The sequence below is a fragment of the Xyrauchen texanus genome, chromosome 24 (assembly GCF_025860055.1).
Source record: "Xyrauchen texanus isolate HMW12.3.18 chromosome 24, RBS_HiC_50CHRs, whole genome shotgun sequence".
In the NCBI taxonomy this organism is placed as follows: domain Eukaryota; kingdom Metazoa; phylum Chordata; class Actinopteri; order Cypriniformes; family Catostomidae; genus Xyrauchen; species Xyrauchen texanus.
Genome location: NC_068299.1, coordinates 38,379,347 through 38,523,525, shown reverse-complemented (window position 1 = coordinate 38,523,525; position 144,179 = coordinate 38,379,347). Strand labels below are relative to the sequence as shown.

General features: G+C 40.1%; 2 protein-coding genes and 1 long non-coding RNA gene across 3 annotated transcripts; all 3 read left to right on the top strand.

The window, feature by feature from the left end:
• Positions 1-16,038: 16,038 nt before the first annotated feature.
• fam83b (family with sequence similarity 83 member B) lies at positions 16,039-45,149 on the top strand. The gene is made up of 5 exons (XM_052089682.1): positions 16,039-16,258; positions 17,167-17,673; positions 30,224-30,388; positions 35,187-35,311; positions 39,147-45,149. The coding sequence occupies exons 2-5, from the start codon at positions 17,215-17,217 to the stop codon at positions 41,188-41,190; spliced, it is 2,793 nt and encodes a 930-aa protein (XP_051945642.1). The 5' UTR covers positions 16,039-16,258; positions 17,167-17,214; the 3' UTR covers positions 41,191-45,149.
• A 274-nt stretch (positions 45,150-45,423) lies between these two features.
• LOC127617671 (uncharacterized) lies at positions 45,424-47,252 on the top strand. The gene is made up of 3 exons (XR_007967372.1): positions 45,424-46,739; positions 46,904-47,064; positions 47,150-47,252. It is a non-coding gene; the product is annotated as an uncharacterized LOC127617671 (long non-coding RNA).
• Positions 47,253-57,050: 9,798 nt separating this feature from the next.
• Positions 57,051-143,852, top strand: hcrtr2 (hypocretin (orexin) receptor 2). The gene is made up of 7 exons (XM_052089694.1): positions 57,051-57,267; positions 102,462-102,640; positions 112,984-113,227; positions 133,871-133,986; positions 134,539-134,759; positions 142,354-142,475; positions 143,638-143,852. The coding sequence occupies exons 1-7, from the start codon at positions 57,051-57,053 to the stop codon at positions 143,805-143,807; spliced, it is 1,269 nt and encodes a 422-aa protein (XP_051945654.1). The 3' UTR covers positions 143,808-143,852.
• The last annotated feature ends 327 nt before the right edge of the window (positions 143,853-144,179 follow it).

Below are 144,179 nucleotides of genomic sequence, written 5' to 3'. Positions count from 1 at the left end.
TTTTTGTACTTCAGTGCAGCGCTTTGTTCCTTAAATCATTTTTATTACCTTGTGATGTGATTAGGATTTAATTTTTTTTTTAATTGAACAAATTTGTGTTCTAAAACATGACTTTTGCTGGGAAGTGTTTTTCCATTGTTTGATCTTGAAGGTTTGCTATATAATCAAAAGCTGAAGTTGTTTACAGCAATACTCTGGCTACCATAATTTATTGTATAACATTTTACTAAAATGTGTGTTTCAAGAGTATTTCTATTTGTTTTTTAACATTACTTCTGTCACACAGTATACAAATATGTCCCTGTACATTTGGTTTAAATAAATAAATTCACTAGAAAAAGATTATGGCATGAAAACATGTAAGCCCAGATTTGCTAACTATTTGTGGCAGTGCACACTTTCTGAATGTGTCAGGGTTTTCAGAAGACATGATAGAAAGGCATGTACAGTGATTATTGCATCTTTATTGGATATGCATTTGTAGGAAATTTCCTTTACAAAAGCGTCCCTTAACCCTTTTTGTGCCTGACCTGGCAGTAATGGTTGCTAATTGCACTTATTTTTTATTTGGTCATTATGGAAGGGAGCTGCTGCAGTTCTGTTCTTGCACAATGTTAGTGTACTTGTAGAAAACATTCAAATTCATCCTGAAGTCAGTTATATTTTCTCTTCCAAAAACAATATTAGCACGCCAAGGAAGTTTGAGAACCACTGGCTTATAGATTTGGCTTTTTTGTGATAAAAAAAAGCCATTTATTTGCAATGAAAATTTTGAAAAGTGGAAATAAAGTGCTTTATTAAGAGAAGAGTGTTTATTAAAAATAAAGTATTTATTGGGTAGGCTTAGGGGTCGGTGTAGAAGGGCTTTTATTCTCACAACAACAATGTAGCATCCATTTAACAATTTTAATAAATATAAGAATTTGCACTCTATGATAATTATTGGATCCTGTTAATCTACAAAAATACTAAGGTGCATCTATCTGCCAATATAGATAGCATCTAATTAGCATTTACACTTACTGCAAATTTGATAATTATATTTATTAAATGAAAATTATTTACACCTAATGTAAATAGCATTACGTAAAAATGCTGATATTGTCACTTAGTGAAAATAGCATCTACAGCTGGTTATTTCGGATTTTGATATGGAAATCATGACAATTAGCTTACCTTAACAATAAATGGTTTTCCAGAAGTGGTGTAACAAGTGGGTTGGACAGGAGTGTGTGTTTGGATGAGGATACCAATAAGTGAAACGCATACTCAAAATGTGACCTCTTTAACCCATCCCAGTGAGTGTTGAACACACACACACCCGGTGCATGGTGGGGAGCAATTAGGGTAAGGTGCCTTGCTCAAGGGCACAACAGTCACAACACGTCGACCGTGAGACTTGAACCTGCAACTCCTGGGATACAAGCCCAACTCTCTAACCACTAAGCTACCACTAACCAATGTTAATAAAATGCTCTAACAGCCACAAGAGAAATTGGAGGAATTGTGTCAGATCACCAATGAAGTTTAGAAAAGATGCACAATTTAACCTAATGTTTTCAGTGGCACAGGCACTAGTCTGGATTCTGGAAGCCTTGTTTATTTGATGCTTGTTTCAAAGTCCTTGGTTCTAATCTGTAATTTATACCTTTTGGTATCACAAATCACATCGAAAAGGCATTTATTTTCAACAAAAATGAAGTAGAAATAAAGTGTCTAACGAGTGTTTAATAAAACACTTTATACTATTATTGCATCCTGTTAATGTACACAATTACTGAGATGCAAAAAGAATCTGCCAACATATAGAATATAGCATCTAATTACTATTTACACTTATTGCAAACATATTTACATGATGTAAATAGAATATATAACTATTTGTTTTTAGTGTAAATCACAACTGTTGCTTTTTGCACAGTGCATAGTCACTGCCTAATTCAACTGGAAAAATGTAGGCTATATTTGGTGTTAATGTATGCATTTGTAGTGGAATTTCACCATTCTGATGAAAATGTGATATGACTGTGAAATTCTACTGGTTTTCTCTGTAAAACTAAATTTTTTTCAACTCTGACCAAACAATATACAGGAATGTTACAACAGACAACAATTACTGTTATTTAAAGGAAAATGTCATTTTTTTGCAGTAACAAATTTAAATAGTTAAAAAACAGGGAAAATGTACATTAGATGTCAAAGTTAGCCTTTTTATGGAATTTCACAGTTCTGATCAAAATGTCATAATACTGTTAAATTCTACCATTTTTTCCTGTAAAAATACATTTTCTTCTCCGGACTATTGATTTTCCATATGTCCCAAACAGTCGGAAGGTGGCTTCATCAGAGAAAATAACTTTGCACCAGTCTTCTGTTGTCCAATCCTTGTACTTCCTGCAGAATTTCAGCTCACTGTGCATGCAGATGCACTCACACCAACCTGCTGCCAATATTGAGCAAGCTCTGCACTGGTGGTGAGATTCACTCCTCAGGTGGAGACGGTCGTGGCGCTTGCTGGACACTCTGTGGAACTGCTGACTTTGCACAGAGTCTGTGCAATGAGGCTCACTGGAGGATCTCTCCCAGTTCAGCTGGACTACGTGTGGGTGGCCCCTACTCCCCTTGGAGCGTTACATACCATGAGAGCAAGTCCGCTGCATGGTTGAGGATGCTCAGATGGTGAGTAGTTCGCAGCGACTTCAACGTCTGCTGAATCCAGAGGAGTTGCGTCATGTGACGTGAGCAAATGCCGCCTTGCCGGTTTATGTACACTATGGTCGTAGTGTTGTCGGTCCGGCCCAACACATGCTTGCCCTGAATCAACAGCTCAAGCCTCCGCAGGGCCAGCAATACCGCCAGCAACTCTTAAGCAGTTGATGCTCTGCCAAAGGAGTCTTTTCCAAAGCCCCAAGACTACCTGCCTATTGCACAGGGCACCCCAGCCTAAGCTCGAGGTGTCTGTCATGACCATGACATGCCTTGAGACTTGCTATAGGGGAGCACCTGCCCGTAGAAATGCCAGGTCTGACCAAGGGCTGAAAGTCTGATGGCACTGTAGCATGATGGTCACATGCTGGGTGCCGTGGTCCATGTCCACCTCGGGACTCGAGTCTGTAGCCAGTGCTGAAGCCGTCTCACATGCATCAACCCTAGGGGGAGAACCACTGCCGAGGATGGCATATGTCCCTGGAGCCTCTAAAATTGTTTCACTATCACCGCTACCTTCTGCCTGAAGGTCTTCCAATATGGAGCAGGTTAGGGAGCAGCCACGGTGACTCCTTGCTTCATGAAGAAGGAAGTGAACCGCGACTGCAACGTTATTATGGCAATGTTCTCTCAATGAGAACATAACTCTTCCACGAAAGCTGCCTCGGCGTGCTGGTGATCCAAGCACTCGAGACAGATTTCATGGATGTCCGGAGGGGAGAGATATCAGCCACATCCAGTAGCGCAAACGTGGAAGGACATCTTTAAAAAGACGCCAAGCGTTTACGCGAGCTCCTTTAGAAGGAAATATTCTCTTTTGTATGTACTCCTTTAGAACCCCTAGACTCAGGCGGCAAAGCGCCCAGGGGAAGCACAACACTCGACTATGCAAGTTGACCGCTGATATGCACCGTAAAATCCAGCAGCGTAAGGAAAAGGTGAGAGGACAAACAGAAACATGCATTCGGCTCTGAAGAAAAAATCTGAATGAGTGGTGCATGCCATCTCCTTTTATATCCGTATGTCCGGGGGCGGAGAGTGGCATGTAGATTCCACTCACCAATTCTCATTGCCCTTTTCTATTTTAAACAAAGGTGATTGGTGCTCTCAAGATCGAACCCCTAGTGTCACTACATCTACACACAACGTTGAGTGAGTTACAGACAAGGAACACTTTTTCCAGGGCCATGTTGCCTTTTAATAGGTGTGAATGGTAAAAGCAAAAACATTATAAAAAAGACAACAAAAGGCCTTTCAAGAGCTGTTCCATCAGGTTTATACTCACATTTTTGTATTTAGCTTGTGCCTTCAACAGGCCTGATTATTTTGATGACAGATTTCACTTTTGAGGGATATAAAGATTTATCTAAAACTGCTCAGGTATTTTATTCAAAGATCAGGAGGTAAGTTCAGCTGAGTAGAAAGCTTCAGTGTCCTTGTTTGCGCTGTACAAAAATTTTTGTCAGTTAAAGTAAAAAAATTTAAATTATGTGATGTAGTATCATCTGAGTTAACTTTGTATTCAAGTCAAATAAATTAGAATATATTACTATGCAAACCTTAATATATTGAGTTAAAGTCATTTTTAGGGCTCATATTAAGGAGAAACCATCACTCCCATTCCTGCTTAATCTCAAACTAGTGTTTGTAATGACAGAGCTGACCAGTAAAGACGATCCTTCAGCATGAACTTCCACACAGAGCTAAAGCAGGTTTTCTTTGAAAGGTTTCCTTTTGAGATCCTCATGAGATCCTCATCCTAGTCCCAGTTCATGTAATTTATCCCTATAAAACATACACCATTTATCCCGATCGATTTCTGTTGCTTGCTCTAATAAGCTTTACAGAACTTCCAGTAGAATGAATGGGAGATTGCATGGTGTGGCAGGGCGGAGGGCGGGACCGGGTGTGTAGGATCACGACCCGGCCCCGCCCTCCGCCCTGCCACACATGGTTTGTGGAAAATGAATGTAAAAAAAAAAAAAAAAAAACTGAACGTATCATATTCTTATGTTGGCTGAAACGAAGAGTGACGTTACAAAGCATTTTTTAAGCATCATTTGATAGTGACTCACATCTCCTAACACAGTGTAACTGAAAATAACTGCTCATAATGTCTCATAACATAACTATGATACTGTGAACTTTATTTTATTTACGTTGTAAGCTTAATCAATACATAATGCTAATCAAGTTATTAGCTTTAATATACATCAGAGCAAAAGTAGATGTTATTGCAGTTTGATGTTATAAATGTTCATTTGGGAATGAGGGCTGACATGGTTTAATCTATACTAGCATGCTCTTAAGATATATTTAAAGATTTAAAAAGAAATAAACACACTCTGGGTACCTTGTGTCACTATTTTAAGCAAACCTTAAACAATTCTTTTCACATACTCTGTGTCATTTCTATAAAATTCTGCGACTTACATGACTTTCATACAGTAATTAATTCTGGAAGTTATTATTATTATTATTATTATTATTTAGAGATTCCTATTACTCATGATTCTCATTAAATTATGATTACTTAAAAATAATAATAATAATAATAATAATATACAGTATATATTGTCATCAAGGCAGTAGGCTACAACAAATACTACCACGAGTAATAAATAGTTTTATAATTTAAATAAAAATCATTATATTTTTGCATTACAGTAAAATGAAAAGTCACAATATGCAGTATATCTATATATTTATTTTATTTTTTTTACTTAAAAAAAGAATTTCAGAGGGATTTGATTTTCTTATAATAATATTTAATATATATTAATTTTATATAATTTTATATTTGTCTTTTGATTTTGGGAGAAATATGAGCCGGACATGTTCTTTACAGGTTTCATTAGATTCACCCTAGAAGGATTCGAAAAATAAATCATCCATGATCCAAAATTTCACCTTGTACATGCAGGTTATTCTGCCTGGTTGATGAGAGTTTTTTTTTATAAAAATGAAAACTCTGTCATCTACTCACACACCTGTCACTCCAAGCCCGTCTTTCTTCTGTGGATTATAATACAGTGAATTTAAAAATATCCTGGTCTTTTCAATGTATTGAAAGTGAATCAGGAGATCTCATGAATGTCAAGATCGAAAATGACACAATAATAAACACCATTAAAATATCGGAAGACTAGAAATATCATGCACAAGTCTCATTGGCCACTTTATTATACTTTAGTGGTGATTTTATTTGTAATTTTGGAGCTTGTTAGCCATGCTCGCCATTCACGTTCATTGTATGGAGAAAAGTGCTCATGATATTTCTCCACTGAGGAAAAAAATTAATAGATATATAATGGAATCAATTTATACATGGCTGAGTAAGTAATGACACAATTTTCATTTTTTGTATTATTGAAATTCTATGTTGTCCTTTAAGACCATGGGAACATAATGTAAACACCCCACAAACAGTGAAATGATCACTTGTAGGCAGATGAGTAAGATTGTTTCATGTCATCGACACCATTGAAGGGATGTGTGCTGTAACAAGCCCACACGAAACCTGATACACTACAGGTGATCTATATTATGGTGTAGGCTGCTTGGATTAAGACATTCTCTTGCAGATAGCATTACTCACCTGTGAGGCTGCTACCTTAAGGGACAGAAACCTGTTGTGAATGTGATAATGTGACCCTGAAAGACTCTACAATGCACCCAAATTCTTTACCCTTGGAAATGATATGCTTCTGTTCTTACCAGTTAAAACACCTCTGGCGTGTTTGAGACACAGAACAGATTTACCTGTACGAAGAATGCAAAAATTCATTTCTCAAGAGGCAGCGGAAATAATAAGGGTTTTCCCAAGTTATTTGGATACCGGTCTTGCATGTCAAAGAAAGACAGCTGGTGTTTGATGCCAAATTCTTGCAGTACAGTACACACGCTAAACAGTTGTGCCACTGTAATGCACAGTATTTCAGCACAAATTCCCACGTCCTATTCATAAATCACCTGCAATCCAATTTAACCAGGTGCTAAAAGTGATTAGACAGTGTTTTGCATTTTGGCAACCACTAAACCAATTTTAGCTAAAGATAAGTCAACCTACTGTTTTCAATTTCACTGTGAGATTTGTCTGAAAATTATACAGATAATAATTGAATTCAAATCTATAATAATTTTAACCATTAACGTCTTGGTTACTGTCGTAGAGCACAGCACACCTTCTTTTGAGAAAAGGACATATGGGTATAAAAGGAGAATGAATGGCCATTCTCATTCAGGGTTTGTGCTGAGGAGCCGAGAGAAGGTCCGGCCATTTCAGCGGCTAGTACAGCATTGTGGCAAGACAACGTTTGTCCCCTCCATCAGGTAACCAAGACATTCCCCTTCTGTCACTCACTCAAAGTTATGTCGACGTAGTGACACTAGGGGTCCCTATAAAAAAATGGCACAACAGCTGAACCATGTTACGTGAACTGCTGATGCAAGCAAGCTGTTGCGTACATAATAACAGGTGCACCAGTCTGCTTGTAACCTCCCCCAATGCCCCAAAAAATGGGGAAGGGGAGGTCAGCATGTGGCAATATGACACATGGGCTCACCTGCCACACATGGAAGAGGTGCAGTGGTAGGTCCTGCCTCAAAGTGGAGGAGCTCTACAAACACAATAGCATCCGCAGGTTGAGCAGTACAACCAGCAACTCTAGGCAGTTGAAGTGCCAACCCAGTCGCGGTCCTGTCCAGGAACCAGCGGCTGTATGCCCGTTGCTCATGGCGCCCCAGCCCAACTTGGAGTAGTCTGTGGTGACCACGACACATTTGGACACCTGCTGTAGGGGAACTTCTGCCTACAAAAACATGAGGTCTGTCCAAGGGCTGAATAAGTTGAGGCAAAGTGGCATGATAGCTATGCGACACCATGCCCATCTCGGGACTCGAGTCTGAAGCCCTTGCTGAAGCGGTCTCATATGCATCAACTCGAGTGTCGTGACTGCCGTAGAGGAAGCCAGGAGTCTCCGAAACTGTTTCAGTGGGACCGCAATCCTCCGTCTGAATGACTTCAGGCAGTTCAGCACCGACTACGCACGCTCGCTTGTGAGGCGCGCTATCATTGAATCTAAATCCATGCCGAGAAAAGAGATGCTCTGAACTGGGGAGAGCTTGCTCTTTTCCCAGTTGACCCAAAAGGGGGGGACAGGGAGAGGCCGAAGGGGAGTACCTTGTACTGATACGTCCTGCCATAGAAAGCAAATCGTAGGAAGGGTTTGTGGTGAGGTAAATCCAAGACGTGAAAGTACACATCCTTCAGCTCTACCAACGCGAACCAATCTTGATGCCGTGAATGGAGAGGTCTGTATACCAGCTCCATAGCAGACATCTCGCTCCCTGAGTCGTTTGTCTCAGGGGCACTTAGGAGCCTTCCGGGTCTTCGTGCCGGCTCTCGAGACAGGGGTCGTCTGCTTCCTGTGGGGGGCTCTATGATAGGCCCGAGAGCCTCAATGGTGTCACCGAAAAGTCCAATCTGGGATATGGGCACATTGAGAAAGCGTGCTTTGTTGCCGTCCCTCATCTCGACCCGATTCAGCCACAGGTGGCACTCCTGGACTACGAAGGTCGACATCGCCTGTCCGAGTGCTCGCGCCATGACCGTCATCACCTGGAGGACGAGGTCGGTCGCCCAGCGCAGCTCCTGCAGCACATCAGGATCAGGACTACCCACGTGCAGTTCTTTTAGTGCCTTGACCTGATTTACCTGCAGGATGGCCATGGCATGCAGGGTGGAGGCGGCCTGTCCAACGGCTCTGTAGGCTTTGGTCACCAGAGACGACATAGTCAACGGCTCTGGAGGGGAGCACCGGATGATCCCGCCAGGTGCCGGCATTTAGTGGACACAGGTGCATCGCAACCGCCTTATCCACCTGAGGGACCACCGTGTACACGTGGACCACTCCGCCTTTGAGGATAGTGAGAGCGAACAAACCCGGAAGTCTGTTTCGGGTAGCGAAAGGTGCCCTCCACAACCTCGTCAGTTCGTCGTGCAACTCCGGGAAGAAAGAAACTGGGGGGCATGGAACCGCCCTGAAGTCAGGAACCAGTCATCAAGCCACGAGTGCTCAGGGGAGGTTGGAGGGTTCCATTCCAACCCGATACTCGCGGCGGCCTGGGCAAGCAAGCCGGTCAGCTCTGTGTCAGCCTCAGACTGGGCAGGCAGACCCGAAGTTGGCAGCCCAATCGAGTCCTCAGCTTCCGACATCAACAGTGCTCTTTCTGATGCAGGCCCCGAAATTGTCAAGCTAGCCATGAGTCTCATTTCAGAACCAGATGGGAGCAAACAAACATTCTGGGGAACGGGAGGTCTGAGGGGAATTACCCGGCGAGACCGTTTCCATTGAACTCCCCAAATCACCTCCAGTGCCGGCCTCATACCAGTGGGTAGAAGGCGCAGCAAGAGAGCAGTAAGAGTGGCTTTCCTGCTTTGGAAGCCGTGACCGCAACGTTGCCATGGTCATATTCTCGCAATGAAAACGTCAACATACGCTGGCTCAGTGTGATCGCTGCCTAGACATGTGAGGCAGCGCTCGTGGGTGTCAGAAGCGGAGATAATGACCTCATCCAGGAATCACACAAAGACAGAAAGGCATTTTTATAAAGTTGCATCTTTAAAAAAATGTTTAACGTCAATGTGTGTGCTCAATAGAGAAAATATACTCTTTAGTAGGAATATACACTCTTTTAGCACTGACGAAGTGCCTCTTTAGGAATGAATAAGAATGCTATGCATAAAGCAGGTGGCACTTTAGGGAACTGAGAACAAGTGAACAAGTGAGTGAATATGGCATCAGACACTTATTTCTTTTTTTCACTCACATCTAGTCACTCATTTATATTTTGCACTCCAACACTCACTCAATCACTCGACACCTTGTGCCCCACCCACACACTGCCCTGCTCACACCTCATTTACTGCTGTAAATCTATTAAGGTCAGATGCTAATGAATTACATATCACCACCTTCAATAGGAGCAGCACATTTTCAGTTTCAACATGCATGTATGCGGGTAAAATAACAAAGAACCCCAATGAAATTCCAAAAAGCTGCTCATATTTTTTTACACAAAGAAAAGTAAGTGGATGTAGCACATATACTAACAATCCCTGTTTGATAGTCTTCTTGATCTTAAGAAGAGGCCTTTGTAAAAATGATAATCCAAAAACAGATAGCACATGTACATCTCTGAGATGTCTGTTTAAGAGCATATAATCTTGAAAGCATTGCATTCTAATTAACATCTGCAAAACATCTTAATAAAATCAGATTTTCATTTATTCTAAATCATGATTGTCTCAGAGACATCCACGAGAAAAATCCAGAAACTCTGAAGCCAGTGGCATAAACTCTGCAGCCAGTGGCATAAATTCACCAAAAACCAAGGTATGGCAAAATCCGATGATGTCGTCCAATCTTACTTCATCATGTGACAGTTGCAGAGGATTCTGACGGTCATAAGAGCTGCCTCGCGTGTCTAGGCTGCGATCACTCGCAGGCAGCGTTTTATGAATGGTTCATGTTCTCAGTGCCAGAATAAAGCCATGGCAACATTGTGTTCACAGTTCCTTTCCTCAAGAGAGAAAGCCACTCCTTCCTCACTAGTCATTCACTAACCCGCCCCCTGCCGGGTGTGCAGAGGTAGGTAAGTGCTTGAGTCTTCTCTCAGCACCAGAGCATCGGGACACGCTTTTGCCTTCCGACACCACACTACCTGCCCTGCCCCGCAGCGAAGCCTCGCCGGGTACATCGAAAACAATCATCCCCTTAGTGCTCCTCAGTGAGCAGTGCTTGGACGTGTGGCTTTCACTTCCCAACCCATTGCGCTAGTTGGTCAGGACCATCCAACTCGGCTACGTGATTCAGTTCGCCAGGCCCCCGCCCCCTTTCAGCAGCATCTGCTTTACCTTGATGCACGGTGAAGATGCCAACACCCTTAATGCAGAGATCGTGATCCTTCTACTTAAAATGCAATAGAGTCTGTCCCCCCAGCCGAGATGAAGAAGGGTCTCTACAGCCCTGACTTCATCATACCTAAGAAAGGCAGCGGCTTCCGACCGATCTTGGACTTGCAAGTTTTTAACCGGGCCTTGCACAAACTAGTGTTCAAAATGCTCATGCAAAGACACATCTTAACTTGCGTCCGGCATAAAAATTGGTTCACAGCGGTAGACCTGAAGGAAGCGTACTTCCACGTCTCTATCTTGCCTCGACACCGACCCTTTTTGTGGTTTGTGTTCGATGGCCAGGCATATCAGTACAAGGTCCTCCCCTTCGGCATGTCCCTGTCCCCTCGCTTCCTCACGAAGTTTGCAGAGGCAGCCCTTGCCCCGCCAGGGGAAGTGAGCATCTGCATACTCAACTACCTCAATGACTGGCTCATTCTGGCCCACTCCTGAGAGTTACAATGCACCCACAGGGACCAGGTGCTCAGGCACCTCAGCCGCCTAGGGCTTCAGGTCAACTGGGAAAAGAGCAAGCTCGCCCCGGTTCAGAGCATCTCTTTTCTTGGCATGGATTTAGACTTAATGGTAGCGTGCCTCACCAACGAGCGTGCGCAGTCAGTGCTGAAATGCCTCACCTTGTTCAAGCCAGGCATGGCGGTTCTTCTAAAACATTTCCTGAGGCTCCTGGGGCATATGGCATCCTCCGTAGCGGTCGCGCCACTGGGGTTGATGCATATGAGACCACTTCAGCACTGGCTCCAGACTCGAGTCCCGAGATGGTCATGGCGCCGTGGCATGCACCGTGTGTTTATCACCCCCGCCTGCCACCAGATTCAAACCCTGGACAGACCTCTGTTTTCTACAGACAGGAGTCCCCTTACAGCAGGTGTCCCGATGCGTTCTGGTCACCACAGATGCCTCCAAACAGGGTTGGGGTGCCGTGTGCAACCGCTGCCATCGTAGACAATATCAACCAAGCCAGAGCTCCCTCTACCAGGCAACTTTACGCCCCAAAGTGCTATTGCGGCCCACCATGATGCAGTGGACGGCAAGTCACTTGATTATCAGGTTCCATAGAGGCGCCCGGAGGTTGAATCCTCCCCGGCCAAGCCTGTTCCCCACCTGGGATCTCTCATACACCCCCTTCGAGCCGCTTGACTCAGTTGAGCTCAGGCCCTCTCCTTGAAGACGGCCCTCCTGATCACTCTCGCCTCCATCAAGAGGGTTGGGGACCTGCAAGAGTTCTCTATCAGCGACACCTGCCTGGAGTTCGCTCCGGCAGACACCCATGTTGTCTTAAGACCGTGACCGGGCTACGTGCCCAGGGTTCCTACGACCCCCTTCAGGGACCAAGTAGTGAACCTGCAAGTGAATCAGCCCCGGGAGGAGGCAGTCCCAGCCTTTTTCATGGCTTATTCCGGTGTGCGCTTTGCATACTTATGTGGACCACATACAGAGCTTTAAATGTTCTGAGCAGCTCTTTTGTCTGCTTTGGTGGACAGCGGAAAGGGAACGCTGTCTCCAAACAGAGGCTTTCCCACTGGGTCGTTGATGCCATAGCATTGACCTATCACACCCAGGCCGTGCCCGCCCCCTTACGGGTTCGAGCACACTCTACGAGAAGTGTGGCATCCTTGTGGGCACCGGCCAATGGCACCTCCCTAGCAGATATATGCAGAGCAGCGGGCTGGTCAGAGCAACACCCAATACCTTTATGAGATTTTACAATCTCAGGACTGAGTCAGTCTTATCCCATGTTCTCTCAGGTCCGAGCCGGTAGAACACTGTAACACAGAACAACTGACCAGGTGTACCGCTTGCACCTAGCGCCTTTCCCCTCCGAGGCGATCACGTGTGCTCTCATCCCAGGAGATCCCACTAACTCGGCTCCCTGGAAGACTCCTCCCAAGCTCTCTGGTCCACGAATTTAGTGGAGGAATTCCCCGACCAGACCCACTACGAGTACTGAAACTACTCTGTTCTAGGAATAGGAAAACTGGAATAGGTGCTCCACAGGATGGGCCCCCATGTGGAATAATCCCCCTATGTGTATTTTCCGCGGTACGGTCCCCTTGCGAGCGGACCTGCATCTAGGTTACTATTGTAACCTCTGTTCCCTGATGGAGGGAACGAGACAATATGTCCTCCCAGCCATGATGCTGAACCAAGCCACTGTTATGGCTGAACATTGTACTCGGCTCCTCAGGGCAAAATCCTGAATGGACAGATGCATTTCCCTCCCTGTATACCCGTATGTCCGGTGGTGGGACATGCAGATTTCGTCTGCAAATTTCTCATTGGCCTTTTCTCAAGTTCAGAGATGCACAAGGCTCTCAAGAGAGACCCCTAGTGTCGCTTCTTCGACACAACGTCTCGTTCCCTCCATCAGGGAATGGAGGTTACAATAGTAACCTAGACGTTTTAAGTGGTACGTCCCGGAGTCCCGACAATTCTCTTAAAAAATGTAGGCCTAATTATATCCTTGTTTCAGCTGGTAGGGTCACTGACTTTTTCTTTTTATATTCAATCTCCTCATTGTCCTTCTTGCTAATGTCTCTGGTATCCTATGCAGAGAAGAGAAGCAATTAAGTTGCCTTGCACGTTGATTTGATGACACTTTCATTCTAGTCTTCAGCAAATCAGCTGAAATATATCTGGTGATCATGGCAATGACGTCATGTGCTTAGCGCTCACACTATGTCGTCCTGGCAGTCAGCACAAATGCCCAAATAAAATGTGTTTTCAACAATGAGCTGAAAGTAGTCGATCCATTTCTTCGCACAACATGTGAAAATTTAAGCGAGGAGTTTTCTGTCCCTGTGAATGTTTATTTTCCCCACGAGCATGAAGATAAATCAGGCAATGTCACATTCAGACAGCAACACTGCACTTTTTACATAGTACAATCACTTAAATGTTGACGTGTTGTATTTTGAATTATAGGTTTGTATTGTATTTTGAATTATAGGTTCCAATGTAGTGAATTTTGTGTTAAAATGTGTACCTGACATGACAAGCAATTTCATAATTACACATGCAATATAAATTATATGGATAGGCTACATGGAACATCTACATTAAAAAAGCTAATATGTGGTTAAATCGTCAAAAAAATAAATATAAAATAAATTATACATTTTCACAAACTATATATATACAGTAAAATGTAGACGTTTGCAGACCCCTTTTGTTGTAGGTTTATAAGTTTTCACACCACTTCTTACGAAAAAAGTGGGCAGCTTCACAGCCCAGGACAAAGCAGGGACTCATGAACAATTACACAAACAGTTATTACGCAAACAGTTATTACAAAATCAGTCAGTAATCATCGAAAAAGTATTGAAGGGTTTGCTCGTATGCAGTCTGTCTCATTAAATTGCACAGGAGATCAATGGTCGGTCAAGAGTTTCACAAAGTAATAGATCAGATTTTAGTTTGTCTCTCACAAACCTTATTGTATTCTTTCAGAACAAGATATGAGTCACATACTGTACAAAAATTTGTTGACTTCTGAATTATATTTTTGTGCACTTTTGAAGCTTGAAGAGTTGGTCATCATAAACTGCCATTGTGTGACTTCACTGAGAACAATTTTCTCTTTTTGTGTTCAGAAAAAGAAAACACAATCACAACGCAGGGGTGAGTAAACAATGACTTATCTTTTGAAAGATAACACACGGACGCATCAGGGTTTTTGGTGCACAAGCAGTGTGCAGAGTGCCCCGCATTGTGCTGTTTTCCGCAAATTAAATAGAGAATCATGTTCATGTTAAATGGCCCTAATTTTATCAATGGGCTTTTTGAGTGTTTTTGGATATAGCATTTGTAGTCAAATCGTGAGATGGAACTTCTCAGCGAGTGCTAATTACTACTGTGTTGACTCATTATTTTCCCAAACCAGTCAGCAGTTAGAGACAAATAAGAAATATCAGTATATATTATTTCTTTATATAGGGATAATTTTAGATCATTTTTGAGAAGACAAATTGAAAATGAAGTAGAAATAAAAACTATATGTAAATAAAATTCAAAAAATAATAAACCTGGTTGTAATGATTAATGCATCTTTCACTTTCTTTGGTCTACCTTTAAGTGGAGGGGGAAAGTAACAAATAAATTAAATGTCAACAGAACGCAATAAGAAGTGAAGGACAGTTTTGTCTTCATACACCAAAAGCATATGCTTTGATTCTGAAACCACACTGAATTTCTTATATATATATATATATATATATATATATATATATATATATATATATATATATGAAATGGAACACAGGGGTTTTTGTTGCATTTATATTGAAAATCGGAGGTGGACTCGAACACAACACTTCTTTTTCTTCTTTCGGCTGCTCCCGTTAGAGGTCGCCACAATGGACCATCCGTGATCCGCATATTTGACTTGGCTCAGGTTTTACGCCAGATGCACTTCCTGACGCAACCCTGGGGGGCTGGGGGACTACTGGAACCCAAGATTACATGTGATTATTGTTTACATATTATAATAATAAAAAGAAGATTTTTTTTATAGTTGTAATATATTTGTAATATATTTCTGTCACAATTCCTTCAATTTCACGTGTTTAGCTTTTATTTTTAATCAAACCTTTATTTTGATGTAAAAGCTTTTCCCTGTGTTTTTGATTGAAGCTTCACATCTCAGAATAAGCGGTTAGTTATAGCGGTAAGCCCAGTGTCATTTTTAAAACACAAAATGCTGCGATTTATTTATATAAATATATAGTCTGCATGTGCTGTTTTCTTCACAGTGAATGTGCGCTCCATTTCTGTTTTTGATTGTATCTAGAACATGCTGACTGTATTTTTATTTATTTAAAATGCATTTAAATAAATCACACTGGGACATATCACAATTTCAATTTGATTAATTGTCCATTTCAGTGTAAAAGATGTAAGAGAGCACATGCTTTAATAGGCATTTGAAAGTTTGAAAGCAGCGTTTGTGAGTCAGACAGCTCAAGGGGACCGAATTGAGTTGGTGCTCGGTACTGGTACGTCAGATACACTGTTATTATTACATCTTTTTTATTTTACTTTCAACTTTATACTGAAGTACTGATACTTTTGACACATCTGTGTGATGTATGTGCTATCAGGGAAGAAATGGCATTGATTTGACAGACCAGACAAGGCTTCTATAAAACAGAAATTAAAACAAACGAAACCATCAACTTTATGAACTATGAACTTTCTCTAAGCAGAGAGAGAGAGAGAGAATGGGGGAGTGTCCTCACGATATCAGACAGGTTTAGTGCCTCTGGCCAGTGAGACGCAAGTATTATTTGCATGTGAGAACTTGAATCTCCGCCCTCCATCAGCTACTCAGAACTTTGAGTGTTCAGAAACATTCAGGTTTGTTCAGTGGGTAACAAATTCCCCTTGACTTATGACAAAGTTTTCAGCTGTACTGATTAAACAAGGGATAACAATGCTAAGAGACGCAGCATGTTGATTTCTAAGTAAATTCGGAAACTTTTGACATACACAAATGGCCAAGACTTTAGTTTCATACTCTATATGTAAAAGGTGCTGCATTTTTTGGAAGTAGCCAAAGACAATTGGAGAGATTGACAGGTGAGTTGCTTTGTCATACTTCTACTTAATTTAGTCTACATTTAGTTCATATACTAAAAGGTAAGTTTCAGTATTTGCAATGTCAGAGCTTCAAGTATTTTAAAAGACTATTAATGAGTAAGTATACAAATGATGTAGAAGTACTGCAAGGTATATGATGAACTAATACTTAGCCTTACATTAAAAGGATACTGAATTGTTTGGAAGTAATCAAAGGAAATGCACAGATAGTATACCAATTATGTTTTATTTTCTTTTGCCATACACTTACCTGTCTGTATTGTTTCATATATTGAAATACAAGTTTCAGTTGGTTCTTAAGTACCATGTCAGATTGTTTGGCACTACATCACATGCACAAATTGTTCTTAGACTGCAAGATTCCCACATTTAAATTGCATGCCTTCTATTTATCTTGGTCTATACATGGATTTTAGTTGCAGTTTTATCTTCAGAATGTGCTGATGTCGTACGGTGTCTTTAAAGAGCTTAAAACTAAACAGCCCTTAGGTTTATGTTCATGTGACTGATTAAAAACAGAGAAAAGGTTTTCTGAAAGTTTTTGAAAAAAACTGTTCCAATATAGATATTCGAAATAAGTTCTACAAGACCTAAACAAACAAAAATGTATAAGATATTGAAAATAATGTCATGGTACACTGTAAGAAATGTTCGTAATTTTATAGACTACTTTTACGATACTTTGGGGTCATTTTTAAGCTTTAAAGTGAGTCACTATCAACTACCACTCTTTTGACAAGAGGGATTTGTTAACGTTTCTCCATTTGTGCTCGCATAAGAATAAAAGTTTGAAAGAGTTTGAAATGAAATGAGGGTGATTAAATCAGGACAGAATAATTTTCATTTTGCATGAAATATCCCTTTGAACACTGTGTGTTGTTTCTTAGGTGGGTGAGACTGTACAGTGTTTTGCCAAATAGGAATCCAGATTCCAGATGGACGTCATGATGGAATCGGACTTGTCCCTGCTGTCTTCTTGCAAGGAAGAGTTCAAGGCTGAGGATTATATACAACCGCATTACAAGGAGGCATATCGGTTAGCCATTGACAGTCTGGTCAGTGGGGGAGAAGATTTGTATCAAACTTTTATCAAAAAGGAGGGCATATGGGGCTTCCTGTCAGAGGAGGAAATCCATCACATTACAGAGAGTGTCGTACAGCCACCCACCAACAACCACTCAGAGGAAGTGGACTGTCCCCGGGATGACGCTTCCTCCACGGGTACATACTGGCCCACTAACTCTGACACAGACCCTCCAAACCTGGACTTAGGCTGGCCTGAACCCTCGCACAGTAGACTTCAGACCAGCATAGACCTGCTCTTCCATCCACCCCGCCAAAACAGCCCCACCATCAAGGAAGTGATCTGCAAACACATACAGGATGCCAAGCAGGTAATGTTGATGAAACAACATGGTGAGAAGGGTGTAAATAAACGCCTCTTTGAAACCAGTCTTGCTGCAGATCATGTACATGAGAGTTTAGAAACACATAGCTGCACAACAAGCAGGTGCAACATTGTCTTTCTAAGGTAAAAGCAGAAAGCTTCTGTTCACATATTTTATGCAAATTTGGGGACATCTATTAGTTAGTTTGTCGTATATTTTTGTGGTTTTACCAGACTATTTTGGTGAAAATAGCTGCACTATGTGGCAGATACTATTTACAAATGCAAATGCACTGTTTTGAAAGATCTCAATACATTAAACAGAATCACACTGCTCATTTTATATCAATAATTTAATGTGCAAATAAATGCCAAGCCATGTTCGCTGTATTGAAAATATATGTATATATAAATGTATATTTTTACACTTTAATTTTGAGACTTATTCCAAGACATTGATTCACAAATATAAGTGCTTAGATCTGTTAACACACTCACATTATGGATGGGTGGATAGCTTTTGTGTCTGGGAAAATCAATGTAAACCTCATCTCAAACAAACCCCGGTCAGAGAGAGAGAAAGAAAGAAAGAAAGAAAGAAAGAAAGAAAGAAAGAAAGAAAGAAAGACATTTCCTATTGTGAATTTTTCAATGGAAAAAAAGCATATTTGGAGGGTTTGGAACAACATGATGATTACAAGTTTTAGGCCTAGTCCACACTAATACGTTTTTGTTTGAAAACGCCTCTTTCTCTCCGTTTTGGCCTTCCGTCCACACTGAGACATTTTTGTCCGCGAAAACTGAGCTTTTTGAAAATGCACTCCAAAGTGGATACATTTGAAAATGCTGTTTTTGCGTTGTAGTGTGGACTGTGAAAACGGATGATTTGGAAAATGATGACGCATCATCGATGTGATCTATCCAACCAAAACAATCAAGAAGGCGGCCTGTGTTTTAGCAGCGCTGTTGTGCCTGATACTCACTTTGATAGCATTGTTAAAAAATAAATGTCACCTTCTCATTGCATTCCTTCTAAGGCGAAGGAAAGTTTACTCGGAATTGGTGTCCGGCAACGGAACACGAGGACAATTGCGTTTCAGCCTGTACATGCTGCGGGGGTTTTCCACATGTGCATTGACACGATTTAAGCATTTTCATACGTTTCAGTGTGGACGAGCAACTTTTGGAAAACACTTGAAAATGTTAGTGTGGACAGAGAGCATTTTGAAATGAAAACGCCGTTTTCAAATTAATGTAGACATAGCCTTAAACTCTTAGATCTTTGAAAGCTCAGGCTTGACATTCGTGTCATCATGTATGAAAAAAATATATATATTTATGGTAGCGGCCTCAACAGTTAAAGGTAGTTTAAATATATTTCTGTTTGATAAGTCACCGCTGCCGAGCATGTGATTAATAAAACCTTTTAAAATGTTTTTAATGTGAGTGGAGCGCAACAGTTGGATTTTGGTAGTAAAAATGTATGAATCTGTCAAGCAAACCTATCGGCTCTGAAGTTGCTAAATTATGATTCTGTAGAAGCCTCAAATCAATGCGATTTCAACTTCATGATTAAATTAAATCATAAGCAATACTTCATCTCAAAGCTGGTCGGTTTGGTTCATGGCATCTCTTTTCTGAAGAATTTAATTCATATGTAAAAACCCAAGGCAACTGAAAATGTTGCGCTCTATTACTCAAGGTAAATTGACACAATGCCTGTCAAGGATTCAAGGTACTAGTTAATCATAAACTATGTTGGTGGCTATAGCAATGAGGAATAACAGGATATATTTCATATAATATGTTCCAGCATGAATCGTTTCCATGAAATAGAAGTACAATCAGTATTTCCACATCTATTTTTCAGAGAGTATTTCCAGGCTAGTTTTCAGAGTGAGATGTATTGTAGCTTGCTGTTTTTCCTCAGGGTCAAAACAGTAATTGATCAAAGCTATGTGAGTAAAGATCTTTTAAGTGCTGAGATACAAGGCATGTCTTTGATCTACAGCAACACCTACCATAAAAACTTAGACAGGCCACTCACCAGGCAGACAACTTCTACATTAAAGAAAAAAGAAGAAGAAGAAGAAGAAAATAGAGCGGGGTCTCCAAATTTTCCACTAAAGACATGTCTTTCTAAATAATGTTCACAAAGTACTGAATGTGAAAACATCGTCCAGAGTACTCAGAGGTCAAATCTGTTATTTAGTTGCTGTTTTTTATGTTTGTTTGTTTTTTATATCTCCCCAAATGGGCTTCTCGAGCAGACATGTGGTATGCTTGACACTGAAGAATGATATAAAATGTGGCCTAACATTTAACTGACTATACTCTAACCTTTAAAGAGTATTCTCTTCAGGCCCAGCACTGCTGTGTAATTGTTTTAGTTGAATCTCTGGGGGAAAAAAGTTCTGTAATACATTATATACCGTGTGTGTGTGTGTGTGTGTGTGTGTAATATATATATATATTAGGGCTGTTGATTTAACGCGTTAATTCAGTGTGATTTAATTTAATAAAAAATAACGTGTTAAAAAAATTTACGCAATTAATCGCACTGCCCCCGGATTGTAATAAGGAAGATTCTTGAGCAATGCAAGCTTGTAATACCACCTGTTTACTCCAGAGGGCAGTAATTGAAATTTCAGCTGTATAAGCAACACACAGTTTATACAGTGAAGACTACACTGCACAAAACAGACATTCGTTACGTTCTTGCGTTCAAATCACTTGATGGAGCGCAAATTCGAACTAAGGGATCTCAAGATGTGTTCTAAGTATTAAACTATATTTAACTTGACAAAGTGACCTAAAAATTTTATATTTATGACACAACACACCCGAGACATCTGACGCAGGTGTAGATTGACAGGCCCTTAAATAAGTTCTCATAATAAATCTCCAACTGATTGACAAATTCACTTGTGTAATGGATAAACTGTGTGCCAATGATTGACTTATGATCAATAATATGGTAGTAAACAATACATTGTATTCTAAAGCCGCTTTTTGTATTGTCTTATCAATGATTAACTCTTCTGCTACAGGAATGTAATGCATTTTAATTATCTGAATATATATATATATATTTCAATTATAAAGCTAAGGGGGGGGGGGGGGGGTTATGAAAATAATGTCACAATACAAAATAAGGTATCATTTTTTTTTACTTTGATTTGATTTTGAGGTCAAATTTAATGTGGACATGTTCGTGACAGGCTTGGGAAGATTAACGATGCCTCTGCAATATTGTTTAACAGTCTTGTTAAAGGCTTAAATGGTTTCAAACCAATGTGTCTGTATACCATTTTTCATGGGCTTCATAGTCCACTGATGAGACCAGCATCACTGTGTGTCACCACTCTATCTGTGAAATGTCAGATGTGTGGAGGAAAACTGTCATCCATTTCCACTGCCCTGCCTGATCGCCATGTGAATCCCACATAACGTCAGAGGAGGCTCCACGCTGATTTCAATTGAATCAAGTCTTGTGAAACACGTCTTAAACCTTGCTTAAGATATGATAAGCACAGCAGTGGCGGCTGCTGGTCTTTCAAAGAGGGGAAGCTCATTTTCGGCCTACATTATAAACTTATTTACCCTATTTTTTGCACTAAATCAATCTTAGGTGTTGATCTGCCCTGCTGTTTAATTCTAATTTTTTCCTCGTAAGGAAGACTTTCAAATGGCTTCGCCAAAATCAGGTCGACAATATTAGCACCGTCTGCCATCGTGCGCAGTTTCACCCGTATGACGCTAGCCTAGCCTACTGTATGAACGAACGAACGAACGAACGAACGAACACTCTAAAACAAAATATATTAAACTTGGTAAAACTGAAACAAGGAATGTGGTGTATAATTGTGTGAAATGTATTATGCAAATTGACTAGCAATTTCGCCAAACAAATATAAAGAAATAGGTTGCAGCAGTTTGTCTTTCGACTACACTTGAGAAATCCGTGATGGGACTGAGCGCGAAATAGCTTCAGTGACTTCTTATAGTTCAGATTCGCTGTCAATCAAAAGGAGATGCAGTCTTTCGACAGATCCTCCAATCATCACGCAGAAGCCCGGAGTCCAGGCCAGCCCACTCCTCATTCACCCCCAGAGACGCTGAGCGTCCGTGGGCGGGACATAATCGCAGCATTTATCCAATGACCGTCTGTTTTCGGAGCACTGAAAAAAACTGTTCAGAGCAGCCACATTGAAGTCAATGGACGCTCGGCTTCAACAGGGAAATGCACTGACGCTACGGGAATGTATGAGAAGCAAATCGAGTCAGCCGACCTGCTATATGTAATGTAGCTGATTCTGAACGAACTCGTCTTCGAGATGAACGTGTTCTAACGCATTTTTAGTCAATAAATTGTTTACACAATAGTACATATTTGACCATTATTTTTTTGACATTATAGGGGAAGCTGAGCTTCCCTTGCAGTCTTAAAGAAATCCCCACTGAAGCACAGGTACATCAACCTCTAGGCATCAGAATAAGTACTAAATTGAATTTCAACCCGGCAACAGTAACAAACATAAGGTAAACAAAGAATGATGTTGTGCAATGTGCACCACTCAAACGATCACTCCCTTTCCAGTTGATCAGAATACTTGGGTGTGTCCATGAGAACTCAGCATAACTGAAAAAAAAAACAAAAAAAAAGGAATTCATGCAAAGAAAGTCCTGCTGCCGGGGTGTGGAGTGAATCCTTATTAGTAAGAAGTGAGAATGCACAGGCTTCATTCTGAGCAATGCAATTTGCATTTGATTTTGATGATGGGAGATGATTAAAGCATTGGCTGTAATAATTTAATAAGACAGCACTTCTATTGAACACTCTAAACAGATGCACCGACATGAATGTGCTGTTGCAAACAAAATAGCCACCATTCGTCCTGAGCTACCTTTTGATCTTGACCATAAACATAAAAATAAGAAGAGATAACATAATTGGAATGGTCCCACATTATGTTAGGTGTATTTACCTACTATGTACTAACATTGAAATACATACTACGCAATGCATTTATTGTGTAAAATTCTCAGAAGATTTGTATTTGCTGCTACTGAGGTTGATGTATAGGAGTAGGGTTAGGTTTAGGGTAGAGGTTGGGGTTTAGGATTTAGGGTAAGGTTAACAGTGTTACTACAGATGTGATTAAATGATAGTGATGGGTCGTTCATGAACAATTCATTCATTTTGAACAAATCGTTTATGTGACTCAAAGAACATGTCTCAGAAAGTGATTCGTTAATTTTGTGTTGGCCGTGCATGTGCATTGCGCAACATCTGTTTGTTTGTTACGTGTAAACCACATAGGCTCTGTGCAGGAAACAGAAATGATTAGTTCACCTCTCGAGTCTTCTGGTCCGAGTCGTTCGTTCTTTTGTCACATGACGGCCGTATACGCAATGCACATACAGCTGTCACGTGACAAAAGAACGAACGACTCGGACAAGAAGATTATAGAGATAAACTAATCATTAACTAATCATCAACTAATAAATGATAAACTAATCATTTCTTGGCTGCATTATCAAATTTTCCTTATTTGGACTATAATCAAAGTTTGCCTACGTAGACGTGTTGGGGGATTTGGCTAATGAAAATGTAACATTTTAATTGAATTCTGCTCAAATAATATACTGATTAAGATATAATGGTTATTTGTAGAGCAACCTCTGACAGTAGCAATTGGAATAACCACTATAGAAATGATAGTCAAAAATGGCATCGCCCATCCCTCAATGACATGTATGTTTATTGCTCTTGTTTTGTCCTTCATATTGGACTTATTCTTTTCACTGAGCTCAGCAAAATTAAGCATAATTAAGATGCCTAATCTTTAGAATATTCTTTGCACCCGGAGTGTTCCTTTATGCCTTAAAATGACATCATTGATGTGATGAGTTGGCAGCTCACTAGGTTTTGGAACAGTAAGAGTAATTGTTTTTCATAAAACAAGTAAAAATATGAATAGTAAAGGCTATTATGGACTCAATTCTTTAGAGTATCATAATGAAAACATAATAAGTCAATACATATTACTTTATCAGATAAGAGTACGTCTCAGCAGTTAAAAAACAGTATATTGATATTACTTTGCATATTGGCCTCTGGCAAGCCATGTTTCAATTCAACTGAAGGCGATGTCATTCACATGGACAATAGAAAATGACTTCATACAATGGGATATGTCAACAGTGCATCAGCAATTAATTGTGTGAGGTTCCTAAGAGTTCTTCTTTGCTAAATGAGTCAATGGTTAGTGAGTCAATATATTTTTGCTAAATATAGTGGCAGCATGTGCAAAATGTAAATTTTGATACCATTGTAATTGATGACTGTGCAGATGCCAATGCAGATGTGCAGTGTCCCGCCTTACTTGATAAGGCATATTTTCAGAATAAATCCATTTTTAAACCGTTAAAAATATATAATTATTTTGGATTGTGTCCCACATTAAGGAAGCACTTTCCGTCTCTTTATTATAAAATGGCTCTTTGAAGTAAAGGAATCGAGGAGAGGAGACACTTTGAATAGAAATGTAAGAGGGCCTCTGTCGCTGTGTGAGTCATAAATGACAAATATAATACAAAGCACATAGATTGTACTGATGGTTAATGTTAAATTAAACCAAATAAAGAGTGTGAGGGTGGGTTAAACAAGAACATGAATCTAATGGGCCTTTTTTAAATTACTCCAAATTATGCTGGGCAATTTTTTATCCCAGAATACTTGGTTGAGTCTGCAGGATCATTTTGTTAGGTTATTTTCACAATGTTGGATAGTTTTTAACCAAACTCAGCTGGGAATGTCCCTACCACTAACCCAGCAAACAATGAATGACCTGTCAGTTTACCAATGTTTTTTGGGTGGTTTACCATTGGCATGCCGTGGTTGGCCGACCACCAGTTGACAGATCATCAGCAAGCAAATAGACAGCAATCACTCATCTGTCCACTAGTAATTCTTGAGTGGCAGGCCTCTATGGGTATGTACACTGTGAGAACTGTAATCCATCATAACCAACCTAAGATGCTGTGTCAAAATAAGCCACTGTTGGTTTATCTGTGCCAAACTTGATAAAAGTAGTTTATCAAGTGTAATGTTTTGCCTCTTGTCCTGAGAAATCTTCCTAAGGAAAATTAAAGTAAATGAAGGTTTGTATTGACTTGTATTCTTATCAGTCATTAAATGGGAACCACTTCTGTAGTCTCACATTATCCTTTTTGTTGTTTAAATTTACTAATTTGTAGTGTAACATCAAAATAATACCAAGCTAGCTCGGCAGCTAAAATCATTTATATTTGAAGAGGTTGTTGCTTTGCACAAATGCAGGTGGACACAATGTTTGCACCAAGAGAGTGTGAAGTGACGTGACCATGTTGAAGTTTCATTGTCTTCTTAAATTCCCTCCTTCAGGTCTAGTATGTCCCAACTTAGATTTTTAGGAATAAGAGATACGCTCTCCTTTCCTTCAATCGGAAAATCCTGACGTGAGGCATTGGTCTACAGCTTATTTGTCCACGATGTCATAGCATGAGGTGAAGTGCCAAGCACCCAACCAATTAAACTGACGTAATGTTGTAGGGTTTCAAGGTCATCGCCTCAGTGAGGAGCTCCCACAGCTTCAGCTACTGACTTAGCATATTGTTCCCTCCTTTCAAGGAATGTTACGAGTAGATTTAGCCTTAACAAAAATAAAGAAGAAAAAACTTTTGTATTGTTATATTAAAATGTACTGTAAATAATTACAGTGAACTTGTCAAAATGACACTTAAGATTTGATAATAGAAAACATTTGAACCTAAAAGCAGCCTCAGTGCACTGACTTCTTTGGGAAAACATTGGTATGATTATGACTGGCTGTTCCAGTTCAATATATGACAACCTATGCCAATATTCAAGTTTGCGAAGTGATGTAAAAAAAAAAAACACCTTTACGTTATGTTATCTCTCTGTTAGACATTGATGTTTCACATCTTGTCAAATGAGTGACATGACCTACTCGATTACTGCCATCATGCAGTCATGAAGTCAAGCTTTGTAGCTTGAGTGTGTGGCATATTCAGAAAAGAGATGTCTGATTTTTCTGATAGTGTAAAGTGCAAAACAGCAAGACCGTGCAATTGATGAGGTGTTGGCAGTGAAGTTAAACTGGTCATCCACCACCACTCCCAGGTTCCGACCTGTTCTGGTTGGCGTCAGCGTAGTTGAACCAAGATGAATAGAGAGGTTGTGGTCAACAGCAGGTTGTCTGGGATCACGAGGAGTTCTGTCATGGCAAGGCTGAGGTGAAATTTACGTTCCTTCATCCAGGCAGAGATCTCCGAGAGGCAGCAGAGATACAGGCTGAGACAGTAGGGTCATCATGCTGGAATGACGGCAGAGCTGCGTATCACCTGTGTAGCAGTGGCAGGAAATACCATGTGCCTTAATGATAGGTCCGAGTGATATAGTGTAGATCGAGAAGAGGAGGAGTCCAAGAACTGGTCCCTGGTGTGACTTGGACACTCTTCTCTCCAGGTGACCTGGAAGGATCTTGAAGTTACGTGAGTAACCGAGGTGTTCCCTTGAAAGAAGGTAATTTCTACGCTGCATCAGTTGCTGATGCTATGGGAGCTGTAAACCATAACCAGGGCTGCTCTTAAGGGGCCCAGCCACTGAGGGGGGCCCAAGAGAAATAGATCAATACCCCAAACAGTGCTACAGTTGAAGTCAGAAGTTTACATACACTTAGATCAATAAAACACTTTTTTTAACCACTTCACAGATTTAATTTTAGCAAACTGTAGTTTTGGAAAGTTTAGGACATCTACTTTGTTCATAACACAAGTAATTTGTCCAACAATTATTTACAGACAGATTGTTTAACTTTTAATTGACTATATCACAATTCCAGGGGGTCAGAAGTTTACATACATTTAGCTAACTGTGCCTTTAAGCAGCTTGGAAAATTCTAGAAAATTATGTCAAGCCTTTAAACAATTAGCCAATTAGTTTCTGATAGGAGGTGTACTGAATTGGAGGTGTACCTGTGGATGTATTTTAAGGCTTACCTTCAAACTCAGTGCCTCTTTGCTTGACATCATGGGAAAATCATAAGAAATCAGCCAAGACTTCAGAATTTTTTTTTGACCTCCACAAGTCTGGTCATCCGTGGGATCAATTTATAAAAGCTTTAATGTACCACCTTCATCTGTACAAAAATCCAAGTATAAAACACCATGGGACCACGCAGCCATCATACCGTTCAGGAAGGAGATGCATTCTGTCTCACAGAAATGAACATAGTTTCGTGTGAAAAGTGCAAATCAATCCCACAACAACATGAAAGGACCTTGAGAAGATGATGGAGGAAAAAGGTAGACAAGTATCTATATCCACAGTACAACTATCCACAATAAAAAATCAGACTACAGTTTGCAAGTGCAAATAGGGACAAAAATCTTACTTTTTGGAGAAATATAATCTGCTCTAATGAAACAAAAATTTAACTATTTGGCCATAATGACCATAGTTATGTTTGGAGGAAAAAGGGTGAGGCTTGCAAGCCGAAAAACTCCATCCCATCCGTGAAGCATGGGGGTGGCAGCATCACATTGTGGCACTGCTTTGCTGCAGGATGGACTTGTGCACTTCACAAAATAGATGGCATCGTGAGGATGGAAAATTGTATATATTGAAGCAACATCTCAAGACATCAGCCAGGAAGTTAAAGCTCAGTCACAAATGGGTCTTCCAAATGGACAATAACCCCAAGCATACCTCTAAAGTTGTGGCAAAATGGCTTAAGGACAACAAAATCAAGGTACTGGAGTGGCCATCACAAAGCCTTGACCTCAATCTGATAGAACATTTGTGGGCAGAACTGAAAAAGTGTGTGCGAGCAAGGAGGCCTACAAACCTGACTCATACCAGTTCTGTCTGGAAGAATGGGACAAAATTTCAGCAACTTATTGTGAGAAGCTTATGGAAGGCTACTTAAATAATAAAAAAGTGTATGTAACCTTCTGACCCACTGGAAATGTGATGAAAATATAAAAGCTTGTATAAATAATTATCTCTACTATTATTCTGACATTTGACATTCTTAAAATAAAGTGGTGATCCTAACTGACCTAAGACCGGGAATGTTTTCTATGATTAAATGTCAAGAATTGTGAAATTTAAATGTAGTTTAAATGTATTTGGCTAAGGAGTATGTAAACTTCTCGCCCGCATGCATGCATCAGCACTTTATGCCCATGGGTCATTGTATGCCTTGCCAATCAAAGGCGTGCAATAGCATCATTCCAGTGGGAATTTCTTTGCTTGGAGATGGCCTTTAAAGCAAACAAAGAGTTGTTCACATACCCTAAATTGACTCGTTTGGTCACTGTACGTGCATAATGTCCTCACAGGGCAGAGCATGTGTAGTCTCTTTCTGTCACCAGCCAATTGGACTGATGGCAAAGGGTTTCAAGGTCACTGCCTCCTGGGAGGTAACCAAAAATCATTAACCAAAATAATAACCATTTCAGAGGTGAAATTAGCCCAACATTTTGTAAATATGAGCTGATGTGTTGGGTAAAATGTACAATATGTAAAATATGTAACCCAACTGTGCTGGTTGGTTTAACACAATATGTGTTTTGTCCAATATTTACCCAGCACTGGGTTGCCAGTTGGGTTATTCTTAACCTAGCCAATTTTAGAGCGTGATAGTTCCAGCTCAGAAGTCTGATTGGATAAACCTGCACTCCTCTGACTGCCAGGGGTGTAAAATATAAAATACAAACATTCTTGCTACTGTAATTGAGATTTTTTTTTTCAGGAATTGTACTTTTTAAGTAGCTCAAAATGTGATACTTTTACTAGAGTACATTTTAAGAGCTGCAACTCTGCTTTTAATGGCATTATTTTCCCTACACCTGTATTCTCCTTTTCAACCACATGTTCATGTTACAGACATTACAGATATATTATGATATAGGCTATACGCTGATGTATATAATTTTTTGTAATTTTATAAATACAAATTATTGATGCTCTTACGCACTCATCAAGCGTTTTACTCGTATTAAACAAAAGTAATATGCATGTATGTCAGATATTCCACTCATGGACAAATTAGTACTTCTTGATTGCTATTCTATAGAATAGAATAACAGGATAAATCCCGTTTTCATTCTGACTGATCCCGAGTGGATCTATGTTTTGAATTCAAAGCTACTCACTATACTCTATAGTGTGTGGGATGTGACATGCCTTGTAAAAGTCTTTTTCTGCCTTTTTCTAGCAGTTTTTGCATTCTTTGCATTGTTTTTAACTTGAGAGTGATCTTTTCATCTCATCTCAAAAATCTCATTCTCATTACTGCAATGCAAAACATCTCATTTGCATTACCATAATGCAAAAAACTAATTCGTATTACTGTAATCTTATTACTGCACCACTTGAGATTACTGCCTCACTCATTGACCCCCCACCCCACCGCCCTTCTTTCTGTCTTTCTTTCTTTTTCTTTTTTGTAATGAACGAATGTTGTTTTATGGGGAGTGGTGGAACTTGTGTTATGTCTCAGGCACAATGTCATGAATGAACATCAACTGAACATCACAAGCCTGTCGTGACTTGAATCATGGAATGCTGGTTTTCCAGAAACACTAAATACTCTAAACCTTGTAATACACACAGCATAAACTTTCCCCTGACTCCACACTATTTAATATTCTGTAGACTGCCTGCGCAAATGCATATCATCACCTGCCAGTTTCATGAAAGCAACCTTTGGAGTTATTGAACTCTTGTGGTTTGTGCAGCAGGTAAATGTAGAGTGCTGTTTTAATAAACTGAGCTTCTGTGCTGACTCTTGGGTTTCCACATCGGCTTTGTACAATTCAATGTATTTCACAAAGTTGTCATTGATTTAAGATAGAAGTTCCCAGATCCAGAGACACCCCATCTTTACAGACACCTATTTTCAGGCAACCCAGGGACCCCTAATATAAAAAAGCCACATTAACATTTTGGAATAACTTTAATTTCCCTTTTAGCATGAGGAGTCCCAACCTAATCCACCCTAATATAATTCCTTTTAATAAACCATAATTGTATCTGTACGTCAGTGGATGAATATCGTGAGCTGGAACACATTGGTTTACAATTGGCTTTGTGATTTCACTGAAACAGAGAGCACGCTGCAGAAAAGCAGAGCGAGTAGAGCACGTCTGTACACGTTGTTAATGCCAATGATAACAGTTTCAAAGAGCACTCTTCATAACATTGAAGTACTGAATCGCCACTAATTAGAATACACACAATCTAAAAGGAAACAATATTTCCTCTATATTAGACAAAAATTTGGTCCTGGGAAAAATTGGTGGGAGCATGTCCCACCCATACCTCCCTTAAAGACGCATAGAATGGTCCAAAATACAGTATGGGGCCACTGTAGGACCCTGAAAACTATGGCTTAGGAGAATATCACAGCGGTTGCTCAGCAATTGCCCAAATGTTCGAGTGAGACTGACATTTCTATTATATTTTCATTTTTATGTCAATACAGGTCATTGCAATCGTAATGGATGTTTTCACTGATGTGGACATCTTTAAAGAGGTGGTTGATGCCTCTGTCAGGGGGGTTCCTGTCTACATTCTACTCGACCATGACTACTTCAAAAGATTTCTCACCATGATAGAAAAACAAGATGTCCAAATGCAAAAATTTAGGGTAAGTGTCTTTAAACCATTTACAGTATGTCACAATATATTTAGGTTGATTCAAGTCAAAAGAAGGTGTCATGGGTACAGAAAATGAACGTAATAGTGTTTATGTTATATATCTGGGCAGTTGATGTCATTTTACTGTTCTCTAAGAAAAGGACTCTCATATGTTCATAATTAGACTGGACATCAAAGGACAGAGATGTGTCCAATAATAATACAATTATCTTTTAAAATTGTGCTATAATTATTTGTAACAATTTCAATAAAAGTTAATTTATTGTGCATTGTGACTGTCCTCATAATTAAATGTGAAACATGAACATGGATACGCTGTTAAAAATGTTTAACGAATATATAGTAAAATATACAGTAACATTTTTACATTTATTTTAAAAGACAATACAGAGGTTTTTACAATAAAATGCTACAAAAACAAAAAAATGTTTAGATGTAAAAGTATAATTTTCCTGTATAAGTAATGGTTGAATTTTACATGTACTTTTTACAGTAAATTGTTGTTAAAATTACAGTAAAAAAAACAATAATCGGGCTTTCCCACAATTCCCTGCATGATCCATTGTATTTCAATATTTTATGGGAATAGTTATGTTTCTTCTTATTTTTAATATCAGTTAATTACATTGGGGTGTTCTGTGTTATATTTGATGTAGTTTAGTTCATGTTTATTGCATTATTTTAATTTCACATATCTTATACTGATGGTCTCTACATTTGTGAACTTTGTCATCATGTGCTGTTCTTTCATTTTGACTGTGATTAACAATAACTTATACAGTTAAGCTAAAAAGCAAATTTTTACAGTTTCAGAAGGTTATTATCAAGTTTATGACGTTTTTAATTTTACCTATAAATTTAACAGAATTATTATTATTTTTACAGTGTCAGCGTGGTCATGTAAATTACAACAGTAAAGTTCTGCAAAATTGTTTAAATTTTTACTGTATTTTTACATAATTATTCTGGCAACCACAGCTGCCAGGTTTTTTGTTTTGTTTTAGGGTGTATAAGTAGAAATACATTAAATATATCGACATTATGAGATCTATTTTAAAAATGACTGGTCACAAATGTATACTTTAATTTAAATTGGCAACCTGCAATTGATGCCCTAAAGAACTATTTCTACCTTTCTTTTAGATTTGTCAGTGTAACCTAATTAATTCAACCTGAATTAGTCATGTTGAACACAATGTGTCAGAATAGCTAAATGCAAAAATGACTGACAGAACAAATAATATGTCCGCAATTATCTGAAAATCTGTAATGCTATTACTCATGTTATTTGCCGAGCAAACAATATCTTACTTCTTTATCCTGAGGGATAAAATAATCAGAAGTTGTGATTTCCAACATAATGATCACACAAAGTCGACATGCTGCTACCGAATATTCCAGTACCCTGACATCGACTCCATTCTACCGATTTACTGACAAGCGCCATCTCCATTCAGTTTTTTTTTTCATCAGTTCAAACACGTTTACCTTCTCCTGTGGCGTGACTGTTTTGCACGTTGCATCGGTAGTTTGATCAGAGAGTGATCACACTAAGGTTGCATTTCCCCACAAAGATTACATTTTTACTCCACTGACAGTTAGATGTAGGGTTGTTGTTATTAAAATAAGTATTCCTATTAACTCATCACATCATTTCCAATGAAAATAGCTCACTTTACACCCTCTGTGGACGTTTCACCCAGAAACTGGAACACACACATGCCCTTACATTCAAAAACACGTCCCCTCTTTGGCCACTGGAGGCAGTGATTTGAATTTTGTTAAGCACAGATTGAGTTTAGCCATAGACTATGTCACCCAAATCAGAGCATTTGTATTAAAATGAGCAGGAGAAATTGGGACACACAATATTGCAGATGTAGAAAAGAAAGTCCCACCTTACCCACAGGTAAAAGAGTCAATCACCTTTAAGATATAAACATCGCTTGTCAATCAGCTCGAGAATGCACAAGCGGATTAGCTGTACCAGCAGGGAAATAGCATGATCTGAAGTAAAGAAGCTTAATTTATTATGACATTGTTGTCAGGTTGTACTGTTGATTTGAAATTTGTTTTTTGACCAAAACCTTGACCAACCATTTTGGAGATCTCGGTCTTTCCCCATGTATGTACGGTAGATAGGAACTGTACTTTGAAGCCACTTGTATCTATAGAAAATGGCTGCCCTTGAGCATTCCATATACAGTTGCCAAGTGGACTAACTTACCTTAAAAGGAACTTTGGTTTAGATCATGATCTATCCACTTACTGATGCTTAATTCAAAGTGTGATTGTCTGTTTCTAATGAGACACTCATGGAGATATTTTAACAGGAAATAGATTTTAAACCAAAAGTAAGGTAGATTTGAACCAAAATTTGAACTATGTTTTCAGGACAAGGGTATAATTTAGGGCTGGGAAATGTAATGTGCTATTACCTGCTATTAATATGTTTTGTTTAACATCATTTGTTTAAACTTAATTAATCCAGTGTCCATTTTTTTTACTTCATGCAATAGGAGAAAGGTGTCCCAAGGAGCAAACACAGGCACTTTTGTCCAATGGGTGAAACTTCAATGATATTTATCCCCACTTTATATGGCTAACATTGGCATATATACATTTTCAGGAGATACACGTTCGACTCGACTCCACATCCTAACTCAGAATCTGAGTGTGTGAAGCAGTACACACTTATTCACTGTGCACAACGCATGCCCCGGACATTATAGAAACGGGAGCTGATTTACTGTATGGAGAATGGAGGCTTCACCAGCAAATGGTGAACCTGGTGTGGCAGATTTATAGGGAAGAGCTTCGCAGCGCCCAAAAACTCTCATATACTGTCACCCGAAGCAGATTCAAAAGCGAAACCGCCCGAGTGAGACCCAGCACGTGCACGATACAGACTGAGAAGGACATGGCCGTTCAGCAAGCTGCAGACAGGCATACTTGTAGAGACTGAACGGCTGCCAGAGAAAATAATAGTTTTGAAATTTTACTAAACTTCAGCATACAGCATGTTTTATGACTGTATGCAAAGTGTCAAATAATGCATTGGCAGTGTACACTTAAGTTTCTCTTGCCAATACAGTTTGATATTAATTAAATCTGCCCATTTTTATAAAAAAAAAAAAGTTAATAAAAAAGTCCACTGGAAAATATATATTATGTATACATTCACTTCAAAAATGAATACCTGTAAAATGTGTTTAACTACATCCCCAAAACAAAAAAAAAAAAAGGAAAAAAGTGAGCATTTAAACGTACAAAAAAAAATACAAAATAAATGATGACTAACCAATTTCTTCCAAGTTGTTTGAGACAAAGTATAAATTAAATATATTTTAGAATTTTTTATTTTTTTTATATAATGTATCATGTACCATAATGTAATCACGATTAATCGCGATTAATCAGAAAATTCTGTGATTAATTAGCTGCATATTTTTAACAGTTTCGCAGCCCTAGTACTTTTTATAAATACAGTATCTTGTCAGGGCAAGTTGTCACATTTTTATTGGGGTAGGTTGTCACTTTTTTAAGTGTTACAAATGTGTATAATTTATTAATTACAATCTGTGGTGGCCAAAACAACATTTTACATTTAACATTTGACAGTTTGTTAGGGTTAGGGCTGTTTTGTGTTTCTTTTTGTCTGTTTAAATTTACAGTTGCTGAAAAGCCTGTAATACACAGTTTAATGGTGGATTCCATTGTGACAACATACCCCATATGTGACAACATGCCTTGCTACAAAAGGTTAGCATGTGTTCAACGTTTTTTCCTAGGCAATAACAGTGGAAATGTTCAAAAGCTGTTTTTGTTGCCAAGACTATAAGATATCTATACAGACAAATTCACAGGAGGAAAAAGTATGACATCCAGCTAGTCTTTCATCTACGTAAAGAGCTGCTAAAAATGTTTAACATGTTTGTTTTTTCCTTTAGTCTCGTCTTATCTTGCCTACAGCATTAAGTTAAGAGTAAAACTGCCTCTAGTGCCCGTTCAAGAATAAAAAAAATCAGGTATATGACGCCCCCATACTCATCATTCCCGATGACTTTATTGCAACAAAGTGATGAAACGTGTCTTGTCAAGTATTGCGATCCCTGGAAATATGTTTGCATTGATGACAAACCAACTGTGAGCTGGAAACACCGTCACTCCCTTATAGCCCAGAGGATATTAGCACCAAAAAGAAACTGCAATCATGATTTTTCTCACCACACCTCACAATGTGCCGCATCAGGACATGCTTCAATGTATTCCTAGGCCACTAGGCAGCATGGTAACAGCTACTGAAGCACATTCTGCAATTGCTATCATGCATTTTATTCAGCTTTACATTTACATTCTCTAGGCAGGTGTCATGTTTCATAGCTGCTCAACAAGATGGCACAAACCTCACTTTAAACCAAACAAGATGGAACAGACCTCACTCTAAACCCAAAGACCTTTGATTTTACAGTCACATACTACATGCACATTGTCATTAGTGTTGAACTCTACTGTAGTTGCACAGATGGTTCATGTACAGTGAGGAGCTTTATCAGTCCACAGTGCTGATTAATCCTGACCCTTGACTTCAACACAGACAGAATTACTGTTATTATCTTTACATGTTTGCAAAGCAGCAATGACATTTGTTAACCATTAACCAGGCAGACATTTCATCATGTTGTTGAACAGGATTAACATGTCTCATTGTTATTTCTCTTAAGGATAGTCATATTTGCATGTTTTCTTGATGAAAAGTTATATAAACATGTTTGTCTTGAGTGCAGAACTTGAGGGTACGGATCGTGAAAGGACAGGAATACTGTTGCAGATCTGGGGCAAAGTTCCATGGAGCTATGGGCCAGAAATTCCTCCTTGTTGACTGCCAAACAGCATTTTTTGGATCATACAGGTGAGGTGGTAGAAATGTTTTATATATATATATATATACATACTGTACATAAACTGAAAATGCGCAGTTGAAATGTGCTATTTCTACTCTTATAAATAAAGTTTGTTTGTATAACCTACTGTAGTGAGGTTGATACAGTAATGTTAAACTTGAATAAAACCAGTTCATATTGATGATAGATAAAACATTTTAGGTTTCCTTGAAATTGTATTTACATTTTTCTTACTAAAGATGGCTAAAACTCACAGGTTAAGTGTCTTTAAACCATTTACAGTATGTCACAATATATTTGGGTTGATCCAAGTCAAAAGAAGGTGTCATGGGTACAGAAGGTGTGTCGCCATGCATTGACGTAAAGACTGACAGTTTTTGGTTTTCTGTTTGTTGGTGCACACATTACACAATTAATCGCAGTCTGGGTGCATAAACTGCTTGCAATCGTTTTCCTTTAACAACACAGAACAAGAAGATATAATGTGACGTTTAAGGCTGCACTGGGCACAAGTGAATCAGTGAATCATTTATGTGAACTAGTTCACTGAAATGAACCGTCTGAAAGAACCGACTCACTAAAATGAATCCTAGTTGAGTTCCCAATGGTAAGTGTGTAGTTTGTTAATGGAAAAGCTCTATTGTGAAACAAGTTTAACTACTGTCGCAATGTAATTAAGTGATTAGCGTCATTACTTTTAGTTAGCTACTTTTCCCCTTTTCCCACCCTCTCACACTAGAAGACGCACACACTTTGGGGTGGTAACAATCAGGGCTTTTTGTCACAGACTAATTGCATAGTTTCTATAAATAAAAGATGCCTTGTATACACCTATTCATTTAATAAAAATAATAATAATAATTATTATTATTATTATTACTATTATCATTGGGCTGTTATTATTTAATTATATAATTATTTTATTCCTTATTTTTTCCAGATTAAGTTTATTTTGTAGGCTACATTAATTGTGGAATATATTGTTAACTGTAGATTCTCCTTATATTTCTAACATTAATATCTGCTGAAACAGAATTTACGTTTATGTTCGTTTTTCATCTGTGCATGTATAACTACGTTATTCTGGAGGCACAAGGTGTCAAACAATTGTGAAATGTCAAGTACACAATATGCAGCAAATATTAAATATAAATACAAATATCAAAATAACCGAGAATAAATCAATATAGCTTACGAACAGGTCTATCAGGAAGTTGTACTATACGCCAGAAGCTGATTTTGTGCGCACATGTTTTAATGTAGAGGAAATCTTTATTTCATTCAAATACCAGCGCAGGATTAGAAAAATGCAGTGGAATACATGGCAAGAGCGAGCCTTTCTAGGTTTTTAGAAGCGAATAGCACAAAAAGAATGAGCATGCTTAAGTGTCTGGGTAATAATGTGTGTAGGAATATTCTCATTCTGAATACTGTAGATGAACACTATATGGAGCATTTAAACTTAGTTTGAAATAAAGGCTTAACTAGATGTATACCTTAATCTGTGATGTGGATATAAATGTGGTCAATATTAAGCGATGGACAGACGAGCTCCGATGTGAAATCATCACTTCAGGTCAGGAATTCAACAACGTGCTCAGGTTGTTTTTTGAATGCATGCATAGGAATCATTACGTGTGAATCCAGAGCATGTGAGCGAAGCGGAGCAGTGTGACACTCAGATCATTAACCCGCTCCGTGCCTGTGCACTCTGCTCAATATCCCGCTCCGTGCCTGTGCACTCTGCTCAATGACCCTCTCTGTACGTGTGCACTCCGCTCATTAACCTGCTCCATTTGTGTGCTCTCCGCTCATTAACCCTCTCCATGCGTGTGCTCTCCGCTCATGAATCCGCTCCATGCGTGTGCTCTCCGCTCATGAATCCGCTCCATGCGTGTGCTCTCCGCTCATTAACCCGCTCCATGCGTGTGCTCTCCGCTCATTAACCCGCTCCATGCGTGTGCTCTCCGCTCATGAATCCGCTCCATGCGTGTGCTCTCCGCTCATTAAACCGCTCCATGCGTGTGCTCTCCGCTCCTTAACCCGCTCCGTGCGTGTGCTCTTCGCTCATTAACCCGCTCCATGCATGTGCTCTCCGCTCCTTAACCCGCTCCATGCGTGTGCTCTCCGCTCATTAAACCGCTCCATGCGTGTGCTCTCCGCTCATTAACCCGCTCCATGCGTGTGCTCTCCGCTCATTAACCCGCTCCATGCGTGTGCTCTCCGCTCAAGGAATGTGGTTATTTATATAATAATTATTATATTAGTAGATATAATGTGCCCTCTTTGTTTTTCCTTTATATTTTTAAAGTGAATCTGGACTTTATATGTGTCAAACAATCATGTGTGGAGGATGCGCTCTATATATGTACAGCAAGGATTAACCATGGAGTTAACAAATCAAAAATATTTGTCCTGCATAAAGGGAGATTTTGTCCAATATATATATATATATTAGATGAAATTATGTTTAATGATCCTAAAACAAATACAAAAAATGTTATTCACAAATTGCACTGCCTTCTTTTATGAAGCGTTTTATTTTTTGTAATGTACAATCATTTATGTATTTTTTCTCTGCAGCAAGCGATGTCGGAAGATATTATATGCAACCACTAATCTAGAATAATATAAAAAAAACATTTAACTTCTCATTAAGGTGTGGATTTGGCTTTGGGAAACTGACCAGCAGTTATGAACCACTTTATTCCGAAGCAGAAATCTAAAGCTGGACGATTAAGTGAGATAATTCCGCAAAGAAATTCTCTATGCAAGAGCGGAAATATTTACTAATCAAATGCTCAATAGTACAATAGAGGCAATGCTGCACCTGTAAATTAGGATGCACTGATCTGCAAGATCATACATGTTTATTGGTTTTGTGTGTGTGTAAGCTGGGATTCAAGGCAAAATGCTTTGCCAATATACAGTATTAATAAGTTTACATATTCAATTGAAGGTGCCCTAACGTTCGCATCCCCGCAGAACTGGGCCTGCATCTAGCTGGCAGCTGCACTAACATGATAGCAAAACAGCAAGATACATTTCTTATCTATTAATTTATTATCGACTAGCTCACCTTTTGCTGCACTTCATCGTGTAGCACATCCTCGTGCTCTCTGGCAATGTGACAAGAATGATTCCAAAAGGTATATTTGCTAATTCTCACGGTCTCTCCACAGTACACACTCCCTTTCCATTTCCTCGTTCTTAGCTTTGATTAATACTTTGCATTTATTGAGGTTATAAGGTATGCAACTTCACTAAAACAATGTTAGAGCTCCATAACCTCAGGCCTATTGCTTATTTACCATATCACAAAGCCAATGCTGGGTTGAGCAAGCTGAGTGGAATCTTCAAAAAGGCGCTCAATGCTCCGCGCTCGCTCACATGCTCTTGTGTGTATCATGTAAAACATTAACATATACATTTCAAGAAGTGAAAAATTTATATAGTGTCTTTGTTGATATAACTCTTGAAAAGTTCAGATTTCTGAGAAGCGCACAAAAAAACTGAGACCGCAGACATCCAATTTCAAAACAAACAGTGCACAGTTTAATTCATATGGTTTAAACTTTAGTAATATTGTCTCACAGACTTATATTTTATTGAAATTTTGTATATGTTTATTAAAAATATTCCTTTATCCTTGTGCTTCTTATATATTCAGTCTAACGGATTTTTTTTTCTATTAATTGGATGAATTTGTTATTAGTTTTTAAGTCATTATTCCTGCCTTTCCGAATAAGGTATTTGGCTTCTGGCTCACCTACTAGAGCATTTGCATATGTTGCTAAGATATAATTTAATGGCTATGTTCATTTTTATTATCTTGTTTTGCAGCTTCATGTGGTCCTACGAGAAGATCAACCTCAGCATAATGCAGGTTATTACAGGCCAACTAGTGGAGTCTTATGATGAGGAATTCCGAACGTTGTATGCTCGATCTACAGTCCCAACTCCATTTCAGACTTTAGACATGCAGTGTGATATAAGACCCAATGGCAAAATGGATGGATATCACGTTCATTCCAGCAAGCCCTTTGAAAGAAAAGACCATTTAAGGCATACGCTTGATGCAGTTTACCGACAAACCTGTGAAAGACGATCAGGGTTTTCACCATTGAGAGAGCTTGAAGAAAGGCCACTTGTTACTCCACACACTCGATTATTGCAAGAAAAATCTGATTTTTACAAAAGACACAGCTATGCTGGCGAGCGTCAGGAGTCTGCATATATTCCACAATTGTCCAAGTATGGCTCCAGTAATTGGAACATAGCAGCAGAGGGCGGCCGTTATGGAGGTTTCTCCAAAAACATGGACAACCAGTATGAAAGTTATGTTGTCAACCCGATGTACAGAGGTTCGCACATACGGCAGTCTTACCATGGCCATGACAAACAAGTTCTCAACATGAGGCAAAATCTGCCCAGCTTAGCAAGTACCTCTAAGTCTTTTCTTCGTACTTGGAGGATAGAGTCTTACCTCAACAACAACAATGACGCCCCCTTTAAGGAGAACTATGATTATCTGGACCAATATGAGAAGGAGAATAAAATAGCGCCTCCTCAGCACTCTCGTCTCAGGTCATCTATGGTTTTCACATCCACCATACCGGAGCAATCAGAGACAAACAGCTACTCCAATAATTCAGCATCCTTCAACCATGATCAAGTAGGAATTCAACCGAGTGCCCAGATCTATTCCTCAACGCCGTGGAATCAGCCTCATACTGGGACCACACAGCATGATAGGTATATGCAAAATAGGCCCAGTATACAGATTTTAGAAAACTCAGGAACTAACACAAGCTTCAACTCTGGAAGAGATGCAATATATGCCAGTCTAAACAGAGCTAAAAACCGATTTGGAAACAAGGAAGATGACATCCAACGAGAGAACTCTTACAAGAGGCACAGTGTGGCCGATCCCAGGAGCAATACATATAACAGTGACACGACTGAGCCCTCTAGTTACATGTATTCCTCTTTGCCTAGAAGACCAAGAGACAAGGTTTCCATAAATGAGCTTCCCAGAAATGGAGGGTACACTCCAAATCTCAAAGAGGACCAGAGGTCTGTCTCACATTATGATGTCCAAAAGGCAAATGAGTGTATGATTACGTCAGGAAACAAATGGCAAGAACCTCCCTCGAGAACTGTGTCAGCAACACTCCTTGACACAGAGGACAGTCAGCCTTTGAAATCCACTGGGGTAACATCGCCACGATTCTTTAAAAGGAGCACCAAGAAAATTAGATCTCTTCTAAACATCCCACAGAAAGGAGAAAGAAATAATGGCTCAAGTCTTAAAAGCAGCACTGATACGATTATCGCGGATGATGATGCCATACCTGACAAGAAATGTCATGGTAGCTCTACCAATTCCATCAAATCCATTGATAGCAGTAGATTCAGGAAAGCAAACGGTAAGATCCCTGTCATTGAGAACAACTCTGCTGGCCTGGTGGGTGAGACATCTGTACCTCGGTTTAGCACTGATGAGCTTAAACAAAGCCAAACCATAAGTGCTGTAGAGATTTCCAAAACACAGGACCAAACCCCAGTCATTACTCAGAATAAGAGGCCGGACTCTACAATAACCAAATCAGATCTGTTGCCAAAGCAACAAGTATCAGCAAACAGGCTGTACAGCAGATTTGAGCCACTTTGCTCATTTGAAGCAAAGTGTCCCTCGGCAGGTCAGTCTGCATATGCATCGACAAACAGCTACGAAACACTGAAAGCAAGAAATTCTGTGTTTTTAAGAGGACAACCAATGAGTGACCATAACAGATATACAAACCAACAGACACATGGCCATGACAATAGAATTGGTCGTTTCATTCAACGGGTTGGAAATATGATACACAGGAATAAGTACTGATCAGCCAATGTATAGTGAAAGAGTACAATGCTAAAGTTGATGTGTGTGATTTCTACGCCACTAGCATCAACAAACGAAATTTCAAAAGTAATGTTTGTTTTTTAGAATACGTAATTCGTCTTCCTTGGCAGACAAACAGATACTCTTGCCCCAAACTCACAGCATTGGTCTAGTAAATGTTGTTGTGTCGGGCTGTGGTGTGTTTCTCAAAAGCACCGTTAGCCAACTATGGTTGTAAGTTCCATCTTTACCAACATAGTTCAATGATTTGGTGTTTCCCTGAAACCATAGTTCAGCATTGCAAGGTTTGTGGTTGGAACTACAGCTGCACTTTTGGTTAGTAACAGTTTCTTGTAAGGTTACGTCATAGAGTTTGTTGAGACTTGGATATCTGTCATTTCACATACTGGATATCTTTCATTCTATATCTTTCATTCTGTCAAGATATTTGACCCCTTTACATACACTTAAGAAAATTGCTTTTACACCAGCAGCATTACTGCAGCAGAAACTGCTGCACTCTACACCAAGTAAAGTGTGAGATATTGGCTTATCACAGTTGTTAGCACTCGGCTCTGTATGTGTATTGCTGTTAACCCTTTAGAGACCCACTCTCTGATTAATAATATATTACAGGGTGGTTTTTATTTTGTTTGTTTAAGGCTACGACTTGTAGTATACTGTAGTTTTATTTTGATTAAAACCCTATGTCCGCTTAAGATTATAAATTAAAATAACCACATTTAATTTTGTAATTTTATTTTTTTTTGATTATTTTATTTTGTTTTCCTACGAGCTGTAATTAATACTCAAACACACTAAACTACAAATACATGTTCATTCTGTACAATATCTGTTTTTATTTTTCAAGTCAACTCATCTTCATGATGTCCATCAACATTGCACTGTCACTTTAATTCAGTGTGAGCAGCGTAGCAAAAATAGGCCCAATGCCAAAACTCCTGCTGCTCTGGTGCTTCTGCTTCCAATGTAAATACACTCATTTGTTAGCACGAACACCAAAAAAGTGCACTGCTTCTGTCCTGCTTTGGCCTGCTGTGCAAATCACAAAAAACAAACCCTTTATAAGGATTCTCAAACAGAGTAATGATTCGAAAAGGAAAGGAAATCAGCCTACAAATTGCTTACTTATAGTTGTCTCTGCATATTAAACTGGGATAGGAGAAATCACTTTAATGTCAAAAACATTACACACTTCAGCTTTTTAAATGTAGACAATGTTTTTACTTGAATGCATTGTAGCTAATGCCAGTGTTGTAGGTTTGCATTACTGGTGAAACTGGTAAAAATGCTGCAAGCACTGTTACACTTTTTCATTTTATTGTCAGACTCAAAGTGCTTGATTGTATAATATTTGTTAAATAATTTTAAGCGTACAGGATGTCTTGAGAGGGGCAATGGGCATGAGTAATTGCTATTGTGAAAAGTTAACTGAGGGCGAAACCACTAATTTATATCTAATTTTAAGCTCTAGTCCGCCATTCATACAACCTTCAATTGCACTTTAGTCTGGACAACAGTTTGCCAAAAATACCCCAGAGTGTCAGATTGACATTGAAACGCTTGAACACAAGATAAATAAATGTTGGTTGGTGGGTAATGGGGCTTTGCTAATCTTGAAGGGTGATGAACCATGCTGGTGTACACTACACAGGCTTTTGTACTATATTTAGGCCATAATGTTGTTTTTGTCTTCAAATTATAGTACAAAAACCAGAAGAGGTAAATATTACAAGATATTTTAATTGTTGGGAATGCAATTGCAAACTTTGCAGCATCTATAATGCTGAATAACTTTCCACAGAAGCACTTCAAGTCTAAACTATCACCTATAAGGCAAACATACGATAAACGACAATGTTGACGAATCACTGTTCTTTTATTTAGTCAGCCTCTTGAGTGCAACTTGAATTGGTGCTATTATAGTGCATTTTTATACTTTATCTTTATACTTTAGAATGCTTTGTTTGTAAAATGTTAATAAACTTTGTTACATATTGATTTCTTTTAAATACATTTTCATTTAACAGGAAAAGTAGAATATGGAGAGTCAACTTTCAACACTTTCAAAATCTGGGATTGATCTCAATTAGACTGAGACGCTTTCCAGAAGAAAAAACGGAATAAAAATACAATTTAAAGCTGCCATCTCAGAGATGTAGGTGTGCTATCTGGGTATAAAAACAATTATTTCACTGTAGTAGCCAGGGCAACCAAGCACAACCCAGATAGCACACGCACATCTCAGAGATATCGGTTTCAGATCTGGAAAGCATCACAGTCTGAGTAACATCTGCTAAACATCTTCAAAAGATCAGATTTACAAATATTCTAAATCATAAACATCTCAAAGACGACTGCTGAATGTTTTATTGACATCCGAGACTTATTGACGTATTGCAGATGAGCAAACAATGTGAAAGAAAATGTCTTCCAGATGTAAACACACACATCTAATATACATCTGGGTGATGTTTGTGTGCTATCAGGGAAACAAGTATTCCAGTGAAGTATGTAATAATTACCTTTCAGAGCAGATCTGCAGTTTCAGCCCAGAAAAATGATATAATAAAATATATTTGAGTTGATGGGCTGCAAGTTGGGTTTGGATATAACTGCTTTAATCTGAAAGAGTAAACAGTAATAGTTTTATAGAAAGTTACACTGGAAAGGTCTTTTGTAATACTTTAGAGGTGAACAATGTATTTATTTTCTTTTTGTTTTTACTGGTTGGTACAAAAGAGTTCTCTCACAATAACAACTTCATAATCGTAATTGTACATTTCTATATTGCAAAGGTAAGTACTCTTTTCCTCATAATTTCAGTTTAATATCTCACAATTTAAACTTTTTCTCACAATTACAACTTTATATCTCACAATTGTGAGTATTTCTCATCATTTTGATTTTATAATTTGCCATTTTTACTTTATTTCTCGCTAATGCGACTTTATATCTTTTTATTTTATTTGTAATTTTTTTTACTGACCACTGCGACTCTCACAATTTCACTGAATGAAACGTTTGCCGCCGAATTCGTCACTCCCATTTCTTGCGACATTTCATTTTCTCTGGCGGTTGTCGCGGGCTGATCGACCGCGGGCGGCTGGCGGCAAGCCGCTTTGAAATACAAGGATTTCAACTCCCAAAATCGACCAGCCATGTTGGCTATTATTATTTTTTGCTCCAAAGCCATTAGGGTTTATAACAGAGGCTTGACTCTTGATTCCATGATAAGGTAAGGTTTAGGAAATGACATTTAAATTACTTTGAAACTCTGAAGCAATTATACAGTAATATATGTAAAATATATTGAATTATTTTATGCACTTCAAAATTGTTTACATTTCTTTGATTGCTGCGCATTTGAGACATGCACCAATAAACCAAAAATAATTCCTTTTGTAAAACTTACTTTGCAATAAATATCTTTATGGTTCTGATTAGGTTTTAAAATAGATATTTAATTCATGGTATGAACAATTTAGCAGAATAAATTGATGAAGATAGACTTTTCACCAATGCCTGACTATCAGTGAATAGTGAAAGACATCTGCAACATGGCCAAAATCTCGGGTATACTTTAATTTTTTTTATTAATTTGCAACCATGGTGATATCTGTCATAAACATGAAAATCCCTGTTTTGACGTGAAGGATAAACTCAATGAAAAAGCGAAATTATCCTCTGGTTTCACAGTTGCGCAGAAATTTCGTTTATGTCTACATTTTTTCCAACCTTGATTTTTTTTTTTTGTTATTTTACCTTTTACAGGTTTTGCAATTATGACCTGTACAAATGTTTAAGAAAGTGTTAAAGTCCCTGTAAAGGCAGTAAAAAAAAAATCTAAACGCATTATAAATGTTAAAAATGTATTGCTAAAACACATTACAAAGACTGAACTGTGAAGTTCCGCTGTCGCCATATCTGTTTCCGGTTTACTTAGCGTCACCCAAAATGTCTGTTTTTACTCGATGTCTCCAGAATCTTCCGAAAATACTGGCGTCAGCGATGTTCATCGCATTGTTGATGCCTGGTCCCCTGCTCCGACAAGCAAGAGGGACAAGGGCTTTAAACTCTACATATCGAGTTATCTGCACAACTACAAGGGTAAGTATTTTAATCTAATGTGGTGTGCCGGCAGATAGCGGCTAAGCTAGTTCAGCCACGTGTTCATTTTTTATGTAAGGTTAGTATAGAAGCTTGTTTTTCTTAGTTTTAAAGCAGACTGTTTGTTAATTTTTGTGATAATTGTAATATAAATTATATTAACTTGCTCTCCTCTCAGTTTCTAATAAAGATCAGGGCACAGGTGAAGTCACTGTCAGGGCATTGTGCTACAGGTCCATGAGGAAAACAGATAAACCTCACAGTTTGAGTGTATGGTGAAGCTAGAATTGATAAGACCGCAGTTACAGGCTTGTTACTTTAATAGCCCGATGTTCCTGGGGACTCGGCTAAGGTTATTCATGTTTAATGTAACTCAAATCAAATGAAAACAGTTATTGTAGGCAGGTAAGTTACCCTAACTGGTCCCCTCTGTGTAAAATGCGTTCTTATTCAAGTTTTCAACTCAGTCATTCATTTAAGATGCAATCTTGTGTTATAAGTATTAGGCTATCATGATTATACAGTGAGCAAGCTATATAGATAAGTATTTAATATAATAAAAGTGTAGAGCAACAACCGAGGGTGTAAGGTAAAGGCTGAATATTGTAGATTTATTACAATATGTTGCATGTTTGAATTAAAATACCTGTGGATATGCAGGAGCACACACTCTACAAAGGCCTGACTGGAGATTTGCCTGATCTATCCGTCCTTCAGGTGAGTAGGGATACAACAATAGCAAATTTCACTGTACAGTATGATATATCAACCAAAATCTGTATACCAATATTTAATTATTTTCTTTTTCCTCCCCTTTTATATGTTATCATAAGGGTTCTTCATTATGAACTTGTATGCCATGCATAACATACTGTGGATAGAAATTACAGGGAAAGTTACTGGTATGATAATTGTGATTATATTATATTACTGTTATATTTAGTGTATTGCTAATCAATATATTGTTACTTCCCTGGTGACAGCGGCTCACTTCAAGAGCAGGTGAAGCAAGTTGGGACAATGTTGAAGACATTTGCTCGCACTGGGCAATCGGGTACAACTTGCAAACAACACCTGTGGTTGTTGGTTTAATTCCCACTGGGGCCACCTGTACATGTAGTAGACCTAGATATAAATGTCATAGTTTAGTAGTTGAAGGACCAGGACTGACTACTTTATTCTTTTATTCTGGGAACCCCTGTAGGTGCAGATCAAACCCTAATGCTGCGGCGTCTTGGAGTTTGGCGATGTTGTGCATAGCATGGACAACAAAATGCTATGCTGCAACATTTCAGTGCCAATGTGTCTGTTGGAGAGTTATCCCTGCCAGGGGATCTGTTACTCCCCTAGACACCCAGGAAGATTTGGTGTTGCTTGACAACAGTTTGAGGCAGGATAAAGAGCTCCAGCAACGATTTGTAAGTGTGCCGATTTCAGTTTATAACGCCATAGGGTAATCTAAAAAGTAAAATTAAGATCGTACACTGCATATTCTACAGTCTGAATCCACAGCCTGTCACATTTTAAATTTATGAGAAGCTTCAGAGAAATGTAATTTGTAACATGTTTTTTGTATTTTCAGCTTCGGTGTTTGGCAATCAAATGTGGGAGGGACCTAAAGACAACCGTGTGGCTGAATGCTTCAGAGTATCTTCTCTAATCACCTTTCCATCAATACAACCTGGACTGGTGTAGGGGATAAAGCATGTTTTAGAGACATGTTCCTGAAGACCATTGTTTAAAGTAAGTTGGATATTTTTTTATATTTAAGTAGATGTGTATGACCTTATGCCATTCAAATGGAATGACAGATCTTTATTTTCTACAGGAGCCATCCGGAAGAACCCGGCAACCCAGCATGCCACTGATGAGGCGATCCAGGTTAGCGTTAGCGTTACCTAAAAGGAGCATCTGAACATGAAGGTGGAAAAGGCCGCACAGCTGAGAGGACCCACAGCCGACCCCTTAAACCTAGGCTGACTACCCAGCATCACTGACAACTGGAACCCTTTCTTTATCCTGCAGTCAGTAACATCAAGACCCCTAAAAAAGCCTGCTAAAAGTGTCAGACTACACTCACCCAATCCACACTGTTCACTGTGGAAATTGCTTTTTTTTTTTTTTTCTCTCGTGACCCTGCTTTGAGGGCAGCTCCTTGGATGAATATGGGATGGTTTGTCCTTTTATACAGGCATACGAGGAATCACTGAAGATATGCCAATTTGCACTGCCTCATTCTGGAGGTCGGGAAAACCGGTGATTCTTAGCCCACTCACCACACAGTCCCCAACCTCTCCAGACATTCTGATTGGCTGTGTTCTCTACAGCCAGATTTTCTGCTGTTAATTATATTTATTCCCACTTGTTGTCATGTGTAAGTTGAATGTCAAAATGTATATTATACCTGTTATCCTGCACATTTACTGGTAATACTTTTCATCCCAGAGCTGACCTCTTTATATTATTAACAATGTGTTACGGTAGTGTTTTTAAAAAAAGAATTTTTTTTTTTACCAAAATTGATTTGGAAACCTGCATGTTCTTTAGTGTGTGTGTGTGTGTGTGTGTGTGTGTGTGTGTGTGTGTGTGTATATAATGTTTGTATTTTTCTTTTATTTATATTTCAGTGATCTGACATCTTGTTTCAATGACAGTTACTGTACTTTGAAATGTGGAATTAAAACGCCAAATGCAAATTTGTCTCGTTTGATCAATCATTATTCTTGATAAACTGCATGCTATAAATATATATATATATATATATATATATATAAAAATAATATATATATATAAGCGCGGAAGATCGCTCGAAAAAGCGTTTGCCTCCGACGGTCCGCCGATAACGGCGGCGACGGATAGCCAGCGGGCGGCCGCGGAGCGAAGGCGGCTGCCACTTTTAAAAAGCAGCTGCCGCCGGCGGTGCGCCATCAAACGTGTTTGCGATATCGCCATTCTGCCGCTTCTACTGCCGCCAGCGCACCGCCAGCGGCCCGCCGACTTATTGCTATCTGGGTATATTTCATAATTCTAACTTTATTTAAAAAGTTGGCATTACATTTATTTGTTTTTGTTTTTGTTTTGTTGTTCATTTTCTGTGGCAGAATCAAGGCACCATAATTCACAGCAGTATATAAGTGTAAAACTTTTCAATGAGGATGCAAAAAAAATGCATCTCTTCCTGTATTTTGTCTTCTTTTTGATTATATGAAGCCCAATTTTTAACAAAACAATTTCATTTAAAAAAAATATTTTTGCGACCCACATTTGAAACAAATTTTAACAACGTTGAAACGTTGACTATGCCCAAATTAATAAACGTCCATTCAAAATAATGTGTTACGCCAGCTACTACTTTTAAGTTTTTTAACCCTAAGAGTTGGGTTTACCCCACTATGCATTTTAAGCTCATTTAGCTCAGTTGTAAGTGCTATTAGCAACTACAAATTCTAGGATCTGTTCATTTACTTTCAATTAACTGGTGAATGTCAAAGGTTTTTATTGTTGTTTACAAATTTACAATTACACATAGATATTCTGCTCTCCCAGAACCAACATATGTTCTCAAATACAAAAATAGTAACAAAATGATGACGATATCCATCCATCCATCTTCAACCGCTTATCCGAAGTCAGGTCGCGGGGCAGCTGCTCCAGCAGGGGGCCCCAAACTTCCCTATCCCGAGCCACATTAACCAGCTCTGACTGGGGGACCCCGAGGCGTTCCCAGGCCAGTGTGGAGATGTAATCTCTCTACCTAATCCTGGGTCTTCCCTGAGCCCTCCTCCCAACTGGACGTGCCTGAAACACCTCTCTAGGGAGGCGGACAGGGGGTATCCTTACCAGATGCCCAAACCACCTCAACTGACTCCTTTCGACGCAAAGGAGCAGCGGCTCTACTCCGAGCTCCTCACGGATGACTGAGCTCCTCACCCTATCTCTAAGGGAGAAGCCCGCCACCCTTCTGAGGAAACCCATTTCGGCCGCTTGTACTCACTGACCTAGTTCTTTCGGTCATGACCCAGCCTTCATGACCATAGGTGAGGGTAGGAACAAACATTGTTAGATCGAGAGCTTTGCCTTCCGGCTCAGCTCTATTTTTGTGATAAAACATAAAAATAAGTGGGCTGCGCAATGATTTAAAGAATTTCAGAAAATCTAAAGAAACACAATTCAAAATGCATTTGAACAGATGCACACTGCAGAAATATACGCAGGTAGGAGAAAAATCTCTGAACGAATACTGTAACAAAAACACCAGAAACAGTTTGTATTTATAAATGAAAATATTCATTCAAAAGATCTTTTAAATTTGGCCATACCTTGCCATCATCAAGACTCATCACCACTTGAACAAAAAAAAAGAAAGCAAAAGTGTCAGCTTCTTTTGGGTAGCTAATGTGAAGGGCCTAAAGTAGCCCAAGTCAGTGCACAAAATTTATATGAACAATTTCCATTGTATTTATTTGCAAAATGAAATATCCTCAAAATCAATAATTACAGAGTAAAAAGAAAAGTGATTCTTTAAGAGATAATTCACCCAAAACTAAACATTCTCTCATTTACTCAACACCATGCCATACCAGATGTGTTGGACTTTCTTCTGTTCAACACAAAACAAAGATATTTTGAAGAATATCTCAGCTCTGTTGGTACATTCAACGCAAGTGAATGGTGGTCAAAAAGCACATTGAGGTGGCATAAAAGTAATCCATAAGACTTCAGTGGTTGAATCCATGTCTTCAGAAGTGATATGATAGGTGTGGTTGAGAAACAAATCAATATTTAAATCCTTTTTCACTATCAATCTCCACTTTGACTCTCATATTTGTCTTCTCTTGTTTTGGGGGATTCACATTCCTTGTGTATTTCACCATCTACAGGGCAGGAAGGAAAATTCATAGTAAAAATGACTTAAACGTTTATCTGTTTCTCACCCACACCTATCATATCTCTTCTGAAGACATGGATTAAACCACTGGAGTCTTATTCCTATCTTTTATGCTGGCTTTATTTGCATGCAATTCAATCACCGATCACGTAGAATCTTCGAAAATTAGGTTGAGTTTACTAAACTCCAGATTAATGTCGCTTCACTTAAAATAATTAGCAAAGTTTCTTCTTTATTGTGAGTACATCCAAATCTTAATATCTTGTGTCACAAATATAGCGTTTAATTAAAGAGCCCATATTATGCTTATTTACAGGTTCATCATTTTATTTTGGGGGACTACTAGAACAGGTTTACATGCTTTAAATGTTCAAAAAACATTATTTATCTCATACTGTACATTGCTGCATCACCCTCTGTCTGAAACACTCTGTTGTAGCTCCTGTCTCTTTAAAGCCCCCCTTTCCGAAAAGCCCAATCTGCTCTGATTGGTCAGCTGGCCCAGTCTGTTGTGATTGATTAACCGCTTAGATTGTGTGTCGGAAATGTAACACCCCTTACCATGACCGAGTTCAGCTTAAAGTAGCCCTTAGGTGGGCATTATGCAAATGTGTTAGTGACATAGCAAAGTCACGGAAGTAATGGCTGGAGTGCAAACCAGGCGTTTCAGGCAGTTCAGGAGCAGTGTTGTCTCTGGGAAAGAGTAACTCCCTTTGGCGTGCACTTTGTGCTTTGTAACTTTGCAGACCTTTTACATGTCCAAACGGCTATATTACACGCTAAAGTAAAGGTACAAAAAGCATAATAGGGCTTCTTTAAGGAAAGTTGACAACATTATGTTCTGTGTATTTTTATTGAGCAATATTTGCTGAAGCCAGGAATATATATTTCTTTTTCAGTGAATGATATCCTGCTTTAGCAGGTGTTAACAGTAGTCATTATCATGCAACCACAATATGCCCTAACTCAGATAATTAACTCTGGAGAGTTTGTGAAATGAAAATATTTTAATTCATATGATAATTACACACCTAATCACGATTTGCCAGACCTTCACCCAACAAAATAATACAGGTAGGCACCGTTAGACAGGTGTTGTGTACAAATCTGTTGACCTTTCTTTAAGCTAGGCGAGACAGTCTACGCATACAGTGCCTGAGAGAGACACAGAAAAGATCATTTCTGGCAGTGTTGGTGTAAGTCAGGTGATGAAGTTAGGGTACTTATAATTGCCTGGTGCTCAGCTGGATATGACAACCTTCAAGATATATTTGTCTCATCTCGAAAACTGCATCTTTATATGTCTGCTAACCTTTTTTGCATCTGCATACTCTAAGGGCAAATTTTACAGCAAGTAAAAATTCTTGTGTGATTCTTTATTTTAACATTCTCATTTATTCATCTGTAAATCTCTTGGGAGAACAGAGAGTTTTATTGCACCTAATAAAGCAATACCACTCACGTTGTTCTGCAGCGGTATATATGAAACCATATCACATAATTCTACCAGGATCACACTATGGGAACATGACACCTTACATGCACTACTCACCTTTAAAGCCTGGCGTTTTACAGAGGTCAAGAATAAATTCCCTGATTATCCCCCCACCACCCCCCTGCTTGCTGAAAGCAGTGTTATCTGGAAATCTTCTGCATCTATCCCATTTCAGGTTGTGCACTGATGCACACCAGCAGTCTAAACAACAGATCACAGAGAAATTTTCATCAAACCATGTCAAGAATGGCAAGATCCATGTAACTCTATGTATGTCTGCTCTAATGTTATACTGTAATTAAAGGGAGATTTAAAGATAGCTAGAAAGATGTGTTTGTGGTTGCTAGGCATCATAGGAACTTGGCACATCAATACAGAATGTGCTAACACCATGTGTGCGTTTATTGTTATTTTACAATGGCTTCAAATTTGACTCAGCCAATCAGAGTGTAGGGTCAGATCCACTTTATTATGTTCAGGTTAAAATCAAGCAGCCATACAGTACAGTTAATTTCTATCAGAAAGACTCGCAGACTTGAGTGAAATTCAAAATGACAGTTATTTGGTGAATATAAAACAGAAAAGTAATTCCTCTCTTTGGCTTAGTCTGACGGTCCGAAGAAGTTGTACTCGGACCCGTCATATCCTGCCGGAGATAGGAGGCAGGGGCGAGGAGCCTACCCCCGTGTATAAAGCACTGAAGCCATCTAATGACCACAGTTGTTATTTCATGTATTTGTTTATTATAATTATTATTATTATTATTCCAGTAGATGTCACCATAGACCCCCAATGCATGAGAAATTGTGATGTTTTGACACTCTTTCAATTTTCTAAAAGTAAGGTTTTTATTGAAGTGAAGACAACATCAAATGTGCTTAATTTCTATGACAAGTAAAGGTGTAATTTAGTAATTTAGAGCTAAATAAGGTCAAAATTACGGTCTAAATTTAAGGTCTAAATTACGGCGCAACATGGGACCGCACAGAACCAAAACTTAACAAAACAGAGTGCTAGATGGTACACTAGAAACAGCGGATCAGATAAACTGCATGTGAAGTTTATACTAGCTAGCTCGCTATTCTTTCCAACTGTAATGGAACTAAACACAATATGTCGGACATAAATAAGCCAGAGATTGAAGACCCAGCGCCGCCTCTCAAATCTGTTGTTTGGGAGCATTGTGGTTCCGCAGTAAACTACAGTAATACTGGGCAATGAGTAGTGAACAGGACAAAGGTTGTGTGTTGGCTCTGTTTCACCAAAGATGAGTGCTTATAGAAGCACATCTAACATGATGACTAATTTATGGTGACATCATCCACATGTGTCACTTGAGCTTATGGGTGCAAAGCATAAACAATCTGTCCAAGTTAGTCTCGCCACGGCTTTCAAGAAGCCTCTCTCTGCAAGCTCAGACAGAGCTAAAGCGATAACGAACACCACTGGATTAACATATCACTGCAGATATGTTAAGCATTCATCATTCCAGTCACCATTCCTACAACGTGCACTAGACCAGCAGTTCCCAAACTTTCTAATGTTTGACATCTGTCAAGCACCCCATCACCCTATCTTATCTAAACATCACATTTATACCTACAATAACCAATTGCAATTTTTCACTGTGTATCAGAAAATAATAAACTATTTGTGCAAAAAATCAGAATGATTAATGCTGCATACCTACTTTTATTGAGATTTAGTGAGATTTTCACAGTTTTGTGTAATGGATGGTAGTTTCACCCTCAAATCATTCTCGGCATCTAGCCTTTGTCGAAGTTTGGTTTTCAGCAATGTCAGTGCAGAATTGCTTGTCTTGCATAAGCATGTGCAAAGGGTATCAAACTTGCAGAGCTCACTTTGACAAGCCTTAATATTAAACCATACTAATGATCAGAAATTATTATTTTAAGTACTGTATGATGTGTTTCCATCATATGTGAAAGATGGGATCTAGGTGCATCAACTTTGTCCTTGGTGTTTAAAATAGTGGCCCTACAAAAACTAAATTAAGCTCAATCAATGTAGAGCGTATGTCTGCCAGATATGCCAACTTCAAAAGCCATATCTCGACAAGACAAGTGAAATGGGTAACCAGCAAATTATTTTCTGGTCTTCGGATATGAGCTCAAAAAGCTAAGCTAGGACCTTTCCACGCAATAAACTGTGCACTTCTGTGTGCAGTTAAAGTGTCTCGTTGTTGCCCATTACATATTATATAGTGCGAAAAATCTGTGAATTTAAATGACAAGGTTTATTGAAGTTTACGATTTTCACAGCATCATTAAGTACAGACAAAAGTTCATCTGTTTCAAAGCTAGGGCCTTTTGCTGGATGCTGCAGTGTACCCAGGAGACTACTGATGCAACTTTTCGGGTGAGAGTTGCTGGGCCTTTATGCTACCCTGTTCGCCCCATTTTCACCCCATCTGAACAAATCCCAATGTAGCACTCCCAATCAATTCTGTCTACTCTGAAAAAGCTGTCCATTAAATTAAAAATATCTTCCCTTGTTAAACAGATGACAAGGGGTCGACAAAACATATAGTCATGATGGACTACACCAGAAGATTTGCTTAATCAATTGACTTGCATTGAGAAAAAATCTCTGTTCTATAAGATTTTAGAACAGAGATTTTTAATAAGCAGATGCTTATTAGCTGGCTGAGGATGTTAGAAGATATTGAGTTTACAGTATGTGACAAGCCACTGTGTTTTCGTAGTTAGGGATTCTGTCCAGCGTCTTCGTAGCTTTCTCCCTGAGCACACAGTTTACCATATCTTTGGCAACAGCCAGGTAAGCACAGATTTCCTCCAATTGTGTTGGACATACAACTTTTTTAGCAATGTGGTAGCTTGCAAGTTATAAAGCACTCAGCAAATTTTTGGAAGACCCTAAGCCTGAATGGGAGTGGATTTTCTTTTCTTCTTCTTCTTTTTCACAGTTCATCTAATTGTCCTTGGAAAAAGCTTGCAGAAATGTCTGGTAAGTGACTATTTTGTTTGTAAATGGCAGACCATACATGAGAGCTTGAGGCTGCTGTTGGCTAAAGCTTTGCAACACACTACATATTACAGGTTTGGACCATCTGGATCACCAATACATGTAAATCCAAACCAACGGTCATACTTGCATTACTTACTTGACAATTCCTTACTTTCAAATGTAGGCCTATTTCTCTTTCCCTTTGGATCTCTATTGGGTTTCTCTGCTTCCGCCTCTTTAGCCCCTTCATTATCCTCTGTTCGATCTGTTTTCGTCACAAATTCATTGTCTTAGTCAATGCTAATCTCCACAGAAGATGCTGAAGTAGATGACTCATCACTTATTTTTTTAACCAATTGTTCATTTTTTAAGCATATATGCAGTAGAAGGCTAATATTTATAAACAAATTAATTTTCACTTGGAGCCTTGAAAATAGGCGGAGCTATTTGATGTCTGTAATCATAGAGTTGAATGGACCAATAATTTGCAGTAATGCTTGTAATGTAAACATTTATTTGTCAATAAAACACTGACATGTGAAATATCAAGTAGACTTTGATAAACAAGTAAATTATTTATACAGTAGGTATTTTTTTCTGCCATTAAAAATATTTTCTTGTGCACCCTAGCTTGGGTCGGACGTCTTTTTTCAGGTTTTTACTTGGAAGCGCAGAAGAATTTTAAGACACTGCAAAAAATAAAAGAAGATCAACTTTTAAAGCTGCGTTCTGTTATAAGCGTTTCGCCCCGTCTAGCTTTTTAGCACAAAAATGTGTGCGGCCTTAAAGGCCCTTAAGCAATGTTTTTTAAAATCGCTGTACATCTGGTGCGCTGTTTGAACGAGAGGGGGTATACCTGCAGGCATTGCTCTAAAAAAGGGGCGGTTGCTTTAAATCATCATTGAAGATAGGGAGCCGCTTACCTAACCCTTTCCCTTACCTTAACCGTGAGTGGAAGTGACACCCCCTTTTGGAGTTGGTCCAACCCCCTTTTGGAGTAACCCCGTCCTCTTTTGAAGATTCCATCCGCATTTGAAGGTCTCCGGCCTGCAGCTATACCTACTTGGTTTAAACAGCCCTATTTTTGCACTATTGGGCTGAGTGTGAGACGCAAATGCTAAATATAATCCGGCGTTTGTTTTTTATGTATTCATTGCTTCCTCTTGTGGACTTATGAGACAATGATTACAATTTGGTGATCATTAATGTTTTTGTTGTTTTTTCCCTTAACAGAAAATAACGTATGCATAACTCAAATGTCGATAATATGAAACATTCAAATTTAGTTGCAGCCCTGTTGACAGTTACGCCAGTTTCTCATTACCACAATGTGAAAATATTATGGTCATCATTAAAATAGATTATTTAAATTGGAATGTATTTATACATCATGGTAGTACTCCCAGATTTTGTTATGGTAATGAGAATTGACACTGAAAACCGTGGGAATTGTAAAAGTAAAGCAACCTGAGTCTGAACAATTACATTCGGCCTAATGAGAATCGAGGGTCGGGGAGGGGGCAGTAAATGTGTTTAGGTGTCCTGAAAATATTGTCACAATGCAAAACAAATCTAAATGGTCCAGTCGGTTTAATATTTTTATGAAAAAGACAATTTATCCAGGACATTTTCTTGATGGTATTTCTTTCAGGAAATGCAGCATATTAACGGCATTGTAATATAAAACTAAGATAAGATCAAATATTACACTGTGATTGAGAATGATTCATAATATGGCATTCACCTGATGCATGAATAAAAATTAGCAGCCTCATGAGATACAAAATGGCACCATTTAAGGGGATATGCCCTTTATTTGTTATTTACAAATAATTGTAACAATTAAACTTGCTACTCCAGTTAAAAAAGTTACTCTTTTTTTCAAAGAGTAACAAGAAAACACATTTTTAACAAAGAGTAAAAAGAAAAAAAGCATTTTCAGAATAATTATAATAATAATAATATAAATCCTGTCAAATTCCTAGTTTAACCTGGTAGATCTAAACCAAATCAAAGATAACAGCGACAGTTATTGAATAATAACACCGTAGTAACACTGTATCAGATCTAATTGTTTTCCAATAGGGAATCATTTGGCATTCACGTGACACTTGAATAAATTTACAGAGAGATATAAAGCAGGATGCAGTTTGTGCCTGATTAAGTCTGTAGGTTCATCTTTGACTTCAAAACCCTCCTCAGTCTTGGTAACTAATTGGTTATAGGCTGAGAGGTCCAGGATGCGTCACGGCGCCCTCCAACTCTCAGATTCATCCCCGCTCTCTCTCTCGCGCTGCCTCATTCATGAAGTGTCAGTCATCAGCGATGCTGGAGAGCGAGACCGGGAGCGCGCGAAAGATGTCCGGGATCACCGTTAATTACGCTTGTAATGACTGTCTAACATCAGCGCAGCAGCTCAACTCCACGGAAATGTACACGCACTCGCACATTGATGAAGATGATGAACTTCTCAAGTATATTTGGAGAGAATATTTGCATCCCAAACAATATGAATGGGTGCTCATTGCTGGATATATCATAGTTTTCCTCGTATCTTTGATCGGAAACACGTTGGGTAAGTTTGCAGCGCATGAGTGACTTTAATATCACTGCTTTTACAGAACAAGAGGTTTGTCCATTGTGTTTGTGACCAGACTCTGTTTTGTTTTTGGGATCATGATTTTTCACTATAATTCAATAGGCTATTAGGTAATAAAATCTCTTTTTTGGCAGTAATAATTATTTCTGTATAAACTATAGCAATTTCAGTGCTTCAAAGTTTCAAAGATTTTAAATCACAAAAGAAGAGCAAAGGATTATGGCTGTTTAATTGGCAATTTGCTATTTGCAGGTAATGTTTATGACACATCTAGTATTCTGTGAATTTAGTCATTTGCATAGTCTTTCTTAGCCTCATCATAATATATGCAGACATTATTAACCACATCTACAACCTTAACAAAATGCTTGTACGTTTTTTTGTTTTTCTTTTTAAATTAAAGCTTTTGTTCATCTTAAAATGCATTGACATTTATTAATTAATTAATTCATTTATATCTGGAGTGCTCTAAAATGAAATCCTCAAGAGTATTGCATTGCCTTGTATAAGATGCCTAATGCAATGAGATGGCTTATGCTGTCTGATTTGAAGGATTTTGGATGAAAGAGAAAACATACTGTGACGCTGTGCTTTTGTATTGTCGATTATGTCTATGGCACAGAATTTTGACTTACCACACTTTTCTCAATGTAAGTTTAGACATTTGGTCTTTCCAGGAATTAAGAAATATGATCAAACCCCTCAGTGATCTGGATATTATATATTTGATTTTGGCATATTAATGGTGTGTCTTTTGAAATTTAACTTGGCAGAGTTATTCAGTCATTACTTTCATGTGCTATTTACTTTAAATATTAAAATGACAGTTTTACTAGTGTCACTTAAAGGAAATTCAATCGGTTTATCTACCGTTTTCCGAGCAACCACTGGTTTTCTGGTCTCGAGACACCAAGCAAAAACTGCCAACATGAGCGATCCAGAGAAGAACAACAACCATTTACGTGTTACTTGAGGTAAAAATGAATTTCAGGCTCAACTTGTGCCGTTGTTGGCTGTCATAACAACTCAGATTAATGAATGGTATCAACGTAACTTATCTCTGACCATCACTTCATGTCATCTACACACCTACAGGTGAGGCACGGTCTATAAATATATGGTCATCTCGACTGTGTGAAGTATCGGCATTTTGACAATTTTTTACAAATGTAATACTTTAAACATTACATTTTCTGCTAAGAATATTCGTCAAAGCGAGTGAATACACTGGAGACCATAAATGGATAACAGTCGAATCGTGGAACACTTCCGCGTTCAGGAAAAAGATGGATCACAACAATGGAAATCCGGAAGTAAAAATCCCATTTATTGTCTCCATAGGCAAATTCAGTTTTAAGAATAACTTCTAAACCTTTACAGACGTGAGCTTCCTGGTTGTTAATCAATGGTATATGCTTCTATTAAAACCATCAATCCACCTTAATTCAACATTGTTTAAAAATTGCGTTTAATAGCAGAATTCCTGGTGAGGGACTACACTACACATGATCCTGAAGAGAAAAGATCCACCAATCAGAGAATTGCTGGAAACAAATTGCATCAAACAAGCTCGGTAGCATCTGCCCACTCCCATGATACACTGTGAATGACGCAATAAAGTCGCTTTCCCTACATTCTTAAACAATTTGTATATTTGGATATATCTGGATATTTTGCTATAAAATAAAAATATATTGTTCTATATCCACAATTATCAACTCTAAAACAATAGTTTTTATATTTTTGCATTGCTTTTAATTTGGTCATGTCATTCATAATGGTTCATGGGATTGTAGTCCATTTCCTCATTTCTGCAAAATTAACAATGTTAACGCCCACTGCTTTGATTGGCTAACTTTGTGCATCCCCTCAAATACAGCTATATTTTAAACTCACTTGGAAGAAAATTAACATTATAATTCATAAAACTACATTGAAGGGTACAACGTACACCAAACACATTTCATTTGAATGTATCAAAATGTACAGCACAGCAACTATCAAACAGTCATGACATTTGAGACATTTATGAATGAAACTGTTTACTCACGGGTCCGGTAGTGTTTAACTGCCTCGTCTTTTAATAACAGTTCCTTTGTAAAACTTATAGTGACTTTCTCAAGCAATCTTCGCTGGTTTGAGCCGAAAACATACAATCCATGCTGAAATGTTCTGAATACGCAAACGTAATACAATCCACGGTGATGTTGGGTGCTTCTACAGGTCAAAGCAGAGACACTGGTCTTTCCGTCTCACATCTTCCATGTTTGTTTACACACAGAACGACATGTGTTTCTCCCAGTCAGAGGCAGCAGCAGAATGAGACGTGTTTTTGAAATTTATGATTGTATGAAGTTGGCGTGCATCACCGGACATCCATCTAGTGCAAGACCAACAACTAAATATGGCACAGTTGGGTGCAAAAACAGTCCAGGATACCTTCAGAACAGCAAGACACAGTACAGCTGAATGAAATAGGACGGAGGTCTTAAATTTTGAGTTATAACTTGACATTGCGTCTTTTAAAAGAGGTGTGAGATGCATGATAACTGTCAAAGCCGTTCATCTGGTGTAGAAAAACATTTCAATCCAGATAGGCACTTGAATGTGTCCTGTGGTGTAGATGAATCTCCCATGACTGGCTCTCTCTCCTCTTCACCTGTGTGACTGTGTCCAGTGGGTGGGGCCAAGGGTGCAATTACAAAAAATAGGCATTGATGTCTTGCTGAAGAGGCAGTCATTTCAGATGTATTTGGTCCCTTTGACATCACAAGTTCCACAAATTCCAAACAAGCTGTTTCAACAGCCTGGTTTTAATAAATCCTATTTTTCTTTTAAGGAGGAAGTTTTCAGTTTTAAACTTACAATATGTTTTCATAGCACAATGACCTCTTATATGTCAAAAGTTCAAGGAAAATTTGATTACCCATGTCATGACCCCTTTAAGTTCACAGTCTTGTCTTTTGGCAGTTTTGTTTTTAATACTTTTTTGCTTCAAATCGATGTTTGTAATGTTTTGATTCACCTTGGAGCTGGTTGGTTTGGTTCACGGCTTATGAAGGAGAGAAGTCTTTTATGAAGGATTTTATAAAAAGTCTGTGGAAAAAAGTGGCACAGATATTACAAAAATCCTGTCAAAATGTCTCTCTGTGGGATATCTGGTTTAACTAATGTGCATCAGTATGGGTATACTGTATGCAATATTACAATATTTTGTGATCAAAGATATTAAAGGTCTTTGGTCTATCCACATTCACAGGTTATAACATTTATTCCATCACTGTCATTTCTCAGTAAATTATGGGAGAAACTTTGTCCAAGAAAGACATTTTTAATGGCAAATTTATTGCTAAATGACATCCAGATTGGTCTTAAGAAAGTGAAGTTATTGACACTGTTTTAGCCATCTTTGTTTCTGAAAGTATTTTCCCCATTAATTTCTTCCAGAAGTATTTGATAAAATCCTTCATAAAAGAGTAATAAGCCATGAACCAAACCAACCAACTCTGAGATGAATCACAATGTTACAAATTTTGATTTGAACCAAATAAAAGACTTAAAGTCCCTGTGAAGTGAACGACTCGTCTCATTTTAAAAATTAGCCAATTGGCTTTACAGCCACACACACATCCCTCTTTCCTCCATGTTCATGTCAAAGCCACTTAACTGAGAATATGAGATGTGATCTCAGTATCGACCAGCTTTTCTAAACACTTGAGCACCAAACAACGAACTGACAACATTAATCCATAACCAGCCCAACAACACACACAGCACATCTTTGCTCACGACAATGCAGGAGCCGTTGTGCAAGTCCAATGCAGATGCAAGGAAAACAAGTGAGTTAAAGATCATATCAAGTCTTGAATTACAATACACTTAATATACAGAATAAAGAACACTTACTCATATGCAGAACACCCAAAGAAATGTCTGGCTGCACAAACATTTTTTATAAACTCCAGCAACTTTCCTCATGTCCGGCCAAGGGCGGATTAAGAATTGAGAGGCCCATGGAGCGGTACACCATGGTGGCCCCCCATGACACTAGTTACATGACTATGTTCTCCTTTATGCGCTATAGGACGCTTGGCAGATTTGGTCTGATTTTTCAAATAGACAGATAAAAGTTTAGATCAATGTCTGACACGGCAAATTATATGTACTTCATGTGCACACCACCTGTATTCAAATACCAAAATCACTATTCAGTTATTCTGCATGTGTATAGAGGTCTTCAACCGACCGGACCCAATAATCCTACAGGATTGGGCTAGGTTTGGGTCAGTTTTTCAAATAGGCTACAGGACGATTTACAGGCTTTTCACATGTGCATCTGTGATGTTTTTCAATAGTTTTTTTATGTAAACAGGCACTGGACTGGCGTCTTTGATCGTTACGCCACATGGAATTTAACAAACAGTATGCCATTTAACAGATCTGTTTTTAAGGTTTTTAAGTAAATTGCTAAAATCAATTTGCTTATGGAGAACATATTTGGGATTTATTCTTCCAGAAGCCATTTGTAAAGCTCTAAAATCAATAAGTAAGTGATATAAATGAAACAGTGTTGATGTTACAGTGTACCATTAATGTGTATTTTACTCTTGAGGAGACTGTGAGATTACTTAAAAATGTTCTTATGAGAAAAATATGAGAAGCTACAATAAAAGTCCTCATTTGCTCTAGATATAATCTCAGTGTTCTCCAGGAGTATCAACTGAAATGTTAAAGTTCTCATTTGTGACTTTTCTCTCCTATTGTATGAAAAACAATTTTCCTTTTTGCTCTCCTGTTAAGGGTCACCTATATCATCTTATAGCAATCTTACAAATATGTAACGATCTGGCAGGTGAGAGCTCTGTCGCAGAGGCACTGCAGAGCTTTGATAAGTGTCAGAAGATGTTATTTTTTCTTCGCTGGAAGAGCACAGATGTGTTGTTGGGATTTCATCAAACTAGTGGAGCAGGGGATATTCTAACATCACAAGGTGGTCATGTGATGAGGACATGAATAAAAGAAGAAAGAGACAGAAATAGGATAAGAGTCAGATTTATTAACACTGAGAGGATACTTTGAAAATGCCCTATGCATCTCGCAGTGCATCTGTTGCCTGGTGAATCAAGTGGGTTTATGTGCCAGTTGACTTTTTCGCTAAGCTCGGCTCACTCAAACAAGCTTTACAGAACATTGCTTTGGAATGCATTTTGGTGATTTGGTGAATTTGCTCTTAAAGTGGTAAAAACTGAATGAACATTAGTTTTTGAAGGGCTGGAATGCAGTGTGACATTGCAAAGCATTTTGTTTTAAGTTACACAGTGACATGATTAAAAACATCAGCAAACATGAATCAGGATCAGTTAAGCACCAATATACTTCTAGTGAAATCGAAGAACACGTGTCATATCATTTCGAACAAAATCTGGCCAAAATGGTGTTTTTGAGTTCATTGTGGTAGATTAAATGCTTGCCAGTGTGAACTTTCAAGAAAACTCCGTACCAGCTGTTAAACACTTACTGCTATTGGTCAGCGTATTATGGGGTGTGACCCGGTGCGCCACCTGCATTGACAGCAACATCTTTTAAAATATAACAGATGGTAACCAGTGCATATAATTGCTACATTTAAGCATTCGCGCTAGAATGTACACGCAGAATGTAAACATGACAAATTACACATTTAATCTACAGCACCTATGTTACTCTAAATCATCGTCGAGTAGTTGAATCAGCTTGTGTGCATTCCATTCATGAGACATGTAGTAAATGATAACACATTTTAATATCACATTACTTAACGTTTTATGTGTAATGTAGTCAGTGTGTATATCATATTTCATTGCTCTTTTAAACACCGGTCTAAGCAGCGTGGCCGGTGTCCGAATGTTGCAAACAGCATTCTGTTGCTCAGCTGTTTCAACCCTCTTTCTAGCTTTAGGAAAAACAAAAAAGCAAAGAAGAACCTCAATGAGTGAATCGGAGCCTTTATAATAGACTGCTTTTACATGGACACCAGAAAGCTGCTGAGGAATTGCAGTTTCTGTTTTAATGCACAGTATAAGTGGCATACATTTTACTTCCATATACATGCAGCTCTATGAGTAAGCAGCTTTCTCCACAGCAACATAATTTCCCTGCAATATTGTGTGTGTATAAATATTTATTAGGGCTGTCAATTGATTACAATTTTTAATGGAATTAATTACATTGTGTCCCGATTAATTTATCGCATATACAATATTTGCTGAGAAAGCCCCTCATATAACAATAATTCAATATTCCTGGTTGTCTGACCCGTGTTTCTCGTGTCACCTGTCACTAACTACAATTCCAGAAGCCAGAAGCCGTGGATGACTGCGGAGGTGCGCACGCTGCTGAGGTCCCGAGACTCCGCCTTCAGAGCAGGCGATAAGGCAGCCCTAAGAACAGCTAGGGCCAAACTGTCACGGGCAATCAGAGAGGCAAAGCGCCGCACGCCCAGAGAATCCACAGTCACTTCCAGGACAGCGGTGACACGCGGCGCATGTGGCAGGGCATCCAGGCCATCACCAACTACAGGACAACATCAGTTGCCTGTGACAAAGATGCCTCCCTTCCAGATGCGCTGAACGACTTCTACGCTCGGTTTGAAGTGCAGAACGACGTGATGGCGAGGAAGTCCACCCCTCCTCCCAATGACCAGGTGCTCTGTCTTACCACGGCAGATGTGAGGAAAACTCTACGTAGAGTCAACCCACGGAAGGCTGCTGGACCAGACAACATTCCTGGCAGAGTGCTCAGAGGATGTGCTGACCAGCTAGCAGATGTTCTTACCGACATCTTCAACATCTCTCTGAGCAGCGCCGTTGTTCCAATGTGCTTCAAGGCCACCACCATCATCCCCATGCCAAAGAAGTCTTCAGTGTCCTGCCTCAACGACTACCGTCCCGTCGCACTTACACCCATCATCATGAAGTGCTTCGAGAGGCTCGTCATGAGGCAGATTAAGACCCAGCTGCCCCCTCACTAGACCCACTGCAGTTTGCGTATCGTTCAAACCGTTCAACGGACGATGCCATCACCACAACCCTCCATCTGGCCCTCACCCACCTAGACAATAAGGACTCATACGTTCAAATGCTGTTCATAGATTTCAGCTCAGCATTCAACACAATCATTCCCCAGCACCTGATTGGAAAGCTGAACCTGCTGGGCCTGGACACCTCCCTCTGCAACTGGATCCTGGACTTCCTGACTGGGAGACCTCAGTCAGTCCGGATCGGGAACAGCATCTCCACCACCACCACACTGAGCACTGGGGCCCCCAGGGCTGTGTGCTCAGTCCACTGCTGTTCACTCTGCTGACTCACGACTGTGCAGCAATGCACAGCTCGAATCACATCATCAAGTTCGCCGATGACACGACCGTGGTGGGTCTCATCAGCAAGAACGACGAGTCAGCATACAGAGAGGAGGTGCAGCGGCTGACGAACTGGTGTAGAGCCAACAACCTGTCCCTGAATGTCGACAAAACAAAAGAGATGGTTGTTGACTTTGGGAGAGCACAAGGTGAACACACTCCGCTGAACATCGACGGCTCCTCTGTGGAGATCGTCAAAAGCACCAAATTCCTTGGTGTTCACTTGGCGGAGAGCCTCACCTGGTCCCTCAACACCAGCTCTATCACCAAGAAAGCCCAGCAGTGTCTCTACTTTCTTCGAAGGCTGAGGAAAGCACATCTCCCAACCCCCATCCTCACTACATTCTATAGAGGGACTATTGAGAGCATCCTGAGCAGCTGCATCACTGCCTGTTTTGGGACTTGCACCGTTTCGGACCGCAAAGCCCTGCAGAGGATAGTGAGGACAGCTGAGAAGATCATTGGGGTCTCTCTTCCCTCCATCAAAGACATTTACAAAAAACATTGTATCCGCAAAGCAACCAGCATTGTGGACGACCCCACACACCCCTCACACAAACTCTTTACCCTCCTCCCGTCTGGCAAGAGGTACCGAAGCATTCGGGCCCTCACGGCCAGACTGTGTAACAGCTTCTTCCCCCAAGCCATCAGACTCCTCAATACTCAGAGACTGGTTTGACACACACGTGTCCTGAGTTGCACTTTAATTACTGTCACTTTATAACTGTCTGCTACCTCAATAACTGCTGTGTGCATAGAACATTTTCTCATAGTATGTTATGTTTACATTTTTAGAAACTGTCATCTTTTTGCACTACTGAGTACTGGTCGGCGCTGCACTGTCTATTGTCCTGTTCATTGTCAGAAATTTGTTGTACTGTCCTGTACTTTTTGCACATGTTTGCACGTGCACTTTATATAGGTATATGTAGGTTTTTTTTTTTTTTTTATATATAGGTATTTTATTTTGTTGTGTTGTCTCATGTGGTCCTGTGTTGGTCCTTTGTTGTTTTTATGTAGCACCACGGTCCTGGAGGAACGTTGTCTCGTTTTGCTGTGTACTGTACTAACTGTATATGGTTGAAACGACAATAAAAACCACTTGACTTGACTTGACTTGACTTCCCATGATTCCCAGCCCTCATCACTGCCAGCACAGTGTTATTGTTCTCACCTGATTGTCATTTTGTCATTATCATGTCTCTGTATTTAAACCCTGGTTGTTTGTTCAGTCTCTGTCGATCGTTGTTTGTCTGGAAGTCGATATTTTGCCCTGTTTCACCCTGTTCGTGTTCCCTGGATGTTTTCATGTTTTGGTTTCTTTTTTTCCCATCGTAGATGTTTCCTTTGTTCCTGTCTGGTTGTTTTTCACTTTGATTAATAAAGACCCGGGTTTAGATCCGCACTCTTCGTCTGCCTCCTCCTACTAACGTAACAGAACGATCGACCGAATATGGATCTAGCGGTGTTACAAGCGATCTGTCAACTGCTCAGCCTCATGCAAGTGGACCGTCCTTTGGAGGACCACATTCACGATTTCCTCGAGCTGGCGAATGTCGCGAACTTCCCGGACTCCTCCCTGGTGGTTTTGTTCAGGGCTAACCTGAACAGTTCGCTCAAGGAGCGGTTGCCACCGGCGACGCGTGGCTGGACGCTCCTCGAATTCGTGGAGGAGACTCTGCTGGCCTGTGGCTCGCCGTTCACTGTGGGTGTCGTTGAGGAGGACCCCGCCTCTCCTCCCACAGTGGCGACCCCCCAGTTGTCCATGGCTCGTCCCTTCATGCCTGCCCCGCCTGCCAGCGAGCCAACCCCCACGCTTGCCTTGGTAAACGAGCCAGCTGCCGGCTTCATCCGCCCGGAGGAGGAGCAGGAGAGGAAAGGCTTCCGCTCCCCGTTTAACACCAGCCACGGTCAGCGAGCCAAAGCCTACGCCAGCCACGGTCAGCGAGCCTGAGCCTACGCCAGCCACGGTCAGCGAGCCTGAGCCCACGCCAGCCACGGTCAGCGAGCATGAGCCCGCGCCAGCCATGGTCAGCGAGCCTGAGCCCATGCCAGCCACGGTCAGCGAGCCTGAGCCCACGCCTGCCACGGTCAGCGACCCAGCGTTGTCAGCCTCGTCCGCCCGGAGGAGGAGGAGAAGAGGAAAGGCTTCTGCTCTCCAGCCTCCGCCTTCCACGGCTCCGTCTCCAGAACCTCTCATGGCTCTGCCTTCTATGTTCAGCGAACCAGAGCTCACGCATTGCATGGTCAACAAATCAGCGCCAGTAGCCCCGACCGTCAGTGAGCCAGTTCATGCAGCCCCGACCGTCAGTGAGCCAGTGCCTGTAGCCTTGGACGTCAGTGAGCCAGCGCCTGTAGCCTGTAGCCTTTTTTTTACCAGAATTTGAATAAGCGAATTAAACTACTGTGAACATGTCTACAAACAGACAAATACAGGACTTCATGAAGAGTTCAGAATGTCAAAATAAAAGCATGAGGGTTTAAAAGTTAAAGGTGTCATGGAGGCAGAGATATGAACTCAGTAACAGGGTTTATTGAACAGATGATTGAAACAGCGATGTAAACATTGTGAGTAAATCCAGTTGAGCAGAGTGGCTAAAAGCAGGTGAGAAATATCCAGAAAGGGTATAGACATGATGAACAGATAATGCAAAACATTCTTATGATACTTGCTGGCAATAATGACACAGGTATGTTTGACATAGTAGACAGTTCTGGTGTCTCAGAGATACTATCGATGAGAACAGACAAAGAGTGTGTGTGTGAAAGCGGGATATATATGCAGTCCTTGATTAGCCACTAATGATATGCAGGTGCATGTAATCAGAACTCAGGGGAGAGTGAGCACTGACAGCAGTGAGGAAGAAAGAGAGAGTGACTGGTGGATCCATGGCAAAAGGTGCACGATTGAGCTGCTATATTATCCAGTATACTAGTTCATAATAAAGTGTTTCTTAATAAGCTTTACATATATATTGAAATAATGTGTAGTTAGAGTTTGTGTTTAGAATAGAAGAATCCTTCATTTTGGTCACACATTATACACACAGTTTTTTGCATGTATACAGTGAAATGTATTAGTTTTCACATATCCCAGCTAAGCTGGGGTCAGAGTGCAGTGTCAGCCATGATACGGCACCCCTGGAGCAGATAGGGTTAAGGGTCTTGCTCAAGGGCCCAACAGTGGCATCTTGGTGGTGCTGGGGCTTGAACCCCCAACCTTCTGGTCAGTAACCCTGATCCTCAACCAAAAAAGACAAGGAGCTTGTAAATATGTATTTGTATGTAGTCAATCGATGTGGCAAGGCGGAGGGCGGAACCGGGTGTGTAGGATCACGACCCGGCCCCGCCCTCCGCCCTGCCACAATCGATTAAAATGTTCCTGATTAATTAATCAAATTAATCAAATATCAATATTGCTGAAAAGGCCCCAAATAAATATAATGAATTATCCAATTACACTCAAAAAATATTTTTGCCTATTTTCAAGGTTTATCCATTTCAACTGAATAAAAAATGTCCATCCAATTGTATTGCCTAATCTTTAACTAAATGTATAAATCTTACAAAATGCAAGTTTTATTCATTCCATTTTCTTCAAGACTATTCAATTCAATTAGATGGAAATTTGTTATTCAATTGAAATGGATAAATCTTAAAAATAGGCTAAAATATTTTTTTAGTGTATAGAATCATACAATCAAAGTAATCATAAATGTAATATTTAACAAATATAATAATGTTCATTTTGAATTATATAATAATATAATAGATAATTAAAATACATTACATTGTTGTGACAGACGAGTAAAGCATTTAGATTAGTCAATATATTGTTTGGTTTATTTCCATATCATTAAATATGAGCCAATAAGTTATTGATCAGCTGTGGGTTTGTTGGCTGTACAGCTGGAGTTGCGCTTATTGTCCGCTGCTGACTGAGACTCACAAAAATAGGAAGGAGGCACTTCAAGCTTCAATTGCTCAGTTGGTAGGAAATTTCCTTATTACAGTTGCATGATTAATTGTGTTTTTTAATGCATTATATTTTACATGATAAATCACACTGAATTAATGTGTTAAATCGACAGCCTTTATATAAAATTTATCTTGGAACGAGTGCTGACATAAAGTTAAATCCTATAAAAGCATGTATTTATTAGATAATTTATGTAAAATTCTGTTTAAGTGCACAGGAGTTCCAGACTAACATATGAAATGATATGATAGCAAAAACTTTTCTGATAATGTGGTGGACTACAACACTTACTAAAATAAGGCGGGCTTAGTAAAGGATCAACTGTAAACTCCTTTAACCTCAAGGGAAAATTCAGTTTATCCAGGCAAGAGCATGCCATGATCCATAGGCTCACACTTGCACTGTATTGCTGTTCAAGACACCTGCCTAGGATTGGGAATGGACCATTGGAAATACCCCTCTGTATATGGGAAAGTTGGCAGACAAACCAGGACATTTGGCAGCGTTTTTATTGCCTGGGGCTTCAGGGCTCCTCCCGCAGGTTATTACATCATCTTGACTTCTACTGTGTCCTCTGGGCTGATACAGCAGCTGTGTCTTCATTCATTCTCAGCTTTCTGAAAGACCCAAGAGTCCCTCAGGTTTGGACGTGAAAAGTAAAAAAAAACAAAAAACATCTCTTATTGTAGTTTCAAGCATTTCACAAAAGAACAGAGGGAAATGTTAGCTCAGACATTGCTCTTTCAAGCTCAGGAGATGTAATTTGTTAAATCAGAAATAATAGGTTGAATATTCTTTAACTAAAAAAATACTTTAACTGTTCTTACCAAAATGCAAAACTCTGCCCAGGCATAAGCAGTAAGTGTTGTTGGGTGTATGAGCACGTGTGAGCTCCATTTTCAGGGTGTAATGTCCAGAGAGGGGCACCAAAAGTGAGTTTTGATGTCGAGGTCGGCATTGCTGCAGAAATAACGCAGGACACGCGTTGTGTTCACGTGTTGTCTATTTGTATGGCTTTTGTGGAAGACATTGGAATGGGAGCGGTCGGGAAGGAAATCGTTGCATGCAGAGAGAGGGTTAACATGGATTAAAATTCAGCTGGAACGTTCGGGTGTGGGATAGAAACTTGTGGGAGCAGGATGGAAAAAACCTCACAAATACCTCTATAGTAAAGGAAGTTGTTTTCAGCTGTACAGACTGTAATAGAATGAAGAGGAATGCACATTTTGTTAACACTTTAGTTTATCAGAAATTAGACAGTAACTCATCATTAATAATTACATTTGTAAGTTACAAGTTATGGACTTGTTAGGCATTATAAAGTATTTATTACACCTTTATTGGCTAATTTCTTATTCTTCCTTTATAGCTCCTTTATATTTGCTTTTGTCAAACAATTAATTTATTAGCTTAAACAAAATATATCAATAGCTAATATGAATCAAATGACATCCTTTATATAGAGTGAATGTGCGGCTTATAATAAGGAAATACATGTAGAATGCATATGTGAAAACTCAGCTAAAGTAATGTTTTCTACATAAAATCATCCTACATAATGTAAAGAACATTCTGTGAAAATATAACCTATATATATTTAATATTGACTGAGTAAGGTTATGTCAAAAATTTGCTGAATTTCGGGCTCAGAAAATCATGTTTTTGAGAAATTCCAATGTAAAAACAAGTTTATTTTTAAAACTGCAACACATTTGAATCATAATTATCCTGACTATGTGCCATACACCACATTAATGCTGAGATTCTTCCATTTTCAGTGATATATGACAAATTTATGAGAAAATTCTTAAAGATCACCACTTCTAAAATTCTTAAAGTTTTGTAAAACAGACCTATTTATTAAGATATTTTATTGTAGCAACAATAACCAAGTCAATTCAGTGGAATGATTTGTGTAACTTTATTATTAAAATGAAATATCAGTAGAAAATGCCATTAATATATAAATTAATGAATATATAAAATTTCATTCTCTTACTGGGCTACTGTGTATTATTTGGAGTGAATTTGGAGTAAAAAAATGAACATTTTGTCATCATTTACTAACCCTCAAGTTGTTCCAAATCAAAAGAGTTTCTTCTGTTGAACGCAAAAGAAGATATTTTGAAGAATGTAAATTTTTTGTATACTGCCCTCATGAAATGCATAAACAATGGGAAAATATCCATTGCTAAAATCTCATGCATGGTGAATGCCAGTTTTCTTCATAACTATGATAACTAATGTGGACATGATAGCAAAAGAGAAAAAAATCTGATCTAGCCACATATAACATCCTGGATACTTTAATAACTGATGAAAACCCTTATGGAGGGAACGAGACGGTGTGTCTATGTAGTGACACTAGAGGTTGCTCTTGGGAGCCCCAAACACCTATGATCTTTGAGAAAAGGCCTATGGGAATTGGCAAGTGGAATTTGCATGCCACTCCCCAGAAATACGTGTATAAAAGGATCTGGAATGTAACCAAGACCTTCCCTATCTGTCACTCACTCGATGTTGTGAGACACTAGGGGTCCCTATAGGAAATGCCACAACTAGCTGAACTGTGTTAGGTGGACTGGTGGTGTGAGACAGGCAAGCCAATACATGCCTCGTAGCCAGTGCACCTGGCTGTCATGTAACCTCCCCCAACGCTGCTATGAGCATTGTACAGTCCCCAGCACCTTGGGGACAAGCTGACTGCTTCCCCAGCCGTGGCCTCTTCTTTCTTTTATCTCCCCAAAACAGAGTGGAAATCGTTCAGCTGGGGGGCATTAGTGTCCGTGTCAGGGAGATGTCCTTTCCAAAGGTGAAGACACCACAGAGACCACTACTTACCCGATGGGGAGGTAATTGTGTGGAAATATGTCACATGGTCTTACTGAGTTTTGTCAGCAGTGTTGAATGTGGAGAATTCCCCATGGTAGGTCCTACCCAGAGGGGAGGAGCTCTATAAACATGCCGACCAGTGACAGAGGGGACTCTGCCCAAGGAAGATGTGGGTTTACCTACGGGGAAACTGTCTGGCAGAAGATACATCACACACAGCCAGCCAGCGCATGTGGAGCACCTACCCCAGTACATCCAAACAGATGTGCAAAAGTGCGAATAGCATTCATCAGCTTCTTAACTGATGAGAACTGTCCTCGATGGTGTCGCCGAATAGGTCAACCTGGGAGATGGGGACGTCAAGGATTCGTACCTTTTCAGCCTCCTTCATCTCGACCAGGTTGAGCCAAAGGTGGTGCTCCTGGACCACCATGGTGAATATCGCCTGCCCGAAGGTCCGTGCTGTGACCTTTGTCACTCACAGGGTGAGATCCATCGCAGAGCACAGCTCCTGCATAAATTCTGGGTCAGAACTACACTTGTGTAGTTCTTTCAGCACCTTGGCTTGATGCACTTCCAAGAGAGCCATGGCATGCAGGGTGGAGGCGTCCACAAATGCTGTCCTCGTGTGGGTAGCGCCCAAGCATGTGAGACAGCGAATGTGGCCGTCAGAAGCGGAGAGATAACAACCACAACCAGGAATTAAACACAGACGGAAAGGCATCTTTAAAAAGACACTCCTTCAGTGCCACTCTTTTAGTAGGAAATATACTCTTTTATTTGGAGAAGCGCCCAGGGGCGTTCTCTGCACTCCACCGGTGCACGAGGGGGAGAAACCGCTGTAATACGCCTTAAATCCAAAACATTTTCAAGAGGTGAATGGACCGGCAGAGGAATTCAGCTCGCTGAACACAACTGCTTGGCTCCAAAGAAAAATCTGAATGAGTGGTTGCGAGCCAGCTCCTTTTATACACGTATGTCCGGGTTAGTGGCATGCAAATTCCACTCACCAATTCCCATTGGCCTTTTCTCAAAGATCAAAAGTGTTTGGGGCTCCCAAGAGTGACCCCTAGTGTCACTACATCGACACAATGTCGAGTGACAGAAAGGGAACTTGCAGTTTGAAAAGTCACTCAAAAAAAATCTGATTTGAGGGAACATTTTCTGCATTGTGAACAAAGCCTATGACTTATGATTTTTGATGACTAGACACTTTTCGGCAGAAGACAACGAAGAAGTAGAAGAAAATCAGTACCAGAGGTGGGCAGAGTAGCCAAAAACTGTACTCAAGTAAAAGTACAATTACTTGAAAAAAATTATTACTCAAGTGGAAGTAAAAGTAATGATGTTAATAATTACTTGAGTAAGACTAAAAGTATCCATTTAAAAGAATACTCAAGTAACGAGTAACTAGTTACTTTTATTTGTCACAAAATTTTAATTGTTTAATCTCCAATATCCCATTACATAATATACAATTAACATGTATTACAGAATAATAATAGTAATAATAATTCAATAATTATTATTATTGTAAAATCTTTCATCATTCACCCTCATGTTGTTCCAAACCTGTTTGACTTTCTTTCTTCAAAGCAACACAATTAAAGAGATGTCTGACAGAATGTTATCCTCAGTCACCATTTACTTTCACTGCATTTTTTTTTTCCTCCATATTTTAAAAGGGAATTATGACTGAGACTGTCAGACTGTCATCTTTTGGGTTCCACAAAATACAGAAAGTCACACAGGTTTGGAACAACATGGGGGCTGGGAAATTATGACAGAACATTAATTTATGGCTGAACTATTACTGTAAGGATGCTTGACAGATCTGGATTAATCTGTCAATTAAAAGATACGTTCAGAAACCAGTTTCTAGTAATTATTATGGTGAAAAACTTTAACAATATTCCACAGGCCCTATCATATATTATGATATATAAAACCTTCGCTATTTCATAGCGTTTTAAAGTCCTGTTTGGATTCTTAGTTCAGTATAGTTTTTACAATAATTTCAGTGTATAAAGATTTAGATCATTAGTTCAGTACAGTACATCTCTGTATTTGGAAGCGTGTTAGGCTTATTTAAGTTCAGAGCTTGTTCTCTGTTGTCCATGGGAAAAAAGTTGCTTTGCAGTGTTTTGCGGTGCAGAGTGCAGAGATGCATCCTGTAGTCACGCACACACTTGATAGGCAGAGCAAAAGACATTTACAGATAACTTGGATGTTTACATGGATTTATACAGTAGGCACTGATATAGTTCAGCACTGAGCTCTTGTGACATCAGTATACCTTTTTATATCATAGTTACATAATTACCCTGAAAAGTGCCATCACCATGACACAGACAAGCTCACTTTATCACAATCGCCAAAACTCACCGCAACAAGTTTTAAGTTGGAGCTGCAATTATATTCTTGAAATATCCACGTGTCTTGGTTTAAAAAAAAGGCATTGCGTGACGAAATAAATTGTTTGTTTGGAGCGCTTACTGCAGCTGGAGTGGCGGACTCAAGTGACAGAGCACAACTGTAAAGTTCCGCTGTCGTAAAAGTCCCATTCAGAAACCTCTCAATAAATTACACATTTATTAAAACGTATTTAATTAAACCAGTAATGTAACGACAGGAACGTTGCCTATTGAAACAAAGTAAAAGTCATTTTTCATAAGAAATTTACTTGAGTAAGAGTAAAAAGTACCCACTATTAAACCTACTCTAAAGAGTAAAATTTTGCCAAAAATGTACTCAAGTAAGTGATCATAGTAAATGTAATGTGTGACTACCCACCTTTGATCAGTACAAATACTATAAGATTCCAACACCTTCATTCCTTATAAAATGTATGCAGACCTGTTGATATAATGATGCACTATATGAAAGTCTTTAGCATTTGTGCTGCATCTCGCTTTTTTCCCCCTTTTTTTTCACAGCACAACAGATGAATGTCAGCAGGGCCGGCCCAAGCCTTTATGGGGCCCTAAGCCGAATTTGATTTGGGGGCCCCTCTGTGCCGCCAATATGATTGAATATTGTCAATGTTTGATTATTTGCACACTATAAATCTAACACACCCCTTATCAATTATATTAGTTATAGCTGTGTTGCTTACAACATTCCAATTTTACCCTTCTATGGTTTTAATTGTAACAGTAGCACACCTATATTTACACAATCTTGTTATCCCTCTGTTACCAATTTAGTGGACCTCCTAGAGAACAATTTGCAGCAGAAGCTGTAGACTGCATCATTTTTTTTTTTAATAAGTGAGCAGCTCCACTTAAATTTTTTCCCCCTGAATTAATTTTCTGTAGGTGTAGTGGAAGCTTCGGCCATCAGGTTTTTCAGGGAATGTGAAGTTTTCCTTTATAGGCAGTGGCCCTCTGCTTACCAGATCAGTCCTTTCTGAGTCAGACAGGATAGATGAACACTCAGCTGGGTCAACTGGAGGAGCTGCTGATCCATGGTGTAGGCTAGAAGTTGCTAAGAGGGTAGATGTGACATCGATCCCAATGACCACAGAAGTAGAAGGACCTATAAGGAAATTACATTAATAATTATAATTAGAAATATTAATCTCAGGATATTCTACAGTAAACTGAGCAAATACACTTGACTTGACTACAAAGGCTACTGTGCTATTAACTTGCCACATCTGCTGAGGTTGAAACAGACATGGAAGGAACAGTAGGATCAGTGGATGCACATGCTGGGAAGGGCTCCTCGCCTGCAGAGGATGGACCTGATGAAAGATGAAAATAATAATAATAAAAGCTAGCCATGTTAAGTCAAGTCAAGTGGTTTTTATTGTCGTTTCAACCATATACAGTTAGTACAGTACACAGCAAAACGAGACAACGTTCCTCCAGGACCATGGTGCTACATAAAAACAACAAAGGACCAACACAGGACCACATGAGACAACACAACGAAATAAAATACCTATATAAAAAACCTATATATACCTATATAAAGTGCACGTGCAAACATGTGCAAAAAGTACAGGACAGTACAACAAATTTCTGACAATGAACAGGACAATAGACAGTGCAGCGCCGACCAGTACTCAGTAGTGCAAAAAGATGACAGTTTCTAAAAATGTAAACATAACATACTATGAGATAGTGTTCTATGCACATAGCAGTTATTGAGGTAGCAGACAGTTATAAAGTGACAGTAATTAAAGTGCAACTCAGGACACGTGTGTGTCAAACCAGTCTCTGAGTATTGAGGAGTTTGATGGCTTGGGGAAGAAGCTGTTACACAGTCTGGCCGTGAGGGCCCGAATGCTTCGGTACCTCTTGCCAGACGGGAGGAGGGTAAAGAGTTTGTGTGAGGGGTGTGTGGGGTCGTCCACAATGCTGGTTGCTTTATGGATACAGTGTTTTTTGTAAATGTCTTTGATGGAGGGAAGAGAGACCCCAATGATCTTCTCAGCTGTCCTCACTATCCTCTGCAGGGCTTTGTGGTCCGAAACGGTGCAAGTCCCAAACCAGGCAGTGATGCAGCTGCTCAGGATGCTCTCAATAGTCCCTCTATTGAATGTAGTGAGGATGGGGGTTGGGAGATGTGCTTTCCTCAGCCTTCGAAGAAAGTAGAGACGCTGCTGGGCTTTCTTGGTGATAGAGCTGGTGTTGAGGGACCAGGTGAGGTTCTCCGCCAAGTGAACACCAAGGAATTTGGTGCTTTTGACGATCTCCACAGAGGAGCCGTCGATGTTCAGTGGAGAGTGTTCACCTTGTGCTCTCCTAAAGTCAACAACCATCTCTTTTGTTTTGTCGACATTCAGGGACAGGTTGTTGGCTCTACACCAGTTCGTCAGCCGCTGCACCTCCTCTCTGTATGCTGACTTGTCGTTCTTGCTGATGAGACCCACCACGCTCAGTGTCATCGGCGAACTTGATGATGTGATTCGAGCTGTGCATTGCTGCACAGTCGTGAGTCAGCAGAGTGAACAGCAGTGGACTGAGCACACAGCCCTGGGGGCCCCAGTGCTCAGTGTGGTGGTGGTGGAGATGCTGTTCCCGATCCGGACTGACTGAGGTCTCCCAGTCAGGAAGTCCAGGATCCAGTTGCAGAGGGAGGTGTCCAGGCCCAGCAGGTTCAGCTTTCCAATCAGGTGCTGGGGAATGATTGTGTTGAATGCTGAGCTGAAATCTATGAACAGCATTCGAACGTATGAGTCCTTATTGTCTAGGTGGGTGAGGGCCAGATGGAGGGTTGTGGTGATGGCATCGTCCGCTGAACGGTTTGAACGATCACGCAAACTGCAGTGGGTCTAGTGAGGGAGGCAGCTGGGTCTTAATCTGCCTCATGACAAGCCTCTCGAAGCACTTCATGATGATGGGTGTAAGTGCGACGGGACGGTAGTCGTTGAGGCAGGACACTGAAGACTTCTTTGGCATGGGGATGATGGTGGTGGCCTTGAAGCACGTTGGAATGACAGCGCTGCTCAGAGAGATGTTGAAGATGTCGGTAAGAACATCTGCTAGCTGGTCTGCACATCCTCTGAGCACTCTGCCAGGAATGTTGTCTGGTCCAGCAGCCTTCCGTGGGTTGACTCTACGTAGAGTTTTCCTCACATCTGCCGTGGTAAGACAGAGCACCTGGTCATTGGGAGGAGGGGTGGACTTCCTCGCCATCACGTCGTTCTGCACTTCAAACCGAGCGTAGAAGTCGTTCTGCGCATCTGGAAGGGAGGCATCTTTGTCACAGGCAACTTATGTTGTCCTGTAGTTGGTGATGGCCTGGATGCCCTGCCACATGCGCCGCGTGTCACCGCTGTCCTGGAAGTGACTGTGGATTCTCTGGGCATGTGCGCACTTTGCCTCTCTGATTGCCCGTGACATCTAATATGTTAGATGTCATATTAGAAGGTAATACAACTGTCTGTCAAAAACAAAAGGCATGGTTTATCCATATAAATATATTGATCTGGGATTGCTGAAAAATCATCATCAGCTGTAGCACTGGCACTCGGGGCAGGTGGTATTGGTTGTGCCCCACCTCAAAAATATTTCAACAGTGCTCCTAGGGAAGTTTCATAAGAGTACATATTTGACAGAACAGAATGTTATTTTCTCAACAAATTATTATACACAGCAGCAAGTCATCTGAACTCCTAAAACAACAACTCTTAATCTATAACTAGCTAACTGAGGCATAATGATATTGGAATATAATAGCAAAGACCCCAAAATGGTAGACTAATGTAAATAATGTTAAATTGTTATCAGTACCAAGTTTTATTACAAAGAATATATACCCAGGAAAGTTATTTTTACACAGAAGACAAAAACTTGAATCTAAAACTAGCAAAGTAATATGTTGTACTAATAATATATTAAGATGTCAAGGCTATTTACGGATGTTTAATCAAACTTTCCTAAAAAAGAAGATATGCTTCATAGGCTATGTTAACTAAATAGCCAGCTAATGTTAGCTCGTAACGTAGACTATCTACTTAACATACCTTTATCATGCTGTTTTTTTCTCTTCCTCTGTTTTCTTCTTTTTCCTTTTCTCTGCACCAGAGGATATGTCCTTTTTTGTGACATTGCTGTTTTGCTGTCTGAATGTGCTTGCATCCTGCAGCCCGTTAACATAATATTGAGTTTAATATTGCGTTTATGTCCATTAGCAGTATAATAAAAAAAAAAATTTAAAAAAAAAATCAAGCTGTCATTTCATGTGCTCTTGGGGGCCCCCTGGTGGCCACCAGGGCCCTAAGCAGCCACTTAGTTCGCTTATGCCTTGGGCCGGCTCTGAATGTCAGATTTAACTGAGAATCTTATGCAGTAAAAGTTGACCCACCTAAGATTCAACCCTCCCCAAACCTCCTCCAGGATACCTTCTACTGTTTTGGCAGAAACACTGGTTACCATGCTAAATGACTGATTCATTTGTAAATAATACATTCAACAATACACAACAGAATAGAATGATTGTTTAAAACACCATGTCTACACCTGATGCAATCCCTTAACAATCAATGAAGCTGTTGCAGCGCATCAGATAAAACAGAAAAAAACGATGCTCATTCTAATGCCTATGTGCTGCAGAGCTATTCCAGCCACTTTATCATCCCATCCTTCAAAATACATTTACTTACATACATTTAATGTTTTACTTACCTTCTATATCATATGTGCAAATGCTTCTGCCATGATTTTTAGTTTTTTACATTTTTAAACAACTTCTGACTGCGAAATTAAAGCCAGCTCATGGGGTTTCTGGTCTCTAGTCTACTAATTTAAGAATTAATAGAACATGTATAACTCAGTTCCCATATTTCTAGACAATATTCGTGTATTTTTTTCCTGACTTACTAGAAGAAATGCTTCTGAATTTCTGCAGCTTTCTCTCAAGATGTGGGTGCTGCGTGAGCCGTGATTAGATGTTATTGCGAGCAACTCATTACTTTAAACGTGCCTACAAATCGCATTGTGGGCACCCTTCGTTCTTTCTGACACTCATGTAATAGGCCCATAAAACTGAGACAAATTAATTCATTAAGGAATTGTCTTCTCTCTGTTTGGCTAGTACATGGTTACTACGGTGATGTGAAAAATGTCAAGCTGAGTGACCCTAACCCATGCCGTGCCTATACGTCTTTGCTTTTCTTATCTCAGAGCCAGAAGGTAGGCTTAATTTCTGCTGCTGCCTGTAAGCACTGAATTAGCAAAGTGATGTGACGTGATTCATTAAAGAGACAGTGACAGTGGTGCATTCCATTCAGAAGTATCCTTATGCTGCCATATTCCCTTCATAGACTTTATCATTATTAACCACTGTGGCTTTGGAGGCCTAATAGGTGTGCTCAAAAATAACAGTCATTTGGAACATACTTTTTAAGGAACTCACTTATTAAGGAACTTTTTTATTGGAAATTCTGTTTGAAACGATCTTACAGTATCAGTCATCCTGTTGGAAATACAGGGTCAACTTTGTGTTTGTGTATGTGTGTGCCGGGGGGGTGCTAATCGAGAGCAAGGTGAAGCCCTTTCTGTTGCAAGGCCTGTTTCAAGTGAAGTGGGTGAAACATAGCAAAGGCTGCTACTGAGTTTATCTTAAATTATTTGTTCTTGAAATAATTTGATGAGAAATATTTGAGTTCATTTTGAGATGTTGGACTTTGGTAGCTTGACAAAACTAAGCAAATTCGCTTAGTTTGAAACATGCGAGAAGCAAATGTCTCTATTTGCTCTCCATTTCTTCTCATTTTTCTCACTAGCAAAAATACTTTTTGTGATTTTTCTCTCCTATAGGAAACAATGATAAGAGAAGGGCCATGAAAGATCAAATTGTCCAGATAAACAGTCAAATGAAAAGGAACATTTGACACATATATATTAGGTAGCAATGGCTTTTCGGCACACACTTGTGCACAGCAGTCACTAAGGACTGATTCACAATATAAGCCATGGATAATGAAAGGCGACAAACAAAACAAAATTGCATTTGCCAGAGTATTTTGCTTTGAAGGACGTATTGCCTTCGATTCCTTGAAGATTCCTTGAAGCGTATTGAAAGCGAGAAACTGCCCTCAAGTAAAATATATACACTACTGTATATTTTCATTTCAGCTGTGTTTATCAATCACTATAATGTGTGCAATATATTACATTACTAATGTGTGTAGGTGTATTGGTTTGTTCCCTTTAAAAAAAGCTTCACTATGATGCTGGGCTTTGCTAAGCGCTTTTGGGAACCAGAATTTGGCCAGGCTACAAATAGACGCGTCACCAGTGTGTCGTCAAATCCGTTTTCTTCAGAGCAAACTGTGCTGTGTGTCTCTCAAGCCTGTCAGAAACTTTCTTTCCTCTGCTAGGATTTAGAATTTGTTAGGCAGTGTGCAGTGAACCTTTTCTCCTTTCCCTCTTTCTGTATATATATATATATATAAAATAGAAAAGAAAAAGGTGGAAAAATGTTGGAGAAGCAAAGCAAACGATGTGTGTTTCCCTGTCAACGTTCTATGACTGTCAGGGACACGCATCAGTTTTGTTTGTTTGGGGGAAGAGCATGCTGCTCGAACATGAACGCTATATTAGTCCCTTCCTTACTTTGATGACCTCCATGACGAGCTTTCACACTCATGGAGGAACCCATATACTTCCGTGTTCACGTACCCTCGACGTCTTTATACTCGACTATCGTGGGTGCTGAGACACGGGGTATTCAATGATGACGCCGGTCGAAGAGACGCTTGCGGGAGGACCCATCAAGTGGCAGGTCAGGGTGGTGCTGCGCTGCACACCATGGCCGTGTTACAGGCGTACCAGGCTGACCTACTGAAAGACCTGAGGAGGCCAGACGAAGAAGCCTTTTCTGAACTTCGTCGGGCCACAAATGTATCTCTCCGTGCGACCAAGCAGACAGCCCGTGCCATTGGTCGGTCTATGTCCGCTTTAGGCATTTATGGCTTAACCTTTTGGGCATCAAGGATAAGGACAGAGTTTTCTCACTGGATGCCCCGGTTTCGCCTTCTGGTCTCTTCGGAGACACCACGAATACGGTTATCTCCAGATTCCAGGAGGCGAAAAGCTACGAGGTTTTTCTTCACCGCACTCAGGGGGCGGGACCGTTGGCCACCCAGTCCCGCCCCGACTCTGCTAGGCAGAGCGGGGCAAGTCGGCTCCCCTTCGTAAAGACTGGGGACAGGCTCATCGCCCTCAGCAGCCCCCGAATTAGGACCTCAGGGTCGTGATTTCTAAAAGAAAGAAACCCTGACGGTCTTGTACCCAGCCTTGTGGGGGTGGTTCCTCTCGGGTCGGGTGTACCATCCACTTCGGCCCACCCGATACCTCACGAAACCTCTTGAATGGCAGGCTGTCCATTATCCAGGGCTTTAGACTGACAACTGGTTCTAGTTCTACTGTGTGTGGCACCAGCAGCTCATTTGGTTGAAGTAACATAAATTTTATCCAATAAAAAAACTATGGTATTTTTCTGATGAAAAACAGTTCTCTAAACACTTTTAAAATATATGAATACAAAATATAACAATTTATAAGCTGCCATGCTTGTAACTTAAATTAATGACATTTCCTAACCCACAAATATAGCCCATTATAAATTTAATAGAGCTATAGCAGTAATATGATCATATTTATTATGAATCTATTTCTGTCTAAAATACTAGTTAATGTTAGTGTTACTTTAGTAAATATATGGGAATTCTATATGAATTCTCTTAGTGTGATGATGTGTATAAAGTCTTGTTTATTAGGGGCTGAAGCGATTAGTCGATTAGAAAATAAAAGATTGACTATTGTCGAATATTCGTTTGATCTAATTTAACGTAACATGAGATCATATGAAACTCTAATGATGACATGTGAGAGCAGCACTGCAGCTTGCTTCTGAGGAAGAGGAAGAAAACACAGCTCACAGCCCAAACGCACTCCAAACTTTCCAAACCGCTTCATGTGATGTCGAATGCAAGTATGAGGGAATTATACAAAAATACCAAATAAGTAAATACAGAGGCACTCTCGTTGTTAAATAAGTGGAGCTGGAGCTGTCGCTCCGCTGAAGCAAAACTTGTGTGTCGAGAATATTTAAAGGAAACATCCCGGGTTACATCTTTAATGCAGTTATATTTCATGTGTTATAGCTTTAATAAAGTTAAAATAACACAGAAGCAGATCATGTAAATAACTACAAACTTCGAAACTGGCATTCTCTGTACGGTCAGCGCCTCTTCTGAGTTGCACGAAGTGTCCCGATCTAAGGGAAAGAGATTGAAACTGCACCCGGCTGATGCACACTCTGTTGGGGTGATGCACATCCCTCAAGCACGCGCACTTGCTGCACTTGCTGTCACTGTGCATTTCTTTTAAAGATACAGAAAGTTGAGAGAGGAAGTCTTCACCCCCATTATACACTGCAACAAAATATGTTTTTGATTTGTTTTTGTATTGGCTTGTTTTCCAATATAAAAATATAAAACTCCTTTAAAACAACGTACAGACTTTTTTTTTTATCTGGCAATGTTGAATATAATATAAAAATGTACAAATATTTTAAAATATCTAAAAATCCTTTAAAAAAAAGATGGATTCACCTGAAAAGCAGCATATAAAATATTTAGACTTGCATATAGAGAATTGATATTAGTATATTTTGTCTTTACTGCAATTGCAGAAGTATAACCAAGTAAACAAATACACTTATAGGCAAAATACACATTTGTCTCTTAAAGTAAGTCAAAATATCTTATATGTTGCTTTTCATGTAAATGTATTTTTAGACAGTTTGAAATGGAAAACAAGACAAAAACACTTGATAACAATAGGATTTTTTGCAGTGATTTTTTTTAAACTAAATTAAACAATAAAATATATATTATTTTTTTTCTTTAATTCAGTGAATGTAATTTAGAGGTATTTTTAAGAGATTGTTTTGTCCACTTTATTGTAAGAAAGCATGTTTAATACAACATTTTATCTCTGGGCACAAGATGAATAGTCGGTTAAGAGCTAATGATTAATTGTTGGAATAATCGCCTGAATAGTTGAATAATTGTTCTAATAATCATTTCACTTCATAACACTTCAGGGTGTTATTTATGCATGCCTGGATATAATCAGAATCAGCTTTATTGCCAAGTATGCTTACACATGCAAGGAAATTATCTTGGTGACAGAAGCTTCCAGTGCACAACAATACAAACAATACCAAAAACAGCAGCAAGACATAGATAATAAATACAAAAAATATATATATATAAGTATACATATAAGTATATACACACAGAAACACACCTTCATACATACACACACACATACGTAGTGAAAATCTAAAACAAATCTGTTATATAAAGCACAAAAATACAGTACGTTATGTACAGTGCAAAAAGTTTTTTTACTTAAACTGTGTATTGAACATAATTATTGTTCAATGGAACAGCTTTAACTGTTTATGAGATGGATAGCCTGAGGGAAAAAACTGTTCCTGTGCCTGATGGTTCTGGTGCTCAGCCAGAAGGCAACAGTTAAAAAAGGTTAAAAAAGGTTGAAGGGAGGGCAGGGGGCAACCAATAATCCACTTAGCAGTTCGAACTGTCCTCTGATGTCTTCTGATGTCTGATTTTGTAGCTGCACCAAACCAGACAGTTATTGAAGTGCAGAGGACAGACTCAATGACTGCTGAGTAGAACTGTATCAACAGTGCTTGTGGCAGGTTGAACTTCCTCAGCTGGTGAAGGAAGTACAACCTCTGATGGGCCTTTTTTCACAATGGAGTCAATGTGTGTCTCTCACTTCAGGTCCTGTGAGATGGTAGTGCCCAGGAACCTGAATGACTCCACTGCTGCCACAGTGCTGTTTAGAATGGTGAGGGGGGTCAGTGTTGGAGTGTTCCTCCTAAAGTCCACAATCATTTCCACCGTTTTGAGCGTGTTCAGCTCCAGGTTGTTATGATTGCACCAGTGAGCCAGCCGATCAAACTCCTTTCTTTATGCAGACTCATCGTCATCTCTGATGAGGCCGATGACAGTAGTGTTGTCTGCAAACTTCAGGAGCTTGACAGAGGCGTCCTTGGTGGTGCAGTCATTGGTGTAGAGGGAGAAGAGTTGTGGGGAGAGCACACATCCCTGGATGGCACCAGTGCTGACCGTACAGGTGCTGGAAGTGAATTTCCCCTGTCTCACAAGTTGCTGCCTGTCCTGTCAGAAAGCTGGTAATCCACTCACAGATAGACATGGGAACAGGGAGTTGGTTTAACTTAGTCCAGAACATAGCTGGGATGATGGTGTTGAAAGCTGAACTGAAGTCCACAAAAACGATCCTTGCATATGTCCCCGGTCTGTCCAGATGTTGCAGGATATGATGCAATCCCATGTTGACTGTATAATCCACAGACCTATTTGCACGATAAGCAAATTGAAGGGGATCCAGAAAGGGTCCAGTGATGTCCTTCAGGTGGGCCAACACCAGTCTCTCAAATTACTTCATGACCACAGACGTCAGGGTGACAGGTCTGTAGTCATTAAGTCCCATGATTTTTGGTTTCTTAGTGACAGGGATAATAACTGAGCGTTTGAAGCAGCATGGGACTTCACATTACTCCAGTGATCTATTGAAGATCAGTGTGAAGATGGGGGCCAGTTGGTTAGTACAGGATCAGAGGCACGCTGGTGAGACGCCATCTGGTCCAGATGCCTTCCTCATCTTTTGCTTATGAAAGACACGGCACACATCATCTTCACAGATCTTGAGTGCAGGTTGAGTAGCAGGAGGGGGGTGAAGGGGGGTTGCAGGAGGTGTTGGTGTGTAGTGAAGGTCAGAGTGGGTGTGGGGTGTGAGATTGGGCCTTTCAAATCTGCAGTAAAACACATTCAGATCATCAGCCAGTCGTTGGTCCACCACAGGGCTGGGGGTAGGAGTCCTGTAATTAGTAAGTTGTTTCAGGCCACTCCACACTGATGCAGGGTCATTAGCTGAAAACTTGTTTTCCAGCTTCTCAGAGTAGATTCATTTAGCCAATCTGATTTCCTTATTCAGCGTGTTCCTGGCCTGATTATACAATACTTTATTCCCACCCCTGTTAGCGTTCTCTTTGGCATGGTGAAGCTGTCTTTGAAGCTGAGTTTTCCTGTAAACCATGGTTTATCATTGTTGAATGATAAAAACGTCCTAGTAGGGCAGCACATGTCTTCACAGAAACTGATATATGATGTAACAGTATCTGTGAGCTCGTCCAGGTCTGTAGCTGCAGCTTCAAAAACACTCCAATCAGTGCAGTCAAAGCAGGCTTGTAGTTCCCACTCTGCTTCAGTGGTCCAGCTCTTTACAGTCCTTACAACTGGCTTTGTTCATTTTAATTTCTGCCAGTAGGTCGGAAGAAGATGAACCAGACAGTGATCAGAGAGTCCCAAAGCTGCACGTGGGACAGAGCGATATGCATCCTTTATTGTTGTCTAGCAATGATCCAGAATGTCCCTGTCTCTGGTGGGGCATGTAATGTGCTGTCTGTATTTGGGATGTTCACGTGTGAGATTTGCTTTGTTAAAATCCCCAATAATAATAATAACTGAGTCCGGGTATTGTTGTTCGGTGTCTGTGATTTGATCAGCCAGCTGTTGCAGCGCTATGTTCCCAGACTCGTTTGGAGTGATGTAAACACACACCAGAATAAACTAGGAAACTTATGTGGCGAGTAGAAAGGCTTACAGTTAATAAAGAGCGCTTCCAAATTAGGACAGTACATACTCTTTAAAGTTGTTACATCTGTACACCAACTTTCGTTTTCTCGTTTTCCCGTTAACTCCTCAATGCAATCTGCTCTGAACAGCTGGAAGCCCGGCAGATGTAACGCTCTGTCCGGAATGGCTTCACTCAGCCAGGTTTCTGTGAAGCACAGTGCAGCAGAGTCTGAAACGTCCTTATTTGTATGTGTGAGGAGATGTAGTTCATCCGTTTTGTTGGGAAGAGAGTGGAGATTCGCTAGATGAATGCACGACATTGCTGTTCAAGCGCTGACAGAGCTTGACCAGCGCGCGGCTCGTGTCCCTCGCCTGCGTCTCGTAGCACGTTTAAACAACACAGCTGCGCCTCTGACTAAAATGTCCAGCAAAATGCCAGAATATTAAAAAACCGGGAAAAGATTATCTGGTATGTGCTGCCGAATGTTCAGCAGTTTGTCCCTGGTAAAACTGACTGGAAAAAGATTACTAAACACAGGACAAACAAACAAATATAACAAAAGAATTGGAGAGCTCCACACCGAGGCGCCTTCATTGGACAAACACAAACAAGCAATACAAGCAAGACATTATTTTCTCTCTTTCAATTTACTGCAGTAGCAAAGGCACAGGGGTCATCCACTGTGCCACTGATTGTTGAACAGCCACTAAAAGTAAGCCAAGAGCAGCATCTAGTGTTTACACATTGCGCTATAGGAGTTAGCCATGCATTAATTCCTCTGTCTGCCCATCTAGTGGCTTGGGAGCAGTTGTAAAATGTTTCGAATTGATGTCATTCGAATGATAGATCATGGTCCTATCATGGAGGCTTGCGTCCCATTCTGGATTTGAGACATTTGAATTTCACTCTAAGTACAGCCAGGGGACTGTTTTGTGACAGTAGATTGAAGGATGCTTATTTCCATATTGAAATTGTGCCGAAGCACAGGCACTTTATCAGATTTGCTTTTGTGGGTCCTTCCATTTAAAAAAAATATATAATTCTTGCACTACGCACTTTCATGAAATGCATGGATGCAGCTCTGATGCCCTTGAGGCTTTGTTTTATCTTGACTATTTGTTGGTGTTGGCTTCCCAACACAAGATGTCATTCTCAGCCATTTGAGAAATCTAGGGCTGCGAGTGAATCTAGACAAGTGCATCCTGTTGCCAAGGCAACAGACTATGTTTCTAGGTATGAAGCTAGACTCGTGGCCGATGCAGGCATGCCTGTCTCCAGTTGTGTTCTGTCATTATGCCAGTGTCTAGCGATGTTCAGAATGTGATGTGTTCTCCCTGCAAGAAAATTTCACAGGCATTTGAGACTCATGATTGCGGTGTCCGCTGTCATTCCCCTGGGCTTTTTTAGTGATGGATGAACTCCACAAAGGGACTTCAACCACTGAGTCATGCATGGATACTGCCAGGCTTTGACAAATTGACAGATTCCTCCTCCATGGGTTGTGCACTGTGCATGCCAGCCACTGGATTGACACATACATTGTCTGGAGATGCTCATGGTGCTGCTCATGCCATGCTGAGACTGGCACATTGTATCCTTCTGTGGGCACAGAACAATGTATTTTCTCTACAAGCCACACATGATCTGGCCAGTTGAATTTAGGGGTGGATCACCTGTCCAGACAGGGTCTGATACCCAGAGAATTGACATCACATCCCTCAGATTGTGGATCAAATTTGGAGGAGGTTTGACAGAGCGGAAGTGGACCTGATCGCTTCGAACAAGATGTCACACTGTCCCCTCTAGCTTTCTCCTTCGCCCCTGACACCAGTGGGCATCAGTGCACTTTTATGGAAGTTATGGGTGTTGTGCCTCAACGGGTGCTATTTTGAATGATTGTTTATCCCCCACTGTGATTGATACCATTCCAAAGGCTAGAGCTTCATCAACAAGGAGGCTATATATGTTTAAGTGGTATATTTTCACTTCTTGGTGTCCAACACAATGTGTAAATCCATTTCACTGCCCTGTTGGTACAGTGCTGGAATTTTTTGCAGGAGTGTTTCGTGGCCGGGGTTACCCGGACAACACTTAAAATATACGTTGTCGCTAAAGCAGCTGAACATGTGCTTATCAATGGAGTCTCTGTTAGTAGACATCCTCTTGTCTCTTGTTTTATGCATGGTGTAAGCAGGCTTAGACCTTTTGTCCTGTCCATGGCCCTTTTCAATGTTCTGAACAAGTTCAGGCTGTATACAGGGGACTGTTGAATTTTTTTCATTTTATACCAGATATTTCTGCACCAAGCAAAGTTTCAGTACATGAACAGTAAGTCTGTTTCCATTATGCTCTAGTGTAATGAGGTGCTGCCTTGCCTTATTGTATGTTTACTGTTTCAATACTGTTACAAATGTTGCCTATATGCTTACAAAAAATATATCCAATTGGAACAGTACTAGTTAGGAGAAGAAATTATAAAGTTAGTGAGCGAATTTGGGTTTGTGTCGGGTTGAGGCTTATAATATGACAGTGGCCAGGCCACCTGGTCATGGGTACGGCCAGGTTTGGGTTTCATTTTAGGCCCATGCAGAACTCTAGTGCTCTCGGGTGCCCCGTTTGAGCCCTTGACAAAAGTTATTGGTAAGTTTTTGACTCTTTAAACAGCCCTGCTAGTGGCGTTGGCATTATTTAAGAGAGTCTGTGATTAGCATGCCCTGTCGATCAATCCCTTGTAGGTGAATTTTGCACCAGGGTGTTCAAAGTTTGTGTTTAGACCTCGTTTGGGCTATTTGCCCAATTTTGTTTATTTAATTCGCAGACCATTAATTTAAAGTTCTTCTCTCTTCCACCATTTGAGTCGGAGCATGAATTGTTACATATGCTTTGCTCAGGTTGGGTACTGCAAATTTATGTTGACTGTACTAGCCTGTGGCGTAAGTCAAAGCAGTTGTTTGTTTGCTTTGGTGGCAGTGTTGGGTGTAATGCATTACTAAGAAATTAATTACAGTAATTAAATTACTTTTTCTTTGAAAAAGTAAAGTAAGGGATTACTGTTAATTTTTCATTAATTTAATTACAGTTACTTTTGATGTAATTGTTTTAAATTCTGTATGGACTATAGAACAATTCTATATAAAACAATGGTGAATTTAAAATCAAAATTGAATGTCTTATGTTTTAAATATGTTTTCAAATTTTACGCTGCCCCCTTAAATTCTTTGGCCAGTTCATGAATAATTTATTTTATTTTGTATGATTTATTTGAAAGAATTAAAAGAACAGTTTCAAATCTATCCTTGTATTTTTCATCTGGTCGAGGCTGATAAGGGTTTTTGAAAGTTATTACTTTTCAGACAAAGTAATTAGCACTGTAATATAATTACACTGTAAATTATGTAATTAGTAGTTAGTTGTTAATTACCTTTTAGAGTAACTTACCCAACACTGCTTACGAAGTGTGCAGTTTAACTTCACCTTCAGGTATTCAAGCCCATTCTAGGAGGGGCATGGTATCCTCATGGGCTTTGGCTAGAGGTGCATTCTTGTGGCAAGGTGGTACTCTCCATATACATTTGTTAGATTTTATAATCTGGACGAGGGTTTGACTCCTGTTCCTCTCTGTTGGAACCGGAGTAAATACATAATTAATTTTATTCTGATGCTTTTGCTTGCTTGTGCACCGCTGTATGCTTGCCACACAGGCTTAGAGAGTGGGCAGCTATTGTTTGCATGGCGTGAATGTATATTGTTCCCATAGCATTCATACGAAGCTCGAGTTCCACGAAAGGGAACGTCTTGGTCACATATGTGACCTTGGTTCACTGAGGGGAACGGGATGCAGCGTAGCTTGCCATATTCTCAAGTAACTGCATAGGCTTGTGCTTTTTACAGAAAATCTGAATCGTATGGAGCGTTGCTTAAAGGGATAGTTCACCCAAAAAATTTTATTCTCTCATGATTTACTCCAGGCATCACTTCCTTTCTTCTGCAAAATACAAATTTAGATTTTTAGAAGAATGTTTCAGCTCTGTAGGTCCTCACAATGCAAGTGAATGGGTGCCAAAAATGTGTTGCTCCAAAATCCATATAAAGGGAGCATAAATTTAATCCATATTCCTCCAGTGGTTAAATCCATGTCATGATTTGATAGGTGCGGGTGAGAAACAGATACATTTTTAAGTAATTTTTATTTTCAATTCTCCCCCCCTACCCAGTTAGGCATACAGAATGTGCATCACCAAAAACAGAAGAAGGAGAATGTGAATATTTATCTGTTTCTCACCAAGTCATCACGAGTACTTTATGTGCCCTTATGTGGATTTTGGAGCTTAAAAATGTTGGCACTTATTCACTTAAATTATGTATGGACCAAAATAGCTGATAAATTCTTCTAAAAATCATTGTTTGTGTTCAGCAGATGAAAGAAAGTCATACACATCTTGGATGGCATGAGGGTGAGTAAATGATGAGACAATTTACATTTTTAGGTGAGCTAACCCAATATGTGCTGTAGCAGCCAATAATGTAATAACTACCGTTAACTGCCAAGAATGTGATACATTTTTTATATTTTTTATTAACCCTGTCAATAATGTAAGAACTTATTACATTATGGGCAAAAAGTTATTTAGTTATTGGTGCAGAAATGTTATTACATTATTAGTAAGTTATTACATTATTGACTTTTATTACATTAAGAATGGAAAATGTATTTCGTTATTGGCAGTTTTTACATTAACGGTAGTTATTACATTATTGGCTGATACAAGTGCCATCAGCCAATAAATTGGTGTGATTGTATAAGGGATTCAGACCACGTGACACACAGAAGGTGTCCCATAGCATGGTTCAGGGGTGTCAAACTTTTCCTGGAGGGCCACAGTTCAACAAAGTTAGACCCTAATTAAACACACCTGAAGCAGCTAATCAAGGTCTTCAAGAGTGTTTTAAGATTACAAGGAGGCATTTTGTAGCAGGGCTGAAACTAAACTCGGCAGGGCTGCGGCTCTCCAGGAACTGAGTTTAACACCCCTGCATGGTTTATCAACATTGCTTGCGTATTTAATTATTGAAGGAGGGTGCTCGTCACAGGCACAGCATAATAAAAGGACAAAGATATTTCTTCACAAAGCATCCATGTAACTTTACAACTGTTTATTAGTGAGCTAACATGTAGTGTTAGATAAATACTGGCTAAACATTCTGCATATTAACTGTGCACATATTAGTTAACCTCTAGCAATGGTCTTGTTCTATGATTGAAAATGATTTTATGTTAGTAATTTAGGTGTACCAACAATCATAACTCAAAGAAGAATTTCATTATTATGAGGTAAAAATGAGGATCTACTCAGTCACTGTCTGTAAGTTCCGTCAGAAAACAGCGTGAGGCGCACTTGAGCATATTTAGAATTTTCGGACATACAAAAACAAAAAAATCTCATTTTGATTATTGATGAAAACTGGGACATTGTCAATGTTGCATTGTGTCACAGCAATCATTTGGGGGGGAAATTTATGTTTCTAGTATTCTTGTTTTGAAGAAACATCAGGGGACACTCCAAGTTAAATTTATTTGGCCTTATTTATATTTACATTTATTCATTTGGCAGACACTTTTATCCAAAGCGACTTACAAAAGAGGAAGAACATCAGCGAATCATCTTAGGGAGACAGTGGTACAAAAAGTGCCATATTACAAAGTTTCACTATCATCAGAATAGTATACAAAACAGATTTAAGTGCAACAAGAAATGTAAATTTTTTAAATTTTTTTATTTTTTATTTTTTTATTTAGTGACCGGTTAAGAGCTTTTGGAAAAGATGTGTTTTTAGCCGTTTTTTGAAGATAGAGAATGAGTTAGCTTCCCGGATTGAGTTGGGAAGGTCATTCCACCACCGTGGTATGATGAAACTGAAAGTCCGGGAAAGTGTTTTGGTGCCTCTTTGTTTTGGTACGACAAGGCGACGTTCCTTAGCCGACCGCAGGCTTCTGGTGTGAACGTAGCTCTGCATAAATGTTTTTAGGTATGCTGGAGCAGACCCAGTGACTGTTTTATATGCCAGCATCAGGGCCTTGAATTTAATACGTGCATGAACAGGCAGCCAGTGGAGAGAGGCAAAGAGTGGTGTAACATGTGCTCTCTTAGGTTCATAAAAGACCAGACGTGCTGCTGCATTCTGGATCATTTGCAGGGGTCTAATAGCACATGCAGGAAGGCCTGCAATGAGAGCGTTACAGTAGTCCAGTCTAGTTATGACAAGGGACTGAACGAGCAGTTGTGTGGCATGTACAGAGAGGAAGGGTCTTATCTTCCTGATATTGTAGAGTGTAAATCTACATGATCTTGCAGTTTTTGAAATGTGGTCTGTGAAATTTAGCTCATCATCAATGGTTACCCCTAGATTTCTGACCGTTTTGGAAGGTGAAACTGTAGTTGGACCCAGCTGCACGGTGATGTTGTGTTCAACAGCTGGGTTGGCTGGAAAGACAAGGAGTTCGGTCTTGGCAGGGTTGAGTTGAAGGTGGTGTTCCTTCATCCAGGCTGAGATGTCTGCCAGACAGGCAGTGATTCGAGCGGTCACTGTGGTGTCGTTGGGCTGGAAAGACAAGTAGAGCTGCGTGTCATCAGCGTAGCAGTGGTAAGAGAAACCATGTGACTGAATGATGGGTCCCAGTGATGTTGTGTATATGGAGAAGAGAAGTGGCCCAAGCACTGATCCCTGAGGTACCCCAGTAAGTAACTGGTGTGGCTTGGATACTTCCCCTCTCCATGCTACCTCAAAGGACCTTTCTGAGAGATAAGAGTTGAACCAGTCAAGCACAGTTCCAGTGATACCCAGTTTAGAGAGGGTGGAGAGTAGGATCTGATGGTTGACTGTGTCAAAGGCAGCAGAAAGGTCCTGCAGAATCAGAACGGATGATCTGGATTCAGCTTTCGCCTGTCTCAGCGACTCGATGACAGACAGCAGGGCAGTCTCAGTGGAGTGTCCACTTTTGAAGCCTGACTGATTGTCATCCAGCAGATTGTTCTGTGAGAGATAGGCGGAGATCTGATTGAAAACTGCCCTTTCAAGTGTTTTTGCCATGAATGGGATGAGAGAGACTGGTCTGTAGTGTTCTATCTGTGTGGGGTTAAGTGCAGGTTTTTTCAGCAGTGGGGTTACTCGAGCCTGCTTAAATGTAGTGGGAAAAGTGCCTGCAAGAAGGGATGTGTTAATTATGTGTGTAAGTGCCGGTAGGATGGACGGAGAGATGGCCTGGAGAAGGTGTGATGGAATGGGGTCAAGGGAACAGGTTGTGGGGTGGTTGGAGTGGAGGAGTTTTGAGACCTCAGTGTCAGTTAAAGGAGAGAACATAGGAAAAGAAGGGTTGCATACAGGAGCCAGGTGTTTGACAGGGTGTGGTGCTGTGAATGTATTGCTGATGGCTGTAACCTTATCAGTAAAAAATGTGGTGAATATATCTGCTGTCAGTGATGTGTCAGGTGGTGGAGGGGGAGGGCAGAGAAGTGTGTTAAATGTTCTAAACAAGCTACGAGTGTCTGTGGTGCTGTTTATCTTGGTCTGGTAATATGAAGTTTTTGCAGTTTTAACGTTATTTGAAAAAGTTGCAAGCAGAAGCTGATATTTACCTAGATCAGCTGGATCTTTAGATTTCCGCCATCTCCTCTCAGCTGCCCTGAGATCAGTCCGATGTTCACGAAGGACGTCAGACAGCCAGGGGCTGGGTGGTGTAGTCCGTGCTGGTCTAGAGGAGAGAGGACAGATATTGTCTAGACAGGTTGTTAAAGTAGAGCTAAGTGTGTCTGTGGCAGTGTTTACATCAAGCATGGAAAATACATTTATTGTGGGAAGAGAGGCAGAGACATCAGTGGAAAGGTGAGAGGGTGAGAGGGAACGGAGGTTACGGCGAAAGGAAACCAAAGGTGGGGTCGGTTTTACAGTGGATGGGAGAATCATGTTGAATTGAACAAAGTAGTGATCAGAGACATGTAAAGGTGTAACAAGAATATTAGAGGTGGTACAGTTACGTGTAAAAATGAGGTCCAGCTGGTTGCCCGACCTGTGAGTTGCTGTGGTGTGTAGTCTTTCCAAGTCAAATGAGGCCAGAAGAGTATTCAGTTCAATGGCCTGGGGTTTGTCTTGGTGTATGTTGAAATCACCAAGAACCACAAGTGGCCTGCCATCCTCTGGCAAGGAGGACAGCAGGACATCCAATTCCTCAAGAAAGCTTGTCAGCTGACCTGAGGGGCGATAGATGACAACAACATGTAATTTTGTGGGTTGCATTGTAGTAATGGCATGGAATTCAAAAGATGTATTGTTACATAGTGAAGCCTGTGGTGAAAAAGTCCAGTTATTATGAATGAGCAAACCTGTTCCCCCACCCCTACCAGTATGTCGAGGGGTGTGGGAGAAGGAGAAGTTGTTGGAGAGAGCAGCAGGTGTTGCTGTATCCTCAGGACGTATCCATGTCTCTGTCCTTATGTGGGTCCCTTAACTCTTGAGGCACTTACAGTACCTCACGTTATGAATGCTGTAGCATAATGGTATTAATCCTTGTTTTTTCTACTCACTATAATAGTATTTTGATGCTGCATTGTGACTTAAATCATGAAGCATTTAATGTTTGGATTAAAATAACTATGTAGAAGTGTTTTATTTTAAGTTAAAATGCTCACTATTTGACACATTTTGGGTGAATGTTGCTATAACTGCATATACATTATGACTTATTAGTCATTAAAAAGCCTTTTACTGATTCTTAAGATAAGGGACAAAACATGTCCTATGAACAAAAGTCCTCTTTATGTTAACAAATCAAGAAATAATGAAAAAGTTAAATCTAATGGAAATGTGTGCACGCAGGGCATTTATTACTTACATTTTTAAATCATTTCATTAGAATTTTTTAAAATGCATGCTCCATACTTGGAAGCACATGCAAATTAACCTGTCCTCAGCAAGAGGTCAGAATGCTAATACAAAGTGTTTAAAAATGCAACAAATTCATAAATATGAATATTAGTTGAAAGGTAGAGATCTGAAAGATATCAAACAATACATAAAGTAAAATTGTAATTATATTTTCCATATAAAATTGCCTATCGAAGTTGTGTTCTTATTTTGCATCAGCTCTGTCAGATTGTTTTATAACCCTGAATAAATCAGACAACGTCAGGGTAAGCTATAACTACCCCTTTCCCACTTCCTGCTCATGGTAGACATGCAACAGTAGGACACATGGTCTGGTAATTTTTATTTCCCTATCTGTCACTCACTCAATGTTGTGCCGATCTTGGGAGCCCCAAATAAAAGGCCAATGAGAATTGGCAAGTGGAATTTGCATGCCACTCCCCCAGACATACTGGTATAAAAGGAGCTGGCTCGCAATCACTCATTCAGATTTTTTCTTTGGAGCCAAGCGGTTGATTCAGCAGACAGCTGTACTTCTCTGCCATTCACCTCGAAAGAAGCGAATTCCTGTTGGATATACGCCGCATTTCAGCTGCTTTCTCTCCTGCTGCAGTGATTGCTGCAGAGTATGCCCCTGGGCTCTTCGACAGCTTAAAAGAGAATATATATATATATTCCTGCAAAAACAGTATATTTCCTCTAATTGAGCAAACACATTGACTTGAACGTCTTTCTAAGGACTTTAAAGACTTTTCTAAAGACTTTTCTAAACATGTTTGGTCCCTTATCTTAATCTGTTTAAATATGCCCTTCTGCATTTGTGTAGTTTCTAATTGCGGTCATTATCTCTCCACCGCTGACAGACATGATTGCTGCCTCATGTGTCTGGCCCGTATTCACGTTGAGGAAGCCTTCGTGGATGGTTCAGATACTCACTGCGAGAATATGAACATGCAACGTTGCGGTCGCAGTTTCTTTCTTAAAGAGGACAGCCACTTCAGCTGGACCTTCTACCTAAGGGTACGAGGCCAGCCCGGTTGATGCTGGAGGCGATTTGGTGGCTCCAATGGGTTTGGTTCCGCCGGGTAATCCCCCGTGGTCCACTCATTCCCCAGCACGCTCGTTCATTCCAATTCTGTCAGTGGCAGCCTAATGACTCTTTTGGTGATTGTGAGATGGATGAGCTTTCGATTGCTGAATTGGAGAGTGCATTGGTGATGTCGGATGCCGAGGACTCGACTGGAGTAGCATCCTTGGGTGTGCCCGCCCAGTCTGAGGTCGGCGCGAGTGCACCTTCCACCCACACCTGGGCACTCGCGGCTCACTTGGTTCCTGGGGTCGGGGCGCTGCTCACAGCCAGGGACCCCCCCCGGTCCCTTTCTTCCCAGAGGAACAGTGGGAGACAAAGGTCATGGCGCTAGGAACGACATCTATAGCTGAATCTGGTTCGAGATGAGGCACACTTACAAGGCACGTAACCATCTCCCAGATCTGCCTATTTGGCGACACCATCGAGGACTTTGCCCAGCAGTTCTCGGCGGTGGAGAAACAGACTGAGGCGATACATCACATTTGCCCCAGTGTGGCCCGTCTGTTCACCGAGGGCATCACCCTGCAGTGGTGAATGCCCAGGCGGATACACCCCAGGCCAAGGCGAGTCCTCGGCCCGGCATAGAGCTCCCTGCAGGAAGCTTAAGTGGTCTACCACTTGCGCTGGTAAACACGATTAGTCAGGCCAGGGCTCCCTCCATGAGGCTGCTGTATGCCCTGAAGTGGCTATTGTTTGTGATGTGGTGTTCTTCCCGATTCGAAGACCCCCAGAGATTTGCAGTCGGGTCAGTTCTTTCATTCCTGCAGGAGAAGTTGGAGGGGTGGCTGTCCCCCTCCACCTTGAAGGTGCACGTAGCTTTTATAGCGGCACACAATGATGCAGTGGAAGTTAAGTCTCTTGGAAAGCACTACTTGATTATCAGGTTCCTGAGAGGTGCCAAGAGGTTGAACCCTCCTAGGCCTTGCCTCTTTCCCTCATGGGACCTCTCCATGGTCCTTCTGGGCCTTCGGAGAGCCCCGTTCGAACCCATAGAGTCTTGATTTGAAGGTAGTCTCATTGAAGACCGCCCTCTAGACCATGCTCACTTCCATCAAGAGGGTCGGGGACCTGCAGGTGTTCTCTGTCAGCGATACTTGCCTGTAGTACGGTCAGGAAGACTATCATGTAATCCTGAGACCCCATCCGGTCTATGTGCCCAAGGTTCCCATGACCCCCTTCAGGGATCAGGTGGTGAGACTGCAAGCGCTGCCCCGGGAGGAGGCAGACCCAGCCTGGTCATTGCTGTGTCCGGTGAGTGCTTTGCACATATACTTGGACTGCATGCAGAGCTTTAGGCGCTCTGAACAGCTCTTTGTCTACATTGGCATGTTACGCACCCTTCAAGCAGGATGTGGTCTCTGTGAGGTCTTTTTCCCCTGAAAGAATAGGAAAGGAAAAGAACACCTTCACCAGCACATATATTGAGCTTTAAATGGCCCCAGGCAAATAACTAAATACTCTGTGTAGGCCATAAGGTGAATTAGGAAAAAGTGGCTAGAAAATGATTTTCGTTCCCACACCTGGGCACTACTTTTTAAATGAATTTTTGCATAGACAAAACCATTATCGACTTTATGTTAAAAGTTCTCTGCAAAATACCCTGCAGTTTTTTGTCACAATCCATAAATGTATATAATTGTGAATTGGAAAAAACAAAAATCTTATGCTGCTGGTTTTGTTTGTAACTTTATTTATATATATTTTAGCAACACAAAATCTCTCTCAAACTGACATTTATACATGTACCTAAACACTTGAGACAGGTTTTGGGGCATTATATACTCAAGTGTGAATGCAGACCATGAAATATGGCACATTTGTAGAAAATATGCTTCAACTTCACGGATTGGCACTAAGCAAAATTAAACATAAACATTATAAATTTAGCAAAACTATGATGTTTTATACATAAACATTTTCAGTAGGTACTGTGTAATCACAGAAAGATACAAATATAAGCACATTTTGGCCCAAGTTGGCTGAAATGACTCAAAATGCTACACTGTCCCCTTATTTTTGAATGCTGCCAAAAAAAAATACAATTCTACAACAGATTCTTTACAGCTCAAAATCAACTTAAATTATAACACAGCGCATATTTACTCATCGGTATCATCCCTATCACTATCAGAGCCATCATCTCATGTAGGTCTTTCTTCTGTTTCCTGTGAAACATTTGCACAATTTTGGCAACCGACATAAATCAGTACAAGACAGTCTTGCAGACATACAGGAACATCTTCCAGTCTCACATTTGCTATGCTTGCAACTGCAGTGGACTGCCTGCAACACACTTTCAGGGGCAGGATTTCTAGTCATCCAGGTCACTGTTAACTCACCATCCTCGAGGTGCCATCCATTGCCAACGGGTGAAGGGGCACACATTATACCTTTCAGAGAATGTATGGAAACCTGTTCAGCTTGGTATTGTGCATCTTTCAGCATCTATGGACTTTACAAAAACATATGCCAGTTCAGTTTGTACAGCAGACACCATGTTCAATTTGTATGTGTTCACCTGTAATGGAACACTTTCCTGATGAAACAAGTTCTGTGGTCCTTGTCTTTTAGACTGATGGTACTGTTCTACAGGGATGCTAGGGGGTGCTTTCAATGAGGAAACTCCCTTCTGTAGAGGTTGTCTGTTTGTTGTTGACACAGGTTCAACTACAGAACTTTGCAGCATAATCCCATTTGTGTGGTGGGTAGTTCCACGACCTGACAGTGTCTCCTCCCCAAAGTCAATATTGTCCCACACAAGTACTGTAGGAACCTTCTTTGAGAATCCCTTTGGTATTTTGCCTCTGCCCTCTACTAGTTGAAGTTGGGCAATGCTAGTGTCTAGACTGACAACTGTGTCCCATGATGCACAATGTCCTAGTCTATTTAGAAGTGACACAATTTGTGATGAACCTGTTAAATGGCGAACCGTTAGACCCAGACACAATGATTTAGGGGTCTGTCTCCGGCCCTTAGATGCAAGATACACAATGTCTTGACAGATAGATATCACTTTTAGGTTCAAATCATCTGGAATATCAACATAATGGGCCAGTGTTGGTTCCTCAGTTGCACAAATAATCCAGGAAATCAGATTGTATAGTTCAGCTGGCACGACAGATTTTGCTTCGCTCACATTTAAGTCATCTGATGTGGGTGGCCACGGGCATTTCATACAGGGAGAGTCACACAGAAGCATCTTTAATATTAATGCCACACTGTAAAGTGTCCTTGTGTCCTCTGCAGTATTGATGGAGGCCATTGAAGTTGGTCTTTGTGGACCAGCTTTTGCACTAGCCCTGTTTTCACAGTCACTTTGGCTAGTTACCTCAGTTGACTCTGTTGTTTCTGTACCTGATGGATGAAGTAGCCTGTCTATCAGCTTATCTGCAGACAATGTCTCAACGAAAACCATCTCACTTATGTTGCGCTTCTTGGGGGAGTGAAACACCAGCTGGGGAAAATCACGGGCCAACCTCCTCTTCAATTTATCCTGCCTGAATCAAAAAGATGAAAGATGATCACAATGGTATAAATAAAGATATATTCACACTGAATTTGTTTTTAAGTTAAAATACACTGTTAACAGATTCTACACGTTATAAAATATGATTATGATTATTATGAATTCCATTTTTGTCAGAAAAAGAATGTTGCATAAACGTTCTTTCCAAAGATGCCAAAGACACTTGTGGTATTCAAATTACCTGTAGTTTGAAGCATCAAGATCTTCATGTTTTTTCACCAGATTTAAAAAGTTCCTTCTTAACGGAGTCATTGTCAACACCTCTTGGTTTACAATTATTCTATGGCGGATGATCCTCTAACAGAAGATCTTGTAGCCGGCATCAAAGGTTTGCTCATTTCTTAAAAGAAAACACATTAAAAACAGAAAAGTTGTATTACTTTATGTGCCATAACTATTGCACAATGGCTTCAATTTTAAATGTAGTAGTATAAATAGTAGCAAATTCTTCAGCAAGAAAATGATTTCTAGTTTCTTCTACCTTAACAAATCACACACAAAAAAAATCTTTTTGAATTACTGGTGCAATAGTTGTGCAGTCAAGACTGTGTTTACAGACAAATCGACAATACAGATGGTCAATGCTTTACTTTTGAAATTATTAAAAATTATTGGGAATTATTAATTATTATTTAATAATATAAAATATTAATAACTCACTGTTCTTCTGAGGTCCCAGTAACTGATGCACTAGACTTTGTCAAGAACCTGGTGTACTGTCTATAACAGGACTTGTGGTATCACACATCCAGAGACACACAGTCTTTGTCTCGAATATGCACAAGAATGCTAGTGTCTTCCTTCATCTCAGCAGCTTTCAGCAACTGGCCTGTAAATAAATAAATAAAAACTAATTAAACTAATAAAAAAATTTGTTAATAGTTAAACAATATTGAGTGTTCTGGCTGTAGCTGTATGCAAAACAATGCAAATCTGTCTCTGACTGTAAAATAAACATTACATAAATTATGTAATTGTAATTGAAAGTTAGCCATGGTACCTAGCATAAGGGAATAAAAGTTCTAACGTGTGTGTGTGTGTGTGTGTGTGTGTTGTTTTTACCTACCTGCTGACGATGTTTCTGCCTGTGAAAGATGGTCCTTCTGGCGTTTGCCTCCCATAGTAATGTACTTGTCCGTTTTCTTACAAATTATGCACAAGGCAGGAAGCACAGGACCAGCACAAGCTACTGGCTGGCCGGTCCTGGACCTAAGTTTCTTTGTCGGACATTAAACTGTAGCGATACTGACGTTACTACCCAGTGGCACAGACTGGCCTTGATCTTGAGTTTCAGGACGCTGTGTGGCCCGTTTCTCGGCTGCATCCAAGCACTTTTTGTCAATGAAATGCCTGTAGCAAGTGGAGTGAAACCCAGCGTCTTCGGGAACATTGTCAAACTTGATTTCTAGACAATGTTTGTATGTTTCTGCTATTCTCTGATTCTCACCTTGCAAACCATGCCACCGTTTGACGCATTTTCTGAATGTATATTGCCTGTAAAATCCTATGTTTCTTCTTTCTTTATGGACGTGAGATGCATGTAGCATTGTTTAAAATACTTTTTACGGACTTTTGAATGAGGTCTGGCCGTAATTTCCTCTTCTTCACTACTCGATATTGACAACAAGGGCGCAGACATCTTGGACTAATGTTTACCTTCATATTAAATGTAAAACGTCTACACCCTACGGCCTAGTGGTAAGAAAACATAGGGAGAAAAGGCTGCAGCTGGCGCGGAAGGCTGCAGCTGGTATTGGTAGCTCACGTTACACAGTTCAGCTAGTTGTGCTGTTTTGTATAGGGACCACAAGTGTCACTACATAGACACAACATCAAGTGAGTGACAAATAGGGAATGTCTCGGTTACTGCCGTGACCTCGGTTTCCTGATGGAGGGAATGAGACGTTGTGTCCCCCTTGCCTCACCGCTGTACTACCCACTGAAATTTCCGGGACCCTGTCTCGGCTCCTCAGCACAAAACCTGAATGAGTGGTTGCGATCCAGCTCCTTTTATACCCATATGTCCGGGGGAGTGGCATACAAATTCCACTCACCAATTTTCATTGGCCTTTTCTCAAAGATCTGAGGTATTTGAGGCTCCCAAGAGCGACCACTAGTGTCACTACATCGACACAAAGTCTCGTTGCCTCCATCAGGGAATGGAGGTTATGATTGTAACCGAGATTATTTTTTATATATTTAAAACAAACAATGTTTATGTCTCTGCTGTCACAGCTTCAACATGTCAACACTGTCATCCCATTGTGATAAATTCTTTTAAGACTTGTGGAATAATTTTGGCAATTTAGCCTAGGTTAGAGAGGCAGCTTCAACTGAGGAAAAAACTAAATGTCTCCAGTGTACAACACAAGGTTAAGATGAAAATATATAGAATTTTGTCATATTTAACTCAGTCAGAATTGTCAGAATAGTGTGAAAACAGAAAATATTAAAAATAAATAGAATATCACTTAACACCATTATTAGATAATTAAAGACTTTACACTCTTGTTGGATGGATCAAATTAAAACAGCATGCTTTTAGTGTGTGACGAAGTTGACAGAAATCGCAGTAAGATTTAAGTTATAAAGTGAATAAATGTCTATTTTCAGAAAAAAAAAATATATAGATATATAAAAATCTGTTCCCTTACAAAGTGTTACAGTTTAATTATTTTAGTCTAGTATCAATTTTCATCCCAGAACTCAAGAATCAGAGCTGCAACAGTTTTCTGTAGTGTGTGACACAAAGCATAAATTTTGCTGTGCTCATTTTTACGATGACCTCTACATTATGGATTTCATTAGCTATGTACTCCAAACAACATTAAGCAATTGATCTCTCACGGCTGTTTATCTGTGATTGTGTCAGGGCGTCTGATAATCCACGGCTATTTCATGCTGTATTCATGAGATGTCTACATTTACGTGTATTTGCTGCTCTTTCCATCCAAAACTATTTACAGGAATGTACATACAGTGTTTGATATCAGTTACTCTTCATCGGGTAGTTCAATGTACAGATCAAGACAGCGAGGTATGTTTGGTTACATCCCATATGAGTGTAATAGTGTCCTTTTGAAGTTCCATGGATTTTGTGCAGCAGCATTCACGTGTTTCCAATTTTTAGGATGAATATTGAGCAGGTAATGAACACAGTGCACAAACCTCTTTTGTCATGTTGCATGTTTCAAGTTTTTGCATTAGAAGCAATAATCTGTGCTGACAAAGATTGTTACGAAGTTTTCTTCAAAGACTTCTTTTCTTGTTAGTTTGTTTTGCAGTTTGTAAAAATCATCACATGCGTACTGTGACCAACTACTTCATTGTTAACCTGTCCTTCGCTGACATCCTGGTCACGATCACATGTCTTCCTGCAAGTCTTGTGGTGGACATCACAGAAACCTGGTTCTTAGGGCAGACGCTGTGTAAGATACTACCTTACTTACAGGTAAGGCAACTGACTTTTATTTACTGATTTGGCACTGTATAACAAAATGTTCCTCCACAGATGCTACGTACCTGTCAGATTTGTAAATTAAATGCGTGTAATTTTGGGAATTCCAAATATTTGTAAATGGGGGCGTGTGCACGTTCATTCACAATTACCATAATCCACTGCCATGAAAACACCACATAAGGAAAGCTTCAGACGTGCTAGTAAATGTGAACAGGGATATACAGAACAGTAATGAAAGGGTTTTAAAATTAAGTGCATTAAAATCATATTTAGGATTTACAAACACGATGGTGTGGTCACAAAGAAACTGAGGAATTGTAGATATGAAGATTTATTGTTAAAACTGTTCAGTTCATGCTAGCAGGAGGAGGTCCACCACCGTTAACATTCACTGGTTCAGTTTAGCGCATCACCAGCATTATTGGTGGAACTTCTCAACTGGAAAAATCTTTAGATATAATCTTATAATTAATATAATGCCTGAAGAAGGTATTTGACAGAAATGCTGTGAGCTAATAAACATTTTCCAGCTAAAGTCACTGTGCTAAGATTTTTCTATTTATTTTATTGCAGTTGTATTGTGAGCACACCAGCTTGTGACATTTATTTATAGGGTTAAAAGCAACAACATTGACCATATCTTCTGAATGCGATTTATCAATGCCTATACTGAATTAGTTCAATCTAAATATCCATATCTAATGAAGAAACTTTCCAACCAATCACATTAAATGGCATTAATTTTTTTATGTTAGAAAAACAATACAAAATTTGGTAATAAACTATACTTTGAATTTCATTTTCACAACGTTTTCAATTAAGTATATGGTGTAAAACTTATGTTGTGTTCTGGTCATTTTGACCCGGACAGTTTTATTTTACTTGATAAATATGGCCGGCCATTGTAAATGATAACTCATAAAAACATTAGTGTTCAGGAGCCTGTCCAAACATCTGCTGAGCACATAGGTGCAAACATAGCGTCCTCGGATATGTGTACACACTCATTCGACCCCTTCCTTTGGTTCTCTAGGCAAGCTCTGAATGTTTGTAAGATTTTTAGTAATGCAGAAAAGGTTCAGTGATTTCCTGGGAATCCAAAGGGCATGTGGGGTTTTGTAGGGTGTGTGTGCGTGTGTATGTGCTCAGACACACACACACACACACACACACACCTGTGGTCAGTCAGGAATATCTGGCCATTAAAAATTAATGCTTGAGGTTACTAAAAACAAAATGTGTTCAATAGGTTATCCAACCATTAGATTATCTCAAATGTGCTTGTGATCAACAGGACACAAACTTATATGCATGGTATTTTATATAGTAAAACTGTCCATAGAAAAATGCTTTTTTTATATACATATTGATTTTCATTAGATAAGGTAGGTAATTTAGGCCTATTGTCAATAATTTCCAAAAGAGACACAAAACCTGTTCTTGTTACTAGAAATATAGTTGAAAAAAGAAAAGATCTCTTGCAATATTTTGTCATATTAATATTTAAATTGGTTTGTCAATTTGACCTGGGAACATAAGGAGTGGTAGCCAATGAGGAACTCAGCACACGGGTTACAAACAAACCACTTCCAACTTTTGTTATTTTTTTAAGGTTAATTTTACTCATTTAAGTTTTAGTAAATTTTTATATTACTTATTTAATTTCACTTCTATCAAAATGTAGTCATGGTAGTTTGTCTGAAAGAACACAAAATGTTCAGGCTGTAACTTATGATTAGTTTGATAATCGACTAATCCAACGATTATTAGAATGATTATTCTGCGATAATTGCAATGATTAATCATTAGCACTTAACTGATTATTCAGTTTTAAGAGTTAAAAGGTTGTATTAGACGTGCTTGCTAACAATAAAGTGGACAAAATAATATTTTAAAAATACCTCTAAATGACATTCAATGAATTAAAGAAAAAAAGATTTGTATTAAATTGAATTCAGTGAAAAATTCACTGTAAAAAAAATCCTATTGTTATCAAGTGTTTTTGTCTTTTTTTCCATTTCAAACTGTCAAAAAAATTATTTACTTGAGAAGCAACATATAAGATATTTAGACTTGCTTTAAGAGACAAATATAAGTGTTTTTTGTATATATTAAGTATATTTTTTTCACTAGGTTATACTTCTGAAAGTGCAGTAAAGACAAAATATACTTAAATTCAAGATCTATTCTCTAAAAGCAAGTCTTAATATCTTATATGCTGCTTCTCAGGTGATTACATATTTTTGAAAGGAATTTTAGATATTTAAAATATTAGTATTGTCAGATAACATCTAGATTACACAATTGACGTTGTGTTGAATGAAGCGACACCAGGGGTCTTTCTTGAAGGCCTCGGTTACCTCTGAACTCACACACACACACACGCACACCAGAATCTCTCTGTGGTCCTTCTGGGCCTTCGGAGAGTCTCGTTGAGCCCCTACAGCCAGTCGAGCTGGAAGCCCTCTCTATGAAGATGGCACTCCTGACTACGCTCACGAAATCCATCAAGAGGGTTGGAGACCTGTAGACCCCTGCCTGGAGTTGGGTCCAGACTGTTCTCACTTGGTCTTGAGACCCTGACTGGGCTATGTGCCCAAGGTTCCCACGACCCCTTTAGGGGTCAGGTGGTGAGCCTGCAAGCGAAGCTGCCCTGGGAGGAGGCAGATCCAGCCTTATCGTTGCGGTGTCTGGTTTTTGATTTGCGCAACTATTTGGAGCATACGCTCTAGATAATCTGAGCAGCTCTTTGTCTGCTTTGGTGGGCAGCGGAAAGGGAATGCTGTATCCAAACAGAGGCTTGCCCACTGGATCGTGAATGCCATCATGCCGGCATCCTAGGCCCAGGCCATTCCCGCCCATGATTAATATATTCTGTGAGCAAAAGTCTCCAACAATAGTGGAGTTACTGCGATAAAGTTATATGATTTGTATTTTTGTTTTCTTTGTTTTTATTGTCTTTTTATAACCTTAGAAAAGTTTGTTAGATGTGAAATTAAACAAATAAATAAACACATACATGCATAATTTGCCGGTGGTGTTAAAAGTCAATTTAATTTCTTTAAATAATGTTGAAATATTTTTACTGGAAATAAGACAAAAATACTGATTAAGAATGTATCTATATTGAAATGAAGTTTGAAATGTTTTCAGATTTGACATCTTTGATCACATCTATAATTTGTGACATGTCAGTAGACCAGATTCTGCTGCTAGAGGCGATTTGCGCTTTTTCAAGAAATTGCTTTGCTTACACATCTAACTCACATCAACATCTTAAAATGTTTGAAATACTCTTTGAGATGCCTGATCTGTTTTGGAAAAAGTTTCCCATGGAGATATACTGCACTACATGAAAGTGTGGCATCCCGCCAGGGTAACCTCATAAAATATTAGTCTATGTCTTATGGACTGAAGTCATCTATATATAACGGTAGCCAAATGGTACATGATAGCTGTGCGGTATGTGTAAACCTCAATCCCCTGGCTTCAAGAGGCACACTAGTGACTGATGCCAGAGGCTGTAGCATTTAGGCTCCTCATTTGCACACCTGCCTCCCATGCTGCTGACACCAGTTTGAATCCCGCTCGGAGTGTTCGAGCAGGACCAGTTACATATATGCTAGTGTACTTTTAACACTTGACTCAATTGATCTGAATATGGGTAAAGAGGGGCCTTTTAGCTTGATCACATTTTGTATTTCCTTAAATGGTTAACCATCTTTAATGGGCAGTAAAGAATTCACTTTTTTAGTTTTTTATTTGATGATTTTTGATGAACTTATTTCACAACCACTGTAAAATGACAGAAATCTGAGGTAAATCTAGTTATGTTTATAAAAAATTTGCTTAATGTTTGTAAATGTTACATATAATGATTTATATTGTGATAGTGTCAGAAATGTCAGAAAATGAAGAAAGTAATTCAAAATAATTTGTAAACATTGTTTACAGAATCAGGTTTCCTCTGTCCCAATTTACTGGAGTCATACCGAGGTGATACTGGTAAAGTGGGCCAGAATTTTTAGACATGACCAGCCCATCTGACACCAACAATCATGCCATAGTCCAAAAATTAGATCAAATTTTTTCCCCCATTCTGATGGTTGATGTGAACACGTACATATGTATCTGCATGATTTTATGCACTGCACTGCTGCCACACGATTGTCTGATTATATAATCACACAGATTATTTTTGGTGTCAGATGGGCTGATTTGAGTATTTCTGTAACTGATCTTCTAGAATTTCCATGCACAACAATCTCTAGAATTTACTCAGAATGGTGCCAGAAACAAAAAACATCCAGTGAGCTGCAGTTCTGCGGACGGAAATACCTTGTTGATGAGAGATGTCAACAGAGAATGACCAGACTGGTTTGAACTGACAAAGTCTACAGTAACTCAGATAACCACTCTGTACAATTGTGGTAAAAAGAATATAATCTCTGAATGGTATTCTGAGATGTGAGTTGGTGCTGTTTTGGCAGTACGAGGGGGAGCTATACAATATTAGGCAGGTCATTTTAATGTTGTGCCTGATCAGTTTATATACACTAATATATATATATATATATGGTAGGATGTCTCCAAACTTAATCAAAAGCAAAAATTAGCACAAATAAAAATGGAGATCTTGAGTGCACTGTAACTCATTTAGGATAAAACCTTCTTCCAAATGCATAAATGTGAATGTAAATGAAATAGTTGGCCTGTGCTGGTAAATGCTGCAACTTCAGCATTCTACTGCTAAAAAGCTTTTCTCTCTATTTATAGTCAATCAAAAGTAGCCTTGTATTCTATCAAAGTAAAGTTTTCTGCAAGCCATATGGTTTGGTATTAAATCCAAAGAGACAGATATTTCAATAACAGTTTGGGATTGAAATAGTTTTTGGACGCAGCTGTCGAACCAAGTGTGAAATCACCCTAAAACCCTAAGAGTATCATCTGTACCTCACCAACAAGTAATCAGAATGGGATACCTCAAATGTATAACAGCAACACATTTACTTGGCCCCCATTTCTAGGAAGGACCCAATGTTAGGCTAAATATTGTGGATGGAATGAATATTTCAGCTGTTATCCCCTTCACATTTTGATGGCTACAAGTGCTGTGGCTTCTCCATCTTTGAAAGGCAAGCTTGTCTTCTTGAGACGGATGGCTAAATATTAATGAGAGCCGTGATGTTATCAATACTGAAGGAGCAGCTGTGTACCAGCCACTTCAAGTGTTGATATGTGTCTGAATCAGTTGTTTCCAATCACATTCATGCTCTTTGACTCTCCAAGAGAGTCACAGTGTGACTGATGTTTGCAACCCAATGTAGGATGTCTGCATCCCGCACAGTTTATATGAGGCACTTAAAAGCTCAAACTTTTTTCATTTGTTGTGTGGGTTGAAGTCTGAACATCAAATGTTGTTCCATTTGAGCAGAGCTCAAATATGGAAAAATAACTCTGATATTTGTTGTTTTGTGTTTGTTGCTATGGATGCCTATTGTTTACTTGAAACAAACATCAGCATATTTAGACAATTTGTACAAATATTCAGACATATCTTCAAAATCTCTTGGACGTCAGCCAATTTGTGTAGAAGGGATGCATTGAAAATAATTTCTTATTGTTTTAAAACTGGATAGTGTTCTTGTAGAAATGGAATTTCAACAGTCCTATACTATTTGGTGCTACTGAAAATCCATTTGTTAATGAATCAAACTGATCCATGCTGAACTACTGCATGGAAACAATATCTGTAGGGTCTTTCATACTGTATATTTTTCATGTCTTTATGTATTGGATGAAATGTTAAGATATAACAACAGTAATAATTTTAGTCTCTTTTCTTTTATCACAGTAGGGTCATTCAATGTCAACTGAACAAGAGGTCTCAGCTCAAAATTTTGTTTTTGATATTTATTTATTTTTTACTGATGAAATATAAACATAAATGATGATGAAAGACAAAATATGAAATGTCATGGATCTATATTTACTGAGAAAGCCATTATTTTGTAGAGGAGTGTCAAAAACGGCATGATTTTCGTGAAACTACAGGTAAAAATACAAAAATAAAAACATTTGGCAGCATCATTTCATTTTTACACATTGAGGTACCTAGGCCAATGTTTTGTCTAAAAAATTGGGGATTCTTTTATTTTTTGGGAAATCTTAATTTAAGGCTCTATATGACTAAATCCCAGAGATTTGGGCTCTCAACGTGGCTCCATTTATAAAGTGTGAAATTTTACCCATTATTAATTGTTGAAAAGAAAACGTTGGTCAAAGTAGCAACAAGTGGTGCTGAAGTCAACTGATTGTAGTAAAAGACCTACCCGTCTCTTTGTAATAATAATAATATAATGATTCTGCCACCTTTCTATGGCTATTTTATGTTCACGTTTTGCTTCAGTTATAGGTGAAATTTGTAATTTTGAACCTCCTCTACAAGTTAATGGATTTTCTGAAAGTTTATAAAAATCTGGTTGACTTGACAATGTGGCGTGTTCCAGTTTAGCCGTCCATCTGGGGTGTCCGACCACCCGTTTTGGGACACAGCCCTAATGCAGAAGCCTTGGGCAATTGCCTTCTCTGTGTCATGTGTATTTTGTTGATTCATGTTTTTCATGTCTTTTATTTTGAAATGTCTAATTTCTGTTATGTGTCATTGGGTTCCCTTGTCATGTGATTTCATGTTTCCCTCCATGTTCATGTGTCTTGTTTCATTTGTGGATTATCTTATTATCTTGTTTAGAGTTCTTTTTGTTTATTGGTTGTCATTGTCAATGTCATGTATTTTACCCTCATGTTTTCAATGGTCTATGGTTAGGTATTGTTGTTTGTAACTTTGTTTGTGAATGTATCATTGTTGGTTCTATAGTCAAGTCAAGTCAAGTCATGTTTATGTTTTGTTTCATAGTCTAACCAAGTCATGTCAAGTTTAGTTAAGGCAAATTCTTGTTTATGTTTTGTTTATATTTAGAGTTAGGGTTTCTGGATAACACGATTTATAATAAACTGCACTTGGGTTCATCACATCATTGTCATCGTCGTCTTTGTCATTGCCAGCATCATTACACTCTGCTTATAGCTAGTGCCAGCCCTGGGTGGTGGCAGTCATAATTTCAGTTCTCTCCATGCCATTTTCCTTATAAAGAAAAACATGCTAAATGTTCATGGAACATATGCTGCCATGATCACTGGTGCCCTTCAGTTTTTGGGGAGTAGCTTTTCTATGCCATTTTCCGTTTGTAATGGCATCACCTGAGCCAACTGACAGATGGAACTCAAGAAATATTTGAATATTTTTAGCAAGGTCTGACATTTTTACGGAAAAACTACAGAATTATTTTTGGGTCATTTCTTCAATGCAATAGCATTTGAAATCTTTAACTTAATATGTTCATTAACAGAATTACCCACTATCATGTAATATGTTATCTGTATCTTGCCTAATAGTATAACTTTTTTGAAAGAGATAAACAAACTAATAACACAATACCACATCACAGAATTCCTCAATTGCTAATACTCACCAAAGTTTGTCACTTTGTGGAGGAAGATGTCATTAACCATTAACCTTAGTGTATATATATATATATATATATATATATATATATATATATATATATATATATATATATATATATATATATATATATATATATATAATCCTGTTTTTGAAAGTCTATGATTCAGGCTTTTTTTGCTCTATGTCCCTGCAAAAAGGGTTGGTTTATTAAATGAATGGCAGCATGTAATAAGAAAATGAAATTGTCCTCTATGCAGATCTGAAATGCAGCTGAGTACTCGCCATGTGCTCGCCAAAGGCATTCATTTTTGTGATCATAACTTTTTGTAACTTCCCCAATGTTTTAGCGAATATCTCGACCTCTGAGTGGACTACATGCTCAATCTAGGTGTTGTTGGAAAGCTGAGATCTATGATTTAAAACATTTCATCAACAAGAACATATTTTGAAGATGATTTGTTTATCATGACATAATATTGGAGTATTTACACCAGCAAGCTCACAGACAAGTAAATAATGTTTCATTATATATGAAATAGGCTAAGGTAAGAGCTGATATAGAGGTTGTGGCTACTTGAGACTTACAGAAGCTGTTGTTTTCTTTGTTGTCTTACAGAGATCTTATTTCACTTACTGATTATTTTTAATATCATTTGAACTGTGTAGTTATGGCAACAAAATTATAGTCTGCATAATCACATTCCTGAAAATGAGTGCTTTCATTTGATATTTGATTATATTAGGGCTTTTATTTTCAAATTCATCTTTTCATTACCACAAGGTGGCAGAGATTTTGAGGACTTATTTTACATATGTTTAAATGCAAATATATAATAGTCTTTGTTTTCGTTTACAATAATAACCTTGACATGAAATAATTTAAAATTGATTACCAAAACAGTATTCCTAAGAAAAAATATTTAAAGGTACAATATGTAATAATATTTACTGTACTAAAGCATAAAATTATCATATGTTATCAGAGATTTAGGAAACATGCTAAGTTGAAATACTGGCTTCTCCTAAAACAATGCTACAGCCAATATATTCTACTTTGAAATATCAATTTCGGGCCGAAATTTGTGTGTTAGCCTGTGTGATCCCGCCCACTGCCAATTCCCAATAGTATTTCGACAGCCCGGGTTGCCAGATTTGAGACAAGTTACCGGGAAAACACTGCACGCTGCAGCCATGGAAGCCAGCAATACATCTAGCTAACAGCAACTAAGTTTCCATCCAAGGACTTTTTGCAAAAAGGTTTTAGCGTATCAAAATAAAGCTGATGGAAATGCACATTATCGCTAAAATGTCACAAATGTCGACATAATATTTTTCCGTTTAACTCAATCGCATAAACTGGTCATTAAAAGTTGCTGGAGAAATATGCGGGACATTATGCAGTTGTTATGGCGATGCTTTTGATTAGATGATTGTTCAAAATATTGAATATCAGGAATATATCATATGTAAACCCTGATATTACACTGCATAATTAGTTTTTTTTTATATCTCTGCACACTGATTGATGGTCCTTATACTCAGACAGAAAGTTTCCGCCACTACTTGGTGCAGGCTTCCAGCTTGAACAGGCCCATGACGATCCGCTGCCAACCTGCGATAGGTGCAACATCAGGACCAATATTACAGTCCTATCAGAAGGGCAACTGCTCCCTTTTGATTGCAATTCCTCCTCTTCTGATTGCTTTTATTTGTGAAATTAAAATGATAGTAAACTGGATAATTTTAATGAATTGTCTCAATACTCTCCCCATTTCACCAAAACTTCAGAGGAAATAAATTAGGGATATCTGAGAGGCGAATCAGCGTTAAACACACATTTCTGAATGGAAACGGCTTCAAGGCATATTTATTTTGTGCTAAACCAAATCTTATGCGACAAAGTGTTTTTAGGCATGACATCATCACGCACACCCTTTTCATCGATAAAAGGCCATTTGAATGGAAACGGGCAGAAGGCGGTGTTTACATTTGTCGATAACAAAATACTGCGAAAGGTGGATGGAAACTAGGCTATTGACAGAGTTATAACAAATCCACATGAGCTGGTTTATAATATACAAACAATAAAAACATGGCAAATGTGTACATTAGCTGATCAAATTACAGTGTAAGGCTCATCGCTTTCCATAGTCAGTTTGCTCGTTCCTGTTGCCTGACCTCAACCTGGCAACACGCGAGTATGGGAAGCAGGGGGCAGGGGAGACAACTCTCTCCAATATTTTAAATTTGGACTGCAGTACCCATTGTAAACACTTGATGTCAATGTTACATATTGCTCCTTTAAAACATTTTGTTTAGAGAGATAAAATGTGCACTTTTTCATTTGAAAAAAAAGAAAAAATTATATATATATATATATATATATATATATATATATATATATATATATATATATATATATAATAATAATAAAAAATGTGCTCAAAATTATTGAAGTGAAATTAAAATGATTGTTGAAATTATCGTGATGTCATGATAAAAGAAATCTAAGTAATACGATTTCATCTATAAAATGTTGAATAGCCAGTATATTAAGTGCAAGGTGTACATTTTAGCAGCATGTGTGTTCCAAGCATCACATTCTTCTTGTTAGAGTTAGAGGAAAATTACAGAGAGCCACCAGGTTTGTGTACATTTTTGGTGCATTGATGTATTTCTGAAACTGTTTGACATTTAGATTAAACGTAATGGAATATTTAGCATACAGGTAAATCTGTATTATCTGTCTGGCCATAATTCATATTCCAAACCTCTGAGTCTACATACCCTGTCTGTTGCCTTCCAGACAATCTCTGTGTCTGTATCGGTTCTGACTCTGAGCTGCATCGCTCAGGACCGCTGGTACGCTATCTGCCACCCCCTGAAGTTCAAGAGCACTGCCAAAAGAGCCCGCAAGAGTATCGTTCTGATCTGGCTGGTTTCCTGCGTGATCATGATTCCCCAAGCCATAGTGATGGAGTGCAGCAGTCTGCTGCCGGAGCTCACAAACAAAACCAGCCTCTTCACTGTGTGTGATGAACACTGGGCAGGTGAGACATCTGTCTGCAGCATCAGTTGGGCTAAACAGTGAGTGTATCAACTGCACCCAACAGACAGTATAGTAACTCTGTGTGGCTGAAACAGTTTTCTCTCACACCAAGTCAGGTCGAGGTTTATTTTTTGAAAGCTTTCCTTGCATTCACATAGAGTAAAGAGAAGCAATTGCAGAATTAAACGTTGTTTCTGTTGCTGTACAGAAGAAGAAAATAGAGATATCACTGATTCAAGCTAAGAGTTGAGCTATTGAGTTAAAAGTTAATGTTAACAATTAAGCTGTTAACTATTCACTAATGTTGGGGGTCGATTACAAAAATAAATGATTAGTAGATTCTGAGGAATTGGGAATCTAGAATGGAGTCATCTCCGCTCAGGGGAATCAAATCTGCTCAGGGAATCAAATCTGCTCAGGGGAATCAAATCTGCTCAGGGAAGTGACTTGTTTAAACCGCGTTCATTTCCTTGATTTCTAAACAACTACACATTCCAAAGGCCTTAACAGCACTAATTCAAAATACAGCTTTTGCCAGAAACCCGTTAAGTAAAAAAAAAAACCTTAGTGACAATAGCTTTACATTTACAATCATAACTTTGTTTTACAAAGTTTCACTCAGCGAGTATTGATGCTGACTACCACCCATGGAGTCACGAGTCCTGGGCATGCTGAGTGACTCCTGCCAGGTCTCCTAAGCAACTGAATATGCCCACATGGGGGAACCTACTCGTGGTCACTACAATGTGTGGTTCTTGAGTTGTGCGTGGATACAACGGAGAATTGCGTGGGCTTCCACACGCAACAAGCCAAGTGATTAGATGTGCGGATTGATGGTCTCAGATGCGGAGGCAACTGAGATTTGTCCTATGCTACCCAGATTGAGGCGAGTCACTACGCCACCATGAGGAATTAGAGTGCATTGAGAATTGGGAATTCCAAATTGGGGGAAAAAAAAAACACCTGTGGCAGAGGAGGATCAAGTAACAGTGAATTAAATCTAGCCTACGTTAATAAATGGGTTAAAGTTTCAATGACAAACTGACTGCACTCATAAAGCAGGTCTGACGCTTCTCTGTTATTTTACATACATTTTACATTAACATAATTTTTCTAAAATCTAGTTGAATTATTTTTAAGTAAGTGCTAAATTAATATTCTGGGTTCAGTACAAGTTAAGCTGACTCGAAAGCATTTCTGGCATAATGTTGTTAACCACAAAAATGTATTTAGACATGTCCCTCCTTTTCTTTAAAAACAGCAAAAATGTGGGTTAAAATTGAGGCACTTACAATGAAAGTAAATGGGGACAATCTATAAACATCAAAACTGACTGTCAACACTGGCTGTTTTAAAAAAATACACCTACAAGATGTAAACAATATACATTTTAACAACTTTACAGCTCTAATAACACACACGTTTTAACAGAATAATTAATGTGTGCTTTTATAAAATTAGAAGCTTCACATGTCTGCCTTCAAACCCTCCAAAAATTAAGTGCCATTTTAAGTGCCTCACTGTAACCTATTTTCTTTTTATTTAAGCTTTTTCTGTAGATATATTTGTGCCTCAAATTCTGTTGATTGAGCTTAACCTGTATTGAACCCAGAATATTTATTTTTAGAAAAATCGTCTAGGTTACGGATGTAACGTCTAGGTTATGTATGTAACCTCCGTTCCCCGATGGAGGGATCGAGACGTTGTGTCAGAGAAGCGACACTAGGGGTCTCTCTTGAGCGCCGATATTCACCTCTGAAATATGAAAAAAGGCCAATGAGAGTTGGCAACCAGTATTTGCATGTCCCGCCCCCGGACATACGGGTATTTAAGCGGCGCAAATACGGGAGTTCATTCAGGATTTTTCTGAGGAGCCGGAAATGGTCTGGCCACAACAGTGGCTCGGCTCAGCGACGTGGCAGGGGAGACACAACGTCTCGTTCCCTCCATCGGGGAATGGAGGTTACATACGTAACCTAGACGTTCCCCTTCTGTCGCTCTCTCCATGTTGTGTCAGAGAAGCGACACTAGGGGTCAACTTATAAAACTGCCACGCGCTGAGCCGTGTACGTGAACCGCTGATACAGGAGCAAGCAGGTATTCTTACGTGCAGGACGACCAACTGTATCAGGCCGCACGTACCCTTCCCCAATGCCCCATTTAAGCCATCAGGTTTCCTTATCGTTACCCTGGAGGGGGGAACAAGGTGCTGGCCTGGCCGGGCCTCTTTTCTCTCTATGTTTCTCGCATAGAGCAACTTACACGCCGGGGCCCTTACACGCATTGAGGGAAGGGGGTCTTAGCCCTTATTCAGGGCAGAGAAGACCCTGCGGAGGCCACGCCTACCCGAGAGGGGAGGCAAGTTTAAGTGGCAAAACCATCAGAGGCCTGACTTAGGGCCTATGTCGAAAAGTCGGTGCGGTGGTGGATCCAGCCTATACAGGGGGGAACATACAGCACGGCAACCGAGGCAGCCGTGGCTGCCTAAGGGAAGCAACGGAGTCCACTCGCCAGAGGGGACAGAACCGTGGCATTACACACAGGGGGAGTCCGAAGGAGGCCTTACCTGTGGAGCACCTATACCAGTGCAGGGTAGCTTGCAGTACCCGCAGTGGCTTGGGTCGGCGAGTTCCTCTGCTGAACTGCGACCCACGAGGGCTAGGGAGGAATCAACCAGTGTCCCAAACCTGAGATCTCCTGGGAATGAAGGCGCACTGTTTCCCCTGGTTAGGGGGAAGGGCACTAGATGCAAGCGATTCACCTGGTCAGATCGTGGGCGTGCCACCGAGTTCTACGGGCTCGGTACCTGAGAGAACACGGGACGATACTGACTCAACTCGGAGATTGTAGAATCTCGCAGAAGTGTTAGGTGTTGCCCAGCCCGCTGCTCTACAAATGTCTGCTAGGGCAGTGCCCCTAGCCAGTGCCCATGAGGACGCAACACTCCTGGTGGAGTGGGCTCGGACCCGCAAAGGGGGGGCACGGCCTGTGTGTGATAAGCCAGGGAAATGGCGTCGACAACCCAGTGGGCGAGTCTCTGCTTGGAGATCAAAAGGAGATCATTCCCTTTCTGCTGTCCCCCAAAGCAGAGCGAAGAGCTGCTCAGAGCGTCTAGTGCTCTGTGTGCGGTCCAGGTAGATACGTAAGGCACGTACTGGACACAGCAGTGAAAGGGCTGGATCTGCCTCCTCCCGGGGCAGCGCTTGCAGGTTCACTACCTGATACCTGAAGGGTGTGGTAGGAACCTTGGGCACATAGCCCGGTCGCGGTCTTAGGATCACGAAAGTGTCTGCCGGACCGAACTCCAGGCAAGCGTCGCTAACAGAGAAAGCCTGCAGGTCCCCGACCCTCTTGATGGAAGCGAGCGCGATCAGCAGGGCGGTCTTGAGATAGAGGGCCCTGAGTCCAACTGAGTCAAGCAGCTCGAAGGGGGGTCTCTGGAGTCCCGTAAGGACGACCGAGAGATCCCAGGAGGGGAACAGGTTAGGCCGGGAGGAAGCTATCCTCCGGGCACCTTTTAGGAACCTGATGATTAAGTCGTGCTTACCAAGAGACTTGCCGTCTACCGTGTTGTGGTGGGCCGCGATAGCGGCAACATACACCTTGAGGGTGGAGGGGGACAGCCTCCTCTCCAGCCTCTCCTGAAGAAACACGAGCACTGACCTAACTGTGCACTTCTGCGGGTCTTCGGCTCGGGAAGAACACCAGTCCACGAACAGACGCCACTTTAGGGCGTAAAGATGCCTGGTAGAGGGGGCTCTGGCTTGATTGATTACATCTACGACGGCAGATGGTAGACCGGCTAAATCTTCCGCATCCCGTCCAGGGGCCAGACGTGGAGGTTCCAGAGGTCTGGGTGCGGGTGCCAGAGCGTGCCCCGTCCCTGAGAAAGAAAGTCCTTCCTCAGGGGAATTCGCCAGGGAGGGGCTGTCGTGAGGAGGGTGAGGTCCGAAAACCAAGTCCGGGTAGGCCAGTAGGGGGCTACCAGAATGACTTAATCCTCGTCCTCCCTGACCTTGCATAGCACCTGTGCAAGAAGGCTCACTGGGGGAAATGCGTACTTGCGCAGCCCCGTGGGCCAGCTGTGTGCCAGCGCATCTGCCACGAGGGGAGCCTCTGTCCGGGCATACCAGAGCGGGCAGTGGGAGGTTTCTTGGGAGGCAAACAGGTCTACCTGGGTCTTGCCGAACCGGTCCCAAATCAGCTGGACCGACTGGGGGTGGAGTCTCCACTCTCCGCCGGGCAAGCTTTGTCTTGACAGCACGTCCACCATCACATTGAGGTTGCCGGGGATGTGAGTGTCGCGCAGTGACTCCAGTCGCTGCTGACTCCATAGGAGGAGACGACGGGCAAGCTGTGACATGTGGAGGGAGCGTACTCCGCCTTGGCGGTTTATGTAGGCTCTGGGTGCGTTGTCTCAGGAGCGCCTGGGAGCCTTCCGGGTCCTCGAGGGTGTCCGTGAGACAGGGGGCGTGCGCTTCCCGCGGTTTGCTCGACGCTGGGGCTGAGAGCTGGGCCCCGGTTGAGGCAGAGCAGGAGCTTGTCTTCTGGCCGCGGGAGGACGCCCTCGGCGAGCAGACGGGGCATGGGCCGTGGCGGCAGGCTTGCGGCGAGGCATGATGTGAGAGATGGCCTCCGTCTGCTTCTTTACCGTGGAGAACTGCTGGGCAAAGTCCTCGACGGTGTCGCCGAAGAGGCCGAACTGGGAGACAGGGGCGTTGAGGAAGCGAGTCTTGTCGGCTTCACGCATCTTGACCATATTCAGCCACAGTTGACGTTCCTGGACCACTAACGTGGCCATCGCCTGCCCGAGCGCTTGCGCTGTGCCCTTCGTCGCTCTCAGGGTGTCGGGATCAGGGCCACCCCCGTGCATGTTGCGATGTGCCTTGGCTTGGTGGACCTGCAGGAGAGCCATGGCATGCAGGGCAGAAGCGGCGCATCCGAGGTTGCTCTACAGGTCCGGGAAGGGAGTACGGGGCGACCTCGCCAGGTGGTAGGGGTACCGGGGCATAGATGGATCGCAACCGCCCTATCCACCTGGGGAATCGCCGCATACCCGTGGCGCGCTCCGCCGTCGAGGGTGGCGAGGGCGGACGAGCCTGTGGCGGTGTGACGAGTGGAGAGGGGTGCTCTCCACGAAGACGTCAGCTCGTCATGCACTTCCGGGAAAACGGAACCGGGGCGAGGCTGTGAGCGGCGCGCAGACCCCAGGAACCAGTCATCCAGCCGTGATGGCTGTGGGGAGGATGGAGGGTTCCAATCCAAGCCCACGCTGTTGGCTGCCCGGGAAAGCATGTCGGACATCTGTGTGTCAGCCTCAGCCTGGGCGTGCAAGCCCGAAGGCGGCAGCCCAGGGGAGTCCTCTACATCAGATGCCGCGCCCTCCGATGCCGCGGCGAGCTCATCGGCTTCCATCGCAAGTGGGTCGGCTGACTGGCTGTGAGGCGAGTCGCCGGCACCTCGAGCATGGACGGGAATCAACGAGCGTGCTGGGGTGCGGGTGGTCCGAGGGGGCGTACCCGGCGGAGCTGCTCCCGCTGCCATCCCCAAATCGCCTCCATTGCCAGCCGCATCGTCCTCAATCCCGTGGGAAGAATGAGCAACACGGGGGGCGGCTGGAGTGGCTTGCTCACGGTTGTAAGCAAGCCGCGACCGCAACGTTGCCATGGTCATGTTCTCACAGTGAGAACATGTACCATCCACAAACGCAGCCTCGGTGTGATCAATACCCAGACACACGAGACAACGCATGTGGCCGTCTGAAGCGGATTGCACTCTACCGCATCCAGGAACAACACAGGGGCGGAAGGGCATCTTTATAAAGACGCGTCCTTAAAAGGACGTTCAACGCCGCTGTGTTTTGCTCTTTTAGTGAAATTTACTCTTTTAATAAAAGTCACTCTTTTGTGAAAAAAACTCGTGAGAGCTTTTTAATTCTGCACTGTCGATGCACCCAGGGGCAGGAATGCACAGCTGTGCAAACAGGAGAAAGCCGTTGTTGTGCGCCGTGGAATCCAACAGTTATGCAGCGGAGGGATGACAGGAACTCGGTGTGTAGTATGCAGCAGTTGCAGACACGACCATCGGCTCCGAAGAAATTTTCTGAATAAACTCCCGTATTTGCGCTGCTTAAATACCCGTATGTCCGGGGGCGGGACATTCAAATACTGGTTGCCAACTCTCATTGGCCTTTTTTCATAGTTCAGAGGTGAATATCGGCGCTCAAGAGAGACCCCTAGTGTCGCTTCTCTGACACAACGTGGAGAGAGCGACAGAAGAGGAACCTCCGTTCCCTGATGGAGGGAACGAGACGTTGTGTCGAAGAAGCGACAATAGGGGGTCTCTCTTGAGCGCCGAATATACCTCTGATCTATGAAAAAAGGCCAATGAGAAGTTGGCGGACAGATTTTGCATGTTCCGCCCCCGGACATACGGGTATAAAGGCGGGGAAATGCTTCTGTTTCATTCAGGATTTTTCTGAGGAGCCGGAAATTGTCCGGCCACAACGACATCTGCTCAGCGACATGGCCGGGAGGACACAACGTCTCCTTGGGAAAAGGGGGAAAAGACCCTGCGGAAACCACACCCGCACAGAGAGGGGGAGGTAAATGTGGTGAAATACACCACATGGGCTTTTAGGTCACATGTGGGAAGTGGCGCGGTGCGTGCCCCAACCCGATCTGGAGGCGTCGGTCGAGACCAGGATGCATCGGGACACCTGCTGCAGGGGCACTCCTGCCGGTAAAAAGCAGAGGTCTGTCCAGGGTTTGAATGTTTGGCGGTAGGCTGGGGTGATTGTTACCCGATGCGTGTTGTGGCGCCATGCTCGTCTCGGGACTCGAGTCTGAAGCCAGTGCTGAAGCGGTCTCATATGCATCAACCCCAGCGACACGACCACCTCGGAAGATGACATATGCCCAGGAGCCTCTGGAAAATTTTAAAAGGGACTGTTGTGCCTGGCCTGAAGGTGGTGAGGCAGTCCAGCACTGACTGTGCACGCTCATTGGAGAGACGTGCTAACATTGAGACTGAGTCTAACTCCATGTCGAGAAAAGAGATACTCTGAACCGGGGTGAGTTTGCTCTTTTCTCGGTTGACCTGAAGCCCCAAACGGCTGAGGTGCCTGAGCACCTGGTCTCTGTGAGTGCATAGTAACTCATCAGCAAGTAACTCCACACCATCAACAAACAATGCAATGGTGCTTTCACCAAATGAGTCTCCGGTTATTACCATAATTAGTGTGGGTTTCTGTGAAGGCTGTTAATTTAAAAAATAAAAAAGTGGTTAAACATTTTAATGACTACATTTTACCTTTTCAAACAAACTGCACAATATCTGTGACATACTGTTTACTGATAACTTGATGGTGCATAAATTGTCCTAACCAGGCACGATGCGAAAGGATTTTAGTGACACATCATTTGTCTGTTCACACTGAACGCAACTGATAAACACAACAACGATGCGTGATTTATCACAAATCAAAACTTGTCTGAACAGTGTGATTTGCTCTGTCTGCACGCTCTTGTAATAACAACACACTGCACAAAGTGAAGAAATACCTTTATTAATGCCTTATGCGATGATCTGCAGTTCAGAAGGCATTCCATTTTACGGATATCTTTGTGGAACTTCTGGTATATGTCATAAAATATCAATACTTCTTAACTCCCACAGTCATCCAACATCATGTTTCATCATGTTTGATGTTTAATATAATTTATTTTTTTCAGCACTGGTCCCAAATGCTGTTAGAATTCTACTGGCCACATCAATATTATATTTTCTTTTGATTTCTGATCAAATCTGTTTTTAACAAAAATTCCCTTAAAAGATTAATAGATGACTTTGGATATGAGATCATATAAGAAACAGCATTACATATATTGTTATATTTAATTAAAACTTTTCATTATCTTACTATTGCTGGTGAGAGAGTGTCTCTTTCTTTTTGAAGATGTCTCACTCTCTTGCTGTTCTCTTCAATTTGTCCTGGAGCATTGCTATGTTAGGTTTCTTCTTCTCGCATTCTATCCTCATCTTTTTAATGTAAAGACTTTGGCTAAATTCATCCTCTGCAGTATTCATCTGAGAAATGCAAAAAAGTAATACTGGTTTGACCAATTCATCACAATTTCAATCACAGTTGATACTAATTTATGCATGACGTTTAAACACAACTGTTACATTGTTTCCCCAGTCGAATATGTCTTAGTAAACAGGCAAGACCCAATGTGTGCTTGCGGCACAGTGCACAATTAAATAAACATTCCATTCTTAAACGATTATTTCACCTTTTTCATTACTGGCCGGTTGAACTGTGATGCACCTCACTGATCTCTGTCTGCATCATCTCGGTCTAATGATGGACTACACTCTTGAAATGGAACACATAGACAATCATTTAATTGCCAACAAATCCCTTCATCAGCCAACTTACAAAGACAATTGCATCTATGTGAACTTCTGCAGTTAACCCAGGATGAACTTCAAATATATTAGTCATTAATCTTACAGTTCATACAAAATCTTTGTTTAAACACTGACCCTTAACACTTACTTAGTTTACTCATTTTAAACCATGACTTGCATCGCGACCTACATTACAATGCTTGCATTAAACTCCGGGATTCCTCCAATGTGCAAGCGCATATACACGAACCTGAGGGACAGTCGATATTTTACATTGGTGTGTATAAATGAGTATAGTTTATAGTGATTCTCCCAGTGTACTCCCAGAAATGTTGAATTCTCTCAGCAATGTTAATTTATTGGGCTCCATTCTATGATGTTTGTTATTCCAGTCTGTCCCACTGCACCACTCATCAAACCCCAATAAGAATGGTGCTTATGTTTTTACATGGTCACGTTCTCTCTGAGAAACATAGGTGGGTTAAACCACATTCTCTAAATTCCTTAAACGGTGTAAGGAAACCGGCGTTCTAGTTTACATGACGTTTCAGAGTGGAATATTTAATCTTTTTTGGTCTTTCACTTTTACACTCTTCTTCTTGTGTTTTTGTTGATTCATATTCTTCAAGCATTGCACCCCCTACTGGGCACGGAGAAGAATTTCAAGCAAAAAAGGACTTAAAAATTGATCTGTTTCTCACCCACAGCTTTCATATCACTTCTAAAAATATGGTTTAAAACACCAGAGTCAAATGAATGATTTTTATCATGCCTGTATGTGCTTTTTGGAATGTGGAACACATTCACTTGCACTGTATGGACCTAAAGAGCTGAAATATTCTCAAATCACTATGATTCTTAAATCCTAATTTGTGTTCTGTAGAAGAAAGAAAGTCTGGGATGACACAAGGTTGAGTAAATGATGAGAATTTTCATTTTTTCATTTCATCCCTTTAATGTATTATCTGCAGACCTTTAAATGATGGGCAACACTTTTGTTTAGGTTTTTTTGCAGCCAGCAACACACATTTGCAGTCATCCTATGTTGACATGTCCCTATAAAAGTCAAGACATATACAGTGTAAAGAAAGCAATAAAGTTTTAAAACCAGCAAAACTTTGAAGGTTTAAAAATGTATATCTCCTAAACAGTCATTATTAGTATTATCTTTACAGTAGGCAGGAGAGAACTAAATAAAATGGAAGACTGGTTGTGACAGGGCGGAGGGCGGGGCCGGGTTGTGTTTCTACATACCTGGTCCCTTATCAGGCTAATCAAGCCTCCGAGAGGGATAAAGGTCGACTGCGGAGGATTGTGCTGGAGAGAGAGATAGTTTACGTACATGTCTGTCATGTGTGTGTGTGTGTTTGTCTTTGAAATTAAACTATTATTTATGTTGGAAAAGTTTTTTTTTTTAATCTCTCTCTCTCTCACACACGGCCGCTCCACGTGGCTTTTTCCCTCTTGTTTCAATTTTAGTGTTTTTTAGGGGGTACTACACTGTTACAGAAAGTACTCCCCCTATTTAATTATTTCTGTTTCCCTCCCCTTGTCCCCTCCCTCGTCCAGGTAGACTGGGATGACCTGCCGGCAGATGGGGCAAAAAGGCACGCCCCTTGAACTTACCTATTTTAGTTGAGGTAAATAGATTCTAGTGTACTTCACTCAGATTTGCCATTTAAATATTATTGCTTCTACTTAATATTTTAGTTAAATTTACTCAAATTTAAATCATACAATAATACAGCTCAAATAAAGAAGATTGTAACCGATTCTTGGTCAATTATTAAATAAACGTATTTCTCCAGTAAAATGCATACTGTATACATGTACTTCAGTTGCACATGCAAAAGGTGAACTGAAATAGTTAACAGGGTCCAACTTGACCAAAGGGACACAGATGACCCTACTAAAAAAGAGATTAAACCTCTATGAATTCTTAATAACAACTATTAATTGCCCCCATCATTTCTCTTTGATCAAGGAAGCATAATTAAATAATTTATGCACAGGGAATTATGGGTATTCTCCATAGCCTCAATGTTGTACTCAATTGCTTGCATTATTAACGCTTAAAAATCACTTAAAAACTTAGGAACTTTAAAAGATTTTTTATTTTTATGTGATTATCATATGCCTCGATTCTGATTCACAGTCTCCACAGTTTTAAATTAAATTACTGTGTAATTTAACAATTTCTTTTACAAAAGTATCAGATAAATATGCTTTATAATGCCGTTCTTCATTCCAGCTCATTTAAGAATATTATCAGTTTAGTTTTTGAGAATATTTGACCAAAAACTGTGCAGCCTGTGGTAATCTCCCATTCATTCCTATTGGAAGTTCTGCAAAGCTTGTCAGAGCGAGCAGCAGTAGCCGAGGGGGAAAGTGCTTAGTAAAGGGTCAATTATGAAGCACAAAACAATTCATGAAACAGCAAAAATTTAAAGGGTAACATCTAAAAATATCAACCCATTGTTTTGATGTTTCAGAAAAATACCCTTGTCCTAAGAGCACATTTCAACCTTTCAAAAAAAAATCTATTTTTTGAGACATGGATAAAACAAGCCTTTATTTGTACTATTAACTGCATCTCTTCTGTGAGCACTTCACCTTTTTACTAAAACAAAATACCAAAAAAAGCAGTTTAAAATTTGACTGCGATAAACTTCCAAACTGCATAAATCACCCTCCAAACAGCACTTTGAAGGGAGAACAATTATAACAGTCATGCTGTAAGATCGCTTCAAACAGTATTTCCAGTGAAAATGACTTAAAAAGTGAGTTCTGAATTACCCTTATTTTTTAGCCCCACAGCTTTTAGCGTATCAAAGCTCTCACAGTGGATCGCAAAGTCTTCGAAGGGAATACGGCATAGGGATGATCACATCTGAATGGAATGCACCCTTTGTGTTGCAGCATAGCTCATATTATTGCCGCCTCCTCATGTTTGCTTTCCTCATTTGTAAGCCACTTTAGATAAAAGCATCTGCTAAATTAATAAATGTAAATGCACATTGTAGTTAACTTGTTACAGAAATATAGCCCTTTTGACAACTGTGCTGAATATCACAACTGTGTAAAACAGGTGTAGTGCGCAATTAAATTTGATGAGTGCAAACATACCAGGGTATATTCTTAAAATGCACATATTTTTAGATAGTCAATTCATTTTTTATTTGTATAGCATTTTTCGCAACGCACATTGTTTCAAAGCAGCTTTACAGAAAATCATGCTTTAACAGAAAATGAACCTGTAATATCTATAAAGTCTTTGATCTATAGAGTCATCATTGTGTAGTTTGAGTAATTATGACTGTAAATTATGTATAAATATAAATAATTAAATAATAATTGTATTTAGAGCCCCAGTGAGCAAGCCGAAGGCGACTGTGGCAAGAAACAAAAAACTCCATAAGATGTTGGTTAGCGGAGAGAAGAATAACCTTGGGAGAAACCAGACTCACTGTGGGGGGGTCTTCTACCCGTGGGTATGAGGCGGGGTCGGTTAGCACTGGGGGCGATTTGGGGACTTCATTGGGAGCTTCTCCTCCGGGAAATCCCCCATGGACCTCCCATTCCCCAGCTTGTTTGCCCCAGCGAGTTCTGCGATGTGACTACCGGCTCGTCTCTGGGCGAGTTCAGTGGATGAGCTTTCGATTACAGCATTAGAGAGTGGGTTGGTTCTGTCTGTCGCCATGCGCAGCTGACGGCCTTGCTTGCCCAGGTAGCTGCAAGCATTCAGATGGAGAGGAAACCTCCGCTCCCCCCTTAACCCTCGTGGCACGTTGATTGGTCCCGGGGCGATAGTGGCGGGTACCTTTTACTGCACGGACACGGTTCACGGGCTCATCCTCTCTCACTACCCTCGACAGTGGTTTTGCCAGGGTGCACCACGTTTGGCCTAACTTGGTCGAACCAGGTTGGCCTATTCGGCGGCACCAAGGGCCGTTGTACATTCTGAGAAAAGAGCGGTTGTCTCATTTCCTGGGCCTCACAGTCGGTGTCCCCGGCTGTCATTATCACAGCCACCGGGCACCGTTGCTCTCTCTGGCAGGTGTTTGCGCCTCGGAGGTGGACCTACCACCCCTGCGCGCCCAGCTATGGCTAAAATCCGCCCCTGATATTATGGTCTCCACAGGCTACGAGAATGAAAATCTTCCTCCCCCATCCCAGGCTATTCCGGGAGCAGTCACAAGGAGCCAGGTAAGTGCTTTAATGTCTCTAGACTCAGCACAGCCACAAGTGGCACCTCAGGCTCTGCCCAGCCCAAGGCTCCGCCCGCTGGTATGTCTGACGCGATTTTTCCCCCTCGCGTGGAGCTTGAGAGCATGGCTTGCGCTCCCCAGCCACCAGTGATGGCAAATCAGGACTGTCCAACTTGGCTACGTGATTCAGTTCGCTAGGTGCCCGCCCAGGGTTCAGTATGGTGAGAGGCGAGAACGCCGTTGCTTTGTGTGGGGAGATCGCCTCCATCCTACAGAAGGACACGATAGAGCCTGTCCCTCCAGTTGAGATGAAGAAGGGGTTTTACAGCCCTACTTCATCGTACCTAAAAAAAATAAAAAATTAAAAAAGGTGGCGGGTTGTGGCCAATCTTGGACCTGCGAGTCTGAGTCAGGCTTTGCACATACTCCCGTCCAAGGTGCTGATGCAAAAACGCATGTTAGGGAGCGTACGGCATCAAAGTTTGTTCGCAGCAGTAGACCTGAAGGATGCATACTTCCATACCAGTATGAGGTCCTCCCCCCTTGGTTTGTCCCTGTAACCTCACGCCTTCACGAAATTTGCAGAGGCAGCCCTTGCCCCATTAAGGGAAGTGGGCATCCGCATTCTCAACTATCTCGACAACTGGCTACTTCTAGCTCACTCTCTGGACACATTGTTTGCGCACAGCCGGCTGGGGCTTCAGGTCAACTGGGAAAAGAGCAAGCTCTCCCCGGATCAGAGCATCTCTTTTCTCAGTATGGAGTTAGACTCAGTCTCAATGACAACGCGCCTCACCAACGAGCACACGCAGTCAGTGCTGAACTGTCTGCGTATACTCAGAATACAACGGTCCCACTGTTCCTGGGTTATATGGCATCCTCAGCGACGGCCACGCCCCTCAGGTTGATGCATATGAGACCACTTCAGCACTGGCCTCAGACCCGAGTCGAGAGACAAACATGGTGCCACAGCTTGTCACAAAGGCTTGTTGCCGTCTGTTCAGCCCCTGGTCAGACCTAGCGTTCCTATGGGCAGGAGTTCCCCTAGGCCAGGTCTCCAGGCACGTCGTGGTTACGACAGATGCCTCCCAGCGTGGCTGGCATGCCGCGTGCAACAGGCACACAGTTGCTGGCCCTTGGACCGGCCCACGACTGTGTTGGCACATCAACTGCCTCGAGATTTTGGAGATACTACTTGACCTGAGGAGGCTATTGCCATTGATCTGGGGCAGGCATGTGTTGGTCCAGACGGACAACACTCGTCGAATGTCACAACTCGCCTGTCATCTCCTCCTCTGGAGTCAGCAGCAGCTCAAGTACCTGCGAGACACTCACATCCCGGGCCACCACAACAGCACAGCGGACGCGATGTCGTGGCAGGTTACGCTCAGCGGAGAGTGGAGACTCCACCCTCAGGCAGTCCAGCTGATCTGGAGTCGATTCGGCCAAGCACAGGTAGACCTGTTCGCTTCCCCAGAATCCTCCCACTTTCCAATTTGGTACTCTCTGACCGAGGCTCCCCTCGGCACAGATGTCCTGGCGCACAGTTGGCCCCTGGGGCTATGCAAGTGTGTGTTTTCCCCCAGTTAGCCTACTTGCACAGACGTTGTGCAATATCAGGGAGGACAAGGAGCAGATCCTCCTATTGGTCCCTTAATGGCCCCCCGGACTTAGTTCTCGGACCTCATGCTCCTCGCGATCCTCTGGAATCTCCATGTCTGGCCCTTGGATGGGAAGCGGGAGAGTAAAGTAGCCTACCACCCACGGTAGCCCCCTTAACGTGGTGCCTGTTGACCTGAAGTGGCGTCTGTTCACTAAGTGGTGTTCTTCCCAATGCAAAGACCCCAAGAGATGCGCAGTCGGATCAGTGCTTTCTTTTCTGCGGGAGAGGTTGGAGGGACAGCTGTTGAGACAGGGAAACAAATGGAATATTATTAGTGTAGATGGCATTCAATTTAATATAGTTATAGAATATGAGAAGTGTTTACGATTCCGGCAGACCTAACTAAAGCAGCCTAATTGTGAGTTGATGGATAAATTAGGTGTATGCCTGGCTGAATAGATGAGTCTTTAGTCTAGACTTAAACTGAGTGAGTGTGTCTGCATCCCAAACAGTGTTAGTGAGTCTGTTCCATAGTTTAGGAGACAAATAGAACAATTATCTATCTCCTTTTGTGGATTTTTATATTCTGGATTAACAGTCCAGAATTTTGCAGTCATAATGAACATGATGAAATATAGCTTGGTAGAAGGTAACTTAAGTACTGCGGTGCTAGACCATTCAAACCTTTGTAAGTAGTTAACAAAATATTAAAATTAATATGAAATTGAAAAGGTAGCCAATGTAACAAAGATCAAATAGGGCTAATATGACCATATTTCTTGGTTCCTAGTCAGCACTCTGGCTGGGGTTTAGGATGATGACTGTTAAAGGCATAGATCACTCAAAAATGAAAATTCTCTCATTATTTACTCACCTTGATATCCCAGGTGTGTATGACTTACTTTCTTCACCAGAACACATTTGAAGAAAAATAGAAAAATATCTTAGCTCAGTAGTTCCTTGAAATGCATGTGAATGGCGATTTCTCTATTAAAGGTCCAAAATTAAACACAGTCAGCATAAACATCATCGATACAACACCAGCTGTTAAATTAATGTCTTCTAAAGTGACATGATCGCTTTTGGTGTGAAATTATTTTTTAATATTTAAGTAATTTCAGATAACTTTTTCAGTTATCTTGTTTTAGAAACAACACTGCATAAGATATTTGGGTTTTTCAGAGAATGTATTTTTAACATGTGTATTGTGTCTTACTATGCTGAAGAAGTAATCCAAAGTATTTAGAATACATTACTGACCTTGAGTAATCTAATGAAATACATAACAAATTACATTTTACAGTATGTATTCTGTAATCTGTAGAGGAATACATTTCAAAAGTAACCCTCCCAACCCTGGTTATATCTTATAAATAATTATATCTACAGTATAGTCACAGTTTGTCTCCACAGTGTTCAAGGACTCTTATTTTGAAGCTTTCTCCTGCACTACATTTCCCAGTATCCACTACCCTAATCACTTCTTATTATCCCCACCATTCCCTCATTAAGTTTCCAAGTGTATATATATATATATATATATATATACCCTCTAGTTTTGTTTAGTAGTGTTCATGTTATGTTTGAAGTTGATGTTTGTAGTGTTACAATTGTATTGTTGAGCCTTTAGTCTGTTCCACTCCAGTGTATGTTATTAAAGGATTTAAAGTTCCTGCTCCTGCGTCTCCTCTCTTCCTCTTGACTCCAGGACACCAATCATTACAAGTATATAAAATATTATAAGACTTCCACTATTCATAGTTATTATTAAGAGTATAATGCATTATAACACAAGCAACATCCAATTTTAACGCATCACAAGCTAATATAGTTAATCATATAAGTGCTGTCATGCTAAAGCAACATAGTGTAAACACTCTGGCTTTATGACATGATCATATTAAAAGTTGTCTTTGCCTGCTTTAAGTGAAGTTACAAAAGCAATATCTTCCTATAAACAGCCATAACATAAAATGACAATACATTACAAGTCAAACTTATACAGTGGAAGTTATTTATAAAATAAGTCTTAGAATAATTCACAAATATTGAAATATTCACAAATATTAAAGTTTTTCAAATAGAGTCCAGTATAGAATCAGTAAAAAAAATTTCTTGGGAGTGTTTAAACCAAAGAACATTGGCTATATGTGTGATCAGCATACATATTTAGAGTTTCTTATATATTTTAACCTTTTTTTCATAATATCTCAACATTTACATTGAATGGTTGATAGTTTGTGCTTGTGTGATGTATCATTTCCGGAATGAGTTGTAATGTTTTATAACTACTTAAAATATCTTATGGATGTTTATAAGAAGACATTGCTTTTGCCACTTTATTGAAGATAGATAGATAGATAGATAGATAGATAGATAGATAGATAGATAGATAGATAGATAGATAGATAGATAGATAGATGACAGAGAGATAGATAGATAGATAGATAGATGACAGAGAGATAGATAGATAGATAGATAGATAGATAGATAGATAGATAGATAGATAGATAGATAGATAGATAGATAGATAGATAGATAGATAGAACACACACACACATATATATAGTATATACAGTATATGTATAATACATAATTATAACTTCTGATGCATAATACTGTTATGTATAACTATAAAATAAGTAAGTATTATAATGTACTGTAATTGTGGTTAATATGATTTGAGTAGTTATAACAAATTATAAGTTGTATTATGAGACATTACTAATGCATTATAATGACTTGATAATGCATTATAAATATGGGCTTCATAGAATGTTAATAATAAGAAAGATGTTAAGTTCAGTATTTCAGATATCTGAAAATGGATTTCGGATATAATTAAATTGAATAATTAAATATCCATCTCTATAGATTTTCTTACTGGTTACAGTAACATTAAAGATATCTGATATTAACATTGCCACTAGGGAAAACCAAATTGCAGATATTAAAAGTCATCATTCAATATCAAACAACATTACATTACAGAAACACTACAAATGACAATAACTTGCCAGATCAAAGATTGTAAGCTTGAGTTCAGTGTATTATGTATGCCTTAGCATTATCGGCATTCACTTCAGTTAATATTAGTTAATGCCTTAGGTATCATGAATTAACAATATCTTTTTTAACAGCATTTATTAATCTTAATTAATGTTAGTTAATAAAAATACAACTGTTCAATTCTAGTTCATGTTAGTTCATAGTGCATTAACTAATGTTAACTAATACAACTTGTGATTTAACATGAACTAGGATTAATAAATGCTGTACAAGTATTATTCATTGTTACTTCAGGTTAACTAATGTTGCTTGTGTTCTGAGCAGTTATGAGTGGTGGCAGCTAAAATACATTAGTTTTTCATATCTTAAGGAAAGCAGCAAATGAGAAGGAACAGGAAATTGTATTGAAAGTGCATTGTCACAGAGAGGCTGGTTTGACACTTGAGAGACAGTGATTATCTCAGAAAATGAGCTCCTTGAATTTGAAAATAATGAATGAGTAAATTCATTGTCTGTGTATCCTGCACGTGAAGTGACTGTTAAGTGCAATTAGCAGTCTTATTATCAACATGGGTCTTTCAAATTACACTTCCCACTTCATCAAACACCCTATTGAGAGTGACACAATTCTGCAAAAGCATCTCATGCTGTTTATATTGACAGCACAGAATTTCAATATTTATCAGAGCTGAATTTTTATTGCAGCTATTTCCGAGAGCCCTAGAGAGAATTAATGGTTTTCTAGCATGCAACAAGGCCCTTTAGTAAATCTGCTTAAATTTATTGTGACTGACATCCCCTCTCATTATAATGATTTGTTCAAACACTGTGGCTAAATGCGCTCCATGCCATGCAATGGCACCACCATGTCAAAAAGCCCAAAATCACATCGGTTATCATACTGTCAGCAATATGACACATTCAATTGATTCATTACAGCATGTGGACAGACGTTCCAATACAGTGACAGTTCATCGAAATCCCCGGAGAGTTGGAGAAGTTTTGAGAAGACTCTTTAAAAGAGCACATGCGGGCAGCGGACATGGTCACTCAAAAGAGCTGAGATATTGAGATCTGCTAACAATTTCAATTTAATCTCATATTAATGGAGCTGTGGCATGAACTGAAATCAAGCTTACGATCTTTGATCTGTCAAAATATGTTTATTTAAAAATGGTTTATGCAAAAGTCTGAAAGGAAAATCTAATTAATATGAAAACATGTCGTTTGATATTGAAATGGATATCATCTACACTAAGAAGACATTTCCAGGGCATATTTAAAATGATTACAGTACATTCTTAAAGCAAGAGAACAGTATAGTTGAAAATAAATCTTTAGAATGTATGCATAATACATGTAATGCATAATCTATATTAACTGAAATGTGTTGTATTAAATATATTTGAACATATTTTAATGTTAAATATTACTATTAGCTTAAAAATGATAACTTCACGTCGTAAAGTGCCTTTATAAAGTTTCTCTTTACCGATGTAATAAGGTTTCATATTAAATATTCCAATAGCATGATATTGAAAGTAGTAAAAAAAGAAAAAAGTCCAATTTCATTTCAAAAGGTTGAATAATGTCTAAGCCTGATGTATTCAATATTCCATAGAAAGCTAAAGGAAAGGGAGGTTAATCCAGAATGATTATGTTTAGCATTACTAACTTGTCACATTTCCTTAAAAGAACATTCACAATACAGCCTGATCTCACAGTGAAATCGGAAAGATTACATTCAGTATACGTTGACCAAAATTTCGAAACACTGCCCCCAGTTGCCAAAGCGGTAAGTGTTGTAGGGCATGAGGTCATGTGTGAGCTCCATTTATGTCCAGGAGAGGTCACCAAAAGCTAGTAGTGAAGCTTTACAGGACATTATACAATGAAGAGAAAAGAACACATTTATAGATTCTATCCCCCAAACCCAAACCGTACCTTACAGCCTGATCTCACAGTGAAATCGGAAAGAGTAGACCGACATTTATTTCGTCAAAATTGGTATACGTTGACCGAAATTTCAAAACACTGCCCCAAGGAAACATCATGCCGACTTCACGTGTGATCATGTTGCACAATAAGAGACTTACAATGGAAGTGAATGGGGCTAGTGGTAACATGATTTTAATGTGATAAAATCGCTTATTATCTTGAAAGTTATATCGATGTCGAGAATACAGGGTTTCATGGCATTCGTTTCGTGGTAATATTAGATATAATTTTACACAGGTCAGGTTAGTATGATTTTATCTCATTAAAATCATGTTAACATGTATAATGTTTATGTCTTTTTGCTATACTTTGAAAACAATGTGTGTTTTACATTTATGGACCGGCCCCATTGACTTCCACTGTAAGTGCCTTACTGTAACCACATTTACATACTGTGTGTGTGTATATATATATATGAAACTGAAATTCCTTTAAGATTTAATACAAATTACTAAGCGATTGTTGCAGTCCTGGATGCTGATTGGTTAATAAAGTGATACAGCCATGCTAAAATACATAATATAGTGACAGCTATGACACAAAACATCTTAACCATATTGCGGCACAACATCCATAGCAGATCGTTTTTTGTTGAATAGTAACATTCTGGTATGTCAGGAAATGTATCTTCTAGCTCAAGGATGCTTAATAAATGAAGTATCCATTTTAATGGAAATTTGGCATCCTTATTATTTTGAAGTAACCATTTTTTTTTCTTAAAACCACAAGGCTCATGAGACTGTGATATATTTTGAATATATTCCTTGTTCTTATCAGTTCCCTTTAGCAATGGCTATATTCAGAGACTATATTTAGACTGAGACAGAGCACTTGTATTATTAAAATGAATGGGAGAAATTGGAACACCCAACATGACGGATGTAGAAGAAGTCCTGCCTTACAAGTAAAATAGCCAATCTTTTTAGAAACAGACATCGCTTGGCAGTCAAATTGAGAATGCTCATGTGCATTAGCTGGAGCAGCCTGAAAAGAAACCCAATTCATGATACCATTGTTTTTCAGATTTAGCTGCTGATTTAAAATATGTTCTTTGATCCTTGACCAACCGTTTTGGAGATTTTAGTCTTTCCTCATTCAGGCTGGCAGGAGTTTATTTTTATGCCGCTTGTTAACAGAAAATTGCTGCCCAGCCTGTCCAGGAGCGTTCCAAATATAAACGCCCACTGGACTAACTTTCCTTGAAAGGGACTTTGATATATGTACAATGTAGCATGGCCTCTTGTACCTTATGGCTTATTCACAAAGCATTGCGTTTGTTCTTTGTTTGATGTGCTTGATTTTATTGTGTTCTTGTCCACAGAATTGTATGCACTATTTATTCTGTATTATTTCAAGTATGAATAACTAATTATATGATGTAATTAAATACTGATTTTGTTTTCACTCTGTGCAGATGAAATCTACCCCAAAGTCTACCACACTTGCTTCTTTATAGTCACATATTTTGCTCCATTATGTTTGATGGTGCTGGCATACATTCAGATCTGTCATAAGCTCTGGTGTCAACAGGTATGTATGCATTCTTGACATGTAAACACTTTAAACGATTTGCACTGATGTCTATCAACAGCATTCATTTTTAATCATTCTGTAATGCTATTAAAACCAAAATCAGTAAAATACAAAAATCCTCCGAACCCTTTGTGGATAGGAAGGAAAGGCAGTTTTTGCAATTTCTTTGCATTAGTTTTGCGTTTGCTCAACAAGTTTTGTGTTCCCTCACAATGCTAAGCAGACCACATCTGAATCTGAATCCTGAATTGGCATCATTGCTGTGTAAATGTTGGTGGTTATGCATTAATGAGTTTGGGTTTCTGACGTCAACATACCACAGGACTTCAGAATGAGTCATTTTTTTGTTCTGAGTACACTCAACTCTTTTATATTAAATGATCAAGGCAAATTTGATTCCTTATGATAGGACCCCTTCAATCCTTTACTTGTGCATTCTCTGAAAGTTGTGCATGTGGAACACTGATTACAGTCAAATACAATTTGACCAGTCAGACTTGTTGTGCACGCAGTTCAACCTTTTAAGGACAGTGCTTTTTGGCAAATCAGATTCCTGGGACATCATCAGTGCTTCAGAGAAAATGGAAGTCGCTGCAGTGTTCCGCTCAGGCTGCAGGATCTGGAGAATCGGTTAAGGTCAGAACCAGCACCGTGTCAGCTGAGATCAAACAGGTGAAAGCCCGACGGAAGACAGCGCGCATGCTGATGGTGGTGCTGTTTGTCTTCGCCCTCTGTTACCTGCCCATCAGTGTGCTCAACATCATGAAGAGGTAAACACATTTCTGCGGCACAGGGGGTGGCATGTGTGCTCATGAAACGAAAGAGCGGTTGTGTACATGGGGACCTGGGTTTGAATTCACCTGGGGCATGTTGCTATATGGTTACTAGGGTGCTCTAGATGGTTGCCAGGCCAAGTCAGATGATCCCAACCACAAGTCTCTATGATATTCAGATCCGGAGATATATTAATGTTGGATATGGGATTTTTCTGCCTGCTTGCTGGGCAAACATTGTACATTTAATTGCTTTTTCGTTTGATCCCACATCTATGTTCATTATGCCGGGCAATTTGAAATCATTCATGCGAGGACAACAAAGAGTACAGGATGAGTTACCAAGTAAAATTTTGGGGAGTGTTCAGGAATTTAGAAACATCCCTAAAAGTCAGTCAGAGCGATAGTAATAGTGGCGTTTTGCAAAGCAAATCTATTTTTAAGACTAGAGATTTTTTTTGTTTGCCCTGTGACATTATTTTTGTCACCCATATATTCTTTACCATAATGTTTCCAGATGTTTAACTTGAGTTTGTGTTGGAATACTTTTATTCTCAGTGGTGATTTACATTTGATTCAATTCCCAGAGTTTTATTGTGTTAATCTGTAACACAGTTGTACAGTACAGTACTGTATACATTATTTGTATAACATTTCATTTGATGTAATACAGTTCATTTGGTGTATAAGTTTCATTTGGTGGAGGATCGGTGATGATCTGGGCATGCTTCAGCAAGGCTGGAATTCGTCCTTGTGAAGTCGCCCAACAGCAATGTGAAAGACGGGGAGAGAGCACGCAAGACGCATGAAAGCTGTCATTGCAAATCAGGGTTATTCCAGCGAATACTGATTTCTGAACTCTTCCTAAGTTAAAACATTAGTATTGTGTTATTTAAAAATGAAGATGAACTTGTTTCCTTTGCGGTCTGAAAACACTGCAAAACACAACTTTTTTTTGTTATTTTGACCAGTTGTCATTTTCTGCGCATAAGTGCTCTAAATGACAATATTTTTATTTGGAATTTGGGAGAAATGTTGTCAGTATTTTATAGAATAAAACAAAAATAATAAGTAAAACCAGAGAAACTGAACATTTGGAGTGGTCTCTTAATTTTTTCCAGAGCTGTATTTAAACCAGTAGTGTAGTCTAGGGCATACAGCATATACCCACCTATCTTTCTTAGGATTTTGCGTATGCCCACCTGAAATAAGTGATGAAACGAAATGGCCGCCAGAACAATGAGTAGGCTTTTGACTCAGAACTTTTTCAATCTATTAACACGAAGCCGCAACACCGTTAATTGAATTGCATATGTGTGTATATATATATATATATATATATATATATATATATATATATATATTAAGGGCTGTTGATTACCGTTAATTCAGTGCGATTAATGACAAAAAATTAATGACAATTGACAAAAAATAACACGTCAAAAAATTTATGCAATTTATCGCACCATAATAAGGAAGATTCCTGATAAATGCTTGTAGTACCACCTGTTTACTCCAGAGGGCAGTAAGTGAAATTTCAGCTGTATGAGCAACACACAGTTTATACAGTGAAGCAACCCACAACACAAACATTCGTTACGTTTTTGCGTTCAAAACACTTGATGGAGCGCAAATGCCAACTAAGGTATCTCAAGATGTGTTTAAAGATTGAGTATTAAACTATATTTAACTTGACAAAGTGACCTAAATTTTTTATATTTATGACACAACACACCCGAGATGATTGATGGGCCCTCATAATGAATCTCAAACTGATTGACAAATTCACTTGTGTAATGGATAAACTGTGTGCCAATGATTGACTTATGATCAATAATATGGTAGTAAACAATACATTATATTCTAACGCCACTTTTTGTATTGTCTTATTAATGATTAACTCTTCTGCTACAGGAATGTAATGCATTTTGATTATCTGAATATTTTTTATTATATTTATATATATATATATATATATATATATATATATATATATATATATATATATATAGTTAAGTATTTAAAGATAACTATGTATAATTATATATTGATATTAATATGTATAATCTTTATATATTGAATTATTGTTATATAAGGGTCTTTCTCAGTAAATATTTGTATATGCGATTAATCGTGATTAATTAATCAGAACACCATGTAATTAATTCAATTAAATTGATTGACAGCCCTAATATATATGTACAATGTACAATATATATATATATATATATATATATATATATATATATATATATATATATATATATATATATATATAGTACAGAGATTCTCTCTAAACCCACACAGAGCTGCACCACCAATTCACCAATCAGAACGTATATATATATATATATATATATATATATATATATATATATATATATATATATATATAATGAATCAGCAGAATTTAAGGGCAGTACAACAATACTGCAATAATGATTTGGGAAAACATAAAGACTATAAAAACATAAAAACATAAAAACATAAAGGGCATACTTCACAATTTAAATATATATATATATTTGTTTGTTTACAAATGAAAATAATATAAAAATGCCAAAAAAAGGTAACCGTTTTAAAATAAACTTTACAATAACTTTGCAAATTTACATATTTCTTTAGATGAAAACAAATACATAGTTTAGTTTTGCTTTCTTTTGAGACCTGCACATGTTCTTGGCACGTTTTATGAGATTCACACCTTCATACGTTTGTATATTATTAATAACTAAATGAACATGATATACAATATAGGACTTAAAGGAATATTCTGGGTTCAATACAAGTTAAGCTCAATCGACAGCATTTGTGGAATAATGTTGATTTAATAAAGCAAACATCTGGGTTACAGTGAGGCACTTACAATGGAAGTAAATGGGGACAATATTTGGAGGGTTTAAAGGCAGAAATGTGAAGTTTTAATTTTATAAAAGCACTGATATTAATTCGGCTAAAACTCATATTTTATTTGAGCTGTAAAGTTGTTTAAATTGCCATTTTACGTTCAATTTAGGGTTTTAGGGTGTCACGGAGCCATCCACATCATCACTCCCGCCCACTTGTTACACCAGATCCCAATCACCTGAATTCTAATCACCGGCACCTGTACATCATGATTACACTCACTATTTCAGTCTCAGTCTCCTGCACCTCTGTGTCTGGTCTCGTCTTGAGCTACAGACTCTACTCAACTGTTACATCCTACCTGAAGATACTTACCTGTTGTCCTGTTCTCCTTAGTCTTTGTGTTCAACAGTACCCTGCACCTCGCTCTCTCGGCACATCAATAAACCTGAATATTACTTACATCTGCCTTATCTGTCTTTCTGTGAGTGTGACAGAAGACCAGACCGAAACTATGCAGAGTACGAGCGCAGCTTCTACGGATCCGTTTGCGGAATTAGTGAACGCAGTTCGTCAATCACTTCCGCAACCCAGCACTCCTTCACCTGCTGCCTCTGCCAGTCCCATGGCCCGACCAGCGACCTATAGCGGCGAGGCGGAGGATTGCAGCGGGTTTATTCTCCAGTGCACTCTTCACTTTGAGATGCAACCCCAATTGTATGCCACTGATAGAGCTGGATTGCATTTATAATTTCCCTTCTCTCTGGTCGAAGCTCTTTCGTGGGCACAAGCATTGTTGCAAGCCGATGTTCCAGTAACTAAATCTTTAACAGCATTCATTCAGCATTTCAAGGAAGTTTTTGGGCAGTCCACATCTTCTCTAACCGTCCATGATCAGCTCTTTCGACTCAAACAAGGTAATCGATCGGTGGGATCCTATGCATTACATTTTCGAACACTCGCTGTGGCAAGTGGATGGGAGGAAGTGGCTCTTCTCACTGCCTATCGCCATGGTCTCAATCCTGAAATTCGTTCATTGATGGTTATACATGATGATAATATGGGATTAGAGGCTTTCATCCAGAAATCGATCCGTGTCTCCCAACGACTTACTGCATGCCCTTCAATCCAACCCGCTATGCATCCTCCGCCTCTGGAACCATCTGTCGCCCATCCAACACCAGAACCCATGCAGGTAGATTTTCAGCGACTTTCTACAGCGGAGCGTCAAAGAAGATGGATTAATCGTCTGTGCCTGTATTGTGGGGGAGAGGGACATGTCATTACCACTTGTCCTATACGACCACCACGCCCAGCGGTGAGTACTATCCAACTCTCTCCTAAGATTGCACCTTTGACTCGTACTACTGTCTACCTTGTAACAGCCTGTTCCAATGTTCCAGCACAAGCTCTCATCGACTCCGGATCAGCGAGTAACTTCATTTCCCACAACCTCCTTCAAAGGCTCAACATCAAGAGGAAACGCTGTCCCCAAAACCTAGAGGTTCATACTATTTTCTTCATACTACGCTGGGTCGTGGTCGCATATGTCACTTCTCCCCCACCATGACACTCCACATAGGTTGCCTACATTCCGAGGAGATTTCGTTCTTGGTGTTGGAAGGATCCACCGCAGACATCATCCTGGGACGCCCGTGGATACTCCAACATGAACCTCGGATAAACTGGGTTACTGGTGAGATTCTTCAGTGGGGCTCATCCTGTCATCAGTCCTGTTTAACTCCTGTGGTCAAGGTGTCTAGTTCTCCTTTCCATTCCAGTGCTACCAGTCCATCTACCGTCATTAATTCCACTACCATTGAGAGCCCAGAGTCTGACAAGAAGATGGAGATTCCTTCTGAGTATCGGGCGTTCCAGGATGTGTTCAGCAAGCGGTTGGCAACACAACTACCACCTCATCGGCCATGGGACTGTGCCATCGACCTGCTACCTGGGGCGACTCTACCCAAGGGTCGAGTCTATCCCCTGTCCATCCCGGAGCAGAAGGCCATGGAGGAGTACATCACGGAGGCACTTAGTCAGGATTTCATTCGTCCTTCTACATCCCCTGCCGCCTCTAGTTTCTTTTTTGTGGCGAAGAAGGACAGAGGCTTGCGGCCCTGCATAGACTACCGGACTCTAAATGCCCAAATCATAAAGTACAGTTATCCCCTTCCTCTGGTCCCCTCAGCCCTGGAACAACTACGTGGTGCCTGCATCTTTACCAAATTAGATTTACGAAGTGCCTACAATCTAATTCGCATCCGTAAGGGCGATGAATGGAAGACTGCCTTCGTGACGCCCTCAGGGCACTATGAGTACCGGGTGATGCCTTATGGACTGTCCAATGCTCCTTCAGTTTTCCAAGGTTATATGAACGAAATCCTCCGAGAATTTCTCCAGCAGTTCGTCATAGTGTATATCGATGATATCCTGATATTCTCCAAGAACCTCACAGAACATCGACACCATGTGAAGCAGATCCTCCAGCGTCTTCGAGAGCAACACCTTTATCTAAAACTAGAGAAATGTGAGTTCCATACTTCTACAGTTCACTTCCTTGGATACATCATTGATCAAAGAGGCATCCAGATGGACCAGAGGAAGGTGGACACAATCCGAACCTGGTCACAACCAACCACCATCAAAGAACTCCAGATATTCCTAGGATTCGCCAACTTCTACCGCAGGTTTATCCATAATTACAGTCTTCTCAGTTCTCCGCTCACTTCTCTCCTCAAATCCCGGCCCAAGTCTCTGTCCTGGAATCCAGAAGCCACCACCGCCTTCGCCACTCTCAAGGAAGCCTTCATTTCCGCTCCCATCCTAACCCATCCAGATCCAGAATTGCCGTTTACCGTGGAGGTAGATGCTTCTTCCACTGGGGTGGGAGCGGTACTTTCACAGCGACAGGGGAACCCACCTTTACTCCATGTGCCTTCTACTCAAACAAGCTGTCCCCGGCGGAGCAGAACTATGACATCGACAACAGGGAGCTCCTTGCCATCAAGCTGGCATTAGAAGAGTGGAGACACTGGCTGGAGGGAGCTAAGCACAAGTTTGAGGTTATCACAGACCATCGAAATTTAGAATACCTCAGAGAAGCTCGTCGCCTCAATCCACGCCAGGCCAGATGGTCCCTCTTCTTCACGAGGTTCGACTTTATAGTTACTTACCGACCTGGATTTAAGAATTCCAAAGCTGATGCCACCCAAGCCAATGCCAGAAGATCTGAGACACCCCGATTCCAACCAGGACAAAAGGTATGGCTGTCTACCAGAGATATCCGTCTTTGCCTGCCCTGTCGTAAGCTGAGTCCCCGCTACATAGGTCCTTTTACAATCCAGAGGCAGCTCAACGATGTCACATACCGGCTCAACCTACCAGCACAGTACCGTATCTCTCCATCGTTTCACGTTTCATTGTTAAAACCCTACTCTGAACCCTTGTCTCCTCCCCTTGCAGAACCCGATGTACCTCCTCCTCCAGAAGTCGCAACTGATGAGCGCATCTACAGAGTCCAAGCCATCATCAACTCACGACGACGGGGCAATCGTCTGGAGTACCTAGTAGACTGGGAGGGGTATGGCCCAGAAGAGCGTTCATGGGTAGCTCGTGATCGACATCCTTGACCCCTCCTTGCTAACCCAGTTTCACCAGGAACATCCCACTCGTCCTGCACCCAGAGGTCGTGGCCGTCCCCGTCGTCGTGGGTTCCGGTCTTCAGGAGCCGACCGTGGAGGAGGGATACTGTCACGGAGCCATCCACATCATCACTCCCGCCCACTTGTTACACCAGATCCCAATCACCTGAATTCTAATCACCGGCACCTGTACATCATGATTACACTCACTATTTCAGTCTCAGTCTCCTGCACCTCTGTGTCTGGTCTCGTCTTGCGAAGCTACAGACTCTACTCAGCTGTTACATCCTACCTGAAGATACTTACCTGTTGTCCTGTTCTCCTTAGTCTTCGTGTTCAACAGTACCCTGCACCTCGCTCTCTCGGCACATCAATAAACCTGAATATTACTTACATCTGCCTTATCTGTCTTTCTGTGAGTGTGACATAGGGTTTGTTGACATTACATCATCATAGCAACAAAGTAGTAAAATTGACTATAACTTTATACAGAAAAGGTGAGTAAGTTATTTTTCACACTAAAACCATGTTTACATAATATTGTTTATGTCTTGTGGCTATACGTTTAAAACACTCAATATTTTTACATGAAAGATTTTTACCCCATTGACTTCCATTGTAAGTGACCCAGATATTTTTAAAGAAAAGGAGGATGAACCAGACTGTTAAGATGAACTTTGAGTTATTTTAAAATAAAGAATATAGAACAGATTTATGTCTAGAGATTGTTTGCGGTAACTCATCTTAATAAATGATAATGGCTGCTCAAATGCCAATTCCTTTTCTTTTTTCTGTGAATAGTAATCTGTCACTGGATCATATTTTTACATTTTCAAAAGAAAATATGTGATTCTCTAGGTGCCACTGTGCGGTTGCTAGGATGTTTAAGATATTTTTTTTCTCAGTAAGCATGAGCGAAACCCACTCACAACACCTTAGTGCCCAGATAGCAACTTACAAAAAAAACCACATAAAAACCTCAGAACAATTTAGAACCATGGCAACAAATTTTGCATGGGCAAGTATCACTCACACGCTGTAAAATATCAAACATCTAGCTATTGTATATTTGAATCTTTTTGTCTTCCTTTTATCTCCAGAGTATTTGGCGCATTTAAGAACACAGACAATCGAGAGACCGTGTACGCCTGGTTCACCTTCTCACACTGGCTCATATATGCCAACAGTGCGGCCAACCCAATTATCTACAATTTCCTCAGTGGTAAGTGGCTGACACCTCGCAGCTGCATGCCATTCACTCCATCTGCTGGTCACACCAAGTCATGATGCCTTCTATTCCCAGAATTGCCTGGAAACACGCAAGACTTCAAAGCTTTGAAACGTTGTTTGCCCTGCAGAAACATCCTCCACCTTTCATTTTAGATGAGCACACTTTAATTAATTCTTCATTAGCATTTCAATATTCTCTTTGTGCGCCGCAACACAGGTTTGATCACATCCAGGAACTAGATCATTACCTGGTCATTTCAAGGGTTCTTTGGAAATAATTTAGAGCAGAATGTTCATTTGAAGATGAATTAATCCATTGAATCAAACCGTTAGCAATTGTGCCCAAAAGTCAGACTTAGAAAGCTCTAAAAAGAGTTATTTAAAGGGAAAGTTCACCCAAAAAGGACATTTCTCTCACCTTCATGTTGTTCCAAACTCATATTACTTTCTTCATGGAACATAAAAGGATATGTTAGGCAGAATGTTAGGGACTGACAGCCTCAGTCACTAGGCACTTTCGTTATACAGGTAAACAAAGAAGCAATGGAAGTTAATGGTGACTGAGGCGGTAGTTCCATAGTTCAAACACCTCCATTCCATCTCCAACAACAGTTTTCATATTTGAATGAAATGTGGAGTGCAACATTAAGGTTTCGGAAGGACGAATCCCAAATACAGTCTTATGTTGAGCTCCGAGATTGATATTTGTTTTATTTTTAAAACGTGTTTAATAGCGGAATTCTTAGTAAAAAAAAAACTACAATGATCCTGTGGGGAAACAATAAACCAATCAGAGAATCACGGCAAACAAAGTGCAGCAAAAGAGCTCAGCAGTGAGCGCCCACTCCCATAATGTACTGCAACCGCAATCTAGTCGGTCTCCCTACGCTTGCAAACCACTATATGTATATATCTGAATATATTTTCCACTATATTTTAAATATATTGCTTCTATACTTATAATCAACAGTTTTAATACAATAGTTTTCATCGTTTTCAATTACGATTACGTCATTCACAATGCTTCGTGTGGTTGTAGATTATTGCCTCATTAAAGACGTTAAGTAAAATTCTTATGGAACCAAGACTGCTGAAAAACATCAAATTAACCTTAAAAGAAGTAAAGTAAAATCTTGAATATTTCCTTCTCACAGGTAAATTTCGAGAGGAGTTTAAAGCCGCGTTCATCTGTCATTGCTCCAGTAGAGATGAGCCGCAAAAGGAGAGAGTTCGAGCAAGAACCAGCACAGATAGCCGCAAATCCCTGTCCACACAAGTCAACAATTTTGACAACATCTCGAGGATATCTGACCAGGCGGTGTAGCTCCATTTTCTGCAGGGAGTGCTGGGTTAAAACTACAGGGTGCCACTTCAGTGCTCACCGATTAGAAGACAGAACACGGACGTGCCATGTGCTTCAACCTTGGAGGCTAAAATGGATGGAAGAATAGACCTATTAGCCTCAGTGAATTACACACTTTTTGAAAATGACTGTGTATCTAGAATAAGAGCACACAAGCCCACGTGGAATTGAAATTTTTATCCTCTGAGTCAAGGGTTATTTTTCAGCTCGCCTCTTCACTCGTGGTGCTGCAACAGGCGCTGAACCCTGTAATCCCCATTGATGATGTGCATGAAAATAATGGCGTGTTTTGAAACACCGTTGAGTCATACGTGTTGAGTCTGTATTCTTCAA

Coding starts and splice junctions, on each gene's coding strand:
- hcrtr2 (XM_052089694.1), top strand. CDS start 57,051: ATGTCCGGGATCACCGTTAATTACGCTTGTAATGACTGTCTAACATCA. Junction 102,641..112,983: donor AGATACTACCTTACTTACAG/GTAAGGCAACTG, acceptor GTTGCCTTCCAG/ACAATCTCTGTGTCTGTATC. Junction 133,987..134,538: donor ATAAGCTCTGGTGTCAACAG/GTATGTATGCAT, acceptor TTGGCAAATCAG/ATTCCTGGGACATCATCAGT.
- fam83b (XM_052089682.1), top strand. CDS start 17,215: ATGGACGTCATGATGGAATCGGACTTGTCCCTGCTGTCTTCTTGCAAG. Junction 17,674..30,223: donor ACATACAGGATGCCAAGCAG/GTAATGTTGATG, acceptor ATGTCAATACAG/GTCATTGCAATCGTAATGGA. Junction 30,389..35,186: donor TCCAAATGCAAAAATTTAGG/GTAAGTGTCTTT, acceptor TCTTGAGTGCAG/AACTTGAGGGTACGGATCGT.